This window comes from Neopelma chrysocephalum, unplaced genomic scaffold, assembly GCF_003984885.1.
Source record: "Neopelma chrysocephalum unplaced genomic scaffold, ASM398488v2 Primary Assembly neopelma1_72, whole genome shotgun sequence".
Lineage (NCBI taxonomy): Eukaryota > Metazoa > Chordata > Aves > Passeriformes > Pipridae > Neopelma > Neopelma chrysocephalum.
In genome coordinates, this window is record NW_020897732.1 from 6,292,841 (window position 1) to 6,437,019 (window position 144,179).

General features: G+C 38.3%; 2 protein-coding genes across 9 annotated transcripts in view; one reads left to right on the forward strand and one right to left on the reverse strand.

Moving 5' to 3' along the window:
• DIP2C (disco interacting protein 2 homolog C) overlaps positions 1 to 1,569 on the forward strand; it is a 308,236-nt gene extending 306,667 nt beyond the window's left edge. For all 5 annotated transcript variants that reach the window (XM_027686822.1, XM_027686824.1, XM_027686823.1 and 2 more), the window contains one exon: positions 1 to 1,569. This exon is cut by the window's left edge and continues 1,916 nt beyond it. The gene's annotated coding sequence lies outside the window, so the exon portion shown is untranslated.
• An 8,453-nt stretch (positions 1,570 to 10,022) lies between these two features.
• Positions 10,023 to 116,093, reverse strand: ZMYND11 (zinc finger MYND-type containing 11). Of its 4 annotated transcripts, none has more exons than XM_027686787.1 (16): positions 115,857 to 116,093; positions 70,987 to 71,121; positions 54,165 to 54,324; positions 40,936 to 40,980; positions 37,968 to 38,129; positions 28,908 to 28,985; positions 28,440 to 28,532; positions 26,869 to 26,956; positions 25,686 to 25,741; positions 24,880 to 24,957; positions 24,207 to 24,325; positions 22,118 to 22,325; positions 20,392 to 20,460; positions 18,286 to 18,558; positions 17,023 to 17,208; positions 10,023 to 12,404 (listed from the first exon to the last, which is right to left on the reverse strand). In XM_027686787.1, the coding sequence occupies exons 2-16, from the start codon at positions 71,100 to 71,102 to the stop codon at positions 12,282 to 12,284; spliced, it is 1,854 nt and encodes a 617-aa protein (XP_027542588.1). In that variant the 5' UTR covers positions 71,103 to 71,121; positions 115,857 to 116,093; the 3' UTR covers positions 10,023 to 12,281. The 4 variants fall into 4 exon arrangements, with proteins under 4 accessions (XP_027542588.1, XP_027542589.1, XP_027542590.1 ...); XM_027686788.1 differs by lacking the exon at positions 115,857 to 116,093 and adding an exon at positions 115,394 to 115,469; XM_027686789.1 differs by lacking the exon at positions 40,936 to 40,980 and having other exon boundaries at positions 115,857 to 116,092.
• Between the last annotated feature and the right edge of the window lie 28,086 nt (positions 116,094 to 144,179).

The following is a 144,179-nucleotide window of genomic DNA, read 5'->3' on the forward strand; positions in this document are numbered from 1 at the left end:
TTCCTTCATGTGGTTGTAACTGAATTGACCTGTTTGTGATCAAGAGTGGGATTTACCAGCTGCAGTCCAAGAATGCTTTTCTTATTGTCCCAAATGACGTTCATGTGCTGGCTCTCATTACCGGATATGCATGACTAAGATTGTTGCAGGGCAAATGTAATCATGTTTATATCACGTTTAAGGGAGTCTCAATGATGGGTGTTAAAAATCTTTTTAAGAGGTAGGGACGTTTTAGTCTGCATGTACAGTACAGAGCATCTCGCCACGTCAGACGCGTTTTCTTTCAGACCATCTTTTCCGCCCTCACTGTCCTGTGAATAGCCCTATTCATGCTCTGCAGACCAATCCCATACTTTGTCAAATTCATTTTCTGCTCCCTAAAAAAGAATAAAATCTGTTCTTAATGGCAAGTTGTTGTAAGGTTTCAGACGAGATGTTGATTGATTACAAACATAATTGCAGTGTGTGAACTAACTTGTGAAGTCCTGCTATCACTGATCTCAGTACTGCAAAACAAATCTTGCTGTCGTTCAAAGCATCACTTTAACCTTCACGAAGTCAACTTTGCATTTGTAGAGAATAAAAGAACTGCAATGCAGTTGTGAAACGCAGTTAATAACAGCTCTCTTCTGCAACCTGTCATCTGTGGTTGTTAAATCCTGAGTTAAGAGAAATGATAAACTGAGTTTCTGGTTTTGTTGTGCAAGCAAAAGGAAGGAAACATTTAAGCACCATCAGACTGAGCAATAAAGAAGGATTGTTCTGTATTAGAAACTGTACTGTAGATAAACCATTCATGAGAATGTATAAAATGTTTGTCTTGTGACCTTGTGCTTTTGGAGTCAGACAAAACCATGTAATCAACTCGATGCACATGCACAAAAAGAGAGGGTACACAATGAACATTTAAACACAAAACTAATCAAACAGGAGCAGATTCCTCATGGTGCTTGTTTATTATATATATTTAATCCTGCTTGACACTTTACCCAAGGGAAGACTGTCCCTTTTATCAGTTGAATGTTAGCAGCGTTATTTCATAGAGTGTGGTGACTGGTTAGAGAAATTCATGTAACTCAGCCAATCACAGATTCAAACAAAAATTTTTATGTGCAAAGGACAGCAACCTTCTTGTATGTTAAACCACCAGTACGCTTTGTACATCTGTGATAACGCCTGTTTTATATTCAAATGAACAAATAAAAGCTTTTATTTTTGTTGCTCTGAAAATATCAGTTTCTTAATTAGTCATCTAAAATGGAGCTTCCGAGAGCTGCGGATGCTCAGTGGAGGAACATGGAGAGCTATACTGTAATTTTATTTTGTTTACCTCTCTTTTGCATAATTTATTAGTACAAATCATTATACTTATAACAATGTTTAAATACTGGTGTGGGCATTTATTGCTGAAAGACTTTCATATGGCAACAAATGTTTTTTGTGAAATGTTTTTTTAATTCTTTTTAATATATTCAAATATACTGTTCACATTTTTGCTGAAAGTGTAAAGATTATTGTAAGCTTGGTAACATTTTGTGAGAAGCAATAACAAGCATTAGTACTGTAAAACTCCTCAAATTTGTCACTTATCACTTTTGTTGCAAGGTCTTTCTACTAATGTGCTGCTAATAAGTGCCTAAGTAAGTTACTGATCCAGGTGTTACAGCTCTGCTGGAGCTTCCTGCAAGTGAAAATATGTGGGTTACTGCTTGGTCACACACATGTGGGGCTAGAACCTCCCTACTGATTCAGAAGCCTTGGGCGACCAGATGATACCTCTTGGAAATGTGATCTGCCTGTTTCCATTGGCCTTTTCCTAAAATACCTTGGTTTCAGAGCTGGCTCCCAGCCACTGAGTAGCAGCATCTCCAGAGAAGAGGTTAGGCCCCCGCTCTGATTTTTCAAATGTTATTTCAAAGGGTGCAATTCTGAGTCCTCCTGTATTTGGAGGCCTGTCTGAGAATTTCAGGGTATAAAATCCCATTTCTGATGGCTCAGATTTCAGGTTGCTTATCACAAGAGGCAGGTGCAGGTTTGTGGACCCACAATTTGCCTGAGCAGAGAGTGCAACCCAAAAATTGTGGGAAGGAGAGAGCAAGTTAGGGATGGAAGAATAAAGAGAATGGCAGAACAGGAAGTAGTTCCTGATTCAATTTTACTAATAATTTCATTTTAAAAAAAAAAAGGTTTTTGATGTTTTATGTCAATGGGATTAGGGTTTCTAAAAGGTCAAAATTTCAAGTCCACATTTTGAAAATAGTTTTGGCAAACGGTAGCTGTAACACTGAAAAGCTGGTGGGGAATCTCAAAAAAAAAAATTGAAAGGTTAGAAGAATCATGCACAATAAGAACAGTATAATTTATTCATTATAAGGTAAGAACTGGAAAAAAAAAAAGCTTGATAAAAGACCATACAGCTTTTCTTTTCTGTTTTTCAACACAAAAATTTGCTTTATTCACCATTATTGTCAAGGCAGGGAGGGAGGGTCATGCACAGGGATCAACAACAAATTCTCACCAGTCACCTTATGAGCAAAGACAGAGGAGAGCTGAGTTTGGGGGAGCTTTGAACTTCCTCCAACACATCTCTCAGTCAGCCCACTCAGCCACAGAACACTCTCTGTAGCCTTGGAGATGCAAATCCCAGCTGTGGCTCCTGTGTGGGCATGCAGGTGGTTTGTGGGTCTGGGCTGGGCTCTAGCATGGGCCACAACTGGGTGGGCAGTGTGGGGACAGGTAAAGCCTGCAAAAATCATCCCAAAGGGGGAGACCCCACTATCCCCAGGGTAAGAGCCAGTCCTGATTTTGAATTTTTTGCTGCTTTGTTTTATTAGAGGAACTTTTTCCTTTAAAACTGAGATTTGAAGAGAAAAAAAGTAACTGTATTCTGCATTCTGAAAGTAAAAATTAATCATTTTGGTTGGGGATAAAATATGAAAGTTCAACCTGAGTTATTTTTTGATATCGGGATTGCTTCATTTGGCAGCCCACCTTTCCAAAAGCTCTCACTCAACTTACCATGACTTAGGGTTCTCCTTTTCATATTTTTTCTGTTCTCTTTTGAGGGGTATCACCTTAAAACTGGTCCAAAAATCCTCTCAAGCGTTGCCTTATTTGTGCTGCACCTCACTGAGATCAGCATCTTTGAAACAGCAGCTCTACTTTCTTATGCAGCAGACCAGCAGCAGCCCATCTCTGCAAGTTCTGGCACATATCCTGACTAGGCATTTCAAATCAACCTCAAGTTCACTAAGCAGGTCATGCTGCGTCATGCCAGTCAAAGTCAGTACCAGGAGTGCTCTTCTTTCTGATCTGCATAAACAAGATTTCCCCAAAGCCAAGACACTATTGTATTCTCTGTGATCTATAAGGGGGAAAAAAAACCCCAAAACAAAGTTTTTTTCCCCAGGGATCCCACAACACATCTAAATATTAATTTTTAAAAATTATTACAAAATATTCTACAGTGATGGCCAGTTAATGGGCAGATTCTAGAGGCACAAAGCTGATCTTGTTTTAATTTTGTGCTGTGGTAGATCGATCCTCTGTCACATGGAGGGGAAAGAAGGTGGTGGCAGCTCTACAACAGGGAATGGCTTCCAAGTGTGACTGGCAGCATGTGGAAGAGGTTCAGAGATGCCAGGAGAGTCACCTAGAGAAGAGCTGTACTGAGCCACCAGGCTGAAGACACCAGTGGAGAAAGGGCAGGTTTAGGAAGAACAGTTGGTATAGAAGGGCAGGAAGACCAGGAAAGAGAAGACTTTGCATGTGGAGATAAGGGACAAGCAGTTGAGACTATCTAACCCTGTGGCATCAGGCACCCGATTTTAGGGGCCTACATTTTAATTTTCTCACCTAGGTGAGTGCATTTCAAATCTGGAAGCTGCAGATGCTGAGACACACAGCCTTGTTACTCTTGGCCCCGGAATTATTCTGGAGGCTTGGATGAACTACCCTTGATGAATTCAGCCAAGGGCTTTAGGATAAGACCCAAGAGAGGAAATGTATGGAGGTAGGAGGACAGATGTGCATGACAACAACAGAGTTTATCCCAACCCGAATGGTTCAGAAAACTAAAAGAACAACCAGGTCTGTATCAGGGAAAAGGCAGGACTGAAGCAGGGAAGTCCTGGGAGAAGACAAGGGTAAGAAAAGCAGCTGCAGGAAAAAAAAATAAATGTTTCCATGAGGCCAGGTCAGAAGGGGAGGGTGGCACAGGCACCTCAGAGCAGAGGAAGACAAGAATTTGAGCCAACAACTGCCCAGAGGATATGAGTGGCTGAGGAGGTACAAAGGAATTAAACTTTCCCTTGCAGACACACGTGCTCATGAGCATTTCTAGGATGCCTCTCCAAAACATTTGGGTACTTTCCTGAAACCCACAGGAGGATTTGTTTTGTGTGCCCTCCTCTCTCCCCATGGCATGTAGCTGCGGTCTGGGGTGAGGATACACACCCGAGTGCATTTGCAGGGTCACTGTCCTGCACATCCCTGTGTGGCTCTGCTGCAGCTGCAGCAGCTCAGCTTGGGTTCGCTGCTGCACAGGTCAGGGATGGGGATGCACAGCCCGAAAATGCCTGTGTGCTGCAGAAGCAGGCATTGGACATCCCTTGTGGAAACCCACAGCCCACCCTGCCAGTCCAGGGTGTAGGGCCAGCAAAAAGTGAATGGGGAGTGTTTAAGTTCTTCCCTTCCCTCCTCTTACAGTTCTTTGGTTAGGAAAGAGAAAGAAAAAAGCAAATGAATTGTGGTCTCAGGTATAATTATTTTCCTTCAAAGGATGGAATTAGTTTTTCATCTTGTAGCTCAGCTTTTTAACAAAATGAGAGTCTTTTAACTGCTGTTTAAAGCCATAATAAAATGACTATTAGAGATCACTCAATTGTGAAAATCTTCTAACAAAACCCAGATTTTCTTAAATGAAAACTTTCATTGAAAGGCTCCTATTTCCAGTGGATCACCTAACAAGGCAGTAGCCTCGCTGCCCAAATGGTGCCACTGCATTTTGCTGTGCCTGCATGCAAGCATGTGCACTGCCATTGCACTTTACTTACAACTACCAGCACCACTTATTTCTCCAGCACAATAAAGCCAGGGCATCTGCAGAAAAGAGACAGAGTCAGGATGCAACCTGTCAGTCTGGGACATGGCATAACCAGTTTTGATTTGGAAATGCTGAGCCACAGGAAAAATAATAATTAGAGGACATGTTGAGAACACTTGCTCAGTGTAGACCTGCACTTCAAGTCATACCCTTAAAACAAAACCCCGAGTCCACATTTGACTTTGATTTTGGATATGGATTGACTCTATGTCAAAGGGATAGAGCATCAAAGGGAGAGCATTTTCATTATGGTCCTTAAAGAGCAGCAGGAGTTGCATGGCTTCCTCAGTGTGCCTGTATGGTTTCCATTAGGAATTACACAGGCATCTCGCGGTGCCTTCTGAAGTTCAGCACAATCAGTCCTGCCCAGTTCACAGGGGAAATGAGACTGGAGAAGCACCCAATCCCAGAGTGCCCCGTGGGGGATGAGTGAGGCAACGAGCCCCACTTTGTGCCACCAATGGAGTCTCACATGATCTTTGAGATTGGAGTGATGCAATTGTGTGATGAACTTCAGTTCCATAAATAGTAGGAAATTTGGCCAAAATTACCTTTGGGGCAGTGTTTGCTCCACAAAAAGCCTTCAGAGAACTTCCCCCATCCTTTCTGAGTGCCTTTGCACAGAAGCATTCCTGCTCTGAACACAGGATCAAGCAGCTGAACTGTGGATTAAAATGGTGCTAAGAAAAAAAAAAGTAGAAGATAAAAGAAAATCGCAGCAAAAAAAAGTCCCTCCCCTACCCCAAATGCCACAGTTACTCCTTACAATCCAGTTTGCACTTTTTTATCCAGTCAGCCCTAGAGACATCATGTTAATAGGGATTACAGAGTGGGCCCATGCAGAAGAGGCTCAGGAATGTCCTGATGGGTTCTCTAACTCTACAGCTGAGCTACACATCCCACACAAGCTGAGACCCCAGGGAACGAATTTTTAAATCAACGCTTGGTCTTTTTTTTTTTTTAAACAAGGGTTATTATGGGACAGGGGACTCCAGACATCCCTTTGCTGCACCACATGATGATGGCAGTAGCTGGGAGAGATGGACCCAGGGAGGTCCTGAGCAAGATCAGGATTAGGTGAAGAATCAGAAAATTCTGAACAAGCCTGTAAATAGGTTCTGTCTCTTCAGCTGATTCAATACAGAGAGTGTATTTCCAGGAGCCTTGGGCTAAAAAGAAAGGCTCTGGGCATGGGTGTCATACCAGGGGCAGAAGAACAGCAGGCTGGGCTGTGTCAGGCTACAGAGGAGCTCAGGAGGCCTCTGGGTCTTATGTTTGAGCTCCCAGCTGCCCTATCCCTGCAGAGGCCCCTCCTGTGATAATTGATATTTATTATTGTCTGTAGCTTTCAAAGGGAGGCTCCTACACCAGGACAAGCCTGAGGTGGCTCAGGGCTTTCTCAGCATTGGTGTGGCACTTCGTGACAGATCCAGTCACTGAGCAGGGAGCAGCTGTGTGAACTGCCTCCTGTCCCCCTTCCCAGACTTGAAAACCCATTGCCACCCCACTGACTGGAGGGAAAGCAACTCCAAGGTATGGGGGCCTTTCTTGCAAGTGCAGCATTGCACCCATCCAGATAGGGCACAGAGAGGCAGCAGAAATGCTGCTGGTGGGAAGACCTGAGCAGTCCTGGGCTCTGGCTCAGCATCCAGCACTGACTCCCAACAGCTTGGCCAGCATGGAGCAGCTTGGCTCACTGCCACGGCAGCCACTGGCATTGGGGAGCCCAGGGTTAAAATGCTGCTGGCTCCAGAGTCAGTGGGAAAACAGAACAAGCAATTGCATGACTGACTTGCACATCTTGCCTTTCTTTGGGGGGAAACTAAAAGGCTTTCCAGCACTTGTGGTCTTTACAGACTTGTGAAAAGACAGGGAAAGGCTCTGTCACTCAGTCAAGTGTTGTGTCAGCCAAAGAAATTCTCTCTCCAGCACATAAGCCATGCATGACAGAGTTTCTGGCTGTGCTTTTCCTGTGGGAAGGAGCCAGTGTTGCTGGCAGGGCCGACCTGCAGGGCAGGCAGCAGAGGACATTCCTGCCCATGCCCTGAGGTTTGTTCCACTCCCTCCCCAGAGCTCAGCTGACCCACACGGCTCTTACATCTCCCAGTGAGGACAATGAGCGGTGTCCCAGTCGGCAGAGGCACAGAGGGGTGGCCTGTGCCATGCCTCTTTCCTGGTGACAGGGGCTTCAAGAGCTGCTGTGTGCAAGGCACCGATTCCCTTTTTGATTTTAGCGAGGCCATTTTTCACCTTGAAGGCTCTGCTGCAAGGGACAAAAGCACATTGCTGTGGTTGAGCATGGTGGGATTGTGGCTCAGCACCGGCCCAGCACAGAGCTGGCTCCCACATGCTCTTCCCATGGGAGCATGACTAGAGGAGAGGCAGAGCTGTCACGTGGCAACATCCCTGAGCCACCTGCAGTGGATGGCTGCAAACGACACCTTTCCCGTTAACAAGTAGTTAAAAATGAAAGTGCTCTGGCTTTATTAGTAAACACTGTTTTCTGCTGCAGAAGTCCTTTTCCAAACACTAGTAAAGCATTTCATGTAACCAGATTCACAGTGTCTTCTGATGCAGAACTCAGTTTATTTTTAGGTACTTCTCCAGGGTAAATCCTATTTCCATTGAAGCTTCACGCCAGCTTAGCTTTCACTCCAGGGAGTTAACAGTAACTGGCCGGTGGCCTTGTAAACAAACACATCGCTCTGCCTTGGCATTTCTTCTGTATTATCTTCAATTATCAGTCCCCTTCAACGTACAAATTATCTACAAAGCAGATGATGTACTTAATTTCAGCTTCTCCATTGCTGTTTGCCATTCCTAAAGGCATTTTTCTGTACTTCACTAGGGGATACAGGGTCGTGGGGCTGGAGAGGTCCCAGGGCAGGCATGGCCATGGGGAGCAGAAGGGACAATTTAGGGTCAATTTTTTCTTGTTTCTATTTCTTTTTCTGATTTTACAGTTTTGAACCTTTAGCAGTCAACATTTCTTTTTTAGAGAGCGTCACTTGGAGTCTATCATACTTTTGAGCCTTTTGACATATGAAAATAGGTTTTAAGAAGATAAAATATGGGGTTTGGCAAGTCCAAGATAGTTAGGTTTTTTTTCCTTTTACATTACCTGTAAACATTGCCCACTTAAACCCAAAAATACTCTGCTATTCTCACAAATAGGTAGACCTTTCTACTTGCAATTGCATTTCCTTAACATGAAACAATGCAAGAAGGGCTTTTCTAGTTTTGATACATCCCCACAATTTGATTTATGACAGCATTTGGGAAGCCATATGCACAGATCCCGTATGTAGTCTCGCTCAGGGAGGCTAAAATTGGCTGGGTAACTAACTACCAGTAACAAATCCCAAACATACTTCACATACTTGGCCATTTAAGATTTGGAAAGGCAAACAAGCCGTGAGCTGGGCAGCTCACTCCACCTAAAGGAAGCAGGAGGCAGAAACCACGGCTCCTCCTTATTAAACTAAAATAATAGCCAGAGTTAAAATAATAATAATAAAAATAAAATAATAATAATAGGAAAAGCCAACAATAAAAAGTTTAAGTCTTTAAGACTGATGCTCTAGGAGCACTGTCTGCAGAGGTGAAGCTGCAGGAACTCAGAGAAACCCTCACTCACCCTTTCTGGTGGAAGGAAATTTGCAGATTTGGGGCAGTGCAAGGACATTTCTCCTCCTACGCTTTGCCAGTTGGCACTGACAGAACCCAGTGTAGGACGTGATGGAGTATGGCAGGTCACAGATGATCCATGTTACGCAATGAAGGTGGGAAACTTAGCATGTCCAAAGCATTTAACCTATTTAATCCCGATGCTGGCCCCAATGGTGTCACCAGTGAACTGGCAAATGCATGTGGGAAGGGATGTGGGGGAGCATTTCCACTGAGGATTTTTGTAACTGGGGTGCTGATGAACAGTGCTGTGCTTGAAGCATGACCACAGTCATCAAAAAGGGGAGATGGTCTGGGAAGGGAGCTGGAAGGGGGATACTGCTTATTCCTGATGCTGCATTGCTGTCTTATGTGATTCCCTGTGCTGGCTGTTGGCATTTAATCGAGTTTCATAAAGATGAATTAATAAAATCTGGCTCATGTAAGAACAGAAAAGTTTGGATAGTAAAATCATAAAAGAGACTTTGAGGGATCCTTGGGACTTATAGGTCTTTCCAAGTCTTTATTCCCATAGGGAAATTCTTAAATTACTGCAGTGAAAATAACTCCCGCAGTGTCCCTCCTGCAGCCCTGAAGGCTCCAGGATGACCCACCCTGCCTGTGACTCGTTCCCAGATGGCTCTTTCTCTTGGGGTGGCTGTGGGATGTGCTTTATAGGCAGCAGCACCAGGATGGGCCCTCAGCTCCCTTGGGCACCTCACTGGCACCAAGTCCTGACTTGGCAAATAGGAGAGAGACTGTGCTGCTCTGGCCTGCCTTGGCAAGAGAAACTTTGCTGCCATTCAGATGAAGGTGGATTCGTACAGTCCTCTCAGTCCCCCCAGAGGAAATTACTTTATTAATAAAATACATAACAGGCACATGCTCAGGGTTGGTGACTGGGTGAGGGAGGAGGCAGAGTGGGGCCACTGGTGAGAGGAAGCGCAGAGAGAAGGGGAGCTGCGAGCCCCAGCCTGGCTTCTGGCAGCACAGGATCTGGCATTAAAAGCAGAACATGATGGATGTAACCCTCAGAGGCTGCCGAGAGCCACGTTAAATGCGGAAACCCTCCCATAGCCCTGCCAGCTCCCTTCGAGTCAGGAGCAAGGTTCTTGGGAGTTCAGACACAGCTCCCCTGTCTACAGCCCAGGCTTCTCTAGGTGGGGAGAAATAAAAATAGTAGCCTCACCCATGCCCACCCAGGGGCATGATGACAACTGGCCAAAATCAACACAGACACTTTCAGTGAGGGTTTTTTTAAATACATTTATTAACCAATGTTAACACATTAAATGACTCTATATATTGCTAGTCAGAGCAGCTTACAAAATGCCAGAATGCATCATAAACTGGACAGCCACAATGAATAATTACAATGTGCATAGTGGCTAAGCTCAACACTTTAATATAGCTTTATGATTTGCAGAAAAATTATTTTTAAATCATGATTCCTAAAACAATCAATTGTAATTTTACCTAAAACTTATACAAAACCAGGCCACAATCTTTTTTTTTTTGTTTTGTTTTTTTTCTTTAAAACACACAGTTTTCACGCTGTAGTAACTTGGAAATGTGCAACCGTGTCAACAGAGACAAAAAAGCCAAAGTAACACGAATCTTACTTTCATGCAGCTATCAGTTAAATATTACATATTCTGGAATGATTTTACACCAAAAATATTTCCACAATAACTTGCTTTCATAGGGGTGGATCGAAGTTTTGGAACTTGTAAAGTAATTGAACAAGATTGATTTTTAGTTGTGAAGTGTTTTACAGTCACAACACAGAGGCGACAAAAGTTAATTACACATTTATCAGGCAATAATGTAGCTGTGGTAATACAAGTTACCATCTACTTACTATTTTTTCCAATCAACTTACCACTTAATTTCTGCAACATATTGGGCATTATTTGGCGGTATCTAGTCAATTAACTGATATCACCACTGTAAGTAAAAAAGGTCAGGATTTCAGTGGTAGTTCACAGAAGTCTTAGTAATATTTTCGTCTTTAAAATGACCCTGACAAATCCTAGAGAAAACTTTTTAAAAGGCTTTCCTCCTGATTCTTCAGCTTCCATCGTTCCATCATGTAATTGCTTTCAATAAATATCAAAGATCTAAATAAATATTTACAAATTATTCCTCTAACTTCTCAAAAAATAGCTGGATGATTAATGGGCATATGACTCAGTCTAAGACCAATCTTTGAAAGAAACTAAAATGTGGAGACACTTTAAAAGAAAAGCTATTTAAGTAAGCTTTACATCTATTTAAAAAATTGTCTCTGAACATGGATGCAATTCATATATCTATATATAAAACAAACAAAAAGAAAATAATTTTTCAACTATCGATCCATTCCTATTGGTAATGCTTCTTAATCCAGACATTCCGCAAAATACAGACTTTTTACAAATCACGGCATCTTTAATACAAGAAAATTAACATGCATTATTCTTCATTCTGAGTACAGTGATGGAGCTCATTATTAGGCAATGACCCATTACTACAAACATAACGGCTTCTGTGAAACTTAAGTGCTTTTTCTCCTTTTATTATCAAGTTACGATGGACCAGGTGACACCAGATCAAAGGTGGTCAAATGACATTGGATTGGGGAGGCTGAAGGGGGCGCAATAAAGTAATTTCTATGCCTCATAATTCCGAGTATGAATAAAGGTAGTTGGGTTTTTTTGTTGTTTTTTTTGGCTTTTCTTATTCTTGTTACAAGCACTCATGTTAGGACAAAGATGAAATGTGCAAACTTCAAAATTTAAATATTCATTTTTCTCTAAGATCCAGCTCAGTAAAAGATTACCCCAGTTCCCTGTGATTTTAAACTACAAGATCAAAGCTAATATTTTGTTATAAAAGTTATATATTGAAAAGAAATAATGAAAATAAAACACAGTTGGGAAATATTTAAGAAAAAATACGCAGGACTAGCACCTGCTGTGTCAACCCTGTTCCCTAAATTCAATCATGTACCCACTGGTATAACCAATAGATAATGCCTTTAAACAGTAAAATTAAGCTGAACAAAACCAGCTCAACAAGGTTAAGAAATAAATGTTACATCAAGGTAGTATGCTTCGTTTTTCTGAAACAGTTCTGTACTTCTTACATTCAGATCTAGTTTTTACACGTTCCTTTTGTTAAACTTGCATCATTTTTCTGTTTATAGATCTGCTGTTTTTAAAGATTAAAATCTCTGTAAAACCTAAAAATGTTTTAAAATTTGCTGAAAATGCAACAAATCCTCTAGTTTAAAATTATTTAAAGTAACCTGCTCCCACAGATGTTAAATTTATTTCGCCGACAAAATTTTGGAGGAGCATTGAACAGAAGACTGAAATTACTTGTGCAAAATTTCTTTTACGAAAAGTGTTTAAAGGCTGGTGCAAAATGGGAAGCAAATTCTAAACAATTTTGGCTTCTTGGAAACAAAAACCGCTGTGTCTGAGAATAGCAATCATCGGGGTGGTGTTCTGGGGGAGGAATAACTCTTTCATCTTTTTCTGCGGCAGGTACGTTTGTGTTCAGCATGCCAGTGCTCCTGCTGACACTTGATGGAGCAGTAGGAAGTGTTCCAGCAGCAGTGGTACATGGCCTCCTCTTCACAGTTGTAGCACTGGAGAGAACAAATGAGACAGGATTACCACCCTGGCAGGATCCCTCCTCACCACCATTCTCACTCATCCATGGATGCACCAGTACATGCAGAGCAGGGCCTCTCTTTTATTTATGCTTGGGGCATCCAGAGGCAGGAGGGCATTTTTCACATGTGCTGAGTGAAGCAGCGATCTTTAGCAAATCTGCACAACGCTGTCATGTTTACCAGAGTCTGGATTATTGCTTTTCAAAAAACCATCTCTCATTTAAGAAAACTCATCTCCCAGGTTGATGGACTGACATTTTTCAGCCACACAGTGCAGGAACCATCTTTTACCCTACATTTGTGTAATAGAACCCTGATCTATGTCTTAAAAGCTACAATAAATCAACAGGCACTTCTGGCATGAACAGTTCTGTGCAAGCTTGAAAATCGGTGTTTCCGAGGTTTCTTTACAAGCCTGACCTGTCCAGAGGTTGCTGGGGAAGATCCTTTTCAGCTAGGAAAATCTCAAAAGTCACAACAATAACGTCCCAGGAGACAAGAATAATTTGTTACTGAGTGGTTTGTTATAGCCCATCTAGGGTAGGTCTGCAAGGAAGTCACTGTCACTGAGGTTTGCTGACTGCCAGACAGCATTGCAATCTCCTGAGAAGGAAACCTCGTGCTACATCAGTGCTACTGAGGAGATCAAGAAAGTGCCTTTTCCTCCAAGTCTTCCAGAAACCAGGGAAGGCCTGTTAGACACAGGATGGCTACGTGGGCTTTTGCCCCTTGTCATGCCTGCCAGGATGGCACAATACTCCTGAAAGAAAGATATTGCACAGCCCATGTTTTATGCAGAATTACTTGGGTCTGGGCAGTGCTGCAGCAAGGAGGATTTCTACCTCAGAACACACAGAACACCCCCAGTATTCTGGGAAAGCTGGAAGAGCGACTTGGAAAACAACCCTGTGATCTCCGAGGAACTAAAAAAGGGAACACAACATGCTGGTCAACACTATGGGTGGTCATCAAGGAGGTACAGTACCCCAGAGGCAATGTGCCCTGTGTTCCAGTGGTTTTATACCCCTTAGGAGAGTGCTGCAAAAGCATTGTGTCATTATGACAAAATTCTATAAAGGAGAGTGGCATTGCTGCTAAAGGTACCATTCATACTCTGTGTCCCTGAGAGCCAGGTTCTAATGACCTCAGATTTGTCTTTCTGACTCTGGTCTGTTTAAAATCAGAGTATCCTTAGGAATCCAGTCTGAAATGCTTATTGTATGACAGGGAACAGAGGGAGGGATGTCACACAGTCTATGCAGGCTTTTATCAAACCACAGAATAACACACAATTTACTTTTTATGTCCTGCCTAGCTACAGCGCTGTTAATAAAACAGAGAATTACAAAGCAAACAAACCAAACTGCCTTAAAGCAAAACAAAAAACTACAACAACCCACTCTACTGAAAGACAGAACCAAGAAAGCCAACATTTACATTGGCTAAACTGATAGCCATTTATTTACATCAGCAATAAAGGGACTGCCATAGCTGCATGAGAAGGGAACCACTCCATTTTCCTTTTATAATTTAGCTCCTGGGAAGTTTATTTGTAGAAATGTCTGCAAACAAGTGTCCTCTTGAGAGCTGTTTTCCTGGTTTTTCATGTTGCTGGCTGCCCACAAGCCTCTGGGAGCCATTAGGATCATCTGCTGGAAAGGTGCAGGGAACAGCTGTGTCTCTCCATTATGTACAGCATGGGTCTCAGCCCAGAGACCAGCTTCACATCTGTTTGTTTGGATAGATCAAAAAAAAGCTAAGACAGGAGAGGACAACTGATCTGTGGGTCCTGCACTTCCCTTTACATATGCTGGCCATAAGCGTGGGATGTAAATCTCCACTTACAAAAAGGAAAATAGTGTCATCTGTGCTGGTACCAGCACATGTGGCACAGGAGGCAAAATGCCAGCTGGCCTCAGGCCTCCTCTTTTCTTTGTATTTTCCTCTTTCTAAATATTATCAATCACTTGGGGTTTTGTTTCAGACAGTACACATCACAGACAATGCTCATTCACTTAAAAACCACCTGTTGCGATTTAGAATAAATGTGTGTGTAAATAAATTTGAAAGAAACAAAGTTAAAAGCTATCCATAGAAATGACTTATGCACCAATTTAAATGAGGATTATACACAAATAAAAGAACTGGGAGAAACTAAAACAGAAACATTGTCAAGACCAGCACTCCAGCCTGTATTCTGGAGCCCATCAAGCTGCATAATCTCATGATTTTTATCCCTCCCTTTAAATTTCTTCCTTTTGTTTGCTATTTACTTGAGGTATCTGTATATTAGACCCAGATTTTCTGGAGGTATAAAAACTAAACTGGGCTAAGCCAAGGGGATTGTGACCAGTTAGAGCAACAGGAAGTGTTGTTCTTTAACTATTCATTAGTCTCCTGAGGGCTGTGAACACATCTTCTGATGTCCCTGTGTACCACCAGCAAATTGATCCCTTCAGCCCATCTGGATTTTTTTTAGACATGAGAAAAAGACAAATATAATGTGAATAATAGCAGCTGTATTCCCAAGCCTAGACATCTGCATTACACAGAACCAGAGGTCTCTGCTTCTAATTAAAAAGGAAAGCCACCAAAACTCATTTAGTATGTGTGTTAATTACATGAGATTTTGGTAAGGAGGTATCATTATAATAGCAGCATACAAGTGCAGTACTACACACCAGGGACTGTCATTAGTACCACTGAAGGAAAAGTCACTGGGGAGTTGTGTAATTGGACCAACTCCAGCTGCCTAAGGCTGTGTGTTGGCAGGCAGATCCATCAGCTTGAATGGAAAGGTCTTTATCCTTACCCTCCCTCTCCTGTCGCATGTAAACCAGCTGCCTGTATGATGCCTTCATTTAAGGTGGTGATTGACAGATAGTTCAAGGCCACAGAAATGGGCAAGGCTGTCAAACGCTATTTATATTTTTGATTGTCTTGCTTGGTAAGAAGCTTTATGCACATGATAATAAAATGCAGTGATGTGGTACCAGGGCACTCTCTGATGAGGCTGAAGGATATGGTAAAGGACGTTGGAGCAGATGAAAGTAAGTCTAATCAATCTCTTTTGTAAATTCTGCCTTCAAAAGCACCAAAAAGCAGTGAGAGCTAAGAGTCCAGACTCACAAACAAGTTACCGTGCCCAAGTCACTGCATAGTGGCAACAGTTCACATGTGGGCTCTTGACTTCTGACAGAAGAGAGCTAATTTGATGTATTCTATAGTGGGCAAAGGCAATTCAATTTCCCTCTCCAGAGCCACAGGCGAGCACACACATGCAGACACAGCAGCTTGTGACCCACTGAACACAATAACTTGTTCAAGATGGAGACATAAATAACTTTTCTGGTCCACAGAGACATGTAGACAGGGAGGAAATTTCTCATTGACAGAGACCCAAGCACTGCACCATCATAACGCCCACAGTAAAATCTATATGAGGAACAGAAATAAAGACTCTACAGGAGCTCTGGCATTTGAAGTAATTGTTCTCTTTCCAAAAACAAAACTTGTAACTGTGATAGTCAGTGACCCACTGTCTCGCCTGAGTATTTATTCTACTCTTCTCCAGAGCAGAGTTTTCCCCGCAGGGACCATGGTTTCATGTGTAAGCACAGGAACTAATGAGGCTGAGAAGCAGCAAACGGCCCTTTTACAGCAGAAGGCAAACCAGGCTGTCCCTCGGCTCAATCTGCCACCTCGTGGAGGCTCCTGCTCCTTCCCAGCCCCACCTGGCTAAGGCAGCACTCCAATCTTGTGCCCACCCCTCTGTGTGTTATAGACAGCTGTCACAGTGCAGTGCAACTTTCTGAATGATGGATTTCATTCCCTTGTTCTCTGAAAATTAGAAAAGAAATAGCAAAGTCTGTGTGTGTGCCAGGCTCCCAGCTCCTCAGCATAGTGACTTCCACCTGCACCCTGCTCCTGGCTGGCAGCACAGTGTTATAGGGAGAACACACTTCTGGCTTGAAAAGAAAACACGAGACACAATCCAAACAAAACCAGAGAAAAGTTTGTGGCATGTAATAGAATGGTAAGTTGGATGTCTATTTTCACTTTCCTAAAGGGTGTACCAACATGGGTTTTTTGTAGTCGATGCTACAGATTTAGCTTAACAACTGAACAAGGGAGCAAAATATATTTCAGAATGTCATGTCTGAAATAAGTGAGGAGAGGAAAAAGCCAAAAGGATATTACTACCAGCCTTATTAGCAGGGGAATCCAAATTGATGCAGCCAGATATTGTACCCTCTGGGGTCTTGAGATCAAAGGAGTGTGAATATAAAGCAAAACATGTCTTACATGGAGTAAAACTGCATTTAGAAAAAATATTTTGATACTAACATCTGATTGGGCTTGAGAAGATGGTGCTGTTAACACTACCAAATTAGGATGGAAAGTAATCAGAGCGTCAAGTTTAAATTTGGAGAAAATTTGAAAGTAATAATATGAAGGAGAGGGCCTGACAGCTGAAAGACCAGTGATAGAGCAGTGCAGTTAAAAGTAAGGAAGAAAACACCTTCAATTGGCCTGCAGTATGCATTATACACTTCCACTTATTCTCTTGTGATAAATTTTTGACACTTACCCACTGCTTTTTCTTGGTCTGGGAAATCAGTTGCTTGTGCTGGCCTGCTAGTTTCTTAATTTCTTCTAAAAATTCTTCTTTGCACTTCTCCTTTACCTGCTTACATTTTCTGTCCATCTCTCCTTGTGCATTGGCCACAGCTTTATTTACAGCTTGCCTTTTCTCTTCTTCCATCTCTGTACGCAGCTGCCATAAGAAAGTCAGCAAAACAAGTCAAGGGACAGGTATTGGAATAAAAGTATCTTCTTTAAACCTCTACTCTTTAAACCTCTATTACTGTTGTGGGTAGAGATAGATAATTAGGGATTTCTTCTACTTAGAAAACAAAAAGTGCTCTTTTAAGAGTTATAAAAAAATAAGAAATGTTCAAAATAAAAGTGTAACTGTATTTCTATTCTGCTAGGCATCTACAAAACTAGCTAAATAGGTTCTATGTATATTTTGTCAATGATCACTTTACAATTTTATCAATTTGTCTTAGCAAAAGATTTTGTCTTTTCCAAATCTACAACTGCATGTATATCTACAGCAAGGGCACAATGGAAAATACAAAATAGAACATCTCTGAGTTCAGTAAGAGGTACCTTTTAGTATTCATTGTTAATGATGTTCCTTTGCCCTTGCTCAGGTATCTAAAAGCTTGGTGTCTTAAGTCTACAGGGTAAACACTTAAACTCCCTAGGTTCATTCCACACTCCTTCATCCAGAAGGAAATTCATCTTGTCTTAAGACAGGTACTTAAGAGAGGTCAGACAAATCATCTTCTAAATTGTCCTGCTCTCTCCAGCCAAAGGTGATCTGGTCAGGCTTAGACACTGAATTTTAAAAAGGTTATTATTAGTTAAGAAAATTCAAACAAATTTCAGTGACCCTATTCAATCTTTAGGTTAGAAGATTGACCATAAAAGAATTATTTATGAATAACAGTTAAACAATGCCATTGTTTAGAATCACATTTGACAGTGGAGACAAAGGCTTTGGAAACAGATACTCGTGAATGGACAATTAGCTTCAGTTTTGGATCACAAACTGATTTCACTGGAAAAGAATAAAAAAAAAGCAGGAGTTTTCTGTTCGAAGTAGGTCTGTTGGTATAGAAATGGTCTAAAAAGCAATAATGGAGACTATTTTTATGTGGTCTCTTTGGAAAAGTTTTTTTTCATCTTCTTACGGCTGTTTGTTACAAAAATAGAAAAGAATGTGAAAAAAATCTACACTTCTCCTCTCCTCAAAACAGTGTAGGTGGTATTTGACAAGTGTTACCTTTTCCACTGCCTCTCGCACAACTCTTTCAGTTTCTCTTTTGTGATCAGCTTTCATCCTGTCCTTGAAATCATTAAAGATTTTGGTGTATTTGTCATGGCACATGTTCTGACACACTCCGTCGTTACTGGTCTGGGTGCTCCGATGCAGCATTTTTGGAGAAGAGGCACTTAACTTCTTAGTCTGAGTTGAGACTGAAACTTTTTCAATGGGCTGAGGCATTGTGGGAATTTCCTGGCTTGAACTTACTGCTTCAGTTTCAGGTTCTGGCTCCTACAGAGGAAGAACAAACTTGTTAATACAGATATCAAAATAGAACAAGTCAACTTGTTAACTATACAGTTCCTCCTGAGACAAAATATCTCATGACTAATGCCAGAGCAATTAATGTGAAAGGTGTCTGTTAAAGACCTTTAGTGCTAATGGGATGTGGGATCCCTAAGGAAAACCAATACGACAGTGGATAGGCTCTTTTGTCAGGCTCTCCAAAAGGAAGAACACAAATGGCATCATTACGCTACACCCACCAGCTTCACTTCCCGAAAAGTACAACAAACCTCAGAGGGTATGTTGAGTCACTGCAGATCCCTTGAGGTTACTAAAGGTTTGCTGTAGATAATTTCCCCCCCTACCATTCTGCCTGAAGAGACTGTAGCTGCATGGCCAAGGTGCCTGAATTGTTTTGGCAAACTCTGGGCTTACTCTGGCCCAACAGGCTCCACTGGAGTCTGTAATATTCCACTGATTCCATAGAACTGCTGCAAAGATTGATTAGTACTTCAAAGGTGCTTTGAAGATGAAAGGCTAATGAGCGTCTGTGTCTTGCTTCCAATAATATAGAACTAGACTTGGATGACCACAGAAGCTTTATATAATTACACAATTATCAAGAAAAAAGTCATAGTTACTGTATGTACTGTACTGAATTTAGCTCCCTGTGTTATTACACTGGAACACCAATTCCTCCTGCTCTGTGGAACAGATCAAAGTTATATTCCTGAAAACTCTTATTGATATTTGAAGTGTCTGAAGATACAAACAATATTTTTTTATTATTTACCTTAGATGTTTTAAGGCTCATTTTACAGTATAGAGACAAAGCACACAGTCCTTGTAACACTAGCCTTGCTCAGAACTGGATTTTGTGCCTGTGTGATAGGGCACTGCTCACACAAATGAAAAGGCTGACTGTGTATCCCCTTTTGCAATCAATTACTCTCTAAGAGATAACTGTGATTGACTTCTGGATCACTGACCAAATATGAGCAGAGCTAAGAAGGCAAATGTTAAGACAATAAATAAAAGAAGCAAATTACTGCATTTGCTTGTCAGAAAACACAATAAAAATGACAAGACATCCTAAACTGTTTGCTGCAGGGAACAGCACAAACTGTGTCACTGCCTCCAGCGATGAAGGTGCTTCCTGCGGGATCAGACACAATGGGGAGGCAGGTGCCCAGGCATTAGGAATGGTCATGCCTGTATTTCAGCCATCAGCACCATCCCAGAGAACTCTGCTGCTAAAATACCTGAACCCTCCTCTGTAATGGCATCCTGAGTCCTCTTGCAAGGACTGGGGCACGTGTGCATATTTTTCTTAGCGTTCAACATGCAGCTGGAACAAGGCCAGGAAAAAAGTCCTTGGCAGTTCGGAAGCAGGAGATTTATGGCTCTCTCTGTAACTGCCCCCTTGTGTACATGTGCAATAATGCAGCCCTCGGTTACCGGATCCTTCCGTGTGCACGTGGGATAAACAAGGAAGTTCCACAGACAAAGGAGGACATGATATTTCATAAACTCAACAGTCTAATTCTTTGCTGTCTATAGACTTACTAAATTGCCTGAGTTTGTCATTAAAGAAACGCTGTAAGCTGATTTGATTTATTCATGATACAGAATATTCCCATGATGACACAAGTGGCTTGCATGTGGAAAGCACAATTATGTTTGTTAGCAAGGAGGACTAAGCTATGGGGCTGGAACTTACAAGATTAATACTGTAAAACCAGTAGAAGGTGATTGAAATTGAAGGAGTGCTTATTAAAATTTTTGTAGTATTTTTTGTACTTTGCTATCTCTACAAACATCTTAATTGAGGTTACTTACTTCTTTCTTGAGTTCCATACTCTGGTTACGTCGCCCTTTCTTTGCTCTTGGTTCCTGAGTAACCTTCAGCTGTGAACATTAAGAAAAGCATATTGAAGCAATCCAAAAACCAGTTCATATAAGTGGCATTCACTGTAACATAACTAGTGTGCCTTTTATTTGTGATTATTTACAATTATTTAATGTATCTGATAGAAAGTCGAATACTGTTCTTAAATGAGAAGCGCACACAATAAACTTTCCACATTATCACTGATGACTGATTACATGAAGGAACAAAATTCATGAACAAGTTCTAACATTCAATATGCATTTGATAAAATACTCTTAATCATTCCTTCCTTCATTTAACACACAAGTTCAAACACTTGTTTTCTGAAATATTCTGATATCGGTGACCCATAATTAGACATCAGATCTTGTCCAATGCCAGAAAACAGCAATGATTATGAAGGGAATGTAAATATGGTAAGACTATGCAGACTTGATTATAACTGGAGGGGTACAGAACTTCATGCTTAAGAATAAATGTTCCTGTATTCAGGAAAACAGCAAAATAGGTATAAGCATTAACCAAGTAAAAGACGGATGAAAGTAAAAGCTGAGATGGAACAAATAATATGTAAATGTCACAGACCCTATGACTGACACTTAAAAAAAAAAACAAACAAGGGAAAATGCCACTGTTATCTCTTATGTGTGACCATTTTCCTGTTTCATCACACACAGTTGCATGACTGCATACAAGACATTAATTACAAGGGCTAGAAAGGGTTAGCTAAGCAAGCCAGGCTAAAAAAACCCTAAACACACTTTGATAAGGAGCATCCCCTTAAACAACTATAGTTTTATAAGTCTTAAGTTTTCATCTCCAAATTGGGTGAAAGACCTGTCTGACAAAAGGACAAAGGAAGAGGGTCAAAACATGCTGATTTTTTTTAAATACAGACTTAAAGAGAGGATAGTGGTTTTAAATAAGGAAAGATGTTGCTAGGCTGCCAAAAATACAGAGAAGCATCCTGCAAGCTATGAAAATCTTACTGCCAAGTCAGTAATAGTGAATTTATAACACCCTCTTGAACAATGAATGACTAGTGAGGTTCAGCTGTGATAAAGGAATTTCCACATGGAACTGCAAAGTTTTGTATCTTGGCCATTTGTGCTCTTTGCCTTTGTTAAAAGCAATGTAATTTTTCTTGTTCTGCAGAATTGCTGTTTATTACTTTAATCAGTTGCTGGTCACATGGTCCTCAAGTGGAACGTTTGCACCTAACTTTAGTTGGACTGCTGAAAATGTCATGGTTGGTGTTACTCAGGGATCTGAAAGGAGAATACAGTACTAAGTGAACATGCTCGTGAAAAGGCAGCCCTGAACAGCTACAGGGCTGTCCCTTGATGGGACTCCAAGAAGGCAGTGTTTCAGTCTATCTGATATCCATGACATTTAACTTGAACATTCCTATTTAACTTTAGAAATCTTGATCTGTCTTATCAAGGTGCTGTAAGAGACAAATATTTTGAAACTTCTGAGAGGTCATCCATGAAACTGAGGAAAGAGGAAAATCTGTATTCTTGCTATTACTGAGCTACAAAATATAGGGAGAATTGCCCTCAAAAACCTGTGGACACAGCACAAGGCTAATTTATTAGTAGATTAATCAAAAATATGCTATCTTTGTACCCATCAATAAATTGTGCTGATTGCTAACATTATAGCAGCACTCACCTGCTCATTGCTGGTGGAAGAGATACTTGACTCTGCCTCCTCTTCCCCTTTATCCTCATTCTTTGATTTCCAGAATCTCCCCTCACGAAGAAAACGTTGGTGCAGTTCCAGCTCATCACAGGCCTTCTTCCACCCCATACTGCGCTTCACGTGCAGCCGATGGATGTTAACTGTGATATCTTGGATATTTTCAGAGGGGATCCAGGCCCTTTTGAATTCACATTATGAACAGGTTCAAAAACATTTAATACAGATGAAGGCTTTTGACCTGAGAAACTGACTTCAAAAGCAGTTTTTCACAGTGGCCAATCACTGACAATTCCTTTTTACTCAGACTTTTTTTTAAATTCAAGACATTTGGGAAAGAAAAAAAAAAAAGGACTGCTGAATAACAAAATGTCTACTGACAGACATTTTTGTTATTATAAATACTCATTAGCTGTGGGTGCTACAGGTGAAAGTCTCTCTCATTTTTCATGAGCCACAAACCTCCCCCAGCACCAACAGCAGTCAAATCTCCTACCTGCTCTCTTGCTAAATGCCCTGACTCAGACAGAAACATCTTTGCTGGAAGCTTATATGCTAATTCAATTTAGCTCTTGACCTCTTTGCTAAAACTGTCAAGGAATGTACCAACTTATCACCTTAAATAGAGACACTTTGCAGTTTGGGCCTCAGACTATCAGGACTGAACTTTTGTGAGGACTGTCATGCTCTTTTGGATTGAATTCATGCCAGTGACTTGGTTCCAAAGTTACTTTGTCCTCTTAAATATGTTCAGAGTCCTCATAGAGTTAGATGGGCAGCTCTTGACATTTTGAAAGGTTATACCAAGCACCCAGCAACATTGGACATTAAAGAAAAAGAGTCACTGCCATGCACATCTGCCTAATAGAGTAAATACTGTAACAAATTAAATGTTGGTGGACAGATTCTTAATTCTTGCAACATAAATTTTATTTCAGTGAACTCAAAGAAACAATGCCAACTTACATCACCCAGAAATTCATCCTTTTGCCCCAGTCCAGCACAGTAACTAAGCAATGGCACTCTAGTTAAATGTACTTTGCCTTTTGTATCAGCACACATTTAAGAAGTTGCAAGTACCTTATCCAACAGGTGTCAGGTTACTGTATTAAGTAGTTTTAAACAGTGTGAACTTAAAGCCAAAATTACTAATGAGATAAACTATATTTGCAAACAAATTCAAGGTAAATCATCCTGTGATTGAGATGGAAAAAATAAAGATTCTTTACCCACTTTTTGACTATAAGAAACTCTTAGTAGTTGATCTAACAAGTGAAAACATGTTATACACTGTGCAAGTTACACTAAAAGCAATTTAAATAAACAGTCTCATAAAACACTGTTACAGAATTGTCTAGGCCCTTTGCGGATGCACCAAAATATACCACCTTCCCAACAACCATGAATTACATTGCAAATGTCTCCTTTCTTCACATTATAGGCATATAAATAAAACAGAAAACAAAATGAGTGTATCCACTGTAGTAACACCACTGTAACCCTCCCCAAATGCTGAACAAATGACTGCAGATGGAAGTAAAAGCTGATCTCTAAGAGTGACGTTTCCAAAGTAAAGAGTGACTCTGAAATTGCAAACTGGCTCACAGCAGGAGCTCTGTCAATGTTCTAGCAGTGACACACAAACATTTGTGATGTATATTATGTTACTAAAACACAAAATTGCAGTGTATCATCTGCTCAGACGAGAAATTGCACAAAGTCAATACTGCTGGTAGTAAGAGTACATTTCTGTCCAATTTTCACCTTGGCCTGGATTAGCAGGCTGACACTGATTTGAAGAAACAGTTGAAGTTCACTTGCTGTCTTTAATTAAAATGGCATTAAGTAACATCCCTATGGCAACTGTGGAAAGGGAATCTCTGAGCCATTTGGACACTTTGGATGTGTTAGACTGAAATTTAAATTTTCTGAAACAATTATGGCAAGTATTCAGTCCTTCTAATGTTGGCAACTAACTAAGCCAGGATTTACAACATGATAGATGAGATAAATTCTTTTAAGTAATGTTTATAAAAAGCAGCACGTGGAATTAAAAAATTACCTTTGGTGGTGATGGCCAAAAAAGCGAACATCAACTTGATTGTCCTCTTTCTGCATGACTTTGGCTGGCCAAAACCCAAAGCCTTTCATTTTGGCCCACACCAACTCATGATTAGGTATCTGGAAAAAATGTTGTATTTATTATTGGATATGAAACATTATATTGATATCACCCACAAATATTTTGCTGTAATACTATGCTGGTATCTTAAGAATATTTTTGCTGTTTATGTCTAGTGCTATTTTCATTTTTATCTTCTTACAATACATATTTCCCTGTTAGATAAATTGCTTGGATCAAAGTAAAAAAAAAATTAAAAAAATCAAAGTCTAAAAAGGATATAACCGTCTATTGAAAACAGAGATCTTAAAGAGCCTAAAAATTAAACTTGTCTTTATAGATTCATTCAGGAGCAAAGTTTTATTTCTGTAAGCTCCTTATTTTCTTGTGAAACTGTTGTAACTGGCTGATATCCAAGTTTTATAACCTATATTGTTACAGCTTTGAACTTCAATCAACACTTCACTTGTGTAAAATATCTAGGCTTACAGAGTCTTAACCACGCTTTTGAAACAAGCCCACTGAAATGGAATATTCAGAGCGTTAATGACACCAAAACTGCAGGCTTTTATACAGAAGAGCAAACAAATAAGAATCTGTGTCAGCAACATACACAAGGATAGCAGAACCAATTGTCAGGTCGCGCATTTGACAAATAGAAACAGTTCTTGCAAAGCTGCAGTTCATCCAGCTGAAAAAGAAAAAAAGGTAAATAAGCCAAAAAAATCCTATTTATGTGACTTCAGTAGTATCCCTCTCTCTTAAGTAGTAAATTTTTTCAGCCCTGCCTGCTAATTTGGTGGAATTACTTCTGTCCATGCAAACTAGAGGTGTGAAACTAAGGTGGGCTGTGAGAGCATGAAAGACAAGCTGCAGAAACATTATTCATGTTTCAGAAAACCCAGGCAGAGGAAGGAGACTAATTGACACATTAATGATCTATTATAGATGAAATGCGAAGAATAGTTCTTAAAATTCATCAACTATTTAAAGTACATTGTGAAAGAATTAATTCAACTGTTCAAAAGGAGAAAGTGTGCCAGCTCCCCTAGCTTTATTTTTTTGTCTCCTCTGAATGTTGAGAAAGTGCCAATTACAGAATTTAGTAGAAATCTCACCTCAGGTTCAATTTATATTATCAAGTACAACTATTTCTAGTCCAATTATATATTATTCGATTATTTTCAAAACTAAAATCTGAATACCAGTATTTTTAAAATTTTAGTCTAGTTGCCCAGAAAAAAAATCCCAAACAAACCAAAGAAAGAGGAATGCTGAATCAGCTATTAGAGAGTTTGGAGAAAAATTGTAACAAATTTCATACCCTTTTTATTTTTATAATATGAAGAATTATTTTCTTAGATTCTGAAATGAAAACCAAGCATCTTGACTACATCTTGGTTACTCGGTAGTACTTACTTCATGACATGTGTCTTTGTAAAGCATCCTTGCTATATCAGCTTGTTCACTGTCCGCTATAAATTAAAAATAGATGGTATGAACAATCACAGTATGATCACAGTGCTCATGAAGATTTGCAGCTGTCATTGTTGTGACTTTCACTACAATTGTCGTGCTTGAGAATACAAAACATAATTTAATCACTTGGACAGCCCTTCTATTTAAAATTTTCTAACAATCAGTTCAATATTTGTTTTCTGTTTCATATTTATATGCAAAAATACTGCTTTTACACTGAACAATACAAGTACGCATCTGAGGAGCAGCACCGGGGAGACACAGTTGCTTTTATTATGGATCCAGTTTCTTTCTCTGCTAGTGTCTTAATGACACACTGCAGTTGTCCTAAAACATGGCTCTCTGCTATCACCACTCGATGGGAACACAGGTACAGTCACATAAGCACCTCTGCTCTGAGTAATGCTTCACAGACTATTTATCACTATGTGATTCCCTTTACTCCTGGGCATTCCTCTATTACCATATTCACATCTCTCCCTACCAACCACAGTGCGAATCTCCTGGTGCTGCAAACAGATTGGTCCCACCCTCCTCCCACAGTTTCCCTGATGGGGGCCATGTCTGCAGGGGGGAACCACATCCTTCCTGAAATGGCTCTGGAGAACCTTGTTACAGGACTTGGCTATAGTTTCTGGACACGTTGGTGGTGTTTTTCCCATTTGATGGCTGTACCTCCACACATTTCACCAGCAGCACACTTCTAGTGAGGATGTAGCTATATTTGATGTCACAATAAGGCAGACAAAAGAACTATGTGCCTATAGTACATGTTTTTGCTGATACACCACATCAGAGATCAGTCTCTTTCTACCCTAGCACAACAGATGTATATTGGCAAAAATCCACACTATAGACTGACTTAGGCTGCATAAGAAACAGGATGGGAAAGGTGCAAATTGCCATTGAGGGGTTTAGCCAGAGAGAAGGAAAATAGTTCTGTAGTAGGTGGGCCAGAAAAGACCCTGCAAGGTTCTCTTGCAGCTTACTTTGTTTTTTAAGGGTTTTCAAATGACCTCATCCACACTTAAGACTACCTAATATCAATTTCCATCCCGAACTTGTGAGTTTCCTACAAATAAAGGCAAAGGAAACAAAGCAAGCAGTAAATTTAGTATTTTACCTCCATAGAAAATCACCGTGTTGTGTAGAAGCAGTTGAGCATCTGCTTTGAACTCCTCATAACTCCTGTACTTTCCTTCATTTACTTTCTACACAAAAGAAAACACAGCACCGTGAAAAAACTGTAAAAATGCTCTACCCGTTTAATGCAGAGAAGCTTTCACAGAAATCTGCATTATGCAACACAGATCAGGCACTGCCTTTCCTGCATACAGAAGGAGTACTTACAACTCTTTGACATGGTTTGTTAGTACCTGAGCATTGGCTGCATTGGACCCTTTATGCAATGCCCAGAAGTAAAATAGATTCTTTAACACATGACCAAGTTTAAAAAATATATTCTTGCTTATAACAGGGTGAATCCGGAGTAGCTTCAGCATAAGGTATGGCCCAGAACATTTGTTCAAATTAGAATATATTCCCTTAGGAGAACATTTTGTACTTTAAAATACCAGCTAGTTTCAAATCAGTGTTGACTGCCTTTAAACTTCCAGGATCTTCACTTGACAGTCAGTGTTTTCTGATGAAAGCTGATTCTCCTAGTCTTCCAAACTCATAACAAATGCCTACATGGAGCCATGCAATTCATTTTCCTAGTCTGGTCTTTTGTCTGATACGAAATGCAGCGTTTTCAGTTGTGCTCTGTCAAGAACACCTGTGAGAATTCTAATCATCAAACAAAACATCATCTGTTTATAGAATGTTATTGAGGCCAAAGGACCTTCTGTGGAAGCAGGAGAAGGTGACAGAGTGAAAGGAAGGTCTGACTTATTTTCGGGCTCAACCAGTGTTGCCAGTACTTCAAGCCAGGCAGTAGTGCTGGTCTCCAAAACTGTCAGTGAAGCTATTGTTTATTCATGTGTTTCTATAATAAAACAAAGGCTTTTCACATCTCTGGTTGTAAGGGGCAAGATATACCCCAGCACTGCATAGTAATCCAGTTACAGCCATGAGTAAAGATGAATATGCTGTTCATTTTGGTCATGTGCAGTTGATTTATATGAGTCATGATCAGACCTTTGTTTCAGACAAAAGGGACAACATACTTACTAGTACTTTATTTTTGGAACAATTAATGCAAAACAGATGTTTTGAGTGAGTCTTGTTTTTTCATGATCAACAAAATGATTGGTTCTTTATGAATCATTTAGATGCTTATAAATTTGACACCTACACAAGAGCATAATGACTGAAATTGGAACCTGGTCAAAAACATTGGGCCAGATATGCAAACATAGGCACTTGAGTCCATATTCAGTCATTTAGCTAAAGGTACTTTATATAAAGATTTTAGCTACCTAGAGCTCCTAATAAAACCTTAGGACAAAAGGACTTGAGGATACTCTATGTCTGAAAAACAGGCACCACTCAAAATGGTTTTACTCAGTTACCTATTTAAGAGGAAAAGATTGAAATGCTAAGCTGCCATATCCAATGCTGGATACAATACTGAAATACTGATCATAAAGAGAATTAAACAGGATTAGTACTTTAGTCATGAAGGAATTTTTAGCCCTTGACTGTTAAAAGACGCCATAAGCAGTGTGGAAGTTAGAAAGCAAGTCACTCTACCTCCTGTATAGTAGGAACATCAACAGCTGAGTGCACCAGCCTTCGGTACATTGGGTGTTTGTTGTCTTTCCCTTTCTTGTTTAGATCTATAGCCTGAAAGGACCATGAGACAGTGTATGTTATTGCATTTAGAATCTGCTTAAAACACAAAAGGATTAGAAAATGCAATAGTTTGGACTGTTTCAGGTGGGGACTACACAAGGCCACAGTCTGGCAGATCACGTGTCTCAAACCTGAAAAATGTCCATTTCAGAGGAGCCACAGGCCCAAGGCATAACCTGCTCCTGCCAAAATGATAGTAATCCAAGCAATAAGACCTGATAAGCATATGTTGAAATACACACACCACTTATGACAAGGGAAATAAAAACCTCCTTGTTGTAGCCCTCCTCCCTGCGCAGTGACCCACGGGCAACCTTAATGCATCCTCTCCAGTGCACTGAATAAACTTTCCTGTTTCAGACTCACCCGCTCCTTCATACGAGAGACTATGAATCGCAGGTATGTGCTCATCTCTTGTTTACTTGTGTTTTTCTTCTTGATACTCTGCCAAAGAAAAACAGGATCATATTATTATTTTAAACTTGACTTCAAAACTCATCCAATAAAAATTTTCTCTGCATTAACACATAATTTGGAAAGGTAACTTTGAATCACATAACGCACATAACTTTTTAGGGAAAAGCTTTTCTGGGAAATTAGTAACACTGACATGTCACAACAACTATATATGTTGCTTTGAATTATGTCTGGGCTGAGGACTTCAGCTACAGAAGAATTACAAGTTTTATTTCCACTTGTATCCATTATAGTTTGTCAAAACCTCTCATAAAAAAAGTGTCTAATTAGAATAAAGCAATAAGAAAGGCATTTTAGGGAGCAGCTTAAAATTTATTTAATGGTCTTTTTATTATCAAGGCATAAATACTTTCAGTAAAATAAGAAATAATTTAAAAAATAATATCCTGTACCATCTACAAATTATGTGCTTACTAAGCAAAACGACACCATCTGGAAGGAAGTCAAATCGGTTCTAGCCAGTAGAAACTCAGAGCACTTTTTACTGCTCAAGAAACATAGCAGTTGTGGATTTTTGTGGTTCTTCCTTCACAAAATCTAATCCAGATTCTGGAACATGGATCACTACCTTTTAGCAGTTCAGGATCCAGAGCTTTTTCCCTCTCAGTTTAGTATAGAGATTAATCCCTACCCTTCAAAGTCCATAAAGTCCATCCAGGCTAGTGGGAAGCCCTGTATACAGAAAATGTGCTTCTTAAGAGAAGGTGGCTCTCTGCAAATGCCTAATGTGCTCTTACAACCAGCCTTTCCAATTCCAGATCACAGCAGCTGTGCACAGTTCTGCATGGCCTTACAATAGCTGGTTGATATGTGCTATCTCCTCCTTGCTTTTACCTACAGTACTCTCCAAAACAAAATTACAGTGAAACAACAGCATGGGTTCCAGGTTTGTTATCCTGAAGTGTTTCTAACTGCTCACATCTCTTGCAAGGCATTTACTCCTCCTCAGACCTCACACTGAGTGCCAAGCTGAATTCTCCCCTTCTCATGCCTCACATCACCACCTGCGTGTAAACTGTGTAGACTAAACCGGCTCAGTTACATGTCCATCCTCAAAATCTGATCTTTAGCAAGATCCACCTAATTGTGCAGATGACTGTTGCTAAGCAAACACAAGAAAAAAGAGAATCCATGTTCTAAGAGGTAACTAAGAGAGGTATGAGGCTTAAGAATTTTCGATCACTACAAGTGTGCTATTTTTCATTGAATTACTTATATATGACTCTGAACATATAGCGGGAGCACACACATCAAGTGCAGAGCAACTACTTTTATATATTTACTTGGCAAGAGTAAAAATTACACATTAATGCAAAAAAAAATTGATAGGATTTGGCTGTGTCTCCTCTGTTATATTTCTTCTGCAAGACACCGAAGGCACTGAAAATCACTGGCCGTATCCTGTGCTTTCAAAGGTGCAACCTATACATCTCAGGATTGCACTGACTGCCTCTTTCTTAAAACAAAATTGTGCACAGCACTACCTGAGAAGATGTTTATTTAACTAACAGCAATTAGAATCATTACAAACTGTGCTGAAATAGCAGTTCAGTCACGAACCTACTTAGATACTACAATATGCATAATAACACTGTAGCTTTCTCCTGACTACCACTGTTGGGTAAAACTCACTGTTGTGGAAAGGGTCAGCCCTAGGTATTTCTAATACCTACAGTTTCTTTAAGCATTATTTTCATAATATTAATGGTTGCCTGACCTTCCTTTCAAACTCTGGACTGAGACATAATTTTATCCAGCCCCATATATCTGAATCACCTTCTGTATATTCATGTTTGACTCTGACTGCTATAGGAACGTGCATTCTGCTGGAATTCAAATCACCTATTCGGTTTCTCATAGACCAACATTGTTACTGCAAATGAAAACCCAAATGTGCATTAAATTATCTGCATTATGAAATGCTGCTGTCATTTTGTCATTTCAGGCACCAGAGCGCTGTATGCTTGCTAATGACACAGCATTTTAAGAGACTGAAACTTATAAGAACACAATAAAACTCACTTGCACTGCCTAGTCCTTCTACATCTCTTTTTCTGACATGGTTCTGAATTTATCATCCTTTGAATTCATGTGAACCATTTTTCATGCCCTGCTGGGCAAGACAGTTTGTAAGAGACTGTGTTGAGATAGATGGTTTACAGTTTTATCCTTCAGATCATAAGAAAAGATAGATAGCTGACTTTGTATCATTATTGATGTCAGCAATTAATATCATCTTAAGCACCAATAAAAATGATATAATTAACTTGCCAATTCAGGCAAACTTGAATTTCTCCACTTTTCCTTCAGTTCCCTACCCTGACTTATTTTAAGAAAAATTTGATCTCCACGTTTCTGTACTAAATTTTGAAAGGTAATAAATTTAGGGAATTGGAGCCTATGAGCCAGTAAAATGTCTTTTTATGGCAAGGTTGCTCACCCTTTGTAGAAAGCAAGTCTTATTCCAACCTCTTCATTCACTTTTCAATGAAGATTAGCCATTTAGGAGGTACCATTCACACATTCTTTGGAAGTTATAATGTAAAACATGTAATTAAATAAAAAAAAAAACAAAAAAACTTCTTCTTTGTATTTTGAAGACTTTTAGTGTTCTCACAGAAGTCAACCTAGAGCCACTTAAAGCAAGAAAATAGATAATACTAGATGGGGACTATATGTTGCATAAAACCAATTTACATTGCTCTGACACAAGACAATACACCCACTTTAAAGTCCCTTTATTCAGAGTGATATATAAGCAAGTATAAATGAAAATTAGGTCTTCTAGTTTCCTACTTTCAGGAAATAGAAACAATGATAGAATCTGATAGAATCTGTAAAAGTGGCGAGATCCACCGTGTATCTTCTCCCACAGTCAGATCTACTAAGATACACTACTGCAGACCTTGTTTAAGTTCAAGTTTCTTTCAAGGAGATTGCTAAGATTCAATCCAGCCCCCAAAATACTATCAGGATTCTTATACTTGAAGATAGCCTATTTTTGGGATATATTATCTTAATATAGGACTGTGCTGGGTCTGGCTGGGATGAAGTTAATTGTCTTCACAGCAGCTCATATGGTGGTGTAATTTAGATTTGTGACCAAAACAGTGTTGATAACACATGGGTGTTTTGGCTCTTGCTGAACAGTGTTTGAACAGTGCCAAGGCCTCAGCAGTTTCTCACACTGCCCCCACAGTGGATAGACTGGGGGGTACACAAGAAGCTGGGAGAAGACACAACCAGGCAGATAACCTGAACTAACCAAAGAGATATTCCATGCCAAATAATGTCATGCTCAGCAACAGAAAGGGACAGGAGGGGTTTAGCCATCTTTAGCTCAGGAACTGGATGGGTATCAGTCTATCCTTGGAGGTGGGGAGTGATTGCTTTTGCATTACTTTTTTTTTATTTCTCTCTTTTCTTCCATTCCTTCACTTATTTAACAATTTTTACCTCAATCAAAAAGTTTTCTTCCTTTTCTCTTTCTCTGTCCCGCTGGGAGTTGGGGACACGTGAGTGCTTAGCTGCCTATTGGGGTTAACCCACAACATGGACAATTCCTAAGTCACACCAATTTTTTTGAGAAATCTGCAAATCTTCTGCTTTGAATCAAGGCAAACTGAAAGGCTGGTCAGGCATACATGTTTACATAAGGGATGTAGGAGTGAAGTAATAACCTTCACAATAGCAATCCTCCTGTAGAAGATTAATGAGATCTGGTAGGTGAAAGGCCAAGTCTGCAATCTAACTCTTTGCTTGTGGGTGCAGGAAATACCTTATATATGCCCTATTCTCTGCAGCACATCTGTTTCTTAGAAGCTGGTACCTGAGGTTTGGATTGACATTGCTCTTTATATTCAATATTCTAGATTAATTGTACCTAGCTGTTAAAGAGGGTAGCAATATATTGCACTGTGCAGGTGTTACTTATTTAGCAATTCTGGCATGCTTATAGTGCAGGAGTTCACTGGAAGACTTTACAAACCATACAAGGTTAGCAGCAGCTAGGGGCACTGCCAAGAAACACTTTATCCTGCAGTAGCACCAGTTATGATGGAAGTGAGTAACCCCTGCACCCACGTAGCTCTCAACTCCCAGGGTGACAATGGTCACGATGCTGCAGCTGCTGCAATCTTTCACTTGAACAGAAAAAATAGAGAAACTCTAAGAAATCCAAGGTGTCAGTGCCAGCATTCTGTCTAGCTATAAGCATTTAAATTACATTTTCTCCACGGAAAGAGGTTTCCGTTTCCCTATAATCTCCCATTAATGAATATTTTTCCCTTCCTCTTTCACCTGTCCTGTGTATACACACATCAAAGAGCTGCATTTCAGTTCAGTGATGGATTATGTGAAGGCTGCTCAATGACAGATACATGTTTCTAAGGGACCAGTTTCATTTTCAGAAGCAATTCACGTTTCCAGGGGGTCTATATGCAGAGGGGAATTATGTGCATGAGTCTAACATATATTCACCACTGTTCTTTAGTGCTTTACACACTGGCCCTTGGATTTTTTTAGGGCTTAAGTTTCCAGAGGAATTTGATGCTACATATGGAAAGCTTTACTGCTCTACCGCCCTCTCAAACTTCCAACCCTCAGGTCCTCAGCTTTCCTGTACCATTAAGAAAGGTATGCAGGCACACAGAATGGGTCTCAGAGCAATCAGTGTGCCCTGTGCTCTAAGCATAGTACAGAAAAGCTTCTGCATGAGCAAAATATGGCCTAAGACTTGCCTCTTTCAAGATCATATGCAGTTAAATTAGAATATTCAAAGCATCAGGTGCTTTTGGCAATGTTACAGCTGAATCCACAAATTGATTTCTACTTGTATGGTGCATTAAGCCCTTTCTGAATATGAAGCATCATATGAATTAAATATGCTTTTATGTGCACAAAGAAGGTGGCAGGAGACTCTAAGTGGAGGTTTCCCAGTTTTCTCACTGCTGTGGACAAATTCCTTTGTACTTTATTAAGTACATCCTATGCAGTGCCCTGCTGTGCCAGCTCCCTGAACTACTCAGGGGTGCACGAGAGGGACCTGCTGAGGACTAACACCTCCTCAGGTGTGGGCTCTGTGCACTGAACCATGTGGTGCTAATATTGGTCCTACACTAGGACTTGCCTTTACCCATCAATCCATGAGTATTATTTGAGTGATCACGCCAAATCTTGTTCCAGGAATGTTTCATCATACAGTTATCTAACAAACTCCTACCATAACACCCCATAAAGTAAGTTATATCCTTTCTTCCTTTCTTGTATTTTACAGTAACCACCTTCACTGACAGCTACTACCAAACACCCCCTATCCAAGCACTTGAGCTACTTCACATAAGTGACCTCCATCTTTCTGTGCTTCTAACTTCCTACTGTTTGTCATTCTCACTTGTCAGATTTTGTCTGAGGTTGATTGTCAACTGCATAATGGTGTATTTTTATGTACTCTATGAAATGCTAGTAACAGTACCAGAACTCAGAAATCACATATTTATAGAATACTTATCAGCACAGCATTTAAGATCTTAAGCTCTATAGATTACTTTATTCTCATATGCATAAACCCCAGTAATATTGAAACACCCACTATGATAGGTAAATTGGTTATAAGTCCTTGCAAAACGCATGCATGGAAGACCAATCTCTGATCAGATGATTGTACAAAATTTGAGTGTCAAGTGAAACCATATGAATATTTCTTTATTTTTGTTTCACAAATCAAAGTCTTTCTCTCTGGGACAAACTATATATCAACATGTTTAATATTGCCTTTCTATAAAATTATTTTAAAATTTGAATTTTTAGAAAATAATAGTCAGTTACACCAAGATGTCAATATTCTTCTAGTCAGAATTTTATATATATCTATTTCCCCTCCCAAAAAAACACTAGTATTTTTGCAATACTTTCTGTAGGTTTTAGGTGCTAAATTAACAGCTGAAGAAAATTAATTTCCTTCTTTCATCTCATCTAAGAGCAGCAATAAATGTGTAAGTCTCCTACATCCTTCAGAGACCGAGTTGACTAACCCTGTCTTGAATGGACCACTCCAGTACTGGGGAATGTAATCTCTAAGCTCATTCAATATTAAGAGTTTCTCTTGTGACCTGTCTACCAGGAATTTTGCTGATAATACCAATTTATTTCACTTAAGACAATGATTAGTCAACAGTCAGGGAAAAATTTCAATCACTGCAATGTGGTTTGGATTGAACTTTTTTGACTTTTGACCCTTGCTGAGAGTTACACAGGGCACAAAAATATTCAGAACGGTACCGCCAAGTTGAAAAAAAAAAAGCAGCAAGGAACTGGACATTTTTGTTTATGGATGCAGTGCAAAAAAACCATCAGCAAGGAAACAGAGTTCAGAACCAGGTTTGCAAGGGATTTTTAAAAACGTTATGGAAGAAAAAATATTTTAAAATTATGAACAAATCCTTGGCAATGTCCTTTATAAAATGTTTCTGAGTATTCAAGTGGGCAACATAAAGCTGCACAGGTTGATCAAACTCATACAACCAGCATTTGTGAAATGAATAATCCAGGGGCTTGCTGACCTTGGCAGCTTTACAGAAGCAATATTTACATAAGAATGAAGTGTTCTTAGATTATTTCTCCCAATATATTCAGTTTTAAACATAGTTTTACTTCACCATTTTAAAGAGCTTTGAAATCCCCAAGTGAAAAGCGCTATGTCCAGTTATGAGAATTAGGTATGAAAAGATATGTATCTCTTTGTCCCAGCTATCACTTTTCTTGAACATACATATTTACTGCTGATAATGCAAAGTAAATCCTGCTGTCCTTATGCAAGATAGTTAAGCTCCTCTGGACAGCAGCCACATTACCAGTTTTTTGAATATAGGCCACTCTCTTGCTTTTAACATGAAATTAGAGCAGTCATTTCCTCGGAGGGCGGGGAGAAAGTGGCAAAAAAATATTGAAGCCTGACACAAGGATGCTAACTCCCACGCTTACAGGGACTGTGCAAGCCTGCTTAGTCCAAGTTTGCAGAATTAGGGCTTGATGTGATTTGAATTAACTACAAGAAAAACAGAAGCTGCTGGCACAGGGGGAGAAAGGATGCCATGGCATTCATAATGGCAACATTCACAAAAACAGGTTGATCATCACCTGAGGCACTAAGCAAGCCAAAGATCTCTGGGGCAGGAAGTATTTAAGAGTCCCCAAAACCGCTCCTTAGCCTTTGTATAACAAAATGGGAACCAATATTCAGAAAGTCAGACACAGAGCACATGGTCTGAATTTCACAGGATTTTTTTCAAGGTAAACATTTATTTAATATCATTGCCATAAAGGACTTCAAGGCTTCAAGACAAAAATCAAACTGTTCTTAACACTGACGTATCAGTGCATATCTCATGCAATGATTCAGCATTTCCACTCTGATGACATCCATGTTACAAGATAAATGTTATAAAAGCTGCTACCTCATATACAAGGTGGCATAAACCATTTACATTCCCTATTCTCACCAGGTGTGATCTAAAATTACTGGCAAACTAGAATGGAGACTGGATCCAGTTTATATAATTTTAACTATTTATAAGAACTATCAATATGTATTACGAGAACCAACAATTATTAAAGAGATCATTTAAAAATTTAAAAGTCATTCATCTATATATGGTCATTCTTTGTTTTTCACAGAGGGAATATTGTTAGCTAAATTAAAGGCTAGCAATTAAATGTGGAGAGATACAGTACGTCTCTATTCTTAACTGGTTTTTCCTGCCGCTACTTTTGCATTCCTTTCAACCTCCTTTATTTTTTTGCTATTTCCCTAAACCCTGAGAGCTCTCTATCTTAGGCAACAGGCAACAGGTTTTTTACCACTAGCTCTGAGGTAACACCAGTCAAAAAGTGCTCTTTTGAGACAAAACAATCCACGTGTTTTCAACAACTGCTTCTCCTCGGTACACTATGAAGTACCCGAACCCTTACATTCCTTGCACCACAGATCATCTGAAGGTGAGTCTGCTGCTCTACACTAGATCTAAGCTTTTAGCAAGGGAATTGCCTCTCCCTCCAGCAATCCTAGGCAGAGTGGAACTGGCAGTTTTAGGCTTTTCTCTAGCAAGAATTTTATCTTAAACATTCATATGCATTATTCCCTCCACAGGAAGGGAGCCTAGCTCTGTAGGAAGCCCAGTAATGTGCTCCATGGGAGGAGGTGACACAGAGATGACAACAGCAAGAAGTGTCTGGCTGGTTCATGGCCAGGTATCAGTAAGCACCATCCTGACTAGAATGTTTAGTCTTCTAACCACGTGTAGACAACATATCTGCACATTCTTGAAAAGTATATAAAAAATACTTTTTGCTGTCTCCCTACCATACTCATAAGAAGAGCATTTTTAAAGAAAAAGCAGATAGATATGCATGCCATGAGTGAAATCCAGATTGACCTTTTTGCACCAACAGAATCCACATTATTAAATGAGGAGCAGGATTTCACTCAGTATCTTTTGACACTGCTCTCATCAGCAACATGATTGTGACTTTATAAGGTAAAATATTATTCCAATAAAATATTCAGAATGCAGTCATCAAAATGCAAAAAAAAAGTTACATTATGATTCATTAAAATGATGTTAAGTAAAAACAGTAGCATCTTATACAGCAAGTTGTTTACTCATTGAAGATTTCCACTGCATTCACGCGTGGCATACGTACGTACACACATTCCCACACAGTAAACTGTGTGTTCAAATGCATAAGTAAAACTTGCTGGAGTCTTCAAAAATGACCATCTGCTACATGCACCACATTTTGGTATCTCTGTATAGATGCTCTAGGTAGGTACCATCATTTCAATATTCAGTTCTTTATCCATTAACCTGGCCAGACCATCTGGACACCTTAATGAATCTATTAATGAATATCAATCCTCTAATCAGCACATGAAATCTCATAGGTACTCACCCTGCAAACTGGGCACTGCCAGTGACTACTGCTGTCTCTAAGCCTGAACTCATCAGACAAACACTTGGAATGATACACACGAAAACACAGGTCACATATCAACACCTCTCCAGGCAAATGGCATTCAAAACAATACCAGTCATGATTTTCTGTTTCCCAGTCCTACAAAAAATACAAAATATTTTGGTATGACATTCTGTCAAAATCTGCAGGAACTAAGAACAAAATTGATATGTCTTGAAATCCAGCAGCAATTAGACATTATAAACATTTTAAGAAGTGTATAATGTTTAAAAAACAGGGGAAAACCTATATGCTTAAAGATCTTATCAATTTAATACACACTAACTCCAATAGAATATGAATGCCAAGTTTTAGTTTTTTTCAAGTGTCTGATTAGTAGCAATTTCAAATATGAGCTCTGTCCACAATGAAAAGTGGGTTTGTTTTCTACCTTTGTGTAAAACACTTGTTGACCTCTCCGTATTAAACTGCAAACAGAAGTTTGTGCACCTCAACAGACCATACCTATTTCCTTGGACTACTTTCCTTGGTTTGATTGTTACAGTATATTTTCAACTGTAATTTTCTGAAGGGCAGTCCCTTCCAATCTTTATTCTCTTAAAACTGTCAACTTTTCAGCATCAAAGTGTTGAGTTACAAGAAATAAATGAAATCATGAACCAATTACTGCAAGAAATGTTTCTGCTAAGCAATCCCAATGCAATTCAAAAAATAGAAAATGTTTCACTTGCTGTGCTCAATAGCACTAGGCTCATTCCTGAAATGCTCTACAGAAGACAAAGGATATGGTTCTGCTGATGCACAGATGTCTTTAATATATTCTTCCTTGAAAATTCACCCCCAACGGCCAAATTCTGACCTTTGAAACATGTGCACAAGCTTTGCTGAAATAAGTGAGAGCAACATGCATATAATTTGGAGGCAGAATTTTGCTCTAGGAATCTATAGTTCTAAAACCAAGCAGAATTGCCAGTGGCCACTGTTAAATGTTTATGTTTGTTATCTGAAATGCCACACTCTTCTCTACACTTAGAAGACAAAATAGCTGTCATATCTCAGATAAAACTCCCAATGCCTTTTCATGTCAAATGTCACTTTTCAATGGGTTCAGATCTCTGAAAAAATCACTCCTATTCTGCAATAAATTATCTTGATAAAAATCTGATCAAGCCATTTTTAATGTCATGTTGTAAAGGTGGAGTTAGCAATTCCCACTGACTGCCGGAACTGGTATTTGTTCAATTCTCATTTTTCTGTGCCTGGGAACTACAGTCATTTCATTTAAGTCCTTGTGCGAAAGGTCTCCTCCAGTGGAGCAGCATAAGAAATGCTACACAGAAGTGGCACTTCCAGTCCCTTGCACTGAAGAACAGCTGTGTTTTGTATCTAATCCATCTGACCAGAGCCCCCATGAACAGAAGAGATTTTGGGACAGCCTCAACCCAGACTGCCTACACTGAATTTTATATACCATGAATGTTGGATTGCAAGGGCAGCAAGTTAAGGGTGGAAAAAACATCCCTAACAACCTTTAACCAGTGATTTTTGAACTCAGAACTTTGCCCTCCTTTGTTGTGCAGATTAACAGTGTAACTTGACCTTTTATCATTTCTTCTCATTTAATGCAATCTCCCCATTTAATTTTATTTGGCCAATTTTGTATATCTCAGGATGGCATAATAATACCACCACATTTGGCTATAAAGAACACATCCTTGTTTTACCAAATCTTTCCCCTTCCAAATTCCAGTGGCAGTGTACTTTGGGAGCCCTTTCTTTAGGATATTTTAGAAACAACTAAAGATACTGCATTGTTGGTGCACTTGATTTGCCTGCAGACTGAGAAAAATCAGGATAAAGTATTGCTTTGTATTTCTTTCATATTCACTGTAATACATATCTTCTTTATGAAACAAACAAAAAAAATCAGGTGGCAGTAAAGGGCCAATTAAGCAAGAAAAAGAATCGGTTTTGGTTAAAGATCTATTCAGATAAAAATCAAACTAAGAAGACCTCAAGAGGTCGTAGAGTTTCACCACAGAATCACATTCCAGGATTCTTAATTTTTTTTCGTACTAGTTACATATTTGCATCTCCCAGATATTCCATTGTTAAGAAATATGCTGGCAAAGAGATGTGGAATGTCATAAACATACGGAAATATACTTGCTGGCAAGAAAAATCATACACTCAAGCCAGAAACCATGACGTTAAATAAAACACCAGAAGAAGCTTCCTTCAGTATTCACACTGTAAAATTTTGAAAACATCATTATTTCTAAATACAAACACCCAGGTTTTTCACAAAAAATATTTTTAGTTTAATGCAGTATATTTAGTGCATAAGTATATCTAAGACATTCATTTGTGCAACATATGTGAAACGCTAATAAAAACCAATAAAAAAAGGTACATAACTCTTGTGGACAACTGCCCTATTGACTTCAATAGCAAGGTCAGAGGCATTAATTTTCCTCCAACAGCAAATGTTGGTTATTGCTTCTCTCGGTTTACATAAAGGAGGAGAATGTGCTCCCAACGCTTTTTTTTTTTTTCCTCGTGCGGGAAATCGGATTTATTTAAATATCTCAAGCTCTGACTGTCAGTGTTTGGGGTAGGACAGGTCAAAACTCCGCCAGCTGCAGACACGGTTAATAAGTGTGCAATTACCGCACCCACCACCAGGTGTCACCAGCCGCTCCCAAAAACCACCGATCCAAGGGCGACCGTGGTGACAGGGAATTGTGACATGTGAGCGACCACTGCCAGCCCCGAGAGAGCCATCCAGCTACATACATACAGCATGTACACTAAACTCGGAGTTGGGAGTGACATGGATGATGGTGGTGGCTAATATAGTAAACTAAGCTACCCTAATGGAAGACAGAAAACGTAATAGAAAATATGACAGAATTCAAAACCACATAGTGCAAAAATTGTTCACCTTGTTTTTTGCTGCTGTCTGGGAAAAAGGCTGCATACCGTAGGCCTTTCAAAATAAAAACAAAACAAACTTTGTATCTATACTGTAAGCCATCTGATTATCAGGATATACATAAGGCTAGAAAGAATTCATGCACAGTGATCAGGAAATCAATCTGTTAGTTCTAACTTCTGGTTCCATACATTTCCTCCTGCATTTCTGGAATGCTACCTAACACTTTCACCACATTTTACTTCTTTAAATTATCCCATGTACTTATATCATTAAAAGAACCCAACACCCATCATTTTCCCCATATACATACCCACCACCAGGCTAACTTAAAAATCATCAGGAATATTAATGATTGTTAATTAATGCACTCTCTTAGATACGTAAACCTTCTCTGTGCATCTAAAAAAGATCCTTCTAAGAAAATTTACTTCATAGGGAGTGGCCCTGCCAAAATCACAGCAACACCTCCTTTGCTGCGTTAAATGTTATTTATCAATTTATTTATTTTATTTATCAATAAAACTCACAGTCCTTATTTGTGTATAAAAGGTGATACATTTTCCCAGGGCCATGTAGACTGAAGGAAGGATCTCCACCACAGGGACTCAATTTGCCAATATCCTTATTTCCTGACGCAGGGCAGGGAAAGCCTCCTGGGTCACTGTGCTGGCAGGAGAAGGGAATCCTCCGCCGGCAGCGCTGGCTGCCCAAGTTCAGCAGTTCAGCGGCACCCAGTGACTGGCCACAGCCCTCAAGAGGCAGCGGGTTTGGCAGCAAAGCTGCACAGCTCAGATCCAACAGGAGGCCTTCCCCCTTCCTTTTACTCAGCTGCCTGCTGCATTCGTAGATCTATGCACCAGCAGGGCAGCAAATGTCGGTTTGGGGGGCTGTATTTAATAACCAAAGAGCTACCTGTGCTCTGTTAAGCAGAGTGGGATCTTGCAATGATAATATGGGCCACATTTGGTCACTTGTTCTTTATATTCAAATCAGTCAAACATTATATCACAAAGGTCACTTTGCACTGACATAAATAGTTGAGATTTCTCAGCAACATAAGTGAAACACTGCAACAATTTCAAAAATACAGCTTAATTTATGAGCAGCACATAAGCTTACTTTTTTGTGATTTGTCCTAAGTAGGTTGTCTTAAAGCAAATACATACATTTATTCTGGAAGTACAGAAAGATAACATGGGACAAAAAATGTCAGGCTATCCAGAACATTTGACAATTTAAATACAGATAAACTCAACAGAAAGGAATGAATCATCATGTCGTAGCCTTTACTGTAAAATAAAATATATAGTTGTTGTCAAGGAAAGAATAATTTTAGTGCACAAAGAAAATGTCCATTATAATGCAAATGTACATGGAAAAGAAATGCTTACTCATTAGTAATGGAGATTTACTTAGCTGTAATTGAAATAGGGAATCTGTATGTTGGAGAATGTGACATCCTGCTGCACAATTAGCATACCATTAAGTAGGAGATGTGAAGCACACACTAACAGTAAAATTAACAATAACTCAGAGGTCACAATTGTAACTATTAGGTCACTTCCACACCTTAGCAAGCCCATAATTATTGTAAAAAAAAAAATAAAGAGAGATGTAAAAACAAGTAATAAACTTTTATTTTCATATAAATTATATGTAGGCATTGAAGATGAAAAGAGTATAACCTCCTTTCTTAGGCTTTGTCTAAAAGGACCACTCTGCCTTTTTATAATGAATATTTCATTAACATAGCTCATTTCTTACCTGTTAATCTGTTTTCTCCAAGTCCCTTAATGGTAGCCCAGATACTCGGTATTAAGTCACTCTACTATCAGGTGGAGAGAGGAAGAGGGAGGGGGAAAAAAGCAAAACTCTATTCATGAAACTCCCCTTTCTGGGGATTTGCTGGTTTCACACTGTTGAACTAGATTTCCCAAACAATCCAAAATATGGATATCCTTTGGACCCAACCAGCAGGCTAAAAAAAGAAAAGGGTCACATAGATGGGAAAAACAGTTATAAGTCAGTTATCTTTCTGGTGCATCATGTTTATTTATGAATAGTATACATACACTTCTGTTGTCCTAAATTCAATATGATGCAAAAGAAGGGGAGCATTTTCCATGGAGCTCACGGTTCCCAGCATTTCCTGTGTGGCACTTGTCCCATAGCACTCTTTGGGCTTTTTTGTTCCCAGATGTTCTGCTTCAAGTGCTTCTCCAGAGTTTCTTTGCTGCTGTGGTGTTTCTCTACACCTCTCACCTACACTCATGCACACACAGCTCCTCCCAGGTCCCTGGATTTTCATTCAGACCCACCTGTGCACAAATTCATGGTCAGCCCTGCATAGTGTCTACGCTTTAACAGTCCCTAGAGCTCCAACTGCCCATTGGATAAAGAATTTAGAACAGTTTTTCACATTAAGTCTAAAGGGAGAATATTAGCACATTATGGTAGATTTCACCCACTTTGTACTGTAACAACACTGTCACAGTGGTGGAATCTAGAATGGCAAAAAGGTCCATGCCAGTAGAAAGTAGTCATTTACAAAATATAAATTATTTAAAAAGAGTAGTATTTGCATATTACACTTATTTCAAGACATTTTCAAATCCAGCCCACAACTTTAGTGTAATCTTTTCCTAACTATTCCATAACCCTTTAGAAAACTGAAAAGAATGTCAATAAATGAGTTCCTACTATTTCTCAGATTTCCATTTCTTTAACATCTAATAAGATAGGTTACGCTCAGTTTAAAGATATAATTTCTGAGGCAAATGTTCTGGATTCTGGTATTTTAGGATTTGGGAACAGCCATAAGGAACACTTCCTTCTCCTCTCCTCACCTCTTATCAGCTTTGAACATCAGAGTCTTTTATATTTTCTTATCTTCAGCTTAGAAATAAGCTTTTAAAATCTTGGGTTCTGCCGTTAAGTTTTCTTTGTTGGCTTTCAGTAACTCTTCACTGGAACCCAACAAAGTCGACTACTAGTCCATATCAAGTAGACAGATACATTGAAATAATTGCCTCACACAAAAATTATGCATTACTTTTTTCATATCTTTGATTTTGCTTTAGGTTTTACAACATGCATCCATCATCAGCTGCTGTTGGGGAGTAATTACTATCTTCTGTACTTAATCCTTCATATTTCAAACTTTCTGCTGTAAATTTAAAGCCTTTATTATAATAACAAGTGGTGGTACTGATTTCTAGCATAGATGTTTCTACCATATCGTTACTCTTCTCTGGTATCCGTGTCCTCTCCTTAAGAGGTCTCAGAGTATGCTGCAGGAACCCATGTCCCCATTCACATTAGACAAAGCAGCACCTATTTCTGTCTAAACACATTTTCCATTCTTAATCAGTCAGTTCCTTTCTTGTCTTTTTCAGGCAGCATCTGCGCCCACCAAAGCTTTCTCAATTAGACATAAGCTATACTAAAGGTAATTGTGAAAACCTTGCAGTGCATTTTGCGCTCTTTATGACTCACAAATATAACAAACCACTGTGGGGATGCACTACCTATAGGACTTCTGTCCTCCAGTACAAAACCTGAAGGAAATGCTTCTTACTTGTACATTTGCTGTAAATAGCTACTGCCCACTTCATTTGTCTGTTCACCAGTACTTCTCTCGAAGTGTAAATATCGGAATCTGTGCCCCATACAAAAGGCAGTCTGAAACAGGCTCAGACAAGAGCAGTTGGTAACAGCCCTTAAGAACCGTGGAAACTCTCAACCATGCTCAGCTTTGAAAGGCCTCCCCTTGCTCATCTATCCTGCAATACTGTTGCAATCCCTGCAATACTGTTCAACTGCCAAGTAACTGCTCTGTAATAAGAGGAGTTTCACAAAATGTGGCTGATTATCTGTAGAGCTGCATAGATTTGAGCATTAGTTCTTTTCAGAGAAATCACGTGCACGTGGTATGTGCACGCTGGCCTCTCGTTGGGTACAGCAGATATTAAGAAATCTCCAGCTTATTAGGGATCTCTGGCAGATGTGCTGGTTTTCACTCAGACACCAGCATGCACCAAATACTACCTGGGTCGAACAAATACAGTGTGTCATGGAACACCATTCCCAGGATCTTTTCACACGCAGTGGGGACACTGTGTATGTTATTCGCCAGAGGCCCTGGCCTGCTGTGAGGGCAGCCTTCCTACTGCCCTTTGGGTCAGACTTTTCTTCAGGCCACATCCCTGCCTCCAACTATTGCTTAGCAAGAATGAATCCTCCTGTAAACCTGCTTTCAGCAGCCTACTGAATGTGCTTTTATCTTTTCATCAAAACAATGATGAAAAGGTTAGGTTCCAAACTGAGGAAGGTGTGATTAATTCCTTGATGGCTCAGAGGATATACTCCATCTTTGCAGCAGGTAAATGGTGAGTTAGCTGTTTAAGAAAGTACTTTCCTTTCATCATAGCTGTAAAGAATCCATACTTGATCAGGGCGATTGCTTCCCAATGATAAAAATTTCTTAGATCATCATATGTTTTACATTTAATGCTGGAGTACTGCATTAGATTAAATTCAGCATCAAAATAAGCTTATTTTCTCCCCTGCCATTTCCCCGTGTCTATGTGTTTACCAGATACATTTCTTCCTGTTTTGTATGTATTTTTTTCCTACTGCTTTTGCTCATCAAAAGTGCTCACCAAATAAACAAGCATCCATCTCTCCTTCAAAGCCAAAAAGACTTCAGCAGCTAGAATCCCTTTATGAAAATTGTTTCACTTTATCTTCTCCTTCTTTTTCTGGAAAACTACCACAGCAGGTAGCTACAATGATGTGTACTTTTACAGACAGTATAATTTATCCATTGTAGATCAGTTGCCTTTTATAGATCTTTTCCTTTGATGACCTGGGCTTTATCTTTAAAATGGATATCCATAAACTGACTCTGCAGGACAGTTTGTAGGTCCTTATTATTCATATTTTATCAATAAAAAAAAAATCCAAAGCAATTATGAATTCATATGTCCTCACAACTACCTAGGCATCTTGTTTAATTTTAAGTACATCTATGTATTTATTTGTTTGTTTGTTTGTTTGTTTATTTACTTGACCAAGATTTTCAGCATCTCAGCAACTAACTGTGATTTCTTATTTTACATTATTCTTAAATTCTCTCCTTTTAGAAATCCTTTTTATTCTAAAAAGAACCATCAGACAGGGGAGAGACCAAAATCTCCTTCTCCATAGTGCATCTTAAACACAGACGTATTTATATGCTCATGGCAATCCACTTCCATTTTTTCATTGATAACTCCTTCCTCTTGTGGTGCACTGATGCAGGAAGATTCAGGTTCTGCAGTGAATTCCACAGCCTCTCAGAACTCTTTTGGCTTTCTTTCATTGAATTTAATCTGCAAGTCTATTTAGTTTGTCTAATTAATTTATTGCCAGTTTGTCTTAGAAGTCTTCTGTTTCCTGCAGAAACCACTGAAGTCTTCTCTGGATTCCTGCCAAGACAGGTAGGTTTTTATTCCCTCTCCTACCCTGTAGCTATGTTCTGGACAATACAGGGGGAAAGGCTTCAAAGTATAGAGTCAGTCTCTTGTTCCCAGTGCTAAACAAGAAGTGAGATTTTTCAAGAAGTCTAGTAGGATGTCAGCGACCAAATTGGCTGCTAAAACCCCTGTCAATGCTTATCTCTTCAGCCTATGAGCTGTGTTCCTGAAGTAATGAATAAATCTTAATTTCCCTCCCAAGAAGATCATGTTTGGGTAGCAATAGTTTACATTATTTGAGGTGAGACAATACAAGTATTCTCCTCCAGGATATTAGAAATAGAAAACAGTTTCAAATGAAAATATTTTTTTCTTTCTTCATGTTCCAAGTAACTTCAAGGTTAATAGAAACTTTCAACTTATCTCCTTAGAAACTGGATTCACTCCACTATTACTGCCACAATTTTTGACTTAGCTTGAGCCAAGAGGAGGTCTGTAGGCTATTTTCATTATGGAGATAAATCAGTGATGGAGTGAAGTATTTATTAGGTGAAATGCCTTTTATTTCCACATTATGTGTGTGAAGGTTTTGTTCCCCTAGAAAGAACGTGAATCCAGACCAGAAGGAAACCATCTCTACTTGTAGTTCCAAGTCTCCTTTCAAGAAGAGCTGCACACGAAAGTGGTCTTCCTCCCTTTTCTTTCTTAAAATATGTTTGCATTGCTTTTCTGGTCTTATTTTCTCCACGGATTTTTGTAGTGCTTTTCTAAGTTGATGTTTCAGCATATAGAGAAACATTTTATCTGAACCAAGAGCAGAACCTACTACACAGTTTCCTCAAATCTCTTGTTCATGTGCCCTGTGGTGTAGGTGTGGCTGGTATTGTTTCAGCTGTCAGTGACAGAAAGGCATGAGGCCTGCATTCATTGTGAATGAAGGATGAATATTAATAAGCTGATCAGCTTCAATGACGTTTCATTCAGTGACCAGCATGACATAATAATAAAAGATTCAAATCAGTTGCCAGAGATACAGAGCATTTTGAACCAATGAAGTTAATAAAAACAACACTACTAGGTCAGGATGAGCACAAAAGAGGTGGAAAAATGAAGAAGCATATTTTCAAAACAAAATCAAGATAGACTGATCTATGTCATATATTCTATTAGCATAATTTAAGTCTCGTGATAGAAGCTTTATACAGACTGGGTTTGACTAGTTTACTTCAGATCTGTAAGTAAATTCACATTCTTCAAAACACCCTCTTAATCAGAAAAAAGTATTTTGTGAAATCTGTGAACAACATCATCAGTATCTCAACTCCAGAACTGTGAGTGAAAGCCTCAAAGAAGAATACAGCATTTCATCGACTGAATTTTTAGAAGTTAGTTTGGCCAAGCTGAGAGAGACAAGTGAAGATGCTGATGTTGTTGTTTTACCAGTTTAAAAGAAGCAGCATCTCTCAGCCATGCAATAAGATGGACTCGATTAGTGTCACCTTCAGTAATATGAAGATCCTCCAAACAGTGTGAACTCCCTTTCCAGGGAATAAGAAATAAGGATGAGCAGGGGAGAGGAAAGAAATACTCCTGAACAGATGGGAAGAGAAGAACAAGACTGGAAAAGAAATGCAGAGAATTGTCCATTATTCTTAACCCATCTGGAGACAGGGAGAACCACTGGAACAGCAGCGAGGCCATTCTCATGAGCTGCATGCTAATAGCCTCAGAGCAAAGACAGAGGAGGGCCTTGGCTTTAATGCAGACTCAATTTCTCATCCATGAGTTGGGAATTCCAAATTCTAATTTGCTTCTCAAGGACAAAATAATCTATGCTTTGATTTGGTGATTTGAAAATATTTGCTTTTCCGAACTTTCACAAATCTACTAATTTTTGGTTCATTAATGAGCAGAATCACTACTGCAATTTGTGATGACAACGTGCAAGAAAAATCATTGCATTTAGCACACGGTGGATTGATTTCATGGCAGTCTTTTGGAAAAATAAGCTCAGAATGATGGACTGTAGAGGATGGAAAGACAGACAGAAAAGAAGCTTCAAAGAATTTCAGAAGCTCATCTTCCTTGAGTGCTCCTGTGTGACCAAAGTGTTATGTGGCCTGACCTCAAGGCCTCCTCATACTCTCCCTGAGGTGTGGAATAAGAGGTGGAAGCCAGTTTGAACTTTTTTCTCTTATGGGATCAATCATTAGCTCTTTGCATCAGCAAATCACCAACTGTAAAGAACACTGGTACTTTCACAATAATTAGGAATCTACCTGGAACATTCCAGCCTGGAAAATTCTCAATTTGTTACAATATGTGAGAAATATTAACCATCATGGTTTGGGCTATGTTTGGCTTTGGATCAGTGAATCCACACAGGATTTCAGATTAAAGGCAGTACAGATGGATAAGAAGAATGGAGAATTTTTTTAAACACTGAAGGAGATTTTTCTTCATTTGCTGTGACGTGTTCTTCCTCTTTGTGCTCTCCAGTTGCAAGAGCTTTCATGATGAAGGCACTGGCTGTCACTATGCTGTTTCATATTATCCTTCTGCTCCTAACTGAAATGAATGGGATGCACATTAAAACCATTCCTCAGCCTAGTTATTTAGAAGCCCCTAGCTTGCTAGCAGCAACTGGTAGGATTTAGGCTGGTTTTGGTTTGGGGTCTGGTTTTGTCTGAGTTGGTTTTTTTTTAATTTAAAGTGTATTTTATGTACAGAAAATATTCAAACCCTCACAGGAACTGTTCATAAACTTTTTGCAATTATCTTCATATTTATGGAGACTCAAGATGACACAGCCAGTTCAAAAAACAGCTTTTGGCTACTAATACTGACCTAGCATGGAAAAATCAATATAATTACAAAAGCAATTAAGCATGACAAGTAAGGAGTCCAGCCTTTGCTCAATCTAAAGTAATTTAGATTAACACAAACATAACAGCCAAAATACTCCTTTCTCATAGACTGATTCTAGCAACATTGAACCTGCAACACATCAAATCACAATAATCACTGGGTGTGTGCCTAAGGTCACCAGGGTTAACAAAATCACCTTCAAGGCTCACAGTGCTGGCAGTGGGTTACAACAAAGGTTAAAATGATGGGAACATGCGCAGAGTGAAGAGATGGATTATTTAGGCAGCCTTGTGACTTGAAAGTATCTGGGGTCACTCTAAGCAAGCATCAGTACTTTGTCAGTATAAAATACCAGAAAATCCCCAGTAATGAGTTAGCACATTAAGAATACATGAGTGTGTTGGGAAAAAGTGCATTGTATTTCCAGTGTTTCCTGAAAACAGGAAAGCAAGGAAACTGCCCCTTGAAACAGTATGGTCTCCACTAAACTAAAAAATCTTTAGAGGGAAGAATTGGAGAGGCAATAATTTAGATACAGAGAGGACAAAATGCACAGGAAAATGACTGTAACTAACCTCCAAAGTCAGACTTAACTAGCCAGAAGAATTGCTGGCTCTTTCTATAAGCAATCAATTAAGTTATCAGAAAACAGAACTCTGAAAAAGAGTAATTTCTTGAAAATATAATCACCTTGTATGTATTCTTCAGTGAAGAAATAGCTCATAGTGCCTTAACTAAGTGTGAAGCCTCACTCTTCACATCTCATTAGAGAATTTGGCTACTATGAACCAACTTTAAACCACAGCAGTGCTATGGAATATGTTGCATTCAGATGCAAACAATGAACCCATGTTATGAACACATCTCTATTTTAGAGGAGCACAATATTGTTTGGCTTTATGAACACATGAAAATTGAAATTATACATTCATAATGCCTCTCTCTGGGTCAGAGCAGTTTTATGACTTTAATCATGAGGAGAAGAATTAGCACATTAAATGCTCAAAATAGCTCAGTGCACACTGTCTGTAGAAAAATGTAAACGAGTAAGACAAACTAACTCTAAGAACTGTACCTAACTCCCCCCTAAAGCTACAGGACGTTGGTACTTAAATTCAATTTCTTTCATTGGGACTAGACTGAACACTATTTTACACAGATAAAAGTACATAATAATCATGGCATAACACAAAATAGTAATGAATGGGTAAGAAGATTTATTATTATTTTCTTTGAGAACTACTTTTCACTTCTGTTTTAACAACTGCATTGAAAGCATAGTTAACAACACCGATTTGCAATTTTTTTTCTAAACCCAAAGAACAAGGAGATAAATTTTTATGCTGATAATAAATAACACTTCTAAATTCCACAAGTTCTGTGAGAAATAGAAATAAAGCCTTTAAAAAGAAAAAAGTAAACTTCCACTACTAGATTTCAGGACTGACATTTCCCTTGCAAGGCAAGAAGTTGTAGAGAGATTTTGTTCAGTTGTATAATAATGGCATCAACAAATAGTGAAATGCAAAATTCCTAACTAAATCCTGAATAAAAATGGAAAATAAATTATTCTCGCATTTATTTGTTTCAAATGCATTAATCAGCTGAAAGATAAAAAAGCCTGTAAGATGAGAACACATTTTGAAAATGTGCAAAACATCTGGAGACACAGTAAATGAGCAAACAAAATTAATACCTGCATAAGGCCTGGAGGTACAATATTTGCAGCAAAGTTCTTGTATAGGTACCAACCCTTAAATATCAGTTGGAATACAGTACATTTTGCTACTGACTCCATATTTTAAATTTAGTAACTTATATAAAAATATTTCTCCCACATACATCTGACAGAAAAAGAACAATTTTATAGTCTTAAATCTGATCTTTTCTTTCCCCAGTTTTTCAGAATATTAATTGTCGTGAGCTGTCCCTTTTGGCAGGGCCTCCTGATGCCCTCAAATTGTTTTGTCTTTGCGCTTTAGCTTGTATGTTTTGACTTTGTATCTCAACTCTTTTGTATGATAGCTCTATATATGAGATTTTGCTTAATTTTTTTTACCACAGCTTCAACAGACTGATAGAACAACAAGAGCAAATTAGTATAATTTTTAACACATTCCTCTGAAAGCTAAGAGTAACCCTATCAGAGATCATGTCCTCACTGCGTAGGTCTATCATTATGTCAGCGTATTGGTTAGGGCAAATGTTTGGAAACACCTAAGTAAGCACCACAGATTATCAAATGAATCTTTTCCAAATCGAGCTGTCTTTTCATAATCTGTATACTTTCAATTTTTGCCACTGTTTACCCGTTAGTCCAGAGTCATCATTAAAACCAGTACTTTCAGGCCCTGTGGCAGCCTCTGGTCCGGCACCTATATTAGTAACAAATAAAGTGCTCAGCAGTTCTGTGGCCCAGGCCAGTAATTTATTTACTTGCTAAAATTTAGATCCAAAACCTCAAAAACATAAAAAAATACCAAGTAATACTCAAATAAAAAATGGTGGTAGGGACGACAAGAACGTGTCCCTTTGCCATCTCCTTGGAACCATCTGTGTTTCCTGACTTCCACTGTGGTGCCAGAAAACAAGCTAAAATCTAAAAGCATTCTTGCATTGATGTCAATAGATGGTGGGTTGGTTCTTAAGTCTTTCTCTTTCACATTATGAGCTTTCCGGGTTCCAGGAGTACCAGTCAAACCAAGTTTGACAATTAGGTGAAGGCTGAAGTTTGGTGGGCCTGAAATCCCTGTTCCAACATTAATAACTCTCATTCATAGACTTCTATCTCCTCCAATTGAATCTCCAAAAAGAATTTTGTGTGTTTGGCCTCACTGAAATGTAACTTGAGCTCATGGTTCAACAGTCATTAGTACCAGATTGGAGCAGTGCTGAATTACAAAGAACTACAAGCTGCCTCTTGATCAAGTGCAGACAAAACATCTGTAAAACTATCCAGTGTGTCCAAAGTAGAGAACATACCAAACTTCATGGTTTTGCACCAATTGTCGGAGAACGGAAAGTACTTGATCTGATGTCAAGTGATGACAATGACATTTTGCTACTCATTAAAACTTTCTGAATAAAAGAACAAAGAGAATGACTTTATATCAAGCCAATGTGTTTTGCTTCATCTGTCTGCAGCATTTTGATTCAGTATTATGATCAAGAAGTTTGAGGTTGGGTACTCTTGAAACACGTCCTGGATCAGAAGCGGATCCTTACTTTTGCATAAAACTGTTGAGTCAAGAGTGCACCAGTGCTCTGAACAACCGAGTTGGTCATCAGACATATGGTCACAGCACAATGTATCAGTGAGTAGCAGCCAGGCTGAAAATACAGACAGTGCTTCTAACTAAAGAGTTATTTGACTTAAACAGAATCTTGGGTCAAGTGAAAGGCAACGCTTTTCACTCAGAGATAAAATAATTGTGTAATTCTAATGATTCACTGGGAATTTACAGGCTGGTTATCTTTCAAGTTGCGTTAAACAAATGTTGCTAATAAGCAGGAGGAACATTATTCGAATGACCATTTTGAGGCATTTTGCTTATTTTTTTTCTTTTTTTTTCATTTCTCTTAGCAATAGAGGAAACAAACATACAGAATACTTGAGATAACTACAGATCTCAGGCTTTATGTCTTGTTGAACCTACACAGTTAATATCACCTCTAAACAGATAAAAATTATGTAAGAAATACCTAGAAGAGCAAAGCTGGAATCTTGAAACGTTTATTTTCAGGGAGAATAACATACTCTTTAAAGGCTCCCTTGAGAGTTTCTAATTAAATTAGAATGAGAACCTTAACAGTGACATAATGTACATTAAATACATATTTCAATACTTTGAATTAGGGTATCTGGGATAATTTTGACCATAATGTTTATGGACACTGCTTCTTTCCCAAAATAAAAAATAATGCATTGTTTCACTTTCTGGATGTTATTGATGACTGCAATAATGCAATGAGGGTCATAGTGGGTTTTAGAGTTTTTCTGAGTTTCCTCAAAATTTAAATTATTAGCTACGTCTGAGACAATGCTGTCCATTTTATCAGTATTTAATGCAATTATATTCTAAAGCAACAGTTTCTAGTTAAAGTATTTTAAAGCTTTGCCGAACTCGTTTTTTTTTTTTTTAATTAGGAAAATGTGGTCCTGTAGGTACAGAGATCAGGCTTCTGAACAAAGCAAAGAAATTGTGCAAGCTTTTTCCTAGTCTATGTGACTATTCTCACTTTGTGAGTGCATTCCATCTCAGCTATGCAGGAATACTGAAAAACATGCTTTTCTTCCCTTCACATAACTTTCAACCTGTTTAACTCGATTTCAATATTTATGTTACATATCCAGTGGAACAATGTCTGGATACCTGTAGCTAAATTTCCTAAGAAAATCCTTCCTAATTGAATTCCCTGGTGTTCACAAATACCTTTAAAACACATCTTTTCATGTGTGTTTGTATATAACTGTACAATTTCATGTTGCTCTTTTTGAAAACCCTATTTGTTCCTCAGATTTAGATTAAAGCAAGATAAATCAAAAATTCTTCCCGCCTTCTTTTTTTTTTTTTCCCAATACACCATCTTTGGCATTTGAGAATGTCTGAGGATTTCAAGTAATACCAATAATATTTACTGTCTTCCTGTACAGCTGTAGAAGAGAAGACTATGTAAAAGTGAGGGATAACTGGCAAGGACTTCACAAGTGTTTCATAGCAGAAAACTCAGAATTCAAGAAGAAAGAGCTTCTATGGAATAGAAAAGGTTATAGAAGTTTAAGAGTGCATTACTTCCCCGTTCACAAGCACCAACACAGAATCTATAAATAACATTAAATATAAATTAAAACAAGTTTCACGCTAAGATATCAGAAATTGTGATTTATTTTCTCAAAGACTTTATACTCACAATCTCATCTCCTGGTAACCAATATCCTTCTTGTTCAATACCAGCTTTTGACCCTTTACACCCCACTGTCAGGGTTTCCACGATAAGACCATCCTTGACTGCTAAACTCAGTTGACGTGTGGTTTCTTTTGGATGCATACCATGGACTCTAGACATATACCTGCACACAAAGCACAAAAGTCTTTAAGTGTTAGGGTTAAATTATAAAATGTGCCAGCAAAATAAAAAAATGATGTTTCAATTTTTCAAATTATTTAAAAAAATACACAGTCCAAGTTGATTGTTTTTAAACATTCAAAATTAATACAATTTCCCCCTTTAGTTCAAATCATCTTCCCCTTGCAGCTATCATGTGCACACTTAGACAAGTAGTAGCACAGTAATCTTCCAGAAAACACTTCCCGAATTATCACACACGCTGCTTGGGCTTGTCTCTGCCACATCCATTTGTATCCTTTGAATTAACTGAAACTTGCATTTCTCTAATACTTCCTACGGCATACACACTATAGAATGAGTGCAGAGCTACGAATGAATCCTTGTGATGCCTAGGTGTACAACATATTTATAAAAAATGTGAAATGCATGTATAACATATGAAAATCCAACAGTTAGAGTTACTGTACTAAATGGTTTTTCTTCTTTTCTTGAGATAACCACAATGATCACACTGTGATGAACTGCTTTGCTGAGAAGAAAACATATGCAGCCTAAACTGTGTATATACATGAGTTTCAACTGTGTAATACTGACCTTTAATCAGTATAATTTACTTCTAGGCCAGCACCAAATATTAACTTGGAGTAACCAACATAAAATTATCTCTCAAAATAAAGATGACCTCCCTGCTTTAAGTTCATTACACTTCAGATTCCAAGAACATATCTATGACTTAATGCACATGGAGAAGCAAAGAGAGCTGCAATTACATGCAGTAAGTGAATTGATTTGGAACCAAATATTTTGTGGACATATTTTCCTAGTTATAGATCTCTTACAGTTGCAGAGCTAACTCTTTTGCTGGAACTGGTTTACACTAATCTAATCTTTTTGTTTTGCTCTATAGGAAACTAAATGCGTATAATCATACAGTAGATTTGTGATTGAGTAGAAGTATATATTTGTGTAGCAAATTATAAAATAATAAGAGCAGCACAGGACATTTATAAATTTCTACTTGGTATCAGAGGCATTTACATAAAAGCAGCATGTTTGCAGGATCTTGGGGGTTATTTTTTTTAGGATAAAATCTCTTAGAGACAGATGTTGCCACTTACTATATTTACTATATTTTACAATGTCTGCCACAACATGGTCCAAATCTAGTTGGTTTGTTCAATCTACCACTGCATAATAAGAAATATAATTAATACAGAAAGAAAAAAATTCTGTGCGAGTTTATGATCCAAGCTAATATAGATGAATCTTATGCTGGCTAGCAAAAAGAAGATAAGGCACTTGAGTTCTGTACCACACCAAGTGGATGCTCATATGCCCAATCTCATCCTTCTCTGATGCTGCAGAAACCAACCCGACACGAGAACCTGTTCAAGTGATATTAAACACCACAAATGAGTTTTCCAAGTTCTCCAAATTCCAAGGTCTTAAACAGGCAGAGAATCAAATCCATTTAATTCACTTTCAAACAGAGTGCAAGTAAACACCACTAGTTTGTGTAAATATAAAGTGCTGAAGCTTTAAAACTGCATGAATACAACTAATGTTGCAAGTAGTATGACATATTTCATGTGTGTGTGCACATACACACATATTTATGCAAACACAATGAGCTTGTTTAAGTGCAAATTATCTTTGCCAGCATTTGCTAATGTTACTGTTTTTTCATCAGATTTCCATTTTTAACTCTGTACTAACAACCTCCCTGATGGGGCCACAGCATTCATGTTGTCTGCAATTTCTTCAAGTCCTTAACAGGTCTCAAAATACAGAGCATTCTTCACATTTTACTGACAGAACAAATCAGACACTGAGCAAGGAAGTGATTTCCCTACAGTTACACAGTGGGTTGCTATAAGTCTGAGGACAGAAATCAAGTCTGAACCCAGTGCCATAAGCCTTAGTGCATCCTGCTGAAGAAACCATGTATTTTGCATTGCATCATCCCCAGTTGCACAAACACTGTCCAACAAAATTCTTAAATGTAAACTACAGGTTCTGTGATTTCTCAGTCACGTTTCTGAACAGAACAGATATATAATAGAAACCAAAAAACCTTAAACCAACCCAAATCAGCTAAGAGGTTTAATCTATATCCACTGTGGCAGGGGGTGCACTAATGAAAAAAAGCACAAGGCTCAGAATCGCCCATTTCTCAAATCCATGTTCTCAACCAGAGTGAAAGTACTGCCACCAACTAAACTATCTCCTCATTTTCTCCAGCTGTAAATTGTGAGTAATAAATCCCCAGTGGCTTTTGAAGAATACTTTCGTCAATGTTCAGACTGTGCAGTCTGCAGATCCACAGGGGCTATGTTTTCCATTTTTAAAATAAAATATTATCAGCTTTCATAGGAAAGCACACATATGTAGGAGAATGTTTTTACTTCAAAGAGTAGAACTTCTGTTAGAAAAATGCCCCCTTCCCCCAAACTTTTACTCCTGTCTTGTTTCTTTCCAAACAGAAGGACATCAGCTAAATGAAAAAGTGATTAAGGCACAGGATTTGAATCAGAAAAGACAGTTAATGTCCTTTAACAATGAAATGTGAAAAACTGTTACAATATGGGAAAGATGCACAAAATAAGTTAAAACCCAGCGTAGATAGAGAAAGCATGGTATTTGGAGTCCTAACTACGATGTCAGCCTTGTTACTGGATCAGGGAAAAACAATATTGAAACGTCTTTGGGCGGAAGTGACACCACTAATCCAGCAAGCACAAGCCTTTTCCTGGCACTGCATCCACTGAAGCATCTGGCATCAACAAGTTAAAAAACAAGTCAGAGAGATAAAGCAATCCCCGATTGCTGTTTTCAATAAAAGCTGATTAGCTGTACCTTGGAGACAGGGAGTTGAAGGAATACTGGTTTATTATGCTCTTGCCCAGTCCTCCCTATCAACAGACTGCAAAGTGTAACACAACTCCTATACTGCTGTTACTAGCCAGCCACAAGAAGTAAAGCAAATACACTCAGATGAGTGAGAACAAGGCATAGAGACAAAGTAAAATCCCCTAAACCAGCAAACCAGACCTCATCAGATAGGGAGCTGAAACAACCATTTCAAAATACAATTTAACTGTGCTAATCCCTACTATATAAAATGAGGATCTTTCTGTGGAGGTTTGGCCTGATAATCTGCATGTTACATTCCAAATCTCACCAAATGAGGCTGCCTGTCTGCAGGATACAGAAGCAACTGAACTGCTGCTGAATATTAGAGTATTTATAGGTCAGTATTTTCTCCATTTATAACCTGGCAGCACAAACCTCCTTGACATTAGCATACAAGAATCTAGCAAATCTAGCAAAATTACAGGCTTTGTAATCAAATTCTAAGAGCCTAGTAATGCATGTTTTCAATTATTGCAACACCACTCTTGGAAAGCAAATGATAAGGATCTTTAGCATGTAGTTTGTTCATTACTACCCTTAAGCAAACCTCGCTGCCATACCATCAAATGTATATGTAAATGTGTTGACCTTCAGAAACAAGATACTACCAATACAATCTGGTAGATGACATGTGCACATACCTAATATATGTGCGTATCTGTCTAACAGTGAAAGAAAAACTCTAGATGAGAATGATAGAGGATAATCAATAGATTCGTAGATTGTATATGTATGTGCATGCTCATCCGTATTTAGTGCACAAAATACCAATCAGAGAAATGTGAAACAACAATTTCAAACCTATTTGGAAATGCAGATGAACAGTAGTCATGTATTTTCAAATTTAGCAACAGTAAAATATCATCATATTCTTCTGTTCCTATACCTTATTTTTGTTACCCATCCTAAAACCTTGACCACCTCTACAGACACCACAGGGACAGTCCAAGGGGTCTGTCCCTTGGAGGGGGGGACTCCAGCAGTTCTCACACGCCTCACAGAACCCAGGGGCCACACAGCCACCTCAGGTTGTACACCCCACCTGAGCCACGTCGAATGATGGGGGAGGAAACCTGGTGCGTGCCCTTCCAGACCCTCTCTCCTTCACAGCAACAAACTGCAGAAGCTCCTGTCACTCATGACACTACCAACTGACAACTGGATCTTGCCACCTCCCTTTGCTAAACTCAAGTGGACCACAGGAGTGCCCTAATCCACCTCTGAACCACTTACCTGCCAAATATAAAGGAGACATTACAGAACCACCAAAGTCTGTCAGCATATAACTAATTCACCCATAAATCTTCAAAATAATTTTCTCAAACTACCCAGTGTTCATTATATCTATCTATTCAAAACCTACATCTAATACACGTGCTTCATGGAATACCTTAAAACTCAAGAAAAAAAGTCTGGTTTGATATAAGGGGTGTGGAGGAAGCAGACTCTAAAGCTGCAATCACCATGGGAGCAAAACAGATACAGAAGTAGCCGGCACTTGCAGGGGATCAGATGGTGAACTTTTCACCTACAGCTGTCACACAGCTCACAACTTTTCCTTGGTGCTGTGCAAGACACAACATGAAGCCAAACCCTGCCCCAAAGAGCTTAATCTGTATGGCCACAAAACAATGCACGTAAATAGCTAACTCGGCTCCCTGAGTCCTCTTGAAGGCAACAGTGCTCTACTGAAAGGCAGCAAATAGTCTACATGAGCACAGCTGTGCTGTGGCCCAAAAAAGAAAGCTGGCCAAGGAAGGAAGGTTAATTAAGGTGGAAATCGGACACAGGTATTTTAAAAAAAACTCCCAGTTTTTCTGGACTCATAAGGAATTGCATTTTCAGCCATCTGAACTCATCAAAAGGAAAATACTGGAAAAAACTGCTACAGAAGCATCTCTGTACAAGACTAAAGTAAAATATATATAGGAAATAGCTGCCTTATATAAAATACAATAGTGTGACAAGTGTAGGTAGATGCTAATTTTAGTGGCAAACACTGTAATCTTGGTCTGATCAATTATCTCTCTCTATGCTGGATGCCTCTGCCCCTCCACGATGGGAAAGGAAGTAGCAGTCTGCTGGCAGCAGCAGATTATCTGCTGAGCAACTCGTCCAGGGATGAGTGGAGATCTGATAAATTTGAGATCTGATAAACTGAGATCTGATAAAATTGAGATCCGATAAAATGCAGCAGATTCCATTAAACTCAACTGAAAGCCTGCCATTAATTTTAAATGTTACCTACAGGTATATAAAAATGTCCTAGATTCAGGGACAGACCTTAAGGAATAATACATAAAATAGAAGAAAAGCAGCCAAAAATCTGTTCTGAGTTTTTATTGTGTTCCTGCAATTAGTGAGAAATGCCTTTTGCTTTACTTTCAGGATATGACAACAGTTTTATAGAAGGCCCACATATTTCTTTTAAGCCTTTTTTTTAATTGGAAGAGATTAGGCCACTTGGTCATACTGAAAGTGAAAATGCAAGAGATGGCTGTGATAGATTTTTTTTTTTAAATACAGCTACATGTCACAAAAACTTATAATACACAGGCTCAAATCTCAGGAATCCATTAGCTGTCCTTGTGGAAAGCCAAGTGAAGATTTGTGCTCACAGCTGTATCTCAAGGTCTCGCCCTGAAGCTCAGGTTGCCTTCTCCCACCAGATGTAGCACTATGGTACCAATCAACTTTCATAAAACACAGGCTAAACATTATGGGTATTTGACATATATATTCCCTACTTGCCAGAAACTGAGAGCTGGTCTGAGAGCTCGAGACAATACATACCCACAGAGAAAAGTAGAACTGTCTACAGTGGGAATGTAGCAGCTCACTTTTGTTTTCTAAGATACCTTTTGATATGTTTACACTTTCTGAAGTTTCAATTATGGATTAAATTTGCTAAGATAAACACAACCAAATCACCATGTTATGCCTCTGTGTTTATACTCCAGAGATGCAGGTATATGAACAGGCTGCATTTGATTTCCACTGCATTCCACATACCAACAGCACACTGTACAGACCACACAAGCACCGACAGTGCTGTTGCCTCTGCAACAAAATGCTTCTTATATGATCTACATTTTATGCAGTCCAAAATTCCAGAAATTACAGAGAAATCATGAATTTACTTTTCCCTCTGACATCAGTATCTGCAATATTCATTTTGAAGACACATACACTATCAAAGCAGGAAACGTCTTTAAAATTTGTTTTATCTCTCCTTCGTAGTCTACAAATACAGCATTTGCATGAATACGCAGTCTAATTTTGTGCAGTGTTTTTATAAAGCAAAAAGAATGCATAAACTTGATAGTGAAACAGTGCAATCCAGCAGTTCAGAAAGATCTGCCTGATGTTTGTGCTGCCGCTGTTAAAAGACAGCTACGGAGTAATCTTGTTTGTGCATGCTTTAGACACCCCAGGCACCACCACAGTTTCCTATAATGTTAATCACCTGGGTCATTTCTGTAGAAAGCACAGTAATGTTAACTCAGGTAATTCCCTGGTTTGGTAATTTAAACTGTCACTCACACACTGCACTACACACTTTAGATTGTGTAACCCACCGATATGACCGGGAAAAGCAAGTAATTAAGGTATCAAGCTATTCAATCCTTATCCACAAAAATCTCCCTTTCAGAACTACTACTACCACCTTCTTAGAAAAAGGACTCTACTCTCATTTTTCCAACTTGAAAACTTGTATGTGGTGCTGTTGGTAATGTACAGGTGTGTGCACTGAGCACGACTGGCAAACAGGAGCACTAATTGTTCAGGGGCACTACATGCATGGGTACAACTGCTCCTGTATATGCAGGGCCACTGTTCCATCACCTCTTTTCTTTGGATGTGCTGAAGTACATCCAAACAAGTATTACATGACTCAGAATGTAACATCCTAGATAATACCTTGCAAATGAAATATTTAGTCAGCTCATACCGAGCATTTCAATCCAAAACATGTTTAAAAAAATAAACATTCAAGTGCTTTCATGATTCATTTTTTTTTTTTTAGTTTTCCATCTGATTTAATTTCAGGTCTTATCTGGGTCAAAATCTTTTTCTTTCTGGTTTTTTTTTTTGGGGGGGGGGCATGTTTTGATTTTTTTGTTAGATTAAAGTCTAGCTGAGTTTCAAAATCATCACACTGTCACACAAATGTTCACCTTATTACCATCTAGGGAACAGCACAACGGCTGGAAAAGCCATCAGGGCAGAGCTGCTGCTTTTGGTGATGATATTGTTTATATGAATGGGAATATGAAACCACAGCCTAAAACAGATGGTATGAGTAGTGCTTTGGAGATCATTCTCTCTCCACTGATTACAGAGAAAGCCTTGATGAGCACTTCAGGCCAGATAGCAAGCTGTTAAATGGCCATGTCCCACCCATTTTTACCTTTTACTTCTAATAGAAAATCACATTTATTTACAGCAAAGAACCCAAATATAAGCTAGAAGGTTTACTTTCAAATATTATAAAGATGTTATGATTCAAGTAAAAAAAACATACTGATTGTGACATGAAAATTGGTTTACTTTTAGTAATTAGAAATAAAGTTAGCCTGTTATGTTTTTTTCTGAGTAAACTTACACAACTTCAATACAAATATTAATAGAAGCATGAAGTACATGAAAATGAAAATGTGGACAGTGATTTTTCAAGTCAGTTACACTTCCACCCCTTTCCTTCTCGATAGTTCTACTGGAGCTCATAGTTTGCATGGATTATATGAAACATTAAATGTTACAGTTTTAATAGTAACACACAATAAGGAGAGTTTAAATGAGTATGCTCTCATCAGCAAACGTCTAACATGGAGTATTGCTATTGTTAATAACAACGTGTTTGTGCTGTTAGTGTGAATCATTTTATTTACCAGACATACTCAGGCTCAGCCCAGAGATGACTTCACCTACTGAATCAATGAAGAACATTGACCTTTGAGACAGAAAAAGAATACTGCTATACTAGCAATACCACATAAGAGCATTCTTAAGAGAGGAGTTATTAGATAAAGAAAACCGATCAAGCAAAATTGGTTAGAACTTTTGAACACCTATCTCTTTATTTTCTCACAGAACAAAATGTAGGAACTAGATGTGTATGCAATAATATTACTGATCAAAGCAAATAAACAGAAAGTTCCACCTCACCTCAAGCTCCAGTCCTCAATAAAATAGCCTTCTATGCTAAACCCTTACAGTAACAGTTGCCCAGCCAGCTAAAGCAAGGCTGGAGGAACCTCTGTCAGTCCCACGATGAAGAGTTTTCTACACCAGGCATTGAAATAGTCTTATGACAGCCAGCACTGAAAAGCAGACTCAGCAATTCAGGTGGCAACATTCTTTATTGCACGGTGGGACAGTGTCTCAGTACCAAGCTGAAGGAACAATTATCCCTAAGAGATTACAGACAGCACTGTTTAATACGTGTGGACTTCCTTTTATACATTCCTTTAACCAGTTTAATTAATGTGATTAAATTTGTTACACAAATCAAGGAAATAATCTACATCAACAAAAGAGCTCAGCGGGAAAAAGAGTAACTATTAATATACATTATAAACTCAAAATAACACTTTAACCAAGTATATTAATTTAGAAAGTTTAATTCTTCTACTACTCAGAGCAAATGCAGATAGGTTCTTTATAGATTTTTTCCAAGAAAAAATTACATTTTTTCCTGTAATCCCTGTTTCCACTCTCCTTAGTCAAAAACGTCTAAAAGAAGCTCTTAAAATGGACCATTAATATCAGCAATATAAAAATTAACTAATAGCCAAACCAGAAAATTATTTTGAACTCATAAACAAAATTAAGATTCAACAGCCTACAAACAAATAGATAAAAGCTGCATGACAAATTTATCTACCTACAGGTAACATAGGTGAAATTTAATGAACATATGCCATTGCGAACACTCCTTGTGCAATAAAATTGCAATCTGTTGTTCTTTCTTAAGGGTCTTATAAAATATGAATATTTAGCTTAATTCTTGCTTCTCTTTCAATATTTTTTGAATCTGGATATTAAAAATTGTTATTACCTTGTTGAATATTACCTCATTGGTCAGCCTCAGTACAAATTCGCAAACAAAATTTTGTATCAGTTTTGATGCAAAAGCTGGTGAGAATCCCTGTACTTTCCCTCACATATGCAGTTCTCAGTGTTCTTTTTGTTACTTTATAGCATATAACTGAGCTTTTGAAGATATAAAAAAATTTCAACCTGAATCCATCATTTAACCTCACTGTGAAGCCATCAGTATAAAAAATTAATGTATCAAACAAGTCAAGTGTTTTGGTGTCCAGCATATTTCTATGCAATGTATTGATTGCCATGCTTGTAACTGCTAGTTGTGCACTCATAATGCAATTTTTATATATGACCAAAGTAGTACTTTTACCAAAAATTTCATTATTAGGGAGTCAAATGATCATTTTTAGACTGCTTTCTGTTTTATCAATATATAATGGTTTTTAACTAAATCAATCAAATAATTGCTGACATAGCACAGAAGACTTTTTTTCCTCAGGATGATCTATGATTAAGGATTTACAAGTTTTAAAACCCTAGACTCAGTTAATTCTCTTTGTTTAACATAAAAATAGTGTTCTGAAAACAGAAAAAAACCCACATTGGTTTGCAGCTAAAAAAAGCAACTGAAGTTTATAATTGGAAACAGAGAAGGAAAGTAAAAGAAATTAAAAAGGTGATTGACTCAGTGGAGTCAGACAGAAAGAAGTACCTTGTCCCTGACTATAACAGAAAATGCATAAGCAGGTATTGAAAACTAAGGGTTTTCTACCCTGTCACTACCTCGTGATATGTTTCCGTGCTTGTTTTCTTGTGAACACTCAGTAGACAGGTTGCCACTGGAAGCAGCTTTATGGACTGCTGAGGAAGTACTATCTTGCTTTTTTTATTGTAGCACCTTGTGCTTCACACTTTTGCTTACCCTTGCATAAATAGGAACTGCTATTATACTGCATGGCATGGAATAAAACTTCACTGTACTGTTCTTCCTCAACCCTTCCCAAATAAAAAGTAAAACGTGAACTTCCTGAGCACCTCCTTCAATATTAACCTGTTCCACCACAACAAAACTGACCAGGGTTCCAATAACACTATTTGCTTCACATATTCACATTTAATACATACATGAGGATGATGTACAGATGTGGAAAAGGACACAATAAAACTGGTTAAAAGTGAACTCAAGCAACCACTGTGTTTTCCTCCATAACAGGAGGATGTTCTACTTCAAACAGTTGCTTTCAGATAAACCTGCTCTCCCACAACAAAAAGACAGATATTTTAGGGGAATGGCTTGACAAAGGATAAGAAATGAACAAGCAAAAGAACATTTCTAAGCTTTTATTTCGGTCAAAGAAATATCAGGTGATACAATAGTACTTTCTGTTCATATAAGGTTAAACAACAGGATTATCAAGTTATAAATCCAGTGTCATCTGCTCTTCTAATCTTTCCTATGGCTTACTATTTTTGTTTATGTGCAACTATTTAGTTGCAACATGCAAAATACTAGGAAGATTTAAATTTCATCAAATAGTAACCGATTTTTTTTCTAACAAGTTTCCAAGCTTCAAATAAGCAATATTGTAAGAAACTTGTTCTTTCAATTTTTTTTCTTGCCACTGCATCACACATGCTTATTTATAGACTTACATGATTATTCCCTACCAGTTCAAATTGCTCATTTTCTTATTTAAACTCTCTTGTCATTATTCTCTACCTAAGAATAAATTGCTCATTCTCAACTTTGCTTTAATCAGTACTTCTAGAAATGGTTTTCTGTTAAAGTAGAGAGCCCAGAAAGAGAACAAAAGAGCTAAGGAACAAAAACAGATATATGAACTTCAACGATTCTCAGACATTGACTAGAGAAATTTCAGGGTGATATTTGGAAGAGAAACCCCCCTCCTAGGCCTAAATGTCAAATTGAGAGCGTCGCATACTCAATCTACAACTGCAGGCGAGTCCATCTCAACTGTGGGACCAGAAAATCTCATCATTTTACAGTAATCTTTCATACTGAGTAATTCTCTTCTGGCATGCTATCCCATCAATGCTGATTAATGTCAGTCTGCACAGAACTAACAAGGGACTGACAGAGTCTACTCTATACTGGCTTGAGATCTGCTCATTTCTGTTAGATGTTCTGACTTATCTGCAGCTACATTAAATTACAATATAGCAAAAATGAGTACACAGAACAAATATGGGAAAATGTCTATGACCATTTAGGGACCTAGTACTGGACCATCCTATTTGCAAGACAATTAAAAAGGACAAGAGTCTTTGCATCTATTAATGAAAAAACCAATATTTTCTTGTACCACTACTGTGATAAAACTTCTATGTGCTAAAAGCTTTCTGATTGATGGAACAGATAGTTTCAGTATTACTTTATTTGAAAATAACACAAAGCAGCCAATTATAGCATTACCAGTTTTATCCTAGCTAATGGTCTATCCGTCAGGATCATGGTACCAAAAGTTGTGATACCTGTACCCTGTATACTATGGCCACCCTTGGTTTCATTCCCAAACTAACTCGTTCTCAGGCTCCATTCTGGAGAAAGCCAGCTTCTTCCTCCTGGGAAAGAGGCAGAGCACGGCCAAGGGGTGAGCTTACAGAGAACACATGTGTAAACCATGCCAAGGCTGGCTCCTGCTGCCAAGGGCACTCCAACACTGTTCCAGCACGCTATGTGTCCTCAGATGCCTTCACATCATGCCCAATGGCAAACTATCATGTCTCTATCTCAAGGTTTCAAGAATAGCATTGCTGTGGGCTGTATTATTTTTGGCCCTGAGAACTGAGGAACCACGCACACATATAAAACAAACAAACAATATGCCAGGGCCAAAGAAACACACTGTGAGCCAAAGGCAGCGAGGTGTAGTCCCAGCATAGCTCCAGAGGGTGCCGGGGCATTCCCTGTCATGGTACACAAAGATGGTTTAGACATAGCCTTTAAAAGAGTCAGAGAGAGAAGCCAATCAACTAAATTAATCATGAAACACAGCAAAGGGAGAGAGAAAAAGTCATGAGGAAGGAAATATGGAAGAAAAGAATTGTGTTTTGGTTCTTCACATTAGTCTTCATGGAATAGTTCAGAAACAAGAATAATTATCTATTTACAATGACAAAATCTTGAAAGTGGCCAATAATAGTTCTGGAATACCGTATATGACAACTGGGTATTTTAATAACATTAACTTAATAGATAATGAACTATGAACTAATCATAAAGGTTATGAAATGTTCATATATTGCCACTGAGGAAACCAAATACCTTGTGAGAAAAGGGGTAAATATTTAATTAATAGTTAATTAAATCTTAGGAGTCCAATTACCTGTAAGGGAATTATAAAGAAAACACTACAAAAGAAACTGGGAGATTGGAATAGCCAAACAAAGAGAACTTTAAAAATGTGTCTGTACAGAAATACTTCCCAATCTGCTATGCAACTGAACGTCAATAATTTATCCTACTCATTTAAATATGTATGTCTTTTTTCCAGTGTATTTTAAGGCATTTTATTCCATAGAATCAATTTTTGACATTACCCCAAATCCAAAACAGATGGAAGATAATGAGGAAAAAACAGAAAGTCAAAGCATATTTATAAATTTTAACACACTTTTAGGATGAACAATTTGTCAAGCCATGCTTTTGACAGAGAATTCACAGGATATGGGAAGCCATTTCGTCACTAGTGCCTACAATATAACTAATACCAATAATACTCATCTAAATAATTGATATACAGAGGTCAAATTATCCCAATATCAAGTCTGGACAGAAAAAGAAGTAATATTTCTTGATAAATACCTCTTTGAAATATAATCTTGTTATTAAGAAATGTTGTAGTTTAGAAATATTAGCTATTTCTTGTAGTCAGATTTTAAGCTATTGTAATTAGTTGACTTGAGATACGCTATGACAATATAAGTTAGGTGACAATACTTATTTTCCCCACCTTTACAGAAATGCTACCACTGCCTTCAAATGAGTTTTACAATTAAATAAAAATGCATTGAATATACTCAAGCTTATGTACAAAGACAGGAACTTAAAATATATATTTTAAAGTTCTCTTCTAAAGGTAGTTTGCACTTTCAGTACTAAGTTCTTTAAATTCACTACACTCTTCTTCTCATTATTATTGGTTTTCAGTCCTTCATTTCATCTTCAAGCTGCTGATGAATTCTTCTCTCCAACCCACAGAAAGTGCAATGTACCCCCACAGAGAATTACTAAAATTGAAGAATCCCTTTCATACAATGATTTTGTTGATTTTTTTTTTTGAGATATCGAGCTTCTGCAGTGTGGTCTCTTCCCTACCATTGCTTTTATTTAAGTATTTATATAATACTCCAATTAACGGTGTCATATTCTTGCCATTTTTACACCCACATATTTTTAATTCCTTAACATATAGACACCTTTTTTGTGTTTCTTAATACTTCTCTACATGCAATGACTTTTCTAAAAAAATTGCCAACAGTTCAGTAAGCTTACTAACTAATTTATTGAAAGCTCTAACTTATGTATTCAAATTTTCCAAGTGACTCTTTCCCTGATATGACAGTTTTCAATCACTTTTAATCATGCATTTTTCTGTTCTTGCCTTTCCCCTCAACAATTTAAAAAGCAAAGCATACTTGATTTAGTCTACTTTTAATTAAAGGGCCTCTTTCCTTATAGGTTTTTCCTGATAATATTAGAATTACCTTCTAGTGCTCTTGGCTCCTCCTACACTATCCTCCTACTCTTAAGTTCTCTACAGAAAATGCATGCCTAGTTCTGTAGGTTTTTCTTGCACACTTTCCATTGCCAGCATTTTTGGAAGTCTTTCTTTACTCCAGATATTTTCTGACAATTGCACTTAAAGTGTGCAGGTTACATTTTCCGAATTTCCATATTTTAATGTGTTATATAAATGTGTCTTTTTTAAATTTACATATTGAGCTAAACCAGTTCATAATCCATAAACAATGAATCCTCTTTTTATATCACCAACATTTCCTCCCTGGCCATAAAAAGTAAATGTTCCTTGACATTAATGTCTTCTACTCGGCACCAGAAGACTAAGAAAAACAAGAAGTAAATGAAATAACCAGGAATGTGTTAAGAATAGGGAGATAGCTATGCTGAACTACATATTAGGAGAAAAGCCAAGAAATAGATTTGCTTAAAGAGAGCAAACCATCTGATGAAGAAAGCAGTAATTCTTCAGAGCAATTCTGCTTTGAAGGTGTTTGGACTAAGAGGTCACAAAATATACAGGACAACTCTGTCTCCGGCAACAAACAAATGCTCAAACTATAGGAAAAGAAAATCCAATCAAAATCAAATAATGAATCATCTTTTCAATGTGAGATGTTCTCTGAAAGTACCCATTTGTCATCCACTACATAACATAGTAGGAAGACTATTGCTTACCTTAAACATGGATTTATAAAAAAAAATATTATCTTGCTGTTTTGCTGTATCCTTACTCAGGAAGATGACTTGCTTCCATAAATGTCATTGTAATTATTACTTTCAATTATTTGTAATATGAAAAGCCACTCTTTCAGTCAATCTCAAGGAGTATTAACACTTCTAAAAAATGTTACTAATCAAAGTATTAGAATCTTCCATTTAGCTCCAACTATGTCCATATGCTCATAATTTTGACCACTGTTTGATTTTGAACTTTCTTATTATTCATACTTCTGCTTATGTGCCCAGACATTGACTGATCTTTCAAGGAATTGCAGTTCACCTAACCAAATAATTTTGAGCCTGGAAGAATACATCAACTGCTCAGTTTTCTGATGCCCAGCTAATTTCAGAACTTTATTTTGAATATTCCATCCTATGCACACTCATTTACTATGTCATCTGTGTTTCTTCATCAATGAATAGTACTGTACAGCAACTCAAAAGTCTTTATCTTTTCCTCGTCAAAAACCATTTCCTTAAAATATCATATAATAAAAAAACTAGATCAGCGTTCATCACTGTTGTCACTGATGTGCATGTGGAGTGTTTACAATGTCCAAGCACTTTCTAGATTGCTCTTCACTGCTAACACCTTGCACATCTTTCTCAAAGTACTCAGGTTGCTTGCATTTCTGTTTAGTCACTTATTTTTCTTCTGAAATGAGTCATACAATCTGGATCGAGACTAAAAAATCAAAGCACCCGTCAGTTACCAAGAGCAGTACTTCTTTTTCTAGTATCTAATTACCTGTTTTCTCAACCTTGTTTGTAATGATTTGTCTGACCCAACTTTACCCAGCTAAATGTTATTCACACTATCTTAAACTAGGCATCTCTCATAAGAGTGGGATGAATTCCCAGCTAGACATGCCTGTCTCCCTTTATTACATCTAAAAAGAGCACAAACAGCTAACAAACTCAGCTAATATATAGCCTGGAGCAAGTAATTTGAAATGTTAAAATGGAAAGTGTATAGCATTAGTTTACCCAGTTGTCTCCTTGGAGACATGATGAAAATATATATATGCTTTAATGCATTATGAAACTCCAGTACAGTCTCAAAAATGAAATTCCCTAAAATACAATCTCCTTCTCAAGCCCTCTTGGAACTCCCTGTCTCTGGGAAGGTGCTTTTCAGTTTAATGGGGCATTTTTCTTGTTGTAGAAGCCAGGCACACAACAATTCATTTGGAACATCACCCTTTTTCTTTCTCCTGTTCATTGTTCACTACGTTTGGAGAACCTGAACTGTTACACTTCTTCTATTTATGAAGCCAGTTTTGCCTGTCACTTCCATCCCAGATCTTCCAAACTCTGTCAGTGGACCCTGTCATGGACCATGTTACAATGATTTTTGCTTCGTTAGTCACCTGCATTGTTTATAACTCTCCCCTTTAGTGGTCTCTGGCCTCATTATCAGTTCACATTGGTTCTGGCAACTGAAGAGTTGCCAACTGGTTACTTTTGCTCTTTTAAATTATTCATATTGATTACTTTGACAAATGTGACGTACACGTTGGCCTGGAAATGCAGACAAAGCAGAGAGAGGCACAAAACCTCCCTCAGTTTTTATTACAGTGGCTGCTACAAGTTATATTGTAGACCTTTTACACATTGCAAGCTCCACAGAACAAAGAATATGTATTTCTTTGTGTATACAGTGTCTAAAACACCTTGAAGAATATTTTAATAGTATTAATCGCAGGTGGTAATCGTGCCATGTCTTTTTTAATAGCAACTTAACGCACATTTCGGCAAATATGGCTTATTTACTTGAGCAACCTGACACTTCAGGTTTCTCTTCACCTTCTAGAAAATAGTTCTCCACTGGCTTATCACATTTTCCTAAAGAAATAGATTATTTACAGATTTTATTGCCCTTTTGTCCTTAACTGTTATATCTAGTTCTAGTATTTTTAACCTCTGAAATGCTAAACGCAGTTAAAGCACTATAAATGTTACATATTTCCTAAAGATGCTTATGCAAAACAAATACAGGGTAAGATCTCAGTTCAATGTATTAAACCTCACTTTAGGATCTTCAGGTGCTCAGTTCAGTAAGTTTGGGTTTTTAATAATTAAATAATTAGTAACACAGAAGTACACACAACTGTTTCACAGTATTTCACGATGTTTACTATTTCTGTTTCTAAGGGCTTTTAATAGCATCAACCTTCCCCCTCATCAAGCCTTTTTTTGGAACAGGTCACTTACTTTGTAATACGGTCAATGTTAGCAATTTGCTTCTGGTTCCGGATAATTTCTATAGCTGCCCAAAGATGCTGGATAGCCTTTGTATCTGCCTGTCGTCTCTTCGTTAAGCGTGCCATGACCTGTTTACTTGGTCAGCTGCAGCCAATAAATAAAAAAAAAAAAAACAACAAAAAGTTAATCAAGAATTATGAAATAGATTACATGATGATTATATTGGAATAAATATGATTACAAGGAAAAATTTATTGTCATATAGCAATTCAATTCATGTATAACAGCACGTTTCCTTGTGTTTAAAGAGCAGGAAAAAGCAAAAAAAAAAGTAGTTTACAAGAACCCTTTTCACAGCATGTAATCTATACAGAAGACAAATGGCAAGCAGCAAAAAATATCAAATCAATAACAAACGACTCAACTTATGAAACTGGTTAAGAAAAGTCACCTCAGTTCCCTAATATTTGGTAAAAATGCAAAGCTACTCTGAGCTGAAACTGCCACAGCCTCCTGCATTGCTTGAAACTCTTAAAAAGGGTGACTGGTGCTCTACTACATCACACAGTGTAAGTATGAACTCTGACACAGAGAAAAAGCTGGACCCACAGTTTAGCACACAACGCAGCTCTCAGAGTATTACTTCCATGTTTTTATAATTTACAGTTATTTTAAAACATCCATCCTATGAGCAGAAACTAGAAGTATATTTTCATGGATGACAAACGTTTAAAAAATATTTTGGAATAATTCCATTTTCTGTAACATGCTAAAACCCAACAGGACCAAAGTGCTTCTGATGGCATTTACCCATCTAACCAACCCTGAACAGGAACATAATGAGCATCTGGCTTTGTTTACAAATTTTCCAAAAGCTCGAGGCAATGAGTACAGATAAGCCATAAATCGCCTACAGCTCTACTACAGGCACCGAATCCCTTTTTAAAAGCTTAACGATGCATTTTGATCACTAAATAACTTTCTTCCAGTGCCACCACTTTCTCAATGAAAAAAAAATGACTGATTTACGAGTGCTACCAAGGTCTATAATTTATTTTAGAGCTCTGTCCTCAGAATGAACTCTGTGGTATGCACACGGATATTTGTAGCTAGCAGAATATTAACTTCAGTAACCTAAAATAATATAAAAAATGCAAAAACATTTCACCATCTGTGCAATGTTAAAGATGGGAATTTAAGTATTAAAAGTGTCCCTGCTCTCAAATTCAGAAAAATGAAACAGATTTGAGTATTCCATCAGTTGTAGCAATGTAAATTTCAAGTCAATGGGACCTACAGGCACTTGTCAAAGAGGGCTGTCAAGTTTTAGATCTGATATTAGCTCAGCAACACTCACTCAGTCTACAGGTGTAATTAAATGAATGGCAACGTTCCATTATTAAGGATAAGAAATTATTTAACAGCATCATATTTAATATTATGTAGCCCATTTAAAGTAAAAAAATAAGGAAAAAAACCGATGATGTGAAGTGGTATGTAAATGTTCAGGTCCATGAGGCACCTCTGGTTGCAGGAGATAGCAGGGAAGGGCAGAGCAGAGCAGCACACAAGAAGGTGTGGGCTGGTGACACATCGATCCCACACTTCTGCTTTAGAAATCTCTTCCTGCTGGGATTTAAAGCAAGGGTAACTGGATGGATCTCCCAGAAAAAAAAAAAAAGGCCAAGTATACACTTTTGAAGGAAGGATAAGAGGAAATGTGACAGACATACAGCTAAGAGTGACAGCAGTAGATAGCATCGCCTGAGAATGATTCAGAGAAAGAAAATCTCTGTTGGGAATAGTGGGAGAAGACTCTGCATCCCTGTGAGCTCCTCTGCATTCATTTCACAGAACACAAACTTTTACAAGTGAAAAAAAACTTCCCAGTTTGTAAGAGAAACATATAATTATTTGTAGAATTTAATTTTTAAGGGAAATAGACCTGTAAAATACAAAAATGGTTAGACCCTAACATGAAAATGGACAATCTTTACTTAGCATAAAACTTCTTCCCTAACACAGAACTGACTGAAAGCGAGATCATTCTTTTTATCCCAGCTCTCTACAAGCTCTCTGCTATAAAAGCTGTCAGACGATACGGCAGCCAACAAGCTGGACATGGGATCTCCTGCGCAGCATCACATCCACATACGAGGATGGAGGAGGAAACACTCGCCCTTCTTGACCCTGATACCAGCGTGAAACAACAGACCAGTTCTCAGTTTATTCTGTAACAAGCGAAGCAGGTCGTGTTATCCCAACTCCTTTAAAAATAGCCGTTATTTTTGGCAGCCCGGCATATGGCCGCCCGTGAGAGCGTCGCGCTCGGAGCGCCTGGCAAAGGGGTGAGGGCTTTTCTCTCACACCCCCGTGACGCCTGAGCCCCAGAGCCTCGGCACAGGGCAGGGTCCCACCTGCCACCTCTGCACGGCCCCATCACCCCACTAGGCAGCCAAGGAAAGGCTGAGCTTTGGAGACAAGGAATTCCCCCTTCTGCCTCCAGGGCCCATGTCCGAGGCAGGGAAAGGGAGAGTAAGGAGTGCTGTAATCACAAGTTCCTGAAGCCCTGTGGCTGCACAGGGGCACCTCAGATGGCTGCTGGTGGGCACAGGGAGGTCTCTCCCTGCAAAGGCCCTACGGGCTCCCTGTTTCCTTTGGAATGTGCTTTTGGAACAAATTCCCCAACCAGCCCCCTGTCCCATCCTTATCGTGCTTTGTTGGCCTGAAGCACACACATGCCATGCCCTGTGCCATGGCCAGCTCCAACCCTCAGTACCCACATGCGCCTCTCAGGCTCTGAACACTGCAGGGAGGTCACATCACTGGACCAGGAGTTACCCCAAAACACAGCTGGTGTGGGTAGCCCCCCAAATGGTTCCCTCCTGGCTGGCTCCCTGCTCCCACTGCTGTACACGCTCTTCTCCCTCATTTGTCTGGAAATAATACCAGTAAGGATTCTGATACACGGGACACAGCAATCACACCTGTTCTGTTCCTTTTTATCTTTTTTTCTTTCCTTTGTAAGATACAATAATTTTAGCAGGTGTTCTGCCTTCAAAGAATATACGTTTCAGTTTCATAACTCTGGTTTACTATTTAAGGGCACTTTTGCTAAACTCAAGAGTTGATACTCGACTACTGAAATAGAAGGTCTTACACACCATACTGCCAAAAATACAAAAATAAGTTTTTTTTTCCAAAAGCCTAGACTACTTTAGTGTTATTTTAATCTTTTAATTGCATGGTATAGAAAAAAATATAGTCTTTTTTGCATTACAGAAAAAGATTAAAAGATTGTGGCATATTTCTTGCTGTTCATTGCAGTCACTCTTCCTCCATGGTAAAACTAACCACAACAGTCTACTCCCTGCACTCATGCAAAAATACAAGCAGTTTTCTGAATTACTACAAAATTTATTATAAAACATTAAAAATAACTTGTATCAGACTGCTAATAGTTCATACAATGTTTTGGAGTGCTACTTCCAAGCACCAGAAAATGTTCCCAGTGCTTCCACATGCACAACCTATTCATGCAAATAACAGTTTATAGTTTAACAGGACACACTTTAGATTCTTAAGTCTATATTTATCACTCTTGATTTTTTGCTTAAGTGTGGGTTCACACAAGCATAAACATGCAGTGCGTGTATGTGTAAGAATCTATGGCTCAGAGGTTAAATATCCAAAGAGGCTGATTCACCCATGCAGTGTTCTAAAGTTTGAACTGCAGAGTTTAAAGAGTCCAGAGACTATTTAAAACCACAATATTGAGATGCACATTTGCATATAAATGCTTGAAGATGTTTCTCATCCTCCTCTTTTATTATAGCATTCATTTCAAAATCCTGGAAATAAAAAGTAAAAGCTGAAGTAAACATTAATTTCCCGTGTGTGATTTGCTGAGCGTCATGCTCATTTAGCTATGGTATCCCCTGTCCATACAAAATTATTTGCTTCATGCCATTTCTGTCACATTCTGCTTGCAAGTTTATGGTAGGATGCACCTTCTTGGATAAAGGTTGAGAAACATAGATGGCTAGAAATGTAGGAATTTATATCAGTGGGATGCGTATTAGGTTTTGTAGGCTTCCACAGGACCTGCAGAATATAAGAAATATTCTCCTAACAGGGAGAGTTTTGCGTGGCTGATGTGCCAGCTCATACACTTCCATCACATCCTCAGTTATACAGGGTCCAAAGCAAACAATTTATCCTCTCAGTTTTCAACTCTCTAACTGTTCCTCGGTGCAATCTGAGCACGGTTTTACTGTACCTTATATTTTGAATCCCTCTTTAATGTCCTAAGTACATTTCGAAAAGTATACCACTTTACTGCACACAACTTCCCTCAAGAGCTCAACACTTTCTCACAGACAGCTCAACAACCTGTGCTCTATCTTGTGAATACACACAGCATGGCTTAACTTCTCCAAGCCCCCAGCAAAGTGTCGTTGCCACGAGGCGGCAATGTCACAGCAGTGGCAAACAAACAACAAGGCTACTGGTCATTAGCACACACTTGGCTGAATCAAATGTTGTACAGCTGTCTCCTGCAATAGCAGTGGATATGGAAATCCACACTGCAAGTCAAAATAAACAAAAATCACCTTGCAGCATTCAAGGCATTTAGCTCAAGGAACCTCATGACCTGCTGCTTGCATCCAATTTAGCAGATACTATCAGGCACTAAGTTTAGCTAGAAACTCTCCCTAAGTACAGAAAAAACTGAAAGGTAGTCAAATCTTGCCATGTTTCAGCTGTTAAATACCATCGTCCAAGCAAGAGATGATGATTCTGAAAACTTAACTAATGAATTGGACTTTGCACTGAAGCAGACGGTGCTGCAGTTGGGTGCTACTGTTCTGATGGGAGCTGCTAATTAAGAGCTGACAAGTAGTAGCTTGTTAAATCTTCTGTTCGTACTTAGCTGTAAGTGAGGCTACCTGTGGTGCTCGTCCCTTCCAGTGCAAAGTCAAACAGGTTAAACTTCATCCCTGCTATTAGCCACCATTTGGCTAAGATTCGGTATGCAGTTAATTGCAATGGAAAGAAGATTGAAGAAGTTGATCCTTGCCACTGCTCAGCTGCTACTTTCTGCCCTTCAGCCCGGGGCTTGCTATTATTTCTTCCACACTACACAGTGAAAAGCTTTCAGGCTCAACAGGAGGAAGAAGCTAGGCTCAGTCCTAGTTTTTGTGGCTTTCATGCTGTGAGACTGGCAGAGTTTGGGGTGGTTAGGAAACTTAAACACAAAATTAGCTTCATATTTATATGTACATTATATTACGGGTTCTAGTATTTCTTAAAATGTAACTTTCTATAGTCAGCATAAAACTGTATATATCAGCAGTACAAGTAGTTCCAAATGTTTTGCTTTGTTCCTGTATTAAATAGGAGCCTCCTATTAAAATCCAGATTACAAATTTGCAAGTTGATGCAGAGTTTGGGTCCCTGGACTTTATACAAGTCTTTGTTGTACTATGAACTTCCGTAAGCTTACAATTTAGTTTAAACTGCTGTTAAAACATATCTTTCATCACCAGTTTAGCGGGAGCATAAACTCTTTAGTCTGTCCCTCCTACAATAACTGTGAGTTAAAAATAATAATTACTCTATTTTTACATAAGAAAGGTGCAGGTGAAAATGTCTTGACTAAGCAGCAGCATAGGTCATACGTGGGGGGACAACAAGAGAAGGTTTAACTTCAGGTCTGCCTTCCATACCGGGTGATCAAAAAGTGGGGGGAGTAGCTGCTAGGGTGACAATACAGCTTTTGGCAGGAGTAATCAGTCCCGTATTTTGTTTACCAACCACTTGTCTTCATGAGCATGCAAGATTACAAGCATAACCAAGGATTAGCTGGGTACCTGGTAGCAGGAGACTCTTCTTCGAGTGAGGGTTATCAGAAATAAAGGTTTTTGCATACAAAGTAATTTTCAGATGTTTAAGAATAAGCAAGTGTTTTGGTATCATTAGATATTTATTCTGGACTTAATCCCAACCCACTAAAATCAACAAATGCCTTTCTGCTGACTTTTCAGGGTTTTGGAGTAAACTTTCAACTGCTGACTGACTTGTACATCCTCACAATGAAAAAACTTATGGATGTGTTGAATGATGTTAGTGAAGCTTAAAGGCAAAATTTCTCTGTTAATTAAACTAAACTCAGAAAATGAGACTATAAAATAATAAAAGTTACTGAATTCTTCAGTGTGCTTTTTTGTATTAGGAGATTAGTTCAGGCTGTAATGCTGTCTTTTTGGAAGTTATTAAACTAGAGAAGATTTTTGTATGTTGAATGTGTGTCATTCCTAATGAAAATATTTTCATTTCACTGTTAGATTAAGGTCTACACAGTCTATTCAAAAGAGAAGTTTATTAACATAATTATCCCAAATACTTCCCATGTGCAGTTGCAATACCCCTACTGTTCTGTGCGGCCCCACCTTTTGCTTTTCCCAACTGCAAGGTTTGATGTCATGCAACTTCTTGAGTGAGGTTTTGCAAGGCTCCACAGCCCGATGAAGTGCAGTACAGACAGAAAACATGACTGCATGAATACAAAACTGCAGTGGTTTGCTTCTTTCTCTCTGCAATTTAATTTTTTTCCAACTCCTGTACACAGAATACAAGAAAGCTTTTGCTGCTACCTTGTGCCATTTCAAGATGGCAGTGAGCCAGTGTAGAAATCTGAGCCAAGGACAGTACAGAATTAAAGGCCCCAAGAACACTTTTACTACACATATGTGTAAACTCTATTTTAGTCCCCGATATTGCATTTACTTCATTTGTATTGTATTCCATTCAGAATGATTAAGTAAGTGTCCTTCACTGGGGCTAAGGCATACGGCACTTGAATTTTAAGCTCAGACATTCTGAATCATCAGTACATAAATGGTAGAAGCCTTTTTATTTTTCTTTTGAAACCAAACCTGGACTTTCTTGTTTAATTAATTAACCCCATTAGAGAGAACTTGACACAAATGCTGAGGTGCCATCCCAAAAGAGAATTTCTAGAAAGTGTAAGTATAAACAGACTTTAACAAAACCTGATATGAGCATCAACACTTGCTGCTGAGAAAGACAGAATAATAGCCATATAACCCAAACAAAGGCTGTCAAACAAAGTGGGTTTGTTTGCTAACAAATACAAATATATGTACAGGGCTAAAATGTAATCCTGCATTCTGCTGCCCCTCCAGCCAGTCTGGAATTTCACAGGCAATAGCAAATGTCGTCCCAAAAATTGGAAGAAAACTATCCTTTGTTCCTCTCTGGCAGAAATCACTGAATAAAACTTTATCTAGCAATGTAAGTTTGGAAAAGAGAACACAGCTGCCAAAGAAAGTAGTACAGTTGAAAGGGCTGAAAGCAAAGAGCCAAATCTGTTACTAGCAATGTAGCCACACCAGCTTCTTTCAGTTGACTTTTTTTTGGTAATGGTCATCATGTTTTACTCCAGATATAGTGCCTAGGTAACCGAAACACATAATACATTTTCTGCTAAGGATCTGTCTTAATACAAGGTTCTACACTGATCTTTTAAAATAAGCAGTATTTTTCTTAGTATTTCAACTTTTAATAGGTATCAAACACATAGAGAGCATTTTTTTATAGCTAGTAACAAAACTAACAGTTAAAAAGGAACATCAAAAACCACACAAGTTTTTGTTTTACTGAGAAAATAATGTTTCAAAGCAGTGCTGGGGAGAGTTAGACTGGACATTAGGAGTATAAATTTACCCACAAGGTGGTTAAACACCAGAACAGCCTTCCTAGAGAGGTGGTCCATGCCCCAAGCCTATCAGTGCTACAGAGGCATTTGGCATTTGCCCTTAATAACTTGCTTTAACTTTTGGTCAGCCCTGAAATGGTCATGCAGTTGGACTACATGATTACTGTAGGACCCTTATAACTGAAATATTCTTTTCTTTTCCACTCTATTCTATTCTATTCCCACTGAAAATGCATACAATGTTAATGCATTTATCAAACTTCTAAATGAACACAATTTCAATTAGAAAAACAATGTAGTGTGGTTTGGTTAAGGCTTAGTTAATGAAATTAAGTTACACTAAATAGATTCCACAATGGAGATTGCACTAGTATAAATTGCTTTAAAAATAGGGGGTTTGTAAAGTAATTCAAGTTTCTCATGAAGATAAACTTTAACTCCCATAGTAACAAAGCCTCTTATTTTCAGGATGATGATATACTAGACTAGTATTAAACAGACTTTAAGCTGTTCATCTCCAAAGACTACTCATCTTTGGTCAATGAAAATGCCTACGAAAAAGACAGTCCAACATAACTAACTTCAACATCACTAAATAATACACAGCTCATACAGGGTGTAAAAGATCATCCTACACAGTTCTTGTCCCCTATCATGAAAAATAATGAGTTCTCATCAGATATGTTTATTTGGGGAGTTATAAAAAATAACACTTGCACCCAAATTGACATGAGCAACGCTCTGGGCTCCCCTGTACGAGTGCAGAGGCGCAAGGACACACAAGCAAGTTACACACACAAGCATTGATGTAAGAGGCTTGAACTAACAAGTTTTACCTTCCATTTGCCACAGACTAAGAGCATGAAGAGGGTCAGTTACAGAAGATTAAGTGACACGTGGAGACAGGATCATGTTCTGAACCCACACTGCACGCCAATGCAGGCTTTCAGTGGTTTAAGTACACCCAACACCAAATTCCGTATTTTCCAAAGCAGCCTGAAGCTAAACCACAGAAAAATGCTCGAGGAGAGTCCATGGAAGGAGTTAACTCCTAATGAGCAGTCTGGGCTATTTCCCCACGTAGACAAGCCCTCAGTAAATAGATGCTTCCTGTCCACTCGCTTGGCTGTAGTGAGCAGAGATGATTAATGCAGCTACGCATCCTGACAGGCTCCAGTGCTCACTTGGTCATAAAAGGGGAAAAATCATGGCCAAAGAAGGCTGACGGTGAGGGCTGGAATTTCAGTTTGGATGATAAATAGGTGCCACTTTGATTCTGAAACTCTCTCTAATAAAAAGTGAGAGGTGGAAGACATCTTAGAAAACACTAAGAAATGTAAATGAGAAGAGTAGCTCCTTCTCCGAAAGCAAGCTTTTGATCATCTTCCTTTCTGCTCTGAAAGCTAAGGAGCTTGGTTGTTCTGTAAGCCTCAACTGAACTGATGTAATAAATTTCTCTGTCAGTAAGTAAGGTATAATAAATAAGGTATGATGACATAAATAAATAAATGATTTTTCAAGGTGTATTAGCAGGGAATGTTATTCTGCATAAGGTCAGTTTCTCACTAAACAATGAGGAAAAGAGAGACATTTTCCAGGTCAAAGAATTCAGAATGTATGGAAAAGCACTAAATCATGAAAAAAAGATAAATGCATTGCAGATTATGTAAGCTATATGGTAAAATAAGGAGTTGATGTTGACTTTTTGCAGTGTAATGTGAGATTTCAAATTGCCGGTTTTTTCTTCTCTTTCTCTGGACTACACACAACTGACACTATCTTTAAAGTACAAATTGTGATCCTGGTGCAAGCAACAAGACCTAAACCTTAGATGTCTGCAATAACTATTCCTCTACCAGGCTGCATTTTTACTGACAAAAGGCAGCTGAATCAATTTTTGTTGCTCCTGAACAAAAACGAATTCTGCCTGAACTTGTTTCTTTCAAATCTCTTCTTTTTGGCCTCTCCCTCTGTGTAAATAAAAGCACAACTACACAACTTCTATAACTGCTCAGATACTGAATTATTTCAAAGTCAGGGTGTTATGCAGGCATGACCACTTTTTACCAGCAGTCAGGCCACAAGCAACGTTAGCTCAGAGGAGACTTTCTCTTGTCATCTCCAGGAAAGCTGATACTATATAAAAAACAAGTACAATTCTGAACCAACTAAGGTTTCCAAATTGAAGCTCCTTCAAGGCCAATATGCCTGGGCTTACCCTCGGAAACCTTCAGAAATGTGCTCAGAACTTACAGAGTTAAAACACATTGATCCATAATGCAGGTAAGATGAGCCAAAGATAAACAGTGCCAAAGCTTACAGAATTCTACAGCATTAATCAAAAGAAACTTTAAGGCAGGGAGAGGATCAAATTGTAACATCTGAGCTTTAGATTCTTCTTCTGAAATTCAAGGCGAAAGTCAGAAATAATGGACCTGAAAATCTCATGCAACACTCCCCTAGCTGTGGGACAGTTCATCAAGACAAGAGCAAGAGAAAGAATATATCATGGAACTGGAAGCCTTTCCCCTAATCCCCACCTCGCTTGGTTTTCTTCTCTATGCTTTTTGGAGAATGTATTTCCTAGGCTGGGCACAGGCATCTGGCTTAAAAGTACACTGTGAAGTGTATTTGGAGCATATGCTCTCTCCTTCGTAGGCCATACCCAAACTCACTAATTACATGCTTTCCTATGAAGCTCTCCTCTCATCCTGCCCCAAACCAAGTCTATCATCACTCCTTAGTGAAGCCTTAATCCCTACCCCTTTCTAAGGTCCATTTTGATTCCTTTTTTTCCATTGACATTTCAAATATTTTTTTATACCTCAAAAGCAGGTAATTTATTATGTTTGCACTTTCTTACTTCATATTGCCCTCAGCTCTTCTCCCAAAATGTTCATGTCTGGATGAGGACAAAGCTTGCCTAGAGGACAATTTATACATGTGAGAACAGCAGTTTTCATGAAAACCAATGTACAGTGAAAAACAACTGCATTCATAACTAAACAAATCCTGAAGTGGAAAACAGTTGAGTATAATCATGATCCTTCTCTTTTTATCTTTGCTGCAAAAGTTGACAAATAAAACATGGAAAAAATGATAAAAAGTGAGTTTAAAACCCAAAAACTTTATAAGGAGAAACTTTAAAAGCCAAAACATTACTCAAAGAAATAAAGATCTTCCAAAGATCAGATCAGGTGCTGGAAACATATTGCCATTACTTCAGATAACAGCAGTTTCTCAGCAAACCTGGTAACAGCCGACATCAAGAAAACCTCATCCTACCACTGCAGGTTGGTGTGTCTTTGCTATAAGTGTTTAAAAGAGATAAGGGGAATATACCATTTAACTTTCTAACCAGCTCCTGATATGGCTGATGGTGTGGGGGAGGTTGGCAAATGGTTTTTTCTAGCACAGAATCTTTCCCAACACCATCCATGTAATCTGGGACTGCAGTCTCAAATTTGTTGAGCTGTTTCAAAGATTTCAGTGAGAGCTCTAGGGTGATCTCTTTTGATACATTTTCTATTACCTATTACTTTCAGATGCTTCCAACTCTTATTTCTTCTCTTATCTGAAGCCAACTTACAATATGTCTTTATTTTTTAATGTAGATAATTCTTCTCAAGGTTTCTCCAGGACTCACTGCGGGTGAACGGAATTATATATTTCTTTCTGAAAATCCATTCCACATCAGCCTGATTCTTGCATTTTATATCTGTTCTGTATTACTTCTGTGGAAAAATTATTACTTTGACCAGTGGCTTGCTATTATATTCATATGCATGTCCATGGCATATGCTGGAGCTGCAGATCAGAGGGACAAAAGAGCCCTCTGCAGCTCTGATGTCAATGACATAGAGCAGATTATAAAGTCCTTTAGGGAGGACATTACTTCCTGAACACTCGAGAGCTCTTCCTGCTCTATCATTATCTAGGGCTGAGGTTTATTAAAGGCAACAGGGCCATACTGTTCTGTTCTCAGCCATTTCCTTTGGACACAGAAACACAGGATTAATAATTTTGTCATCAGAAGTAGGACCTCACTTTTCAGATTATTTCAGGTTTCCTACTACCAGCATTTGGATGGGATTTTATTTTATTCCTTTAACCTGAATGCAGATGAATGATCCAGGGCTCTGACACAGAGCCTTATCCCTACAGGGTGGGGGCAATTCACAGCGTGTCATCCCCGTGGCTACCAACAGAAGTGAAAGTCTGGAAAAATTACCTAATCCTACCATCAATTTATCCTAAATTTCAGAAAATGTCATTCACGAAATACAGCCTCCTATTGTGATTTTTGCAAAAATCTTTTCTGCCTAACACAAAGAAAACGAACTGCAAGCGTATCACAACATTATGGTGTTATAACAAAGGGCAAGCCGTTGACTTGAAGCTTGGATTTACAATACAATATTCTGCAGGAAACAGAGGAAATAAAATGCTAGAGTTCTGGCAGTCTTTCCAATCAATATCTTATTTCATCATGTGGTGTTCTTTCAGCCTAGGCAGAAGACCTGGAGTCCACTGTGCTGCTGAAGCATCTGACTGAAACAACTCCAGTTGTGATGTCTGATGCTGAATAAGGCAGTTAACTCCAGGCTACTTCACCATGCACTAGAAACCACCTGAAACACAGTCTAACACTTCATCATCCTCTTCAGCTGTTCCCTTTCCTACTGAACTGAACACAAAGTGGAAACGGAAAGGTTAATTTGCTCCTGACAGGGTTTTTGAAGCTGGATTACCAGACTGCTTGATTTCAGACAGCTACTCCTCGGGAAAGTGGTTATTTTCTCACAGGGGTGTAACTTTTATTCTCATGTAAGTCAAATCCATTAATAAAGAACACCAAGTCTAAACATGGGAAGACTTCATAATAGTAGTGATTTCCTTACGGGCTTATAAACATGTTTCTTTTTGATACATTTACATGCTAAAATGAATTCTAAAACAGTTTCTAGAGTGTACTCAGCCCCTATTTCTATTTCACTTGTTCATGCCTGTTTCATAAAGGTTTAATTTAGTTTTTCATTTTGCTTTTTTGAATCTGACAAGATATAAAGCAAGACTATGAGAGCTTCTTTTACATTGAGGAGCAAGGTTTCTTTGCTTCAGTGATGCTGAGGCCCGGTGGGTGACCACAAAGTTACTATCACCTTGTTCTAACTTACACTATGAAATCTAAGATGCTTTTCACTGTTTTCACCTACATTAACAGAAACTGAATGTGTTTGTTCAAGTGACAAACATGTTTTTCCTTCCATGCTGAAGGAAAACTTATGGAATCCTGAACTGGACATTTTAAAGTGAAGAAAGACCAAGGTATTGTTTTAAGACGCTTCACATCTGTTCTCCAAGGGCTGAGAGATTCTGACTTTTATCACCTTTTCTCTGCTGAAGACAGTCTGTTATTTTATTTTTAGACATGAGATTTCCTACCGAAACCAATTGTGGGTTTACAATCTTCGCTGAGCTCCAACAACAGAGCAAAACTCCTTTTGAGGAGACTTTTTCGGCAGTGTTTGTCGGAGGCTGCTGCCACCACAGTGGTCAAACTAGTTTGAAGTGCTAGTTTAAACTAACTGCAAGAAATTTTAGTCCCCAGTCTAGCAGCATGGCTGTTAAACCAGACACTGTCCTGTCTTCATTCGCGCTCTTGCTGCAGCCTTCGAGCGTAACGGTTTCACTGTGCTAAAGAAGACACTGACATTCATGTCAGTCTCTGGATTGCAGCTTCTGAGTTTATGACAGATGGGAAACCAACAGAGGAGTAAAAATCCTGTGAATCCACGCACAGCTTATAGCCAGTAGCCATCTGGCTGGGGATCTACATAATACCACAAGAGGATGACAAGAAAGAAAAAAAAGAGGCGGTTTCATTTGCACTTCCATTTCTCTTCCCGTTCTTTGTGCTACCTGGTTTGAATATACTTAATAATCACATTGCAAATAGTCTTTCAGCTATTTCATACAGGTTAAACAACTCCAGTATTTTCTTACTTGCACTTTCCACATGGAAAAACAAATTCAGCATCAGGCAAAAAGTCCAACACATGACAACATATAACATTTGTCTATGATAACAGACAAACAGGCAGCATTTAACAAATGTGTAAGCATTTAAGGAGAGAACAGAGAAGGGAAAGCACCAAGGAACCCCATTCAGCAGCGCTTCCAGTTACTCTATAAAAACAATTCCAGGCAGAAGATGTAACACAGGGCCCCTGAAGCATAATTACTTCGGAAAAAAATGTGGCCAACAAAAGTTACCTAACCTGTTCTGAGCAGAAAGCATCTCTTTACCCCCAAAATGAGCTCAGAAGCTGAAAATCTGGTTTTTAAAGGGAAAAAAGTATAAGCTTTATTAAAACCCTCTTTTGCACAGCAGAGTGTTCAGCTAGCTTGAGCCAGGAAACACGCAAACCTTCCTTTCAGACAAAACCCCTTTTTTGCCTCAACCTGCTGAAATGTTTAGCTAGGTACTTTTAGCCCCCGCATGTTTGTTAGCATTTCAGCTTTCTGAAGAGAGCAGATTTCTGACGTAAAGAAAGAGTGCAGCCACTAGACCAGGAATTCTTTACCCTGTGTGCCGTGTTGCAAAAGCGAGAGCATATTAAGCAACTTGAGAACAGGAAATAACACTGACAAACAAACTGATATTCTTTCCATAACGTGGTCACTCAGAGGAGGACATTTGAAACTTCATCTCCCCAAATCAAGAAATGTTTATTCTACTTTTGGCAAGGCTGCTGAATGCTTGTGTGCTCCCTCCTTCTTGTCCAACTGTTTTATGACCCTTTCAGTGAAGCAGATAGTCACACTAGAGAAGAAGTGAACATTGAGCTGCACAGTTTTTTCATAAAGTTCTCTCCTTTGAAAAATGTTGCTTTCCGGGTCCCAAGACGGTTTGTGGAAATACACCAGTATGTATGTGGGAATGTATCTTAGATCCCCTCACCTCATCTGGGGCATTCAGCACTGTAGGTGAAGCTCCAGCTCGACAGCTAATGTCCTACTGTGAGTCTGTTATTTTGTTAATGTAACCTCCAATGTGAGAGATTGGAAAAACGGATTGGATGCAGACATCTATTTCTGAGCTAATCACTCCACTCTGCCTTCACACTTGACATGATCTACTCAAGGCTACAATTCATCTTGTTGTGAAGCAGACATCGCAAATAGGTCAGATGAATTAAGCCCTAAAATTAACCATTTCTCTCCAGGGAAGATAAAGTGAGATTAGGATGAGGAGTTCATGTGGCTGGATTTAAATCACATGCACTCCACTTAGGCTGTCAGTTTTAACCAGTGCCTACACTTACCTAGTTTAAAGTAGTGCTTACAGCTGAATTTCTTACATCTCAGCTAAGGGCTTCAGCCACCATATTATTGATTTTTCTGCTACTTTGCCTTTTTTTGGATGAAAAATCTCATTGTTCTGATTTCAGATTCCATATGGACACCTTCGAATAACTGAAGATATCTTATTTCCCCCATCTGCCTAAAGCAAAAAAAAATGCAGTTTTGTTTTTCATTCAGAAAGGCTTAAATAACTGCATATTTTCCTAAAAAATCCCAAACAAACCCAGGGAAATTTCATTTATAATCCCAGTAATATCACTCAATTCTAGTAAAAGGACTGATTAATGACAATGTCTGATATATATTCTAATTTTTAATGGAGAATAATGTACATTTTGAATTATTTTTCTTTTCTTGTCAGATTGAGTTTTTAATTAAGCAAAAGTGCAGTGTAAGAAATTTTTTTAATTTTTATTACAAGAAGTGTAATTTTTATAAATGTGGCTATCTAGCCAGAGAAAATGAAACTGCAAAAGCAGAATTTGCTTCAGTTTACAGAATTTGCTTCAATTTACAGCAATAACTTGGTCAAGCAGAAACTGAGCTAGGAAAGAAAATTAATATTCTTAGTTATTTCAAGAGGCTAACTTTCCCTAACTTTGACTCACAGGTCACAAGGCTGTTTATTTCAGATCAGTAGTACATTCATTTAAAGTACAAATTTTTCATCCCTTTTTATAACATTGTGGCCTTTGTCCTCTATATCGTATAGCTACTGGAACCATCATCTCACCCTCCTGTCTTTATCAGCATGCAGCTAATCAAATTTATTTGGTTATTCTGAGCTTGCTTTCTACGTGCATTGCCTCCAAGTGCCTCCAAATAGTTTAACAAGCTCAATAAAAAGAAGATGCAAACATATAAGTAGTGAAAATTTTCCAAACTGAAATCTGTCTTCAATAATGTAAAATAAAGACCTTCTCTCATTCACAAGGGTTTCTTCAATTTGACCTTGACTTTTATGGACTCCGTTGATAGTTACAAAATGGAATGTAAAATAAATTTTAAAAACCACAGGTACAACCTCCTTTCCCAGAGAAGCTGTATGTGGAACTACACCCCCCAAGCCAGTGAGCGGCCCACTGAGGAGTCAGGCTGCTCACAGGCCATGCCCCAGTCCCTTCAGGAACTCCTTTACAGAGGGTGCTGGAAAAGCAGTTCAAAACATTTAGGATTTATCTGACCCTGTAATTCAAGCCTTCAGCCTCAGAAGGTGTCTTTATCTCTTTCTTTGATTTTTTAAGGCTTAATATCGTATTCTTCTACCTTCTAAAACATGTTACTCTTTCCTAATTTGCTAAATAAGAAGAAACTGTATCTAAATTCTTTCCTACAGCTTTTACTTACAAAGGAGGATCTCACATTGGATTTAACTCTGTACATACTACATGTATTGCATTTCAAATAAAATATTTTATCTTCAGCAGTTGCTATTTAGAGCAAACCCCAGAAATGAAAAGCTAAAGCAAAAATCAGATATAAAATACAGTTCCATTTTTATGTCAAAAGAAATTGCTTACTTCATGCGTTCAGTTATCTTCTTGCTGCTTACAAATGCAGAGGGTTTTTTGGATGAACCATAACAACTGATTTAGAAAAGGGTTTAATTCTCAAAGTAATGTGCAAAAACTGTTCAAGTTCACTTCTATTTGATGTTGTATCAGGAAATCTGTGCTTTTGCAGCTCGCAGCATCACCACCTCACCAGGTTCTTTTGTTTCAGACCATGCTGGTGTCATTCAACACAGCAGCACAGGAAAGCAGAACGGTGTCCTGTGCAAGCATCTGATATTATATGATGACATACAGAAGACTATATCCTGCCCCTAACAATTGCTAGGAGCAATGCTTCAAAGAAATTAGGCACTACAAATAGCCACAATGAACCTTACTAATTGCAGAAAGCTTTGCAGGTGACAGAGAGGAACGAGGTCTTCCCAGATGTTACAGGTAATGCGCTTATGTCCTAAATCATGAGATTTGATTACCCTTCTCTAGGCATGCTTTGCTGTCACTGTTATTAGACTTTATATCATCAAGCCCTTTTTGAAAATTGAACCACTATATTTAACTATATGACCTCCATGGTGAATTCTACAGGCTAAATACTCACTGTCCAAAACATTATTTATACCTTATAAGATTACAAGTTACTCATAAATATCTGATTTCTTGATCTTGTTTTATGAAGTTGGAAAAGAAGGACAAAACAATACAACCTGATCATTTCCCCTCTTATTTCATATTACCATATATCTCAAAACTAATTTTTTTTACTACCTCATTTCCAAAACAAACAGACTACATGCCCATCCCACTCCCTGTCACCTCGACAGGACCTGTTACACCTCTCTCTATTATTTATTCTTCTATACTTAATAGAACCTTAACAATTTTAAAATTTTAATGTTATAGACTGAAAACCTTAACTCTTTATCTCGTCTTTAGTTTTTGTCTCTCTCTTATGGCTACCAACTGCAGCAAGATGACTTCCTGATACAACCCCTTAATCCAAACCCCTCTGGCAGGACCACAGAGGAATGAAAAGGAGTTCCAGAGATGTTTTTTCCCCTTTAGCTAGTCTCTTTAAGAGTTATGGATTTTTCTTTACTCTTTGAAGACATCTGTATTAAATTACCCACACAACAGTAATCCTAACAAAACCAAAATTTATTAAAACAAAGAGAAAATGGAATTAAAACAAAATAAATTGTTTGCTTAACATAGCTGAATTTACAGTTCTCATACATTAAATTAGATAAGGCATAAACCAGATAAGCTTGACTTCTGATAAAAAAGAAAAAATGAATCCTGTAGTTTATCCTTTGAAATTAAATATCCTTTCTGACCACACCAGTCAGCCTGTCAATGCTGCTTGCTGCTTAGAGACCAACAATTCCCTTTTTGTCTCCCACTGATACGCTTAATAAACCCCGGTTCGGGTTTCCTAAACACTTCTCCTAAACAAAAAAATGGGCTTTGGTAAACAATTTCAGCCTCCATTCTCTGAAGAGTTACACCACAGAGGAAATAAAAAAAACTTAATTATGATTTATGGCTGCCTTTTCAAGGTTTATGACCCAGCTCAAATATTGCCTTTTGCTAAACATCTTGGCTGGGTATCCAGGTTTTGGCTAGATCCATGGGCAAATCTCACATAAAGTATACTCCCTTCCTCTTCCACTTGTCACACGTGATGAGTTATAGACAAGGGCTAAGGCTCACTCTTACCATCACTTACATCTCAAAACAAAGTCCAATGGACATTTGGAAAAAAATCACTCTTGGCTGATGTCTCAAATGACAGATTGTTCTTTGTTTCCACCTTTATGGGTTTTAGGACTCACACATACAGTTTTTGCATGAGTACACTGCATCATTTAGCGGGTGGTATTTCCCTGATATAAGCAGAGTCTGACTCTTGGACAGCTATAATAAAAACTGATCTGTCATAGAAACTTTTGCCACTTTGGAAGTGTAATGAATATGGCAAGCTTGCTCCTTCTCACACGCAGCTGTGGATGCAAGCATGCTTGCAAAAATGGCTTAGATAAGCAGAACTTCTTTCTGTTGAGCAAATAAAGACACACTGCATACAGTCCCACTGAACAGGCTCCATGCTGGGACACCAACACAGAAGTACCAGAAGAATGAGGGGAGCAGTGGTGAACAGATCCTGTTGTACCTTGCATTATTGAGTAAGTGTAACTATTCTCAACTTAGAGCATGGTCTAAGCCATTCTCAAAGCTTTACTCTTCAGCCTCTCCAATAAATTTGAAATGAGAAAAAAACCAAGAACCCAGACAAGAAACACTAAAGGCATCAAAGTAATGGAGATACTATTACAGAGCTACCTAACAATACCCATGTAGACTTGTCTGATGTCATACAACCCAATGCTAAACAAGGACTACTGTAGTCAGGCAAGAAAAAGAAGTAATCATGACTTGAAAGCAGATTCCTATAAAAGAAGGATAGCTTGTGACTCCTAGAGCTGGAACATATCATTTTTGATATAACAGGAGGCTTGGAAGAAGCCCTTCAACAGCAGGAATTTAGGGTGCGACTGCACTTTGGTTCCCTAAAGCCAAAAGCAAATAAACTGTGATCTGAGATCTGTTCAATAGAATGTTGTATTAATTTAATTACTTTTTTATATTATAAAATCATATATGGGACAGTCTTTCCAAGCAACAGAGATCAAGTTAATTGCAGTCATTACAAAGGTACATAGAGTTATTCAAACATTCGATTAAAATAATCTTACAGAACTGCATTTAAATTGTATCATCACTGACGATATCCAAAGCAAAACATAAAACAAAGGTCAAACCAGCGAACACTATGGAGCAAGTTAATACACATGAAAAATGAGCACAAGAAAAACAAAAGTATTCCACAGCGAAAAATGGTAGCAGAGAATGTGAGAAGGGACATTATTCCTCTCCTCTATTGCTGCTCATCTAACAAAAAAAAGAGCCAGAGAAAAGGAACTTTAACATTTCTCATGGGAAAAGAAAAAGACAACTCTGCCTTACGATGTAACAAGGAAAGGACTTAGAAAAGAAGGCGCATGACCAAAATAGGACCTCACTGCTTGCACATCTCTCTGTCAAGCTCGAGGACACACAGACCCTGCTATAGGTGATTTTACTTTTTTTTTCATTTACTCAACAGTTTCTTACAAGGAAATAATTTTGTAATTGACTTAAGGCAAGGATTCCTTCTTAAAAACAACCAGAAAAAAATCTTAATGCTTTAGTAATCTCTCTCTTAATCCTCTCTATACATATCACTGGAAGAGACTTCAAAAACTGATTAATCCAAAGATAATTATACTCAACTATTCTTCAGTGAGGAATAAAAATTTATTGGAATGCAGCTAATACACAGTGTCTTCCTTAAAGAAATAAAGTATTTAAATATTCTTTCAAAATGCTTTCAGATGCATATATTGATAATATCAATAAAAGTTAATGAATATCACCAAAAAATCTCTAGTTGATTCCTTTCAAAAGAAAGTTTTTCTCAATTTTATAGAGTTTCTGCACACATTTGAGATGAGTCCAAGAATCTACCAACACATTTAATTCTTTCTAATGTAGAAATGTTTAGATAGCATGTCTGTATCTGTGAGGAGAAGGGAACAGCCCTCCTTGTTTTTACAGGAAAAATATGCAATATATTAGCCATAAATTAGCATGATACTTTGAGTAGTAACCATGAAAAATCAACCTTGATACAAAATTCAAATTATTCAGAAATATATTAATTTTAGATCCTGACCTTCTGGCTACCACTGCAGCAGAATACAATTAACACTTTTCTGAGGCTCCCACAATGTATATTCAAAGAGTTTTTATGACTAAGTGATACATGATATGATACAAGGGACTCTTTGAAGTACTGCAGACTAAAAAGAACATTGAAAAACAGTATCTGCCATGTTTGCACACAAATATTCTTCATAAGCAAAGCCGAGCTAAACAGGATAGAGTTTCTTTACAGGCGGTGAATTCAGACAAACATTATTGGTTTTACATTAAAAAATATGACAGAATGGTAGATGTCTGTTAACAAGCTAATGTTTTAGAACAAGAAAGTGAGGACAGAGTCTGTTTCAAAGACTCTTTAAAAAGCTAGTGGCAGAAAGGTCAGCGGAATTTTCATAATTATCCACTACTTGGGGTGCATACTGGAAGAGTGGGAGTTGAGATCACATTTCAGGGGTAGGTAGGTGTGTACCAGTGCTGCTAAATATGCTGAGATATTTTTATTTAAAAAAAAATCCAAGTAATCCTAATTTCAATATCTGAATTATCCTATTGCCAAAAACCAACACAAAGTGATTAACAACTGTGAATGTGCACCTAGGTTCTATACAATCATTTATGGATCGCTGCAGGATAACCAACAGATGTACAACTCAAAACAAATATTTGTGATGTCTCTGGCTCAGTACTAGCAGTCACTTACACGAGTTAAAATAGGATCTTTCAATATTTGGGCTATAAAGGTGTGATTCACCAGGGCTCTTGACTACAACATGATTTACCTGGGACTGGGAGAACCCTCAGCAGCACCCTGTAAAGTAAGGAGCTGTTCTCCACCAGCACTGGAGCAGCTGACAGACAGCCCAGGCTGGAAGTGCTCAGCTGCCCTGTTGGAGTGCAGCCACTTCAGTATTTATTCTAACATGGTTCAAACCCTCAAATCCTAGATAGCTGCACACTCCCTAAGGTTAGAAACACAATGTCCATGTGCCTCACTTATCCACTAAAGGTAAAAGGTTAAGATCATACTAGGCAGGAGAAACCAACTCTTCTGTACATTATAACAACTTACAGTGAATAAACATTCATCACTGTGATACTGCCCATTGGTTTGTACCTGGTATTTTTTTCTCATCCTTAAGGAAGGAAGAATTAAAATTACAGTGCTTTTTAAAAACATTTTGTTTAGCGTGCAGGACTTTCACTGCTGCGACCACGGGTTCAAATCGCGGTCTCCTGGCCTGATGGAGGTCGTTAGCCCTGTGAGGCCATCCATCTATGAGAAGGACACTCTAAACAAACCTACGTCCTGAGGACCTCACTGCCATTGTCCAAGCTTGCTTGGCCCCGGCAGATGAACCTTAGGATTAAAGGGTGGACTCAGTGCAGCGCAGGCTGTGTCTCACCTAAAAAATCCGTTGCGCAGGCTGGAAAGGTAAAAGACCTTTCCCCAAATCTTCGTTCGCGAAGATGGGCCATTATTATTTTTACCCAGTATAGAGAGCAATACTCTTATAAAAAACAGGTATTTGTAAAAACCATACCTATTTCAATTTTCACAAAAGAATCTGGAGAAGGGAAATTATTACATTTTCTTAATTCATTATGCCTCCAGTGACCTTCAGCTCTGATGAAAATTGGCACCACTCGTTTTTTTAATTACTAACACAAAGCTCTGGATTAGTTGAAGAGCTTACAAACTCTTCAATACTTCAAATACATTGTTAACGGCAAAAATGTAAATGGCTTTCATTCATAACATTTTTAACGCAGAAGGTGACAATTCTCATGATGTCACTGTAAGAAAGCAGAGGAAATAACACACAGTGGGTTTGCATGACACTAGGCCAGAATCTGGCATGTCCAGACCAGTGAGAAAGGGAAGGAGATGGTTGGGACATGCCCACCACCACCACACAAGAGCATAAAGACAAACAGAAAAAGAAATGCTCTTGTTCACACGTGCCTGGCGAAGAAGAGACCTCAAGAGCACTCCTTGGGCAGGTCCCCACAAGAGCAGGAGTGCAAAATGCTTCATTGCAGGCAGCATGGCACCACTGTCCTCAGAAACCAGCATGATGATGGGATGGTATCACGGGCTGCACACAGGTAGAAATGGGCAAAAGAAAAATTCTATAGGATGACTCAGGCTAACTCTATAAGAAAACATTATTCTCCACCAGGTCATGTCTACAAGACATTCCACTGCAAAATCCCACAGTTCAAACCATAAATGGATGATGTATTTGGCCAATACGCTCAGTACTGGACTTGCCATAGGATAGAGAGCTCTCAGATACTAAGTATTATCCAAACCCCAGAAAAATATGTAATTTCCAAAGCTCATAGCTAACCCTTCAAGAAAAGATACTATGACTGGGTAACTAAGTAACTTGTTTTCTCTAGTGTAATTTCTTGTATCCTAAAGAAGCTGGGGATTTTTTTTTTATTTTGGTTTTGGGGTGGTTTTTTGTGTTTTGGGGTTTGTTTGTTTGTTTGTTTTGGGGTTTGTTGTTGTTGTTGTTGGTTTTGGGGTTTTTTTGTTTGGTTTTGTTTTTTTTTTGTTAGATCTTCCAAAGAACTTCAAAACCCTGCCCACAATCTAAAGCAGGGGGAGTTGAGTCTTTGAAAGGTTAAAGAGCTTGCCCAAGATCTGTAAATAGCAGAGACAAATCTCCAAGCTCCATCTCCCCTCCCTTACTCCACTGTCATGAATCAGAAATAATCCTGCATTAAAGCTTTATCCCAGGGATTACAGAAATTATTTTAAAAGACTGCATATGGGGAAAAATGCATAAATCAAAAGTTCTGACGTGAATTCTAAATAATTTGATTATAAGAGAAGTAGAGTTTCACTTCAATTCTCCGCTCCAGTTATAGTCTCTCTTCTAAAAATCAAGAAACTCATTTCAAAATAACCAAGATGAATAAACACTCTTTTCAGTAGAGCAGCAAATCAGGTAGATGGATGTCTTAAAGATACGTGTTCGAAGTTTCACATCTCATTACTGCCTACAGCCCTCCAGTCTCAATCCTGACAACAGTCAATAGGTTTTATGAACAAGCATGTTCTGGAAGAGACGCTGGACTATGTGGCTGATAAACAGACAGATAAGATGGTACAGAAATACAAAACGTCAAACATCCATTTACCACAGATATCATCCTGGGAGCTTGCAGTAATGTTTATGCAGATAACTAAAAAAAAAAGATCAAAAGGAAAGCTATGCAAGTAGTTTGGTTCTATTATAAGATTTTGGCTTTGTAAATATAAATCAAATACAAATGTACAGCACTGCCAAGGAAATAAATTATATTAGATATCTATACATTAATACATTCCAGTAAACCAGTCTAAGGAACAAATCTAGCCATAATTCAGTCAAAAATCTGTACAAAACCATACTATTAAATTTCTATGGTATGTGAAAAATAAAATAAGTTTAAGCAATACAGTTCTTCAAATCATATCAAAAGCAAAATGACGGCAAACTCCTAAAGCAGTGTTACTAATTTATCATTGTTACAGCTTAAGAATGTAGCCACATCACATAAATTGCTTCTCCCTCATGTAGTATCTCTGAATCGCTCAATTTGGAAAAAAAAAAATCCAAAGTGTATTACAAAGACACTGCACTTTTATAGCACAGGAGGCAGCAGACAGTGAAACAAGAAACAATATAACGGGGTGAAGAATTATCTGCATTTTGCATTGGACTTATCATTTATATGATAAATACACAAGTGCACAAAAAAATTGAGACACTCAATTGTTTCTCTTGAGGGAAAAAAAATCTGTTTGGTATAGGGCAGCTAGTTGGAAGGCACACAGATTTTTCAGTAATTCTGAAAGGAAAGCAGTAAATAACAGCTAAAATATAACTCATACTACAAAATGCCTTCCTAACAATTTTGGGATGTTACAAGGTGTACATCTACTTTAATTAAAAATAGGGTAAAGATATTCAGAATCCTACACAACCGCTTTGTCTTTCTTGGATCTCATCCAGGAGGAGTAGTAGACTTCATCATTTTTTCTCTTGTAATCAAAAAAAATTGGATTTCTCTTCTAGTCAATTATATATTTTTTTGCAAATCTTTATTAAAAAAAAAGAGCAAGGGAAACACCAGGGGGACTTAATTTCCTTCAGGTTATTCAACACATTGATACCATTTTTGTACCCTTAATTCTATGTATCCTATATTCATGACCTACTGTCTCCTATATTCAAGACCTACTCGCCACTCTTCTACTTAGGCATAGTATCTGAGTACTTCTCTGCTGACTTCAGTTATTTTAGTCATTTTCCCACACCAAGAGCCTCCTCAGTTGTCTGATTTGCTATAAATTTTCATGGATTATAAGCCACCTCCCTGACATCCTCCCCTTTCCTTGTTATATCTTGTTTCCTGCAATCGTGGGAAAGGGATATGGGACATTTCATCTGTGCTCTGCCTGATTTTCTTGCTGGTCCTTATTGCCTTTTATTTCCCATTTGACAGCATCTCAAAAAGCCCAAAGGTTTTGTAAAAAGCAGTACCAATCAATAAATTACAAATATTTTTTTAAATCCTCCCGAAACTGCTTTGAAAGTTTGGTGCATATAGTGAACATGAAAATGCTAATTACAAGGAATAAAAAATAAACTGGCTTATGTTTTTAATTGGCCACAGCTAACAGCTATAAGAAAGCAACCAACAGAAGTACATATTGGAAAGCCAATCTCATTATTTAAAAATGCAATGCTTCTTTTTATTGGGAGTGTTTTAGCTGCTGTTTCAAGTAAGCTTCATGAAGAAAAGTGAAAAGTAATTATATTGTCTCCATTTATTCATTATTAAAAAGTCACTATTTTTAATAATTCTTAATCTCAGTGAAGAAAGTTTTCTTCTCAGTCTACTTTTTCTTGTTTTTCTTTAGAAAAGGGAAAGTTTGTGTAAAATGTGTGCAAATATATTCTGAGAAAGAATTAAAACAGACTGCCTGACCTGATAAGCCCTCTGGAAGACTCAACTAAAAGTCTAAGAAATAGAAAAGCTGAGCTGCAGGAAGATGGCACTGACTATTTTGGTACTAAGTCTCCTGTCTCATGTGCCACTCCTATCTTTTTTAAGCAGAAATGACAATACATGGCCAGTTGCTGACAGCCAGCTTCAACACTACAGCAGATAAATTTGTTTAAGAACTCTGTCCAGCAGGTATGTCTAAGTTCAGTTCCTGGCAGTGCTACTGGCTTGCTGTGACACCGGGAAAGTTTCTTAACTTTGGTTAAAAAATATATATAATATGCATATTCTTTTGATTTCATAAATTTTCTTCGTTTTTTGTAAAATGGAAAACCCCCCCACATATACATTCTGATTACTGAACTCTCTAGTCATTCTTGAATGATGGGTACTCAGATTCAATGAGTGAACACTGAAGAAGCCATTCCTGTTTAATTACACTCAAGAAAGGAATCCAAGAGGGCATTTCCAAGTGTAGGGTTCATGTTCTACAGCACAAGTACCCTCTGTGCTGAAGTCTGAAACCAGACAATTTCTGTAAGAACAATATTCAGTTCTCTGGAAAGCTCTGAGGGCAGCTCCAGATTTTATCACAGTGAATGCCTCAGCTCACTGATGACACCAGAAGTTCTGATGTCATGGCAAAAAGAAAAGAACGGGCTCTGAGCAAATGTAAACTGAAATACATTTCACTCTTCCCAGAGAAGAGACATTCACTTTGAACAAAGAAATAGCAGTACAGTACTGGTAAGAGAATTGCTAGCAAGATTTGTTGTCTCTTGGTGAAGATTTTAAGGAAGATATTTCTCTGGAGGAGGATGATGTGACTGCTCATGATATTCTTTCCCAAGTTATTAGCAGTTTCTCAATTTCAAAATAACATTCATTTAGTTACTAAGTACAAAATTTGCTAGTTTTATTGTAGCATTTTCTTTAAAACTAATCCAAAAATCATAGTAGCAACTGTTTTTCACTCTTTCTATGGTGTAGGCACAATTCCATTTCCTGCTACTACAGGGGTACCAGCAACTTGGAGTTCTAGTCATTTTTGCAGAGCTGTTAAACAATTTAGCATATTAAATCTGCTTGCCTTTTGCTTTTGCACTTGCCTTTCTTTTTATCAAAACCACTTTCTCTCCATCTCTACTCTTTTTACTTCTAATTTTCTATTCTTCTAGTGCTAAAAGTATTGGCATATTATCTTTATCTGCTTCTGCCTTAGAAGTAGACCTGTTCTCAGAATAACATAGAAGTGTATGCCTTAGCAACTGTTCCCCTCTAATTTATACTCCAAATGCCTCGTAATATAGCAAAGTGCTGATACTGCTATTTTACAGGGAGGAAATCATGCCATAGAGGAGTATATTCAAAATCTGTTACAAGCACAAAAATGAGGCAGCATGACTGGTAAATCATTTCAGAAACCTGATGAGTTATTCTCATCTGTTCCATACTGAGCCCATGGTAGCCAGTGCACAGCTCCTGAACCACTCCTGGCTCACAATATTTCAGGTACAGTTCCCATGAGGCTGCCAATCCTGTACCTGACGCAGCGATGGCTGAATAAATTCCAATTACTGGATTTGGAAGAAACAAGTCAACAAGAGTTGCCAAAGCAAACATCACCCTAGCACTCAATACTGAGACAAGTCTCAACCTCCATTTCAGGAGCTCTCAGCTATCTAAAGCACATGGTATGGGAATTTTGGCTCATATCCATATAGGAATATTAGTGTGTAATCCACAGGGTAAGTTTGGCCATATATGCCCTGTACAGTAAACACTGAAAAGCAGTCATGACACGACAGACACCATGACAGGTTCCTCCATCTGAAATGCTCATGCTCAGACCCTACAGCCCAGCTTCCAATCCGCACTTACTCAGATTGGTTGTGTGTTGTCACCTTCACACCAGCACTGTGGCTTAAGTGCCTTTTTACTCTCTTCCATAGTCACCTCCTTCTAGACATATTTGTAGACATATTTGTAGAGATCATAAGAACCATAGGGATTAATCAAAGACACATTTACTGAATTTCTTGAGTATGACATGAAGCTACTCAAATACATGCGATACTCCAGGGCTAAAGATGAAGAAGATAACATAGATAATGGCATAGTTTCAGCCTCTCTGTTGGAACACTAGAGTAATGCCAACATCTAAATCACAATAAATGTAAATCCTAGCTTATTAATGCAAGCAGGCTGTAAATAAGAGTAATAAACAGATATTTCTACTGACTCAGCAAAACAGATGCCTTCCCACCTAACACACCTGTAAGGCCCACAAATATCAGTTCTTCTCCTAAATCAAGATCTGACTAGAGGGACTGACACTGCTGTGAGGAACCTGGAAAATCTGGTAATTTGAAGACAATGTCAAGTATCCTGGGTCTTCCGGGTGGAGCCTTTTTGTTGTGCTGAATAGAAGAAATCCTAAGCAGAAATGTGTCCTAAGTTTGTGGCCTCTAAAGGTAGGTGTTGGCTAATTGAATGCTTGGAGGAAAGGGTCTCTAGACTTTGGGATCAGGAACAAAGCTCAGCTGATGAAATTACAGGAAAATTTAAGGAAGACAGACCACATGTCTGTTCTACTGTCTAAAAAGTTTACTTCAGTTGATGGGTAGAGAAAAGCAAACAAGCTAGGCTGAGAGTCCCCATAGTACCTATGGCACACATTCCTCTACAGTCAATTTTTGAGAAGAGTGGAAAGTACTCCCCGATGAGTAGCAACTGGATAAGGTTGTTAGTGTTTTTTCCACAAACATCCTGGCTGAGGATCTTGTAGCCTTGAACTTTTTTATGCTCACGGCACTTTGTAAGATTGTTTTTTATTTTTTTTTCATTTTGCATTTGTGGAACAAAAGCTGTATTTGGAAGGCCTAGCAGAGGTACCCAATCTCAGCATCACAATTAACAGGGTGTGCAATTTCAGAAGTCTGATAAGTGGTTTTTAGCCTTTGCTCACAGTGAGATCAAAATAATTACATCCAACAACTGACACTATCCAGGCTATTCTGCTGTGAATAGTCCTGGGTATCTCCAGTTAGCTTACAGCTCAATGCATTATTTGGTGACTTTATGCAAAACAGAAACAGTCCCCATCACAAATTTCTACTATAGACAAAAATAACATGAGCACATTAAGCTGCTTTCGCTTGTCACCCCTGATGAACTTCATATGGCAACCAGACCAAAAGCCCCCGCTGAGCCCCCGAAGCTGAATGCGAAACGGAAATATCACAAAAAAACACTGCCAGCATCCCAGAACATGACTCACACTGCATAAGTACCAAACCACTACATTTAGAAGATTCTCGTCTGTTTATTCTGTATGGATAGATCAAGCACTCTGAAACTCCATTTGCTGAAGGAAGCAGTCTGGGCACCAGGGCTCCTAACCTGGTAGTCTCCTCCTGTACGGGTTAACTTCAGGCAAGTCACTGCATATCTCTATAGTACTATTTCCAAATGCAAAACTAATTATACTAATCCCCTTTGTGCAGCACTTAAACATCTATGGATGAAAAGAATTATCAGAAGAACTATTTATGTTATTAGAGCGAAAAAGTAAAATACTGTGTGGAAAGCCAGGGCCAAGTCTCTTCTGTCAGTTTGTCCTTCTTGACAGGTATAAACTCTTAGGTTCAGAAATTACTACAAAATACTCTTTAAAATTGATGTGCCTTCCTGAGCAGAGTAAAATGGGGAACTTATAAGGGAAAATCATTGAAACACGAGAAGGAAAGCTGTAAACTGTCCTAAGGGCCAGATTTTCAAAGATGTGTGAAGACAGATATCAGGTCCATACGTGGTGGGATTTTCAGAACCAACATTTATTCAGAGTCCCAGTAAATCAATGGCAGCCCAGTAGCATAGCCTTCGCAGACAACTGCAACTTTAATCACTCTGATAATTGAAAATCTGACCCCAAGTAAACAAACTAAAACAAAATTGTTTAATGTTGCTTGTATGAGTATTGTGGAAATTTTTTTTAGACAGAAATGTTACTTTTAAATTGCAGTTTAGAAATCCATAAATGCTAATGAGATCCCGTGCTGTTTGCCTTGTGATAATTTTTTCCTATTAAAATTTGTTCTTTTTTTAACCTAATAAGCACATCACTAGTCTAAGCACGTTCGTTGTTCAAAGTTTAAATTTATAGCTAAAATAAAGAGAGACTGCTTACCAGTAACCAGAATTCTTTGAGACATGAATTTTTATATTCAAACCAAGACCAGTCCTTTCACTCCAGACTGGTCTTGTATCTTTGCAATTAATAACTATATAAGGCACTGACTGTGCCACTTTTGGTTTCCTCTCAATCATAGAGAGAAAACTCAGGGAAATTACAAAAATTCTTAGGGAGAGCAAAGTAATCAAAATAGAAAACATATATGTAAACTATACATATTAAAAAAAAAGTTACCTATTGGTAAATAACTTATTTTTCTCTTTTTAAGTGTACAAGTACATTTTATCAAGGTGAGTTAAACAGCTGCACCTGGCAAGTATCTATCTGAGGTTTTCAAGTCTTCTATACAAACTATTCCAGCACTAACAGCACATGGTGAATATAGGGATGGAGCTCCAGACAGCATCATCTCCAATATCTCAGCTATTTCTTAACCACGTTGTGTGCTCTGGAGAAGTACTCTGTAATAACAGTGGGAGATTCATCTTTGCAGTCTGATAGCAAATTTTGACACAGTCTCTGATTGACTTCGACAGTCTGTGTGGAAATGGCTGAACTGTTAAACCCTCCAGAAAACATACAATGAATAGCCTGAAGCATTTGAATGTGTGAATATAGAAGCAGACAACCCATGACATAAAAGTATAAAAAAATAAATTCTGCTTTAGAGGAAGAACACCAGAAATAAAATTTTGAGATTAAATAAAACCTGCTGATTAAAAAGTATAATTCTATCATGATCTGAAACAGAAAATGAAGAATGTTATTCATAAGAACATATGTGTCTCCTGCAAAAGCCTCTGAGGAAGTGGTCTTGATGAAAGCAAAAGTAGTAAACATCAAGCCCAAGACCTTAATGAGGCTAAGTGAGAGTTCAAACTCTTTTAGCCTTAAGCAGATATTCCATAACAGCTTTAATAAATGATACAGAAGGAGGGGAAAAAAAAAGGTAAGAAGCCACATGGATCTCATTCCCATAATGTGCAGCACGTGGATGGCGGATGGCTTTCCTCATTGAAGCATTCCTGATTCTTTCCATTAAAAAAAGTCCCCAGATGGCAAAAAAGAGCCAACTAGACAGACACTGCTAAATGGGTACCTGTCTACCCCAGAGCATTGAAAGACAGGGCTTCAACCCTTTCACTTACACATGACAGGCTGGCTGCTTTCACAAGGACTTGTGACAGCATTTTCAGTGGATTAGATCCAGAGGAAATAGGTAAAATTATTTAAGCTGTGTTACACAGAAGCCAAAAGTCAGAATAAGTGATCAGTGTATTTCTGCTAGATAAGACCTCAAAGGTTTGGTACTACTGGGTATCTGTGACCTAGAGTGAAAAACATTTTTGATGAAAATCTTTCCAAAAACAAGGCCGACAGATATTCCCAAAAATGTTAAACAGATCAAAATAAAAAGAACAGCAATTTCAGAAGCATATACATTGTCCTAAATCTTTCTGTTGTGTAAGGACATAGTACATTATTAACTGCTTTTATTAGCAAATGAAATTATGTAAAAAGAACTACTAACAATAAGAAAAACCCATGTTAGTTAATATGTAAATTCTAAGACATATTCAAAACAATTTTTTCCATTTTTAGAAAAACAAAGCAAGCCCAAACCTCTTTTTCTAAACAATCTTTTTGAGTTGAGCATGATTTCACTCACAAATACTAGTCAAAAGCATTTTTCTTGAAAGCATTTTCAAAATGAAAATCGTTTTTCCATCTACTTCTGATATCTCTGTGAAATGGGGTACATCTGCACCAGGGATGAAGCATCTCTAAGCAGACTTAAGTTATTTTTGGAAGAACACTGGGACAGTTCTTGTAAACATTAGACTGCTATGGTTATGCAGTATGGTCTAATATTGAATTATTTTGAGCTCCTTTGGAAATCCATTCCAGGTTAATATTGATTATTAATATCAATCAGTTTCAAGAGTTAGCTTGGGTTCTTTTTCACCTACCTCTTACTCTACAGTAACAAACAACAAGTTCTTCCTACTGTAATTTAAGCAGGATACTGAGAGACTGAGTGGTAAATGATAAAATGTTCCTTTGTATGTAGAAGAGAAACATTTCTGTGCCAGCAGATGATTGCCACGTGCAGATCTGTGATTGCCTAAGTCCTATTGACATCACCACATAAATTGGCTCCCATTCCCTTTGTCATACTCTTGTAAAATCCATGCCTGATAACCTTGTAAAAAAAAATAAATATAGTTTAACTACAATACAAACAAGCATTATTTCTCCTACCAGTGAATGATATCCATTCCTGCTGCATGAAATATGATATGTTTAACAGGGCACACTACTCAGCAACTTTACCCATGGTGTTCCAGCTTTTGAAGGAGGGTCTTCTACAAAGCATTCTTGAACTACACCTCATATTGGGATTTTTTTTCTTCATCCCTCCTAGATCTACCTAGTTTTCTCACCTCTCCCCTTTGTCTCCATCACCTCTTTGCTATCTTCTTTTACATTTGCACTTCATGGATTGCACCTTTTCTTCTATTTCATAAACTCTGAAAACCTACCTCTTCTATGAACGCTATTACTGAACAGGCCACTTCATATTTTTTCTGTACTGTATCATGCCACACTACACTTATTGATGCACAAATACTAAATGTAATTTGGAGAAGGAATTTTTGTGACTTTTTTTTATCCTGTGCTGTTATTTTGTAAATTGCCAAGTACAGATGCTTTACTATTTAAATAACAGCAACAAAATCCAGATGAAACTTTACAGAAATGTAGGTATTCCAAATGTAATTACCCAAACAGGAAGTTGGCCAGGACAACTTACTCTTGTGGAAAACACCAACAGACCATACAAGTGGCTTGGATGAGCCAAAATAAATATACACTTTAAATAAAATTTCCAAACACAGTACACCATCATCTATCACTTTTTGGTTATCTAAAGTACCTATCAAAGGTGCTAGAGCCTCATTAGCAAACACCTTCTCCAGGCTGCCTCCCACTGCAGCTTGCTGTAGTCTGACACGCAGGAAGTGAAGGTCGTCATTTAAATTCAAGAAAAAGCGATTGTAAAGCAGCACATTCTGCCCGATGTGGGGCTCCTGCAACAACAGCTCGCTGGCACCTCCCCACCCGGCCTGGCAGCTTGGTTAATTCCATCAGTTCAGTGGAACTCAGAAGAAATACTGGAAACCAGGGCTGTAATTTCAAACTGTCAAGAGCTCCTTTGTTTCTAAACTTCAGCAGCATGGATATGAAAAGGTTTGATACCCACTGCAACATTGCACTTCATTTATTAGTTTGATAATCATCTGGCCACCACACCCAGCAACACAGACTGAACTCAACAGACACTTGTTTGCTCTCCTGCGGGAGGGCCTCACACTGCTTAAACACCACTCCTAAACTGCAATTCAGCCACTCAAACCCTTTTTTAAGAAAGAACATACCTTGAAGGAACATACCTGCACATATGTTCCCTTAACACTGACTTTTTCATTTTACTATTAGTCAATTCTCATTTTCCTTTACCATGCAGCTGGTTTCAGCACCTTTCTTTAACCTGAGTTGCCTTCCCTGACTGAAGCCCCTATTTTCTGGTAAAGAAATACACAGTAAGACACAGCACATTCATTTGAGTTTGCTGCCCTTTCCATGTTCTTCCAAAAGAAAGAGAGCAAAAGCATCAGATCCCTATTTAACCTGCCTTAATGCACTGAGGTCTTACTCAGCAGTGGGATGGCATTCATGAAACCTTAGTCAAATTACTCCTCTATGGTTGGACTCCTCATGTACATATATCATGACTAATTACTTCAAAAAAGGAAACACATCTTGAAATGCACAGATGAAACCATAGCAAGAATTTGTATCAAAGTTGTCATAGACTAACATAATAAACCAGAGGAGCTATTAAAAATCAGAGAAAGAAACCACTGAAAAAATCACTTATTAAGAAAACACTGCAAATTAGATGAACAACTGACCCTCTGTTTAAAGTCTCTCTGCTGAAGGTATAGTAACACAGAGATACTTAACATGATCATAACCTCTCATGTGTTGAAGCTTTCAGTGTACATCAGGGAAGCACAAGGAAATAAGCCAAGGGATGCAGACACAGACAGATGGAATTAACATCTCTGGATTTTGAACTTTCATTGAACAAGAGGGAAATACAGTTCCTATCTTCATATGAAACACAACTTCCTTCTTCCACCTGCACTCAGATAACAATACCTCAGAAGAGCATGAACTTTCTTTTTCATGTCTGTAGGGAAATAACCGAAAAGCACATGGGTGACCCTTTCAAAACTGCTGGTGCCAAGTGCATCACTGTCAAAGAATTTACTGTCCCTCTTTAGACAAGATACTTGCCTAGTGCATACCAAGAAGAGGTTTATTTCATTGTGAGTAGCTCCCTCTCAGAGAATACAGGACACTTAGAAGCATCACAACATTTTTCTCTCCTTTCCACTGCCACACATTAGCTGCTGCCATATTTATTTCCCTTTTTATATATCTAGGTCATTGGGCTTCTACTACTGCAGCACTTAAGTGTCTAAGAAATTAGGATTCCTAATGCTGTTGAATACACAAAATACAAACTTTTCCCACTTTTTTCACATGACTCTACTTAAAGAATAAGCCATTTTTCAGAGCAATATTTAATTTCAGAAAGTTATTTGGGGTTATAATTTTAAGATGTGTTTTTCATTTTCATGCTCACAAACTACGTCCATTATGAAAATATTTCTTAGCAAGCTGCTGCCTAATTAGATGACTTAATCTTGCAAAACTCTGTATTTAAAAGCAAAAGAACTGCCAAAGAAGATCAAAATCAGATTTTTTCCGTTGTTTGCTATGATGTGCATTTTTTTCTATTTATATTATGTACAGAATAAAGAAAAAATAGTTGAGTGATAAGACCATGAATTCACATTGTGTTTTCCTTTATACTGTTCATCTGTTAACTGGGGTGTTTATAGCTTGTTTGCTTTTTAGTTTTTTTCTTTTTTTTTCTCCAAAAGTGACATTTAGAAGCCAATAACCCAAAGTGTATTACTGAACTCTTTAACAGTGTCCGATAGGTAGACGACCTAGCTGCAGGGTGATTAAATGATTTAACTGCTAGATCAATGAATGCAGCATGAATTAAAATGGCTGCAAGCCTTTCAAGGCATAAGATGAGACCTAAAAAAAAAAAGGGTTATCTTACTTTTTATTTCACGAAAATGTAACCATTCACTTTAAAAAGAAAAAAATACATGTTTTCCTGAGAAATAATACAGTGTTATTCTAATATATGGTGACTAAACCATATATTTTTATTGTCAAAGATCTGACTATATTTTGCCATTCTCATACTGAATAACCTCATTCAGGAAAAAGCAGTCTCTGCTCAAGAAACATAATGGTGCTAGGATCTGGTCCAAAGTGAACTGTTATCTCACGCGTGAAGATAATGAATGTTAATTTAAAATAATGTTCTTTCAACTCCAGGGTTTTTTTCATATAATCAATCAGGCCTGAAAATGTGTGCATGCGCTCTCTCTCACATGCTCACTCTCTCTGTCACTCATCCATAAACACTTCATTTTATATTCTCATTCCCAGATATTCAGGAGAAAATTTACTGCAGGTGTAAACTAATATTGCTCCACTAAAATCAACAGTGCTGCACCAAATGACATTTACATAGACAGTGGTCCTCTCTCCCCTATCCTGTGAAGTGTGTACCTTGACTTCCACTTAATGCGCATCTCATGCCAAACTCTCCCTTTCTTCCTTTCATATGTGCATTTCCCAGCTCTTATTTGCACTCAACAATCACTATAGCCTTTCATTAACTGGCCCCTCGAGGTCTCTTATCTCCATTAAATACCTCAGGAGAAGCAGGTACACATGGCTCTTTTCTGCAACCCAGGAAGAAGCTCTTGGAAAATGTGCAAAGAGAAAGAGCACTGCAGTGGGAGGCTGCAAGGCATGTGGAGAGGACAGAACAGGCTTGACCTAAAAAGCAATAGGTTTTGACACTACAGCTAAAATGTTCAGTTATTACAGAAAGGAGAATCTAAAACATTAAAAAAATGGAATAAATAAAACTTCTATATGTGTAAAACCAGGAACCATAATCTAAATTATTATTGTTTGGGAACTAGTATGGGGGGGGGAAAAGTATTCTATAGATTTCTACCTCAGAAAATTCCCTGATTTTTGGCACCTCTTTAGGAAACATCTGAGATCGGCAATGGCTGGAAACAAGACTCTGGATTACATGACATGCTAGTTTGATCAAGAAAGGCAGTTCTCATGGAAGAAGAGCCAAGCAGAAATTTGGATACCATTCCTTCCCACTGGCCCAGGAAACACTGTAACTGCTTATCCACTAACTTGGCAGAACAAACCATGTTCTGCTTCTAGGCTCCTTGGTGCACCTGTACTCAAAATATCTGTGCCATCACTTAGCTTTAGCTCACATTTATCGGTATTTCCTGTGCCCCTATAAGGGACAAAAATCTTCCATTTTATTGAAAGCTACATGTCTTCAGGAATTAGTGCTACAACTTAGGCTTATACTTAGTTGACTGGGAAATGGGTTATTATTAACAAACTTTTTAAAACTCCTGAGAAAAACAACATCAGCAGGGATTAAAAAAATAATAAAATGGCACCTGCAGATACTTGACTCAATCTATATTTCCTAAAAGGTACAAGTTGAATAACAAGAGGAAATCTCATGTCTGGAATCAGAGAGAAGTTAGGAGTATGCTTCCAATTAGGAGATTTACAAAGAAGCCTTCTGGGAGCCAGCAGAGTGGAAAGTGTGCAGGAAAAGGAAGAATGTCTTTCTTACAACAAATATTTCCTGCAAATCTATTTACTCAGGTCAGTGTAAGAAGAAGAAGAAGAAGACACAGCTACAAAACTGAAAGATGCAATTACAGAGGTAGAGTGTCCATGTTTCTCACTTTCCAACACTGTCAGTCTGAAATGCCTCCAGGTATGCATCAGCACTCTCCTTCAAAAAGATATGTCAGTGAAATAAAATATTTTCTTTTAACAAGCAAGCAAACAAACAAGATTTTAACATGGCAGCTTTTAAACAACCTGACATTACATTCTAGTCACACTGTTAAGACGTCAGATACCGTGAGGTACCAATGAGCAAAGTGTACATCCCTTTTCACTGTTCCTCACATTCTACCATGACCAAGAAAAGTTTTCAGAAATCTATTTCTATTTGTGGAAAAAAAAATCTCTTTTCTTTTTTATTGAGAAAATGTTAGTGCCAATGCCAAATTATTCAGTGTGCTGTATAATATTCAAATGTGAGCTTGCACGTGATGACTGACACTGAAACATCCAGCTTCCTGAGAAAAGGTTCATGCAATCAGTTCTTAGGAAAATCCTAAATTCTCAACTACAGTTATATGAAGCTAAAAATGGTGCTGGTCTGGTTCCTCGGGAAACAACTAATAACAATTCTTTGTTTCTAATTAAGAAAGGAAAAAATTTTCTGTGATTTCTGAACTGCATAACAAAGAAGGAATAGAAGCACAAGCTGAGGAGAACATTACTCTTTCTAATGGAGCAAAAAGGATTGCCTGAGTGTCGCAGGTAAATGCTAATGAACAGGATGAAACAAGGTCATTTTCAGAATTCAGGTTTTTAATTTATGTTCTGTGATACAAAAAAACCCAATATAATTTGATTCTTTAACTGCTTTCACATTCACGATTTCCATAATTTTGAAACTATGTTAAAATCCTCAGTTTTCTGACATACCTGTTTTCTAGGTTTCCTAAATAAAAATAAACCTTTCTTCTCATACTGGTATCAGCTTTTTCAGTAGGAATTTCTATTTTATCAGTTTCCTTTATTTTTAATTAAGGCTTTTTATAACATACAGGATTTAAGATATATAGAAAATGTTACAAGTCACTAACAGAAAAATTGTATCCACATTGTCTTGGTTCTTTTCATAAATACTGTAAATTCCTTCAAAGACTAACGCACATGTAGGAAAAGTGTGTTAGCTTCAATGGAAACAATCATCAATGCAAAATTTGGCATGTGCAAGAATAACAACAGTCATACTGTTGATATTGAAAAGGCATAAAAATGCCTATGTAGCACTGCTATGTAACTCCAGTAGAAGAATCAAAAATATAACATTACATAAAGTTATTTCAGCACAACGAACTGTAACTGTGTTATTCCTTGAATACTGGAGTTATACATAAGGTTTTAATTTTTAAAAATATTTTACGAAACTAAACTTCATTCATCAGTATCCTCCATGGCCTATACATTTTTATGCCTGTGAGAAAAAAAGTGCCTATATGATCAAGGTCTCCATCATTATATTAATAATAATCTATGGGTAACAGTGAATTTTCTGCAGTGCATATCAATTTTCATCAGTGAACAATCAGTGACTGTGTGGCCTGTGATTACATTTTATGAAATAGCAATTCTTTTGTTTTGATTTCGTGCAATTTTGAACCTGGATCCTACTAATTGCTTGGGGAGAGGGGATTATGCATAAACACTGGGTTTAAGCTTGTCTCTGAAATCAATGACAGCTCAGAAAATTAACAACCAACCAGAAGCAAAACTGGAGAACTCCCCCCCCATTCTAAGGTAAAATTTCCACTTGATTTTGTGCATGTGAACGCACACACACTGCAATGTTATGCAAGGCACAGACTATCTCCTCTTCCGAAGTTTTCTTTTACTGGCAATGACACCAAGAAAATAGTAATAAGGCACAAGCAGCCAATGCAGACTTGGCTGGTACTTGGTTTCTGTCTTGAGAAGCATCTGTAATTGCAAACAGGTATCTGTAGTGTGAGATCCTCTCTTACTGAATGCATAAATGTTGTGTGAGACTTAACAGAGAATGACGACAGCATGCTAAGAAACATAAAGCTCTCTTGTCTCTCAGATCTTCTCAAAGATTTGTCGAGCAATAAACATACCTCATACCCTTTTAATTTCTTTTCCACAGTATACTATTTCTAGCTACTTTGGGATTCTGGTAATCGTTTTCTCTCAACTCCATTTTGTTTTACTTCATTGCTTTTCCAAAAGGTTCCAATAAAACCTCACGTTGACAGATAAGAATCGCTCTGCTAAAATTAGTAAACTAAGTACCAAGTCCCGTGAGTCACAGCGTGAGACTCCCATCCACCTCTCTTTAAAAGACCAGATAACAATGCCATGCCCTAAGTGCATGAGATCAAAGTACAAATGCCCTCTTGCCAAAATGCTGCTTTTGAGTACTACACCTGCTAGCAAACTCCTACAGTCTGTAGCCAAAACATTAGCTATCTGCATTAAAATCATATATTTGAATATATGGCAAGTTGGTTTAATGTTTATTTTTAACATACTAACAAAGCAAGAGAAAATGAAGCATAGGAGAAATGAGAGATAAACAGCAATATGTTTAACTCTTCTTTTTTTAAATTACTAGATTTCAAATCAACAGTATCTTATTCTCGACAAAAACAATTTATTGCAGTGAGGTCAGTTCTTTGCCATTTCCACAAAAAGGGTGAATGGGATGTTACTGGTAATTTTGTAGGTGTGTTTGAATTAATTTTTTAACCAATAAGTGGATTTTAGTAATTCAAATTTCACTGTGTCTGGTGCTAAAATTATTTGTTAAGAATTAGTTTTATATCATACTAGAAGTAAAAGCTGTATGAAGAGTTGGAACCACTACTTCACAATGTTTTATTCTGCAAAGATTTAATCCTGGAATTGAAAATTTAATATAGTGTAAAGGTATATTCAAAGGTATTCTCATTGTTGGTAAATACATCAGTAAAATATATTTCACTTATATTTTTTAATATATTTCTAATTTTGGAATTACAAATATTGTGGTCCTGCCATTTGAACTAATAACATACTTTAAACTCAATTTACATGTCTCTCTACTTTCATAACAGAAACTTTTGCCTTTAGTGAAGTGGAAAATGAGAGACTGGAAGAAAATCAAAACCAGACGTTTTGTACACAAACTCTCAATAACTATGCCTTGGATTTATCTGCGTGGTACAGCTACAGGATCAGGCTCTGATGGGATATTACCAAAGCTGGCTGACCTAAAATTAGACACCATGAGCTTTAACTCGGGTTCATGGACATGTCACAGTGTATCACCATTGTGCCTTCTCTCACCTGCCCACAGAACTAAAAGATCCCAGCCATTTCAGGGAGAAATAAACCAAAAGACATAAATATGAATGAAATCTTACTAAAATGCTACTTTTACCCCTAAAAATTTTTTTTCATATAATTCAACATCCAGAGCATGTTAGAAATAAATAAATAAATAATAACACAGAGTTCAGGCTCACTCAATTAACTTGATGGCAGACATTGGTTTAAAGAGATGATAAAACTATGTTTAAAGACTACAGTTGAAAATATAGGGGAAAAAAATGGACTCAATCCAGCCCTGTTGTTGCAGGGAGCTGCATGTAGAGGCCTTGGAAATCAGAGAGCCCTGTGTGCCACAGGAGTTCACCTGTGCAGGCTTGAGGCCACAGTGTTTATTATACTGTACACGGCCACACTGGTGCCTATCAACCTACTGCCAGTTACCTCCACTACACCCAGGAATGAAGGATTTTATGGAGTTTTCCACCCCTGTTTTGAATTTTATATAGATGACAAGATACTCTCACAACTAGAGAATCTGCATCTTTATACTGCACTGAAAAATGATGAAAACTTCTTTTCTTTTTTTTTTGTAACATAAGAGTTAACTTACTAAGAAATTCCTACAAAATGGAATCATTACATCATCTTATAAACTACCTATTTTGCAGGTTATACTCTCCCAACTGGCAGATTAAACCTTAGAACAATAACCCAATTATGAGCTAAATTTACATTCAACTGATCAAAAATGATCCAGAACCTGACAAGAACAATCTTTGTTCACAACATTTAGCACAAGCAACACTGACAGACTAAAATGTATGAGCTATATAAAAGATGACATACGTTGCACTGCCCAGCTACCAAGGGCACCACGCTCCAAGTACTACACAAGTACTGTGGGAGTGTTCATTGCATCCTGAGACTAAGCAAACTCAACAAAAACCAAGGCATAAAACCCCCTGCAGATAAAGAACATGATCTGACATTAGCTCCTAAACAATCAGTGCAAGAAGGATGGCTAAAGAAAGTCCTATTACATGGAAGAAAAGCCACTGCAATTAATAAAATCAGTGGCAAGGATTTGAAATAAATTTATATATTTACTGGATGGATATAAGAAAAGGAATTGCTCTAACAATTCTGATCTAACCTTTGAAAAAATCCCCAAACTCTACTTCATTGAGGAAAGTAAACTCTTTTGTGTGTTTGGCCAGTAATTTTAAACAACTCGGCATTTTATGAACAAAGTTCATCACTGGTGTGAGCCACATATACCTTGCACAGATTAATTTTGTTTATAGTTCAACTTAGCATTTGTAACAAACCACATTACAGGTAAAAGACTTTTTTTACTGACATTTATGCTAATCTGGACCTAGCTAAAAAGTCATTTAAGAAGAAAATCAGAAGTTTACTGGTGACATCTTTATCATCACCTTGTCCCTCTTTCAGAACTTTTAGCCTGGACCAATTCACACTGCCTGAGGTCTTCACACACTTCCAGAGTTAAATGATCTGAAAGACTGTGGAAAGCAGTAACTATGAAAACTAGTTACAGGTATGTCTAAAATTTCTGAACTTTAGCTGACGCAAATTGAGTCCTGAATTTCAAAACATGTCTTCTAATTCTAAAATTTCCCAATTGTCAAATCGTGTGAAATGAGACAATTTGCTAACAAACCAGATAATGCAGACATCTGTGGAGAGGTTTAGATGCCTAAAATTAAGAAAACATTTTCAATGTTATATTTTATCTATTTCTTTTTGAAGTATTTTATTTTAATTCAGAGATTGCAGACAGTACAGTTTCAGTGGTCCCCAGGATGCAGTTCACAGGTAGAAATGCACGACAGTCTAGATGTAGCCTGAGACTTCAAGGTGAGTTTGAGGCCAAATTAGTTGTCCATTCCCATTGTTTTCTTCTCCGGGAGCACCATGTCACTAACAGCACCCGGCATGTTTTATTTACCTGCAAGGTGGAAAAGCTGAGCACACTTCACAGCCTTGCACCACTTCCTTTGCTCTTGAGATGACCTTAGGCTGAAAAATGATTTAGGCTCTTCCTCAGGTCTTTCTGAACAGTTCTTTCTACTCTCTAAGGGCAGGGGGGGAACCTGAACCAGGCAACCTGAACAGTAGCTGCACACAGAATGCCTACTGGATACAAGCCGTATGGACACACCACCCCACACAACAGCAAACGTCCTACAGACTATGCGCACAGCAATTCCAGTCATGAAATTCTTGTCACTTCAATAGTGCTCAATTTTTTCCTGGAAAGTTAAGATGTGTTGCTCTGGCTCATACTACATAAGAACTAAGACAAACTACTAAGAATTTTAATTCATCATGAACAATTTTTTTTTTTACATTTATATTTAAAATTCTTGCTTAGATTTAAAAAAAAAAAAAGAAAGAAACCAAACCCAACCACCTATAAAGGTGCAGTACACCATTAAACTTGTGCTACAAAGTTTCAAACTGTGGAAGAGTATCTTCTAGCGCATCAAAGAAGTTTTAAGACCCGCCCCCACACAACATCCACACACTCACAACTCCCCTCGTGTAGCTTCATCACAAGACAATTTCCATCACATTACCCAGTTCAGGAGATGCAGTGGAAGAGTAATTTTTCTCACTCGGTCCTTTGAGCTGAACCCGATACCAAATATCAGTTGCAGATGCAGAGACCACCATCCAAGCACAACCAACAAAATGTCATCAACACAGTTACTTTTTTCCCCACTCACTAAAACCAAACTAACCATCAGCAAGATAAAGTGTTCTCTGATGAACTACATAGACCATGAACCGTTCCCTTCCCGCCCTTCCCCATACAACTATCTGGTCAAAGCAGAGAAGGTTTGTTTAGGCATGGAAAATCTGGCATTTTAATGCCATAATTCCACAGTGGGAATTAATTAATGGTGCAAATCCACACTATAAATTATTTTGTGGGTACTTTCCCTTGTATACAAAACACCAGTCAGCAAATAGTCTACTTCCCTAAAGACTTTCTGTAGCACACTCAGAATGGTTGATAATTTAAAAAAAAAAAAAGTGGAGAGATGCCAGGTCCTTTATACTGAAGGATGAGGAACTAGAAAAACCCAAGGGACTGCAACTTGAACCACAAACTGGCATTATTCCCCCCTCCTGACACCTGTCTCAGTGATCACCCCTAAAGAATTAAACAATTTCCTTCAGAGAACAGCAACAGAAGTGAGAAAATATCAGCCTATCTAGGACAAGAAAGCATTTTCTACCTTTGTTCTTTTTTACTGCAGTAAGATCTTCTCAAAACTACAACAAATAGAATTACTCCCTACAATACAGAAACCGTGGCAGATGATTCCAGGGTGTTAAATGCCCAATTATACAATTATAAAACCAACCAGCACCAAATTAAAGAGTTTTTCACTCCTTTTCCTCTTCTCAAGCCACCCCATCTCTAGCCTCGGTAAAGTTCTTTCTTCCTCGTTCGCAGACGACCAAAACCAAATTCTGAAAGTCTGTTGTTTTCAGGATAAGCCCCAAAAGACATACACAAAGTTTCTCAAGTCCTTAACATCAATATTTTACAAGGGGGCTGTTGTCTGGAGCACACAGACGGCAGAAGCGTGCCGAAGCTCCCCATCATCCCTACCATGGGCACCCCCACACCTACACTTCCATCCTTTCCCCGAAAAGAAAGGAGACAGGCCTCTGAGCAGCCCCGAGGCAGGGGGAGAGGGAGAACACCCCCAAAAGTGCACCGAGGGGAGTTATCTGAAGACACGGCTTCAGGGACGCGCGCACACACACAAAACCCCCCAAACCCCCAACAAAAGCCAGCCCCTCGATGGTCCACATTTCCCGGAATGAGGCCGCCGAGCCCGGCGGGGCTCCGGGAGGGACCTTTCTGGTGGGGACAGCGAGCGCGTTGCTCTCGGGGAGCCGAAGGGACACAGCGGGGAAATCGGCCCCTCTTGCCCCCGGGCCCTACCCCAGACACACGGGGAAGGCGAGGCAGCCCCGGGGCCGTGCCGGGGCACAGGGCGATCCGGGCGGCGAGGCCGTCCCGGCCGCGGAGGTGGCACCGCCCGCAGCCGCCGGGGGGAGGAGGGCTGGGGCTCCGAGTTCACCCCTCTCCCCGTCCCCTCCCCTGCCCCCCGCGGGCACGGCAGCCATGGCCCCTCGCCCGGCCTGCGGGGGCCCCGCCGTCTCTCTCTCCTGTGGAGCCTCGGCGCTGTCGAGCAGCTGCCATTACTCGGGCCAAGACCCGTCCTCCAAACAGGCATCCCCCCTCCCCAGCGAGGAAATGCGGCGGCGGCGGGGGGGGGTGCGAGCGAAGGGAAAGCGGGGGAGAGTGGGGAGCAAAGCGGTGGCCCCGCGTGTGGGGAAGAGCGGGGCCGGGGGGGTGGCGGGGCCGAGGCCGGGCTGCGCCACACCCCGCCCGGCCTCGCCTCTCACGCGAGTCCCCGGCTCCCCGCGCCCTGCAGGCCCGCGCCGAGCGCTGGAAGCGGCGATTCTCCCCGGAGCGCCCCTCTCCCCACCCCACCTCCTTCCGCCCCGGCCCCAGGGCTGGCTGCAACTCGGCACGGGGGACCCGCCGCCGCCTCCCAGCCGAAATCCGACCGGGGGAAGGTGCGGGGTACAAAAATAATCGCCGTTAATAATCACACGCGCTCCGCCGCCGTCCCCTTCTCCTCCGCGGTTTCCAAGCGGGCTGCCAGATAATCCTGCCCACTCCGAAAAATGAAATAATAATAATAATAAAAAAATCCCGCCTTCCATCTCCCCCCCGCAGCCCCACACATTTTATTATTAAGTATAATTGCTCCCCCCTCCTCATACGGCACCCCGCGGGGAAGGATTGCCCCCTCCCCTGGTGCCCAGCCCTTCCCCTGTCCCCTCTCCCCCATCTCCTTGGAACAGTGTGTACATGATTTTGTAGTTTTTTTAAGGCGCCATGTTTATAATCCTCCATCATATTAAAAAAAAAAAAATCCACCCAGCATGAGACACGGCGTCTCTCGCACCCCAAAGCCAGGGAGGCAGACACAGAAATATCCACAGGGCTGTAAATTCACCCCCCCCTCCCGCACACACACCCCTCCTCCCCAGACTTAAAAGTCTCTCTCACCTTGTGCTGCTGGCGCTGCTTCTGCTGCTGCAGGGGGGGAGAAGTTAAGCCAGGGGAAACTTTTCAATCCCTTCCCCAGGCCGCTGCTGCCTCCTCCTTCCACATATTTTTCCCCTCAGAGTTTTATTGTGTCTGAATTTTCTCTCTCTCTCTCCTCTTCTGTCTGTCCACAGTTCAGGTTTCTGGGGTAAACAGGGTTTAGGATGGTGCTAGGGATATTTGGGAGAAGGAGAACTCTAGTGGTGTCTGCTGGAGTTGCTGTTTGTTTCTTTTATTATTTTTTTTAATAATACATTTGAAACGGATCTTTAACTATTTATTATGTATGTATTTTATCATAGTCTTAGGTCTGTACCCTATCTCATTTCAGAGGAAAAATATGGCGCTTATCTGGCCTTGATACACGCAAATTCCTTCTATCATGAAGTCCAACTTGGAGAAATTACAGATAATGTTTTTGAAAGTAGACACTCACCTTGAGCAACAGAAACTAAAACATACAGAATCAACGATCTGTCTCAGAGTTGTCTACGTGTTATAAGCTGTAGATCATGAAATCATAGAATCATTTAGATTGGAAAAGATCTTTATGATCATTGAATCCAACTGCTAGCCATACTTTCACTGCAGGGTTGGGAAATGCATGGTAATATGAAATATATAACTTCATAAGCATATATAGATATGTAAGTAGCAAGAAAACATATACATTTTATCCTGGTTTTTATTGGCTTTGAAATAAATATTAATAAATGTCTAGGAAAATTTATTCAGAAGTTTCTGAAATTTGCAGTAATTATTAAATGGATAAGTAACACACTTCAAAATTAATTAAACTTGACTAGAGATGTGGCATGCTTTTATTAAAATACACTGCAAGCTTAGTTCTATAAACATTTATGCATGCAAAAAAATTTACTCACTAGTATTACTAAAATAGTAGACTGCAATAATAGTGCTAATGTTGAAAAAGATGCATCCATTGTGCCTGGTCCAAGAGTTTGCACATCGAACAGTGAAAGTTTCTACAGTGTGTTCAGTAAATAAGATTTCTAGTAGTATCTAAACTCACAGTTCCTTTGAGACTGCTGCATCAGGACTTTACACCGACTTTGAAAATAAAATACAAATAACGGTTAGTTACACAACTGTGATAAAGCTTTACTTCTATTATGTATTTAAATATGAAAGAACATTTTACATTATCTCAAATAAATAGATAGGAAAGAAAGTGCTGGTAGTCTGCTTTCAAAGAGTTGGTTGAGGGTTTGGGCAGATACCCAATAGTAGTACTATAATTTATTAACTGCATTATATTGCTTTTATTAATAAAAAGCAAATGAAATTTACAGGCAATTTTTTAAGTAAAAAGGGATTTACCATCAATATAATTACAAAAAGACTACCTTATGTTAAGCATTTATTTGTGATGTTTGGCTATGATTTCGTTAAGGCGTGTAATTTTCAAAAGAAATTTGATAGAAATATATGCCAAGCTTCCATAGGATATTGCTGGCTTGGCTGTCCTGGGTTTCTATGAAACCTTCTCCGTACAAATTATATCTGAGCTATATTTATAAATGGGGGCGGGGGAGGGAAGTTTGGGTCCTTATAACTTCTGATGTTTCTACCATGCAGTCAAGCTCACAGTTCTGCTCAAGTCGGCATGGTTAAGGCAGAACAATTTTTGCATCCAGAAGCAAACAGAGGACAAGCATAGCTAGCAGCATACATAACCATTTTTACTTCTTCAGCCCAAACAGCCAGGTACCCCCAACAACTGGATCAGCTGGGGGGATTTGCCATAACTCCAAAACAAAGCTCCAAAGCCAGTCTCAGGTTTTTTAGTTAAAAGATTTATTACCCTGCTGCAGTGCCTTCTCCTTACCTATGTAAATATTTATTTAAGGCAGAAGTTCAGCTATCTTCAGTATAAAGAGGTTTTAGCCCTTCATCTCTCACAGGACCCATAGAGAGCTGTCAAATAAATACTTAGGCCGCAGTTTCACCAATGCGGAAGCACATGTGGGGTGGAAGCCTTATGGTTTTCCTACCATACAGGTTTTTACCTGGAGTCTACTGCTTGCCAACAATCTCTTTTACTTAACGTATTTGTAACGGCTAGTCTGGACTGCCTCCAAATATTTGTTTCAGGATACAAATATTTGATTTTGGAAAGAACAAGGTATCCTAAAGCAAACATGTAGGGAGTGTCTGCAACCATAGTCATGTTACCTTCTCTGAGCTTCTGGGCAGTGAATTAATTCAAGTGTAGAAAGGCAGGCATAGAGCTTATTACACAGGTGCTTGTGGGCCTGGTTTTGAAATATTTTGATATCCTCATTAGGTCCACCAGGTAACTGCATTATGTAGCCTTCAGGATGCACGCTGAAGGATAAAAAGCATGCATTTTTGGGGTCGTTTTGACTTATTTTTATGTGTACTGCAAAGAATTTTTAATGCTCATTACTGTGCAGGTTTGAAGCCCAGGTAGCCGGCCTCGGTTAGTCGCGACTCCTGGTTTATCGCAGGTAGTTCGGTGTCTAACACGAGCCCTGTGGCGGGTCCCTCTCGGCCATTCACTTTCCCTGGGAGCGGGGGCCGGGAGCGCCGAGCCCGGCAGACAATGGGAAGGAAATCCCCCCTCCCCCAGCCCCGGCCGCGGCGGGTTTCCTCATCGGCACGGGGAAATGTTTGTTCCAACAAAAAAGCGGGCTCAGGGCCGTCTCTAGCCCCCCTTCCCCGCGGTGAGGGCGGGGGGCGGTGCGAGGCCGCGGGGCCGCTCAGGCATTTCCTCCCTCCCGGCCGGGAAGGTCCCTGGGAAGGACGAGCGGGAGCGGGGGCTCAGGGACGGGACGGGCACCTCTCAGGCTGCCGGGGCGCGGTTGGGGAAAGAGTTTGCTTGTCCTAAAGGTCTGTAGAGCTGCACCCGGCAGACCGAGGGGGAATGGTGAGGGCTCCGGCCGCCTGCTTGCTTACGCGGTTGGGGGGAAAGAAAACGCACCACTGCGTCAGTGTTAGAAAGAAAACATGATAAAGTTACTTCCTTCCGAGTAGAAAGTATTTACCATAGGAATACATCTGTGTGTGTGCTATATGCTTTTGCCAGTATTGCTACACTGGTGTGTAAACACTCGGTTTGTCAGCACTGTTTGCTTCCCTTCGAAAGGGGCTTGGAGGGGGGAGAAGAAGCTGCATAAAGAGAAGCACAGTTTACCTGAATAAGCATCATCCAGACTAAGAATGTAATCTACTGCCGTGAATTAAAGGGCATATCAGGCAGGTTCATGGGAAAGAAATCCTTTGCAGGTTGTAGACACACAAACCATGACTCGGGAAGTCCCTGAGCTGAAAGCAGTTGGAGCCTGGAATATGAATACCCTGTGTACCTGGGCATTACCATGTTCCACCAGGTATGTCCACTACACTTTTTGGATGTGAGAAGACCAACACTGCCTAGTAACATGCAGACTGGTAAATATGCCTCCATTCTCCTTTTAAATGATACTCTTCCCCTCCTCCGTTTCAAAAGTTCATTTTATTTTTAATTCTAATACTGGACAATGCAACCCTGCGTGGATACGACTTGTATTCTTGCCACACTCTTTTGCCATTCTCTTGTTTCAGTGATACAGCCATCAAATGTGCAGATGAACAAGTACATCGTTACTAGGGGGTGCTAGGTACTGGTCTTTGTACCATGAAATCATCAGTTGAATGCTGCCCTTAGGAGAGCGGGGAGTGTTGTGTCCTCTCCATGACGGGACTCATGGTAGGCTAATGCACAGCCCTGCCTGCTCCAGGACTTTCTACCATCTTCCTGGCAGAACCAAACCCACCCACTATGTGCTCAAGTCTTTATCTGGCTGTGTAAGATAGCTGTCTTGCTAGTGGTGCCAACCCACTTCACTGTGTGCTCCACTCCCAGCCGCACTGAAACAAAAATAATTTGAATGTGTTTCCTGAGAGGCAGGTCTGCTGTGTTGTGATCATAGAAGTATTAATGCAGAAAATTAGTGTAAATTTTTCATCAGAACAAAGTTTAGCAATGCAGTTTTCTTTGCAGTAAAAATCTCAGCAAGGCATTTAATTTAGGAAGCTGGGGGAAGGGAACAAACCCTTAATAACAACAGGCTCAGGAAATCCATGGAGCTGAAAACAGTTGGAGGATGGGAGAGTCTTAAGGAGAAGCTTATGCTGTTCCTTTTTTCCCGGGTATTGAAAAGAAAATAGCAGGCTCAAGATGGGGACACAGAGCAGAGAACCCACCAATAATGTCTGCTATCTAAAGAATGAGTCCAAGCCACCCAGAGGTTCTGTTCTTGCACGGCTGACATGATGAGGATTGAAGTAGACCCTACAGCAGCCAAGATTCTTCCTCTGTTTTCAGCTTTCCTCTACTTGCTGTGTCCCTGGGCATGCAGACTGGCCGTCCAGTGCTGGCTAACCAAACACTCAGAGGAGCTTGATCAGGCATTCTGCGACTTGGTAAGGCTTGAGAAAGTAATGGTATAAATAAGGTTGGAGGAAAAGTACTGGCAGAATTTCTAAAGACATTCTGTGGTGTTTGTTGAAAACAATATATTGTGGGGAGGTAGATCTTTTGTGTGTTCTCTATGGCCAGTACTCACATTACTTAACTGGTAATAAAAAAATCTCAGAACTAAGTCTAGCAAGTATAGATGTAGACTAAGATACAAACCCCCATTTTTTTTGTTCACTGTGTTCTCTCTTTACATTTTCATGCGCAACTGGGAATAGAGGTTTATCCTAAAAAATTTACCTGTGAGTAAACTGACATATGTTTATGACATATGACATGACATGTGTTTACGCCAGCATTATGCCTCATGAAAACTGTATGCCTGATTCAGCACAGAGTCTGCCAAAGAAAACTTAGCTCCGTATCTTTCAACTAATTCAAAACAACAGAGCAAGTTTGTACCAGTTTTATAATACTTTATGAAAAAAGAAGTTTTAATGTCTGCTTCCAAGTGTACATCAGTTTTATCTCACATAGTTTGTCCAGTCTTGGTGTAATAGCTAAAATAATTTATATCTATGCAAAATACATGCACAAAACTTAAATTTGCTTTTAGACTGAAATAGCATCTATTGTTATTTTATGAGAATGCCGTGACTGGAAATATAAAATTCGCCAGAAACAACAGCTATGACTTTGAGGAAATAAGTAGTACCTTTTATTATTAAAAAATTAAACAACTAGAGTTTTTATATGGAGACATTATGAATGTCATAACTGCAGGGAAATATTAATTACACTGCACATCACATTAAATGCCAGCATAGCAAAAATATATCCTGTATTTAAAGTAAGTGGGGTCTGTCATCCCAAAATGGGATGGAAATACATGGATAAGGGAGGTGAATGCATTAGGAGCATGTAGAGATGTCCAAGTGCCTTCAAAACTGAGGCAGTTCATGGTAAGCTGGGCTTAACCCGGTTTGGTCCAGCACTGCCTTTGAGCTAATTACTGCAGAAATACTCTGTCTCTACCCTGTGCTTCAAAGCCTTCCATGTTCAAAGTTGTCTTGTTAACTCTGAGGTAGTGCTGGACCCGGGCTGGTTCCATGCATTGATGTGGCACTTCTCTGGGCTTAACAAGCCTTTCCAGGAAACAGATTTCTGTCCTATATAGAGCAGAAACATCCAAATGTTTCTAAAAGAGGTAATGTGTGATCACTAATACTTAACTGAACCTAATAAGCCTTGTTAGACCAGAGCTGATCACCAGTTGTGGCTCTGTGAAGCTCCAGTTCCCAGGAATACACTGTTTTGCATGGCATTAGCTCCAGTCTCACACTGTTTATTTTGCCAGTTGCGTTGCTACACCAAAGAGGCAAAATTGTTTCTGGAACAGAGCTGCTCTCAAGTCTTAACACGTTGCCAGAGCTAAAGATCCCTACTGAAGCTGGCCTGGCACGAAGCCATCTTGATGTGATTGCAGCTTTGATGTATCCTGATGTCATCTGCAGCTTGACTGCACCTCTCAGAGATATCACTGATTGGCTGTACAGGATGGGCTTTAATTAATAGCAACATTTGTGTCAGTTTTGAACCATTATGGTTCAGATGAAAGCTAATGTAGGAACAAAAAAAAAAAAATCCACATCTGTCATTCTGTGGTTCTGACACCTTATTTGAAAGCATTTTCTGTTATCCAGAGATAATACGTTGGATAAGATAAAGTAGTTTTGGTCCATTATCATGGAATTAATTTTTGTTGCATTCTGTAAGGAATCACATGCTTAAAATCAATTGTAATATTCAAGTCTAATTGTTCTTTCATTAACAACATTCCTATACAGACAGAATTGGAAGGGAATGCCATGACAAGTTAACCAAAGTGGAACTTACAGACAGTGCTGTTTGAAATGAAGGGATTTGAAAAGAGTACTGGGACAAATAGACTGTATATTGTTTGATCTTACATGTAATGTAGGATGTCTATTATTTATAATTCACAAGTAATAAATTTTATTTATATATTTGTCTATTTATCTTAGCTAATAGCTACATTATGTTGAGCATATGGCAACGTAATCACTTAAAGATTCCTCATTTAAAAAAAATTATTAACACCCGATTAGCTTTAATAAGAATAATATGGGAGTTTTGACATATCTTGTAAATTTACCAAGCATACTAATCAAAATCATGGTTGGCTAGTAGCAGGGTAACTAAGTACAGCTACCATTGAAATAGTAACTTTGAATATCCTGCATTGGTGAATTTAAAAAGTCTCACTGAATCTCCTTGACCCTGAAAAAACCCCCAACATTAAAGGAATCAGATTTTGACATCCTGACCCATATGCATGTGTCACTCAGGGCAATTTTGATAATACATTTTCTGTTTGATACTCACACTTAATAAATTTTTCACATTGAGACATAAATCCACATATTTTATTTCTAGTATTTGCATGTTTTATAGCCTCTTCTTAGTGCTAGACTAGTGCTAATTTTGTTCATTTTTAAACATAAAAGGAAAGATTTATCATCCCCAAGTTTCAATTCTGAACCTTAGGTCATGCTACTTTTCATCTCAGTTATTTATGTGAATGTTTCCCTTTTTAGGTGACAACTATGTTACATTCACTTTGGAAATACTGTTGCCTTTGAATGGTGTAGCACAACGCCAAGGTGTTGGGACAGACATACAGATAATTTTTTCCTTCTTTCTCTCATAACTCTCTAGAGATCTAGGGAATCCTGCTCCAGTGCCGATTAAATAAGTGTTGTGTTTATATTTAAAGGGAAAAAAAAGCACTGCATATAGTTTCTTATGCATTACAAAAGATCAAGCTAAACATGGGGTGTTGGTACAATTTTAGAGCGTAAGAAATTTCTGTGTGATGTTTTAAAGAAAAATAAAGCACAGTGTTAATACTGAAATCTGTGAGTGACATTAACAGAAAAATTGTGAAATACCAAAAACAGAAAAAATTGTATTTGGAAAATGAACCAGTAGAACTGGTATTATAGAATCATACTATTCTTATATTTAAAACTATTTTTCTAATGCTATTGAGGAAAGTTGCAAAATGGATTGTGAACACATGGTAGAGAACAACACAGTTGATAAAAACTCAGGAAGTTGCAAGAAGTTTACAAAAACTTTCAAAGAGGAACCTGTAATAAACAACAAGCCGCAAAGCATTGTAATAATTAATCATAATATTATTATTGGAAAAGGGATTGGATTTCCAAATGAATTTTCAATTTGAAAAGGCAGAGTACCCCCCAGTCCTCCTACTTAGTGTGCTGCATTTTAGAATTAAATTCACAGGGCTTGGTAATATAAAAGTAGGACAAATCAACTTACGAAAAACCTATGTTTTGAATTCTTGTCTGAGGCTAAATTCTATCTGTAAGAAAATTTTCCAGAGGTTTTAGACTCTACGTTGTATCAAGCAGTTTACTAAGAATGTGATCCTTCACTCACAAAGTTGTAAGTACTGATCTGTGATGATACAAGGAGGTGGTTAGTGCACACCATGCATATGAGGAATAAGAAAGATAATATGTGTCTTTTTAATAGAGCTTAAGATTACTCCAACAGGGGATCGAAAATATTAGGAGGGGAAAAAGAAAAACCAAAAACCCAATGCAAAACCCCTTTAAAACTAAAACAAAAATAATCTTTTCAAATGGCCAGAGGACTCAGACTGAACCATCTTAAAAGATTTCATACAGATATAGGGATTCCTGAAGAGACAAATTAACCCCTTCTGTCTGGTTGTAAGCATTGTCCGATGTGTATGAATAACATGTTCAAGTAAGGACTATAAAAGTAAAATCTTTCCTCTCCTGGGAATTTAGTGGCTAGGAATGAACTCGAAGTATCCTTGTAGCAGTATGACTGCTGTGCTCTTTAATGTATGCTAATTCTGGGGTCAAGTGTCCCAAATTTGTATCCTCATTTATATTTTACTACTTAGCAAGGCCACCTAGATGAGAGGTGACACTAATGCTAGCAGTGAACTTCTCTTGCCTTTTCATTACAACAGTGAAATCACTCAGATCCCTTGATGGTAAAAAAGGTAGAACAGATTTATGCACACTATTTTAAAACATGGTGTCCATAGAGAAAAAAAAAAACAAACTACAAAACCCTAGCAGAACATTAATTGATGTGATAAACTGCACTATTTGCAAGCATTTTCATTCAGCCCTGTGGAACTCCAAGGCTCAGGGCATGTGGGGAAGTATGAGCTATTTGTAAGCAATTAACTTGCCACGAAGTAATGGTGGCAGTTTGCCTGAATGTCTTCACGGAAACAAAGTGTGATAGGGAGATATACCTTCAGAGGATTGGAGCCTTGATTATTTTTGCCTCAGTTATTAGGTTTACATGGTACAATGCCGACTGACAAAATTCTGCTCTTGAGTTCTAGCATGATGTTCCTGGGAGTGCCTAAGTCAAACCTGAACTCATTACATATGACAACAATGTAATTGTACTATCTTTTTTGGGAATACCTGTTCAAACATGCTACTGATATACATATATATATGTGTGTGTGTGTGTGTATATATATATATATATATATATATATATAAAGACTTCCTTCCTTCCAGAAACAAAGAATAAAGACCAGAGTTATGTATGACATGACTCAGTAGTTTAGTAACTCTGAAAGGAGACAGTAATCATGCTGGATAATTAGTTGAACATGAATTTGTGCAGTTATTGAAAGGAGGATGTTGTCACAATAAGTAAGGTAAAGTGGAACGGATTAGAGGAGGAGTAAGGAGTTGAAGACCAAATTAAAACCAAAAAGCTTTTGTTGCATTTAAAGCAGTAACTCTACAGGAAAGTTGTTATGCAATTGACTTAAGATTTAGATGGTGTATATGGACATTGTTGTCATAGCTGAGACTTCAAAAAGAGCTAGTAAAGGATGCAACGCCAGAATAAAATGATCTCTGTAAAATTTTTTAATAGAAGTTTGGTTTAGTGTTTTGATCATAAGCTGTCTGACAAATAAATAAATAAATAAAATGTGTCCCTCACTGTTATCTAGCCCTGATAGCAGCCTACACAACATGGCTTATATTCAGGTGGCTAAATTCTGTTACCTCTAAAATACGGTGTTCTCATGTAAACTGGACCTTAGCACTGCTTTGTTTATCACCATAGACATTGCTTATTTATTACACTACCTGCATACTCAAATTTATAGAAATATATGAGTCCAGTTAATCTTAAAAAAAAATTAATCTTCAGACAACCCTAAAGTCAAAGCAAAGTTCCAATAACCGTTGCCCTAGACAAATATTTTTGTTGCTATTAATGTGAGCAAACTGTTTGCAAAGCAGCTACAAGGCTAGCAAGCAATGAGAGATTGATTTGAATGTGCATCCATGGAAATGCAGTTTACAATTACTAGAATTAAATACATCATGTCTAGTGCCGGTTTGTGTGTGAAAGACATTAATTTAATTGTTTACTCCTTAGTTGTCTTCATAATATACATTAAAAAAATATTGAAAAACTCATATTCAGTGTATTGAAGGCCCATGATTTCTTAGCATTTAGGAACTTCTACTTCTTAAACAGCTTTTTTAACTTGTTAAGACATGCTTTAGTTAGCAAGCACAATAATATCTGAATAGTTAAGCAAACACATACAACCTGTCTTAATTGACAACGTTGGAAATGTTAAAAATAAATGTATAAAAATAAGTTTCCTAAGTCAGAAAAGTTAATACAACCTTAAGCTGCTCATAGCTTATGTTTTGAAAGAACACAATGTGAAAAATGGAAACTAAAAAGTAGGGCCTTTAGTAATAGCAACAGCTGTCACATACTCATTTTGGTTTCTCTTGGATGTTAAAAATGGCTAAATAGAATTGATTAAACTTTGCTTTAGAGCTGTCCTGGAAAGGAAGCAGCTATGATAGATTTCATCCAACAAATTACATATTTTTTTAAAATTGAGGCTTATGATAAAAATGCTTGGAGTTATGATATAGCATTCCTTCTATGATACTATGAAATAGAGAGGGAATAGTGGAACTCTACTGCCATTTGTCATATTGGAACCATAGAAGCCATCTGCGCTCCAGAAGACTATTGCTCAGTATTCCTGTGGTTTGCAGGACCATATGTGTGAATCATTTAATTCAACAACAGAACACAGATCATACTGATTATTCCTGTCACACAGAGATATTACTGATTTTTTCCTATTCCACAGTTTATTTTTGGAAAATTATTCTTATTTTCAGACAATCTAAATATTAGTTGTGCTATCATTTAGGAAGCACAAGGTTTAAGTAAATTTCACTGGAATTTTGGAAGGGGCAATGGGAAAAAAAGTCATTTTATCCCCCAACATCTTGTTCTGAACATATCAGTAATAGTGTATTGATCTCTCATTTATTAAGGCCGTGAAAGTTGTAGTACTTAGATCTCTAAATGGAGGTATAACAGCATAAGTTCAAAAAAATCACATAGGTTTTTTGGCCATGAACAAACGTCCTTAAAACAAAAATCCTTAAATGTGGTACATTGGTGAAGAGACACTGAGAAAATTCAAGTTATCATGCCATTTTAAAATGCTTTCTGTTACCTGCTGAGAAATATTTGTAAAGGTTTAGAATTTCCAGCAATGCCAAAATTTCTAAGTATAAATCTGAGAGTCAAAAAAAAAATGTCATGAATGATTCCTTGGGCTTTCATATTTCCATTGCATGTGTACTGTTGGAACCTCTGTTAGACCACACTTTACATCTCCGAATTCAAAGGAAATTTAAAACCCCTTAGGAGTCAAGAAAATTTAGCTTGAGTGACGCCTGTAGAGTTGTTCCATTTCTTCTGTTTACACTGAAATCTAGCAAAATAATCTCATCATTCTGGAGGCTGTTTTTTACAGAGAAATAGGAGCTCACTTTTAATATTTTACAAAAGTGATTTAGCAAGGCAGAATAGGAAACTCCATTCTTTCTAGCAAACTCAATAAATCACTTGCATTCTACTAAGTTTCAAAGTTTACTGAAGATCTGACTTGTAAATGAGCTGGGACCTGCTTCTTTCCTTGAGAAGTTTTTGTAAATGGTAAAATGAATGTGAAATGAAATGAGCTTCTCTATGATATAGTAAGAGCCTAATCTGAATTCCAGTGAAAGTGCATGGAGAGAGTCCTGTGCCTTACACAATAGGAAAAAGGTCACAAATCACATGCATCACTTATACAATCCATGCTGCACCAGACTGGAGAGTGATTCCTAGGAGAAAAAAAGCATAAGCCCATGTATTTGGGGACAGTAGGATCCATTTTCTGTCTGCTTTGGAGTAGTGTTGGTGACAGCCAGGAAAGTGAGGGCAGGAAGGACCTGAGACCCTGCTTGGCTGGAGAGATAAGCAACTGGAGAGATCAGCACCTGCAGAGTCAATAGAGGCACACCAGAGAAAAGAGAGGGCAGGGGAGTAATGGATTTTTTTTGCCAATCTTGTTGTCTTACTTATTTTTTTATCATTTTCTCTCCTTTTCTTACCAGTCTCCATATTGCTTAAGGGAGCACTGACTGTGTGAGTCTTCCATCACAGTGAAGGACTTATGTGGACTTCAGGGAAGGAAGGAAGACAGTGGAAGCAGAAACCTTCGCATCTGAGTGGACATCACTCAGGAGAGGATCAGCATTATGCTGGTGTGGCCTCTATACTATCAAAACTTGGAAACATTTCTCTGCTAATGTGTCAGTATTTTATTTTCTAAGATTTCTTTTCCCCACATATTTTGCAAGCTGTCAGTTGAGGGGGGAGAAGGGAAGCCTTTATACAAAACACTCAGCCTTGAATTTATGCAAAATGTGCAATAGATGCCTGGCAGGCAAACATAGAGTGCATAATGCCACAGTAAACTGGTGACGGCTTTCAAACCATAGCTTTCTACTTCATTGCACATAAAAAAGATTCTCCTAACCTCTTTGCTTGAGTTTGATGAGAAGAAAATCACAAGACTTTTATGCAAGAACAGCTAAAAGCAAACTAAGAAATAGCATCTTAAAGAAAAAGGGCAGATAGGGCTTACTGCCATAGTGATGGACCTTAAAGTTCTTGATTTGTATGGTCTAACACATCATTCTCATCACCAGCTCCAAAGTATGAATTAACTGTAATCACATCTGCATCTAAAAGCACTGTTTGCTATGTCCTGGTAAGGCACTGCAAATAGGAGGGTGACCTGATTATACTGTTTGTGAATGGTTGCATGCTTTTCTATCATAAAGAGGGATTTTATAATTTTGAGGAATGTGAGTTAACCCCATCAGGAAGCTCAACCCCACACAGCCACTCACTCACTCACTCACTCACTCACTCACTCCACCCCCAGGGGAAGGAGGAGAGAATCAGAAGGGTAAAAGGGAGAAAATTCGTAGATCAAGATAAAGACAATGTAATTGGTAAAGCCAAAGCTGCACAATCAAGCAGAGCAAAATAAGGAGTTCTTTCACTACTTCCATGGGCAGGCAGGTGTCAGCCATCTCCAGGAAAGCAGGGCTCCATCACACATGACAGTGAGTTGGAAAGACAAACTGCATGACTCCAAGTATCCCCTTTCTTCCTTCCCCCAGCTGTTGTTGTTGAGCATGGTGTCATATGGTGTGGGATATCCCTTAGGTCAGTTGGGGTCGGCTGTCCCAGCTGTGTCCCCTCCCATCCTCTTGTGCACCCCCAGCCCTTGCTAGTGGAGTGGGGTGAGAAGTAGAGAAGACCTTGACACTGTGTAAGCACTGCTCAGCAACAGCTAAAGCATCCCTGTGTTATCAACACTGTTTTGGTCACAAATCCAAAACACCACCCCACAGGCTGCTATGAAGAAAATGAACTCCATTCCAGCCATAACCTGTACATGAGATTAAGTTATTACAATTCCTTATGCATCAAAAATGCTTTGAGGAGAGGGTTCAGTAGCATCCTTGCTAAATGGAGTATTTGCCACAAGTGCTCCTCTAATCTCCTCATAAAGATCAGCATTGACTTCTCTGTATGTGTAGATGCTCAGTCTAGGACTAGTTTGCTAACCAAGGGAAGCAAGTTCTCTGGATGTCCTCCCTGTGCAAACCTTTTGAGTGAATTCTTTAAAAAAATTTCTTTTGAAAATGTGTTAGAGGTTGGTTCTTCTTGTTGCCACCCAGGACACAGTCATAATTTTCTTTTCCAGACACTATTTTATTTGGGAACATGAAGCTGAAAACAATGTGATTTCATTTTGCTGGTTGGAGACTTGAATACTGAGAAAATTACTGCTTGACTAGTTTTAAAACAACCAATGGCAATACATTTATTTTGAGATACATCTTTTAAATTTTCTTGTCTAAAATAATTTAAAAAAATATTCCAGAAACAAAACAGAAGGGAAAAAAGACAAATTCTATTTTGGGAATAGTGAAGCTTTTAGTAACAACATTCATATAAAAATTATAATGTAATGAGAGATTGCTGGATGTGATGATGTGGAACTTTAGGAGGAGATGAGAAAGGAGACATAATTGCCACCATGATAACTTTTTAAGAGAGGGACTCAGACTTGGTGCATGTCAGGGGTGGAAAACAGCACATAACATTTTAAATAGGATGGGACATTGGTGAATATACTCCATCCACTTTAGTATGCATATCAAAATGTAAATGAGAAAATTGAGTCTTGCTATGGATACTGACACTTGTACATCAGGATGTATGAATTTGCCATCTATGAACAAATTATTCAAAGCTAAAAACCCTGGCTGCCCCTTATTTGCATGGGCATCTTAAAGACTACTAGTTTTTGCTACTAAGTTTCATTACAATTGTGGTTATAAAAGTATAAAAATCCATTCAGTATCTGGTTTTAAGATTTATTTCTTCTATCTCATGGGGATACTTCTACAGTCTTTGTTGGATTCTTTTTCCAGACTTTGAAAGAGCATGAGAAAGTTAAGGAATATTTGCAATTTCTTCTCAGATCTGTAGATTCCTTATCTTACAAGGCTACTATCAGTGTCAGTCCCTGTGATTTGGCCTGCAGTGTTGAAAATGGTTCTTCTTTGTTTCTTCCAGACACTGCCAATGTTGTACCAGACCAGTTGTTAACAGTACGGATGGGAGTAAAGTAATCAGGCTCAGTCTGGAAAAAATAGCAGTGATGGTGAGAATGTGAGAGCACCTCCTGGTTTGCCAGCATTGCTCACAGAGTTTGAATTGCCCCGGGCGTGGGGATCTGAGAGATCTCTGCTCGTGTTGTGTTCATTCACAGCACTCATGCCTGGTTGATTTGCTGGTACATGTTGCCAGCATCACACCTCAAGAATTCAGAGCCTGTTTAGCAGAAGGTTCAGTTCGTACTTTTGCTGCCTGCTTGCTATAGGGTGAAACACAAAATTTTTGAAAGCCCAGTGTTGCAGTGTAAGAATTTTTTTGCATTCATTTGTTTGGAGAGGAAATGGGGCAACTAGTGAGGGTTTATTTGATTAATTTATTTGTTAATTACTTCTTTTTAAATATTTCAGATTCTTGCGTGCCAAACTTATTGGGCACGTGAGTACATTTCAGAGTAATGGGTTTCTTACTTTAAAGAGTGATTTTGAAAAATCATGAAAAGTAAGAAAAAGGAGAGTACAAAAAGGGATAAATGATTCACACACTATGTTTTCCAGTGTGAGACAAACATCAGATAACAAAGTCAGGCCCAAAGGGTATATGTTGGCAATCAATTCTGCTCAGCCAGACATTCATAAATATGATTTATTTAAATTATGTGCTGTTCAATAAACATTCGAATCTTTATTTATACCTCTTGATTTGCCAAAATGTTTTGCTTGAAATCTAAGCGTATGAGGAAATATGATAAGAACTACTGTCACCATCTGTTAAAGGAGAAAACTTGACTTTTTTTTTGGAAGAAACATGCATATTTTCTTCTGAAAAAATATTGTGAAAGGCTGCTTATGGCATGGTCAAGGGGCAAAAGGAACGTAAAAAATATTTTAACCTACTCTTTATAGGCAAGTAGTTGCAATAGTTGTTTCAAGAATGTAATGGGGTGATAGAGAAGTAACAATGTATTTCTGTAATCTTTCACTACCTTTCCTTAGAAGAGTGTTGCAGTTGGAGACAGTCTTCCCGAACTTTCATTTCTTTAACATAGCAGTTTGTTATCAAAAAAAAAGAGAGCTCATTTGTGCATGAAGGGGCTATGTCATTTCAGAACATTATGGAGAAAAATAATGAAAGTAATTTTTATGTGAAGCAAATTACAAACAAGCAGGTACATGAATTTTTGGCACATCTTACCTGATGGAACTCCAAGAAACTTGTTGATTCCTATTCACAGTGGTCCCAGTAAATATTTTTGGCTTTCCTTTGGCTTCAGTTCAATTTACTACTGTGACAGCTAGAAGTTATGTGTTATTTTAACTCTCAAAAGCCATAAAGGGATTAGGCCCACATTCTGCTAAATTCTGCAAGGATATATAAAAAACTGCTTTTCCTTCTTGAGGATCTCACTATGTTGTCTTTAGGGCAGATGTGGAAAAGGCAGGGACAAGAGATGCAATATGTATGTAGAAATTTTAATTTTACCTGCAACTTTAGTTTTGGATCTGGCTTGTATTTTATTGGATCATATGTAAGCTATTATTAAAATTTTTTATTTTGTTCTACAATGGTTTCCTTCCCAAGCCCTTTTTTGAAGGAAAAAGGAAACTAAGAAAACACACAATCACATTTGGTCATGTGCAAGAGAAGAAGAGAGAAAAATAAAATTATTGTTGAAAGTTTTGTGAAAACCTGTAGTAGGATGGATACAGGAAAGTCTGCAGAACTCTTTATTAGATGATCCAGACCCACATTTCTACAAAAAGCCACTGGAAGCAGCTCCACTGTTTGTAGAACTGCTTGTGCCTATTGAAAAACTTCCTCTGTGCTGGCACTTTGTTTCATCATTTAACATATATTTGTAGTTTTAATGATCAGTTCATACATCAGTTACCTGTCCTGCACAAGAGACTGGGATATCTAGATATGTGTTTTTTAAAACTCAGAACATGATGTTTTCCTTAACAAACACTGTCCTTCAGCAAGGGATTAATCACAAGCAAAGGATGAAGAACAGTGTTTGATAAATATTACATGTTGGAAATCACCAGGAGTGGTTAAATAACCAGCTGGTTACATGGAATCCAAGCAATTACAACAGGAATATTGTCAGGACTACTAGTGGTAGTTAATAATGATTGCCTACAGGTATATATGACACCTTTCTGTCACCTTTGATTGTTCAATCTGTTATGTCTGCAAACAATACAAATACCCTTGTCCTGCAGAGATAAGAAGAACACCTTCGGCGGCACTACAATGAGCTTGGAAGTAATAATAGCTTCTGAGAAGATACATCTATCACTACTATTTTGTTCATGTTTGACTATCTGGAATGCAAAAAAAAATTGAAATATTACAGGAGATTTTATAGCATAATTACAGATGAGATACATGTGTTTGACTTGGCTTAGTCTAGAGGAATTATAATCAATTTTCCAGTGAAGACATTTCAGTGTTACACTTTTGAGAAGCTTGTATTACTCATAACCCCTTAGGCACCTCTGATACAAAGTTCTGGCATGAAGCAGTGTGCTCTCAGCTACACCTGTGCAATTCAGCTAAGCCCAGCATGAAATGCTTTTCTCATCTCACTCTCACATAACTATGATTGTAGAAGTGAAAGCACAGCTGAGAGGAGTGAAACGGGGTGCTGATGGAAATGAAGCACAAAGACTTGACATCTTCCTTCTTGAGAAGGTGCAATGCCTAAAAAACCGCACTGAGCAGCACCTTTGGCATAGTCAGCATATAAAATGCTTTCATTTTAAAAAAAAAGTCTGATAATGATCAATTTTTATTTAGCCTCTTAGCCCTAGGATTAATGAGTCGCCTATAGTCTGTGTTCTTCTGGTAGATTAGATGGTCTCTTCATTCCAAAGCTACTTGGTAATGGTGCCTTGAAATTTTATTGGCTGAACTTGTCAATCCTCTGAATATTAAATCAATTCAAAGGGTTACAAAGGGGACATCTAAAAACTGGGAAACCACAGTCAGTGTCCATTTTTAAAAAACTGGGTTCCGAAGTAAGGAATAGGTTTCTTTTTTTAAAAACTGCTTTGGTTTCCATTTAACTCAGAGATGAATATCTTACTGATTGAAATGGGAACAAAATCAAATCCTTGGTACATTTTTCATATGAGATTTGCAAGATGTTTTGTTTGTGCAGCACTCTGAACTATGGTTTAGTTGAGTTATGCTCATAGGAGTTTTCAAATACAAGAAAATATACAATCCAAAGCTTGCTTTCAGTCTTAGTCTGCATGTTTCTGAGGATTTTAATGCTGTCTCTGTTTGATAAGTTACATGTATTATTTTTAAAGAACTCAACATTTTAAAAAGTCAGGATCTAGATATGTATTTGTATGTTGCCTAATATGAGACACATCTTGTCTAGAAAGGGGAGATATGCCAGATTTGTTATTTATAATTTAAGTCCTATGAAGCAATTTTTCAGAGGAAACTCATTATTTCTTTGAAGAAAGGCTCAGCTGGCATGGATTTGCTATTGGTTATTAGGATTAAGAATAAAATTAAAATAGTGAATCCTCTTATAATAGGGCCAGATCCTCAGAAGGTATAAATCATAATGGCTCAGTGTAAGTAAAGCAAGCTCTGACAATTTACATCAGTTTAGGATTTGACCTTCTCCCCAGAAAATTATTTCTCTGAAGATCATACTTCCTATATTTGTCTTACTTTGTGCCTGGCAGAGAATTAATTAACACATAATTGCTTTGGTGAACTTGGGATAAAACTTCTCTGTTCAAGAACTCTATTCATTTACTGATTAACTTGCTTCATGGCTGAGTTAGTTCTGCAGGGTCATGCTGTACTAATGACCAGAGCACAGGAATGCTGTCAAACCAATGAGGACGAGGTAGGCTTGGAAGTATTCCAAATTCTGTTCAATTAGTCACTGAAATTTCAGAAGCTCTGGGGACAGAGTTGAAAAGTAAGTTGAAGAGAAAGCACTTAAAAAATTAGGTTCATATTTCAGACAGAGAGAGTGGGAGGGAGATGTTACTGGATGAGTCTCAAAGAAAGATGAATTGAACAGAAATTTGAAGAAATAACTTCTTAAAAAACTACATAAAACATGGTACTGGTTATTTTTCAGAGGATTGTGATTATTTCTTCTTTACTATAATTTAATTTTATTCTTCTATAATGCTGCCTGATAGTGCAATCTTTGTCAGTGTGACTACCTGCATACATACAGACCACACATACATAAAAGGCTCATAAGACATAGGTCAGATTTTTTTTTTTTTTAAGTTTCCACTTTCTTTTTCACATCCCAGATTTTCTGCCACAACACACTACTATATGTAACCTAAAAAATACCGTGTTTAAGACCCAAAACTTGTTCTTTGTAAGGTCAATGAGAGGCCAATTGCAAGTGCTTGGTCTCTCTAAGAGCGGTCCAGGAGACAGACATGGTCTCTGGACACATGGTTCCAAATCCATGAGCACTACTGAGATAATGACACGTGAACTCAAAGGAAAATAGCTGCTCAAATATTAGAGGAGATTTTTTTTTTCTCATACTCTGCAGTTCAGTTATTGGTTTTTTTTTTAAATAGCACTCAGTTGAAAACTTTCAGCGAGTGCAGTACCCTACCAGCTTCACACAAGTTAACACAAAAGCTGGATTTCAGGAAATTGGGCAGAATCTTCCTAAGAGCACCTTAGATTTTTAGCTAATCTTTTTTAGGCTGCTGAACACTATCATATTAAGTGACTTTAACTTGAATGGTACATACTAAACACATTACAAATGTAAATTTTTAAATAACTCTGCCTGCATTCCTTTTTTTCTCTTGGAAAAAAAAAATTGATTTCAGCTTTACCTAATTGAATCAACTCAGGTGAATTAAACTCTGTTGAAAGCTAAACTCTATTTTTAGCTTTCACATCAGTTAGTAGATCAAGTGAAAACTGTACCTACAAGTTCATTTTGACCTGCCACTTCGTGTCAAGGTTGCAAACTGTCTGGACTTCAGTGTTACCTTACATTATTAAACATGACTTCAGTATGAAAACTAGGTTTTTTTCTCGTAGAGAGGAGACACTAGTACTTCAGTTTCTCACTATCTAGAATCTGGTTGGTATTTTGATTTAATTTTGTAAGAAGTGAAACTAAATTCATTAAGTTTCAAAGCTTTGTCAAAAAGTACCATAGAGAAAATCAATAAAGTTAGGTGTCATTAAGAAACAGAATTTCAGCACTGTGTGTCTAATATTGTAAGGACAATATAACTATGATTGAGCTGTACAGATTGTGAGTACAATTTTAATTTTTTGTTTAAATGTATATCATAATAATGCACAGTTTTAGCTTATTTACAATGTCAGATGAAAGTTGATTTGCTTGGGTTTGGTGTGGGTTTGTTTGGGTTTTTTTTTAAGTAAAGTAAGTTTCCAGAAAAAAAACCAACCAAGCAACCAGGATCAATAAGAACTGTTTTTGGGGTTGAAATTTTTTAAGCTATTTTTATTTATCATTCAGTAAAGTTTAAATCTTTTATGCCTATAAATTCACTATATTGCATAGCTGGACTCTGGTTATTATGGCAAAACATTTTTGCAAGAGTTTCTAAATACTTCTCTATGAATCAGTGAATATGATTGAAAACCCTACCAAACTCTGGCTAACAACATATAATAACAATATACCCAAGATCTAGTAGTAGATCAAGAGGAGACTGGACTACTTTTTCCATCATTTATCTGCTTGAACCTCTTTCTCTCGAAAGAATGAGGAAAAGATTCTCTTACCCCTTCCCCTCCCACCTACAGGAGACAGAGTTATTCTTTAAGAAGCAGAAATCTTTGGTAGATTTTCCACCTGCTCTACTGAAGTCGGTATCACACCTTGCCAACAGTTTTCTGTTTCTAAGGTAGCTGAGAGGCAGGCAAATGTTATAGACTGTGCAGTGACTGTCATTGGCCTTTGCAGATTACGGAGTTCAGTTTTAGGGAATGCTTGGGGCCCCGGGAAGTGGGTCGGGTGGCTGTGTCGTGTGTGAGAGATTTAAATCAATTTAGATAATGTAAGACTTGCAACAAGCCCTGAGAAAATGGAATGATGTTACAATTATACAACGTTGCCTAAAATGACGACTGAGAACTGTTCTTTAAATTGATACTTATTAATGTGTTTTTACTGTGTTTTTACCACGGGGATGGTATTAACCTAATCAAAGGTCAGTTTATAGTTGAGCTAGTTACAGTAGTCAGTGGAGAAACAGTTATTTTTGTCAATCTAGGAATAAATTCATCTTGTTCTCCAGATAGATAGCTAAAGTTGAGCAGAAGAACATAGTCCCAAAACACATTTTGACTCCCTACAAAAAGACACTGGAGTGACCTGTTCAGCTGTGGATGTCTACAGGGTTGATGCCTGAAGTCAGGTGACATGAATACCATAAAGCAAGGCTAAATAAAAATTTTCTTTTTCAGAGGATTTGTCTATCGAAAGTTTAGATCTTTGGATGTGACAATGCATTCCTTATTTTGCAGTCAAATGACGTGAAGAGACCAATAAATTTTCTAAATGTCCAGAAGAGTGGGAAGAGACAAATCCTAAGCCCTGCTGTAGCAGATATTCATTTTATGAAGAGTGACACAACTCAGTCACACATCAGGGAAAGGTAGGCGTTGTCAGTAAAAATACAGATGACTTTACAAGTTAATTATATAAATAAAGTGTGCTAGAAATTTTAAAGCACAAATGTGGGCTTGCTCTTTTCTTGAATTTTTAAACTGTATATCAAACCCCAGCGCAGAAGAAAACTGATAAGAAAAGACCCTTATGATTACTCATGCAAGTAAATAGTAATCTGAAAAGTTTACCATGGATATTGAATTTTATATCATCAGAGATATATATAGAATGCAGAGATAACTAGAATCCTCTTTTGTTTATTCCTTTACATTTAGATTTTCTGCAATTTTAAGTCTCAAAATAAAGGTGTCTCAAATTATTAAAATACAGAGGTAGCAATTTTCTATTTGGAAAATAGAGAGCAAGATCTCTGGATTAAGTTATCCAGGCTGGCCTTCCATATGGGATCGTGAACAAGTGACAGACAGTCAACCCACATCAGTCTGGGCTTTACATTGAACCTCTCACAAGGGTATTCAAGCACTGCAGTTCTCCACTGCTTCCCTCCCCAATTCCATTGAGCAATCTGCACTCCCTCCACTCGAGTTTGTGGGACAGAGACAGTGCCCATTCACACTTTCCCACTGCATATCACCTCTAGGTCTCTTTGGCAACAAACAAAAGGTTCTCCGGAGGAAGCAGCAGTGGCTGTACAACATCTACCAGCTGGAGATTTCTGATAACTTGGAGATCTCCACGTGCATTGATTACTGATGGAAGGATCTGGTTTCCTGAGTGTATCAGTTTACCTTTGCAGGTAATTGTGTAATTCAGAATAGAGGCATAGAGCCTCATATGACAAAATAGTTTGGAAGTCAGCATCTGCCATGAAACTGTATCTTTTTCTCCTCCGCAATCTCATAAACTGCCTTTTGTTGTTACTGTTCTCCTGACTCTAATTTTTAATCCAAAGTGTTTCAAATCTCAGCATTGTTGGTGTTTTGATGAAAAATTTGAAACTTGTAGTTGAATCCAATTGAGAAGCTGATACAGCCTTTTCCATGGCTTAGGTCACAGTAAGAGAGGTCACAGTAAGAGCGGTAGCTCCAAGTTATAGTCCCTCTTTTGGCTTCCAGCCAATGTCAGTTTAAGGTTTTAGTGTTAATTTTCAAAGCAGTCAGTGTAAGACTCATGTCCCCAGCTTCGTGAAGGAGGAATTTTTAAAAATATCCATCTATTAAATCATCAGTGTGCCATCAGAACAGTGGAGAGTGTGAAACGCATCTGAGAACTGAAAGTAAAGCATGGGCAGCTAGAAAGGTCCGAGAAACTTCCAAGAAATCAGTTGAACCTAGTAGGTCCTTTCTGGGAAACACTGCATTCTGAAAGATCCTTTTCAGCAAATGAAGGTCATTTGAAATCTTCAAACTCCCCAGCTTCCCCCCTCAAAAGACAAACCAAACAAAATATTAAATAGCTTTTTTTTAAATTGTCTCGGCTTTTTCAAAATGTATTCCTTGTTCCCAGACTTGAGACCCTTATCCGAAATGGGATGCAGATGTTAAGACTCAGTGACTTTGTTACTGCCACTGGATTGGTTTGAAGAAATGTTCAAAATTAGTGATGCATGAATTTTCAACATTTCAGATGAATAAACTAAAAGTAGCGAATGACCTGTAGCTAATTAACAGACTGATTGCAGGCATTAGTTTTCAGTAGCATATTAGCGGAACTTGCTTATAACTCCCGTTTTAAAATAGTTATAATAAATATATTTGTCGTCTCAATGCACAATTGTTACCTTTGCACGTCACAAGATGGCGCTGTAAGAACATACATCTCGTTTGTTCACCGTGTGCTTTCATTGCCACAAAATACCGACAAATTCACCTGCGTATCCTTCAGACCCCGACAGAAGACTCATGATCTACCTGAGCGGGATACACTGGCAGTTGTGTGTTGGGGCTGGCCACAGAACACTGCCTCCAAGGCTTCCTCACAGAAGTCTTACATGGCATTAGTGCTGGGGCAGGGCAGGTGTGCAGAGATCTGCTCCATCCTCACAACACATCCTCCGTGGGTGCAGAGTCTTGCTGATCATCCCATGAGTCTGGGACAGGCAAAGCTGCTGCTCGATAATGATCAAACCATTTATCAGACAGATAACAGTGGTCCAGGGACTGGAAATGTGCCCAGGCAAACTGAGATTTAAAGCCTACAAATACCATGAAAATAGGAGGAATAGGCCTTTCCATGTTCCACTGCACATGGGCCAGCAACAAAACACAAGTTAGCACAAAGTATTAATTCATTCCACTACAAAAGCACGAGCTCACTTTCAAACCAAAACAAAAAATACTAATGGAACAGATATGGTGAAGGTATCTTATAAATCTGTAGAAGATAAAATTTTACATTATTAATGGTTTGATTAATCAGGGGAAGGGTGGAGAATGAAACAAACAGAATATTCTTACTGTCTGAAAAGTGATAAGTTGCTCACATGAGTACATCCAGTGTTATGGTGGATTGAGACTACCAGTTTGACTCACCACTCATTTTTCTCTGGGCCCTGGTTCATTGACAACACTACTATAGAATTTATTTCCTAGTCCATCAACTAGTCCATCCAGGCTTGTATCGGAGCTGCTGGCAGTGAGGACTGGCCAGGCAAATCTTCTTTTGTAGACAATTACAGTTTGCTAGCACAGATATGGAGAGCTCGATGCCTCTTGGTGTATGTGGCCAGACATCATCAGCTTAACTGGTACAGACCACCAGTGACCAGTGTTTCCAGATTCTCACCCCATCTGAATACCTTTGTTTGACTTTTAAGCAATATCCGTTTTCTGAATCTGATGGAGAGAGCTTAATGATCTTATTTCTCACATGTTTTCATATATTAGGTGAACATGTGCTTTTCATAAACTCAAGTTTCTTAAGCACTAACAACACAATTTAAAAAATAACAGAAGTAGTGAATTACAGGACAGAATTACAGAAAATTCCATGTTGGAAAGGACCTCTGGAGATCATCTGTTCCAATCTCCAACCAGCAGCCAGGCCTTAGATTTGATTTTCCATAACACTGTCTAGCCAAGGAATATTTTCAGCCAAGGGGATTCCACCACTTCGCTGGGCTGCCTATTTCAGTATTAATTCTTCTCGGGGTTAATTATTCTTTTTCTTAAATCCACGTGAAATTTCCCATGGAACAACATGTACCCACTGTCTCTTGACCTGCTACTGTGCATCCTAGAGAAGAGACTGCCTCCAGCTTCCCTGTAACTTCTCTAAGGTGTTAGAAGACAGTGGAAAAGTAGAAGCCTGGTTTCAGACAGAGGTGGACACTCACCACTTCTCACAGATTTCTGTGTGGTTATGGGCACGCTCTGTTAGCTCTCATAGTGATCACATGAAATATTCTGTGCTTCACAAAGGTTTTGTGAATCTATTTAATTTCGTTAAGGTTCAGGTAAGAGGATGCTAGAAACACCATAAATGATGGGCTCAAAGCCTACACCTTCTGGTGAGAGCTGAAATCTTTCAAAGTCCAAGGGTGTATCACAATTTTAAATGAGTTTGACATTTTAATCATTTCTCTCTCTCTAAGGACTGAAATCCTAACATCAGCTGCAGTGTGCGATGATTTCACTGTGAGCACTGGAATATAATTTGCATTTAGTTTTTCCTTATCCTGTCAACATTGGCTCTGCTTGTTCTGAATTTTTCCAGTGTATCACAAGTCAGTAGTCAATCACAAAAATAAATCATCCTTTCTGTTCATTTTTTTCCTCCCATGTGTCTCTGTTTTCTATGGGAAATAGCTATCACTAAGCTAGTTATGCTAATTAGCTAGCTGAATTTTTCATGTGGCCCTTTTCAAACGAAGCATCATGTAAAGGTATTAATGGCACTTAAATAATATGACAAATTTTAAGCATAGAAATAGCAAATGAGACTATCAACTGGTCAGAGGGCATCAACATTTCTTTCATAATTCTCTTTTTTTTCCTTTTGTTGGAACTGGTGTAGTAAGGAGAAAGCATTTATAATCTTGTAATCTAGGAGCTCTCCAACAGAGGCAGGAGTGATACAGCTCAATTTTCCAAGGAGCTTCATTGTGGCCATTTATCACAGTCAGATATTTGACTCAAGTGCAAAATTGTAGAGAACTAGGGTTATACTAGGTCTCTAAGAGGGATTAAAAGTAATCCAAACAGAAGAGAAAAGAAGAAAACAAAAAACCCCTCCACATAATTTTCCTCTCACAGACTGAAACTTTATCTAAATTTGCAGCCAAGGTGAGAATATTTTCCATGGAGAAAAATGATAAAAACAGGATGAAAAATATATGCTGAATCTTATTTTCCCCAGAAATGTGCAACCCAGTCTCCTGGTAGTGATCTTTTGAAGGGTGTAGCTGACGTTAAGATAATATTCACAATCTTTTTGAAATATTATTTTGGAGTGAGTTTGGGAAAGTAAAAAACGGTAACTGGGAATATAAGATGTCTACACTTTTTCTGAGTGCTCTATTTTTTAGAATTTTTAGAGTCTTAAGGCAAATCCCAAACTTTGAGCAAGCATTTCTATGATACAGGCAAGTTACTTCTTCAGTTGAACACCTGTATATTCCACATTGCTTGAAAAGAAACATGATTTAACACTGTTGTAAGCTTGAAGCCAAATCAACTCAAAGAGCAAACCTTGCTCTGTATCTAGGGGTCCTGAGTGTCGGACCGTATGAAGAAAGTGTGTGCTGCTTTGTTTCCTGAAACAGAACCATGGTTGCCTTTTTATTCAACAGCAATTTGCAAGACAAATCTTGGCTATGGCGAGCTCTTAGTGAAAGCCCCAGAAACAAAAAGACCATGCTGCAAGTAGCTGTGATGTACATTGTCACTGAATTTCATGTAGAAATCTGAAAAGGCATTTTTATTGTTAACCATCAGGACTCAGCCACTGCCTCACTGGTGAAGTCTTCACACAGCAAACCACCACATTTGTTTACTTACAATTTTTCTGGGACTCAAAAGTGCCGAGGAGGGCAAGCAGGGATGTCCATTTGGGAAAACCAAAGGGTAAGGACAGTCCTCATGTTTTCACACAGCTCTCAAAATATTGTGTTTTTCTTACTGGAAACTGCATCTTCCTCTGCTTGAAAAACTCAGTAACTGCATTTAGGAAAATAGAGTAGTAGTTCACAAGTTTGTGGGGTTTTTTTGTGTATTTGTTTGGTTGGCTTTTTTGTGTGTGTTTTAGTTTGTTTATTTGTTTTTTACTTAATATGCACATTTACAGAAAATTCACAGAGCACAGCGAGTTAAAATTTGAGCTGGTTTCACAGGTTAAAATGGAGAGTACCTTAGCATGAATCAAGTGCTTGCAAGCAGATAGCTGAATTTTCTGAAGATTGCAGGTTTGAGCTCTTTTACATAAGCAGAGCCTAGACCAGTGTAAGCTCTAACCAGTTGAATACTTTCTCTTTTCACAGCTATCCCTTTCTGCCATTAGACTGGAAATTTTGGCCCTGTGTATTTGGTTTCTGTGGCGAGGTTTTGGTAGCAAGGGGCTACATGAGTGGTTTCTGAGAGAAGCTTCCAGAAACTCAAAATTCAGGAAACTTTAAAATGTGACCAGCCTTGTGGCAGATTTTCGTAAACTTGGGGAGGATTTATAGCAAGAAAATGTTTGCAAGATTCATATTAATGAAATGTGCAGCAGGAGTTCTCAGCATGCACAGTGACATCCATCACTGTCAAACTCCCCCTCTGAATTCATATGCTCCCAACATATTAATGAGAGCTTTAATCTCAAAAGACAAATCTGACCCACAATTGAATTCATGGGGAGTCGCATTCCTGATGCATGAGTATAAGGAAACCTTGGGCGCTCCCAGCTGAACTGTTAAGGCCTTTGCAATGGTCTGTGTGTGTCCTCCTTACACTGACACCATGTCAAACCCCAAATTCTGTGCTTTGTGTTCATAAGGGTTTTGGTCCTGTGTCTGCCAACAAGATGTACCAGATATTTTTAGAAAAGAAAAGTGACAAGAACAGATTATAACTGTTGTAAAGATTTCTGCAAATGTTCAGCTCATGGGAGAATGAGCTTGCAGTTTTGAAAAACAGACCTTGTTTTGTCTTTATGCCTGACATGACAAATCCTCTGTGTTCTGTGAAATGTTTTGCTCTGATTTACTTCTATGTAAACCTGAGGTTGCTTGGTAGAGAAACTTCACCATGGGGTCCACATTAGGCATGTATGAACGCTTATGAAATTAGTGAAAGTTTGAAAATGTAAAATTTGTAACCTTGTTGCAGTGGTTATGAATACCATAATTTATTTTTTTTCCCCAGTGTATATGAAATTGTTCTGGAGAGCTGTGAAGTTATTTTAGAGTTATTTTCTAAATGAGTATGAAAAAGTGTTTAAGAGTTCATGCAATCCATCTCTGAAGGAAACACAGCTAATCTTTCATTTAACACGTATACAGAAACTAGACAAGTTTTCACCTATAAACTTCCTTTAAACAAAACAAACAAGAGCAACTTTGCTAGTAACTCATTTCATAAATATTCTGCTAAAATCTCTTACAAATGTTGTTTTTCTGGAATTCTTATATTCTGAAGGTAATAGGCTTGCACCTTGGAAAGAACTGACAGTTTGTGAACTCAAGTGATCGTGACTGCCACTTTTTCAGGAGTCAAAATACTTGTAATAATACATCAGGTCAACTCATTAAAAGATTTAAGCTGTGTTTCAAGAAGTTGCTACTTGGTTGATTTATTCCAACTGTTTCAGAAGTCAGAATATAAACAGTGTCCTGAGTGACAAAGAGCTGATGTAGGTTAAAACATGGTTTGGGTAGTACAAGCTGATTAGCTCATATCTTCAGGTTTTGGTTCTGTTGGAAGAAGTTTTGTTATTTGTCTTCTTTTTGGTTTCTTCATCATTCTTTAATTCCTGCCTTGGGCCAGTGCAAAAGGCACAATTTTACAGAATACATAGCAACAGCTCTTTTTGTGTCATTCATGTCCCGATTGCCCTCATTATCATGAAAATTCATGGGAAAAAATGTGGTTCTAATAATTTTGGA

Coding starts and splice junctions, on each gene's coding strand:
- ZMYND11 (XM_027686787.1), bottom strand. CDS start 71,102: ATGGCACGCTTAACGAAGAGACGACAGGCAGATACAAAGGCTATCCAG. Junction 28,986..37,967: donor GGCAGTGCCCAGTTTGCAGG/GTGAGTACCTAT, acceptor TTTCTTTGGCAG/AGTATCAAGAAGAAAAACAC. Junction 20,461..22,117: donor CTTCCACCAGCAATGAGCAG/GTGAGTGCTGCT, acceptor TAATGTTCACAG/CTGAAGGTTACTCAGGAACC.